The sequence below is a fragment of the Urocitellus parryii genome, chromosome X (assembly GCF_045843805.1).
Source record: "Urocitellus parryii isolate mUroPar1 chromosome X, mUroPar1.hap1, whole genome shotgun sequence".
NCBI classification, from domain to species: domain Eukaryota; kingdom Metazoa; phylum Chordata; class Mammalia; order Rodentia; family Sciuridae; genus Urocitellus; species Urocitellus parryii.
This window is the reverse complement of record NC_135547.1, coordinates 19,943,485-20,057,641: the sequence shown is the minus strand read 5'-3', so window position 1 is coordinate 20,057,641 and position 114,157 is coordinate 19,943,485. Positions and strand designations below refer to the sequence as shown.

General features: G+C 38.8%; 1 protein-coding gene across 1 annotated transcript; it reads right to left on the bottom strand.

The window, feature by feature from the left end:
- Positions 1-2,452: 2,452 nt before the first annotated feature.
- On the bottom strand, positions 2,453-93,815 carry Frmd7 (FERM domain containing 7). Its single transcript, XM_077794020.1, has 13 exons — positions 93,544-93,815; positions 92,711-92,759; positions 27,505-27,609; positions 26,651-26,693; positions 24,393-24,426; positions 21,636-21,733; positions 13,660-13,774; positions 13,323-13,470; positions 8,233-8,328; positions 6,565-6,728; positions 4,770-4,838; positions 4,578-4,653; positions 2,453-3,547 (listed from the first exon to the last, which is right to left on the bottom strand). The coding sequence occupies exons 1-13, from the start codon at positions 93,813-93,815 to the stop codon at positions 2,453-2,455; spliced, it is 2,364 nt and encodes a 787-aa protein (XP_077650146.1).
- Between the last annotated feature and the right edge of the window lie 20,342 nt (positions 93,816-114,157).

Genomic DNA, 114,157 nt, shown 5'->3' with positions numbered 1-114,157 from the left:
AATCATTTTTAAAAAGCAATCTGAGTAATTGCCAAATATTAAAAGAAAGTGTTCTACAAGGAAAGAATACAGTTTTTCATCAAGGTAGCCATTACATGCTCTTTTTACAATATAAACACTTGAGAAAATTGTGGTATAATATGCCAAGAAATTTCTTGTCATTGGTGCCTATGCAGTAAAAAATAATTTTAGTTCATTGTATTTTGAAGTAATGGTTCAGTTAAATTTTTCACCTGCTATGTATCTGAAACACAATTAAAGTTTATAATCTGTAGCACTCTCAAAATGATTTTGCAACTCATCATGGATTAAATGAATATTTTTGTAAAAGTAAAAGCCACACGTTTATAAATTGATTATTTGAAACTTTACAACTGCATCACAGATATGAATTGTACTGCTTATTCATTATAGTTTTTAGTCCTGTAAACTGTTTCTAGGTGAAGCATACTCCAGTGTTTTGGGGGTTTTGAAAATAAATATTTAATTTCATGATCTACAATGTTTATTTTCTTGAGGGGAGTATAATGTGGTATCTTAATCATTTCAAAACATTTCTCCTTTGACTTTTAATTTATTATTGGAACATTATAACCAAAGTTTTTATTTGAAACTAAAAGATACTCTTTACTTTTTATTTAGGATTGATTATAGCTACAGTGACCATCTGTCCTGTCTTCTGCCTCCTATCTTGACAGAATTATTAATTAAGTACCATTTCCAAAATGTCCTGGCTTAGACAATAAATTATATGGTCTCCTTAATTGCCGTTTTATTAGAAACTTATGTACAGATTTAAGCCCTATAGTTCTTAGGAAAAAACATAAATTTAGCAAAGATTTTCAGTAAAAGAGAAAAGAAATAGCATATAGCATAAAGGAGTTTTGAGTTTTTTCTAGATATAAGATTGTGGGTGAACTTCATAGCTTCAAGGATCTATATATAAGATCCTTGAAGATCCAAGATTTAATATATAAGTGGTCAGTCTTTAATTTTTAAAAAAATTCTGTGGTGCTAGGGATCAAACTCAGGGCCTTGTGCATGCTAGTTAAAAGCTCTACCACTGAGATAAATCCCCAGTCCTTCAATATCTTCTTCTTACTCAATAACTACTCTAGACTTGTGAGTTATTGGATATGGTTCCAGGAGCAGAAAGGGAATGGATGGAATGAAATATATTAAAAGGGATTTTTCTGATGTAAGGGCTAGGAGAATAAAGAAACTGATTTATCTTTTCTCTATTAAGTTATATTTAAAAATAGCTTGTCTGTATAATTCCTTCCTTTGAACTTTGTGTTTAACATTATCTTATAAATATGTTAGACTTAATATTAAGATCAGTTAACAAAATTAAGTTCTCAAGTGGAATGCTATACCTTCAGGAGGACTATTAGAGAAATTCTGAATTGATCAAGAATATAATTTTAGTTCATTTATGCAGTCTGATGTCATTAGTATTTACCCTTCAATTCCATTTATCCATCCTGACCATAAATTTTCACTTGCCTTCTTTTCCCTATTCTGTAACTGTCCTATCCCTTATTAATAGGCCAGAACCAATCACTTCTGAAATCGATTAAAACAAAAGGAAGACCATCCTTGTTTTTTAATTGAGTAGATTTCCATCACACTTTATTTAAAAAAAAATCTCATTTTCTTGCCTACATGCATGCAACAAGATATGGCCAAAAAAAAAAAAAAAAAAAAAAAAAAAACTCTCTGGCAGAAGACATTCAGTCAACAAACTGATCTGTTAACTTGTTTCCTTCACTACATATGGTAGATGTTTAAGAATAGAAAAATTATACATCAGACATAATATCCTCATCAGCCCCATATCTGGCTGTAGAAATTGGCCTAATACATTAATTTCCTGGGCTTTAAATTCTGCCAAGTCTTATATTCTAAAAACATCCGTTCCATTGAGAGGATCTATGCTATCACCTTGTTTTTGAGGCTGTAGAGGGCCATGCTCCCCTAGATAAAAATGGTAAAAATCAAAGTCCTTAGCAAATAACAAGACTGTTTTTACTGGGTCCCCCACAAATAATGAGGACTGAAACCTTTATTTTGTATTATTTAAAAATGTACAAAATAACCAAGATAGCCACAGTCTACTTAATCACAATATGTCATTAGAAGCCAAATCCATATGTAAATCCATACTCTCACTATTCACTATTGAACAGCCTGCCCTGCATTTTTCATCACTCTATGAAGAAATATATAATGGAGCTGATAAATACTCCCCACACCCTGCCATAGTACTGGGGAGGAGAGGACATGCTCCAGTTTGTTCTGAGGGAACAGAAGAGTGAAGCTCAGGGAATGAGGCAGCAGCTGAATCTTTCCAATGAAGAGTGACTAAGAAAATGGTTTGTAAGAAAGTTCCTTGTTTTCTACCTAAGATTCTAACATAGAACTGACCCAGAAATGTTCACAGAATTCATATTTAAGCTAAGAAGTAATTACATGGTTTTAGTAAAGTCCTGTCTTCAGCACTTGGTGTGTTGAAAGAAACATCTTCATCTTCTTCATCTAGCTGGAGACTACCAGAAGACAAACGGATTCTGGCCATGGGTGACTTTTTTCCTTTGCCATACAAAGAGTAGTAGTCTGGTTTAAGAATCTCTGATTCAGAATCACTGGATTCACTAGCTACGTACCTTTCTGCTGTGCTCTGATCCATGAGAACTGCTGGGAACTCCTGCTCTGCAAACATACATGTAAATAGGTCTGCTTTACGACTCAGAGCGGGACGAGGCCCTAAAGGTCTAAATTCGGACCCAAAAGGAAAACGGATAGTTTTCATGTCTGATTGGCTCTGGGACCGTTTAGGGGTTTGCTCTTGAATGTTATATGTAAAAGCGTCTTCTAAATTTGGGTCTTCCTCTTCTGGATCTAAATTGATATTGTTCCTACCACTAGTCCTGGCCATAGCTTCTTGGAGTTCTTGAAGGTCTTGCTGAAAGCTTTTTATTCTGGTATTCCTTGGACTCCTTTTGGGTGGCTTTATTGCAGAGGGCTCTAAGTAGTTGTCTGGTCTTGCCCTTTCCTCTGCCATGACTGGAGAGTGTCTGGGCACCTGAGGTGGCTTGTCCACATAAAAAAAGACTTGGGGAGGCATAATATCCACTTGCTGACTAGTACAAGGAATATAGGGCACATCTGTGTAAGTTAGCTGCCTTGCTGGACTCACTCCACTTGTGAGGCCAGAAGATGTGTTTATGTGATGGTCAGCAAACTTGGAGCTTGTTCGGAAGGAGCTTAGAGGACTTCTCTGCTCAAAGAAGTCTCTGGGATCAGGCTGAGGATCAGGGTCAGTGTTAAAGACAGGATCTGAATAAAGAAAAGAGAAAGATGAACTGCTTTGCGACTGATGTAACGATGTGGGATCCGCCTCTGGTTTGGAACGCTCCAGTTCAGCTGCAAACGTCACCTCCACTGCAGAGTTCCTCCTCCTACTGTCTAACACAGGTTCAGATGCGTGTACTCCATTCACATTTCGGTAGTACCCACCACCATATGCTAGTCTCAAGTCTTCCACCTTGAAAGAAAGGACATGTTGGTGAAAAAAAAGGAAAAAGCCATTTGACTGGAGTGGGGATCACACTTCAGAATTTTGAAAGGTAGTTTTCCACAAAGTTAGTTCAATCCATGTTATATTCCAGGATTGACAAATATATATGGAAAGGAGAAGAACTTGTACCATTTTCTAAATTGTGTATTAAAAAGAATATGACAGACTATTCTTTCTCAGTTACATCCCATTTCTGGCCTCCAAGTATGCAATAGACTTGAGGCAACATTGTACTTCAAGCAGTTTTCATTTAGTAGCTCTTATCAATGAACCAGAAAACCTGCCTGGTCCTGACTCTGCTTTTGTCTTGCTTTTGTGTGACCTTAGACAAGTCTCCTAACTTTCTTGCTCCAGCCTCCTCCCTATTTTCTGTAAAATGGTTGGGAGCAAATCTATAAATGGCATGAAATTTTCATATACTGGACAGAACCTTTCATCATTATACCTCTGATACCTTTTGGATAAAAACTGACTTGAAATGAAGGCATGAGAGTCTATATGAGACCTATAATTAATTTTTGTAGAAAGATCCAAAGAAAAGTGATTAACAAGATTGATACTATAAAACTGGCAACTTTCTCCTTCAGTTAAACACAGTTAAGCAGCAAAATTATTTTAAAACCTTAACACAGACCTCTTACCTTCCTCTAAGCCTTAAAATTTCCATAGGTAGAAAAGCAGAGATTTTAGTTTTAAAAATACAAAGCCATAGAAATTGATTTGGATCTTCATTTTGCAAGATGTTAACAATACTGGTTACAATTTGAAAATGTGCCAGAGCCTTTTAGTCTATAAGATACACACCAGTGGGAGTTTACTAAATGGTCTTCTATTGGCAGGAAAGGTTGAGCCGGCAGCCCTCCCCAGGAGGCTAACCTTCTGGAACAGAATAACCCTTAGACACAGTGGGAGATTGTGCAGAATCAATTTTGGGGAGCATTTGAAATCTGGATGAATTACATGTATTTAAAGAAGTAGGAATTTTCAGAAATCTTACTTGTTTTGACACATCAGAGAGGATGTCCGGTGAGGACCTGCACTGTCGTTCATGATACTGAGACGGGTAATGCTTTCTGAAATCCCCAAACAGAGAAGTCATTGAAATGGCTGACATGGGAATAGCGGAATATGTATGAATCTGTACATTCAACTTGAAGTCAGCATGAGAGTGAGAAACAAAAGCATGTACCTTTCAAATGGCAAGCTCTTCAACTGCCGTTTATTCCCATATTCCAAAAGCTGCCTTTGGGTTCTTCCACTATTACAAAGATGAGTTCAAATAATTAATTAATAATCCAATAAGCTACTAAAACTCGAGCCTCAGTTACTGTTGAAACCAAAAGCATCTAGATGACTTAATAGGTCATGACTTGTTGAAGATCACATGAAGAACCAGGAAGAGAGCAACCTTAACTACATAGAACCCAGACATTTCTTTTTTAAAATTACTTTTTAGTTATAGTTGGACACAAAACCTTTATTTTATTTATTTATTTTTATGTGGTGCTGAGGATCGAACCCAGGGCCTCTCACGTGCTAGGCAAGCACTCTACTGCTGAGCCACAACCCCAGCCCCCCCAGACATTTCTTTTCTACAAATTTAAAAAGTGAACTGACTGGGGCTGGGGTTGTGGCTCAGTGGTAGAGCACTTGCCTAGTACACGTGAGACATTGGGTTAGATTCTCAGCACCACATAAAAAAATAAATAAGTAATTAAAGGTATTGTATCCATCTGAAACTAAAACAAAATTTTTTTAAAAAGTCAACTGACTGATTATCTATTTCCCAAATGCATGGCAGGAAAAAAGCAGCTAACTAAACAGCAGAAGAGGATAGCTCCAGTCAGTTGTACACTAGCAAAGAAATGCAGCTGACTGGTGGGAGAAACAAGAGCCAAGAAAGATATCACAAAAATAATAAAACCCAGAAAGTCTGAGCCATTTATCACTGAAGTGCAAGGCCTGACTTGCCTCCCCCACCCTGAGGCCGTCACTGCACTACAGCTGCCTGCAGAGGATAATAAGTGATGTTTATAATAACTCAGGTCATTAAGGAAAGGGCAAAATATGCACAGTATCATCTGTTCAAGAAGACAGGGATTTGTAGAATACATTTTGGAAAGATTCCATCAAAAATACGTTCTTAAAAATACCTCAATTCTTACTGGGGCAGACTTCCACTGTTTGACGAATTCCTTATGTGGAAGCATTCGATTAGAATTTTTTATCTTAGCTAAGAGTTTTGAAAGCTTCCTGCAGTGCATTCCTAGGCTGGTGTTTTCAAGTAAAAACAAGATCTTAATTCGACCTCACTTCCATTTCTCCAAGGTGTGACCTGTAGTGAGGAGCTGCTAGTGTAATATTGCTCAACCTTTTTAATCCCTTATCCCCTCCAGTGCTTTCTTGCTCTTTTGCCTAACATCACCAGAGGATGTTGTTGATCTTTCCTTCCAAAGTCTTGCATATAAGTCGCATATAAGACAAACAATAGGTTCATTGAATATATTTTCTCAAACTGCTTATGCCCCCTCATCCTTGTTGTGATTCTGATCCAATCCCTTAAGTAGGTAAGCCGCCATCCCCCTGTCTCCCAGTTGGGAAATATTGACTTAGAGCATCTTGCCAAAAGTGAGCAGTAAAGAGTACAATCTTTCAAGTGACTGAAATAAATTCTTTTTTTGGGGGGGGGGTACTAGGGATTGAACCCAAGAGCACTTAACCCCTGAGCCACATCCACAGCCCTTTTTATTTTTTTTATTTAGAGACAGGATCTCACTGAGTTGATTAGGGCCTCACTTAGTTGCTGAGGCTGGCTTTGAACCTGCAATCCTCCTGCCTCACTTTCCCAAGCCGCTGGGATTACAGGCATGTGCCACTGTGACTGGCTGAAATAGATTCTTTATTCTTTCTAGAATTTGAACAACTCCTATTGCCTCCCATGTTATTAAAAAGAAGTAGTATACTACTGCATGGTATTTAATTACCTATAGCGGAAACTGGAACCCTTGCTGCAAAGTAGAGTTTTGGGCTTTGATTTGGGCTCTTCAGAAAGCCTGAAGAAGGCATGATACTCCACACAGGTCTTCCAGAAAGCTTTGCAGGCATCTCGGCTGGCCATTGTGAACTCCAAGGTGTCCTTGCACAACGCCTATGTAAAGCAATTTACATTTAGCAAAACATCCTTCCAGAATATTAAAGACTTTGGAATCCCAATGCCTTCCAAGCTCTTAGTCCCAGGGACTATAGGGCTTCTGATTTCCCACTCGGCTCCCCATAGGCGTCACACCTACTGAGACCAAATGATTGGCAACCTTCAGAGGAACAGACAGGGCCACTGCTCTCAAATAGAGCCTTCTCTAAAAGCCAGTGTTGCTTTACACACTAGCCTTAGACACTGTTTAACCCCCACCCCTTCTCTGCCAGGAACATTTTTATGAAGTTGTAAATCAGGTTAAAATGAACATCAAAGGGCATCCTTTCAAGGTGACAAGAAGTTATAAATGACCAACAGGAAAGGGGAGGGAGGAGGAGATTTCCTTACAGATGGAAGGGTTTATAGGATGATTACATGTCCATGAGGCTTTTTAACTTACCAGCAAGAAACACTTCTTCCTCTAGATGCTATCTTGCTCTATGATGTTCTGTGTTGCTCTTTTAACATATTTCAATCTGTCTTTGGGGACCTTGGCCTTCCAAACCTAAAGTTCAAGATCTTCCCATCCCCTGACTCACTATATACCCCCTTTAGCCCAAGGCTACATGGCATGATTACAGCCACATTTTCCACAGCCCCACCAACTCACTGCACTGACCTCCCCACTTGTCTCATTTCTTTCCAGGTTCCTACTTGCAGCCCCTGGGGCTGACCATGAATTTCCCACTGGATCCAGTCTCCTTAACTGCTCAAATGAACACTTTAATATAATGCCAAGATTCAGAGAATGAAGCCCAAACGGACCTTCTGTAGGTCAAAAATTATTTGATACACATGTTTCATTTCCTTTATGGTTATAAAACAATATCATTTCTCACATCTTTGTCTCATCTTGTATGATGCAAACTTGCCCAATGATTACTTATTTTGCTTATGTGTATACCCACTTCTCATATCCTGCTTGGCTTTGGCATGTAGTAGATGCTCAACATTTTTTTTCTCAAGAAAAATAGGTAAAGTTACAGAGGAAGGCAGGAGGGGAAGGGAAAGGGGAAATTGAATTTGAATTCCATGAATATATGAAATTTTCAGCATGAGCCAATTACTATGTATAACTATAATGCTCTAATAAAAATAAATAAACCTCTAAAAAAGATATATGTTGTAAAATGCAGTGGAGAACATCAAGTGATTAGGTCCATAGTCCTAATTCTAATCATTCATTCCCATTTGACTCATCAAACCCCTCAAAAACTATTTCCACAGAGATTTCCCTTACTTTACTCATTCTGAACTACAAATCAGATTTCTTAGTGTTTTGTCTTTGCTAATAGTGTGAGTAAAGCTCTGGTTGGTTATGTAGAGGCAAGAGAGGGGGCATATATCACCCCTCAGGGCTGGTCAGCTTTTCACCACTTACATTCAAAACATTTGCAGAAGCAACCAAGAAATTCCAAGTGAACAGAAAAGCAAAAGAATTTATTAGAAATCTACTTACCAAGATATTGGCATGAAGTTTGATAAGAAAATGTTTTCTCTTAAAACTCAACTTGCGGATTTTAGCCCAGTTGAAAGTATTGATCTTTGTATTTCCCTGTAATAAAACATGTAGCTGATTTCAGGCTGTGTAAGCAAAATTTGGCTTGTAAAACAGGGCAAATATGATTGAAAATGCACTTCATAAATAGGACTGTGTGGTGTGTGTGTGTGTGGGGGGGGGTACCGGGGATTGAACCCAGGGGTGATTTACCACTGAGCTACATCACCAGTCCTTTTAAATTTGTTTTTATTTTGACACAGGATCTTGCTAAGTTGCTGAGGCTGGCCTTGAACTTGTGATCTTTCTGCCTTATCTTCCTGAGTCTCTGGCATTACAGGCATGTGCCACAGCCCCTGGTGAATGAAACTATTTTTGATCCATCTCTTGCATAGAATGATCCTGTTGAGCTAAGTAGAAGCTATGGCCAGGTGTTTCAGGTGGGCCACAAGGGCTGCTCTGGGGATGGTTTCTGGCTTAGACAGTGAGATCACAGTAGAAATGGATTACTTTAATAGGTTCATGAAACTCACCTCTTTCCCATGTTTGCAGAGTCAGCTGCTAAAAAAAAAAAGACATATTTCTCCTGCCACCCCATTTACCCAAATACCTTTAATAATTCCTCACTGCCTGCATCATCAAGTCTTGGCTGAGTTTTCCTGTTACTTTTCTATTGAATATACAGCTGTATTTCCCACTGCTCCCCCCCACACACAAAAACACTCTTTCATTCAAATATACACCTTTCTCCTATAGTCTCCTCATTCTCCTTACTCAAAATACCTTCCACATAGACAAGCCTTCTTACCAGCTTTGATAGCACCTTCTTGAGAATATTCATTTTCTTTGAAGAAAAGATTCACTTTTTTTTTTTTTTGGTACCAGGGATTGAACTCAGGGGCACTTGACCCCTGAGGCACATCCTCAGCCCTATTTTGTATTTTATTTAGAGACAGGGTCTCACTCAGTTGCTTAGTGCCTCACTATTGCTGAGGCTGGCTTTGAACTCAAGATTCTCGTGTCTCAGCCTCCTAAGCCACTGGGATTACAGGCGTGTGCCACTGCACCCAGCTGAAAAGATTCACTTTTTAAATTAGTGTTTTAGCTGTTTATAAAAACTTAAAATTGATATATGTTAATGGGGTACCATGTGATGCTTCAATGCATATATAATTGTGCAATGTTCCAGCCAGGTTAATCATATCTATTTCATCAAATATTTTTTGAAATATTTTTAGTTGTAAATGAACACAATACCTTTATTTATTTATTTTTCTGTGGTGCTGAGGATCGAACCCAGTGCCTCACATATGCTAGGCAAGTGATCTACCACTGAGCTAAAGCCACAACCCTCACCAAATATTTTTATGATGAAAACATTCAGGGGCTGGGGATGTGGCTCAAGCGGTAGCATGCTCGCCTGGCATGCATGAGGCACTGGGTTCGATCCTCAGCACCACATAAAGTAAAATAAAGACATTGTGTCCACCTCTAACTAAAAAAATTTTTTTTTAAAAAACAATCAGGGTCTGGGGCTGCGGCTCAGAGGTAGAGCGCTCGCCTAGCATGCGTGAGGCCCTGGGTTCGATCCTCAGCACCACATAAAAGTAAAATGAAGATATTGTGTCCACTTAAAACTTAAAAAAATAAATGTTTAAAAAACATTCAGAATACTTTTTCTAGCTTTGTTGAAATATGTAAGACATAAATGTTATCCATAGTCATCCTACTGTGCAATAGCACACCAGAGCTATTTCCTCCTATCTAATTGTAACTTAGTGCACATTGATCAACTTCTCTTCATCCTTCCCTCCCTCTATTTTTCCAGTCTTTGGGAACCATTACTCTCAACTACAACATCAACTTTTTTAGTACTTTCATTTCTGTCCCTGGCTTATTTCACTTAACATAAGAGCCTCCAATTCCATCCATATTGTTGTAAATGACAGCATTTCATTCTTATTATGACTGAATAGTATTCCATCTTGTATATTTTTGTACATTTTCTTTAACCATTCATCAGTTAATAGAGGCTTAGGTCATTTCTTTTTTTAAAATATTTTTTTAATTGTAGGTGGACATGATTTTTATGTGGTGCTGAGGATCGAACCCAGAGCTTCACAAATGAGAGGCAGGTGCTCTACCACTCAGCTATAGCCCTGGCTCTAATTTCTTTATTATTATTATTTTTATTTATTTTTTATTTTAATTTGTTATATATGACAGTAGAATGCATTACAATTCATATTACACATGTAGAGCACAATTTTTCTATTTCTTGTCTATTATGAATGCCTTCTCTAGAATATTCTTATTCCTGCAGCCTATGTCCCTTCCTAACTCCCCTGTACTCTCTTGGATCTCCTGGTCTGCCTAAACAGCTTACCTTGTTTTTCATTTATTTGTTTGTTCAAGAGGTAATCCATTCACATGGTTGAAAACCAAAAGCACACACAAAAGATAAATAGTATTGAAGCCAAGTTTGAGGCCAGCCTCAGAAACTTAAGCAAGACCCTGTATCAAAAAAATTTAAAAATCTGGGGATGGTGGAGTGCCCCTGGGTTCAATCCCCAGTACTCCCTGCAAAACACACACACATACACACACACACACACACACGGAAAAAAAAAGATATGTAGCATTGAGAAGTTTCACTCTCACCACCATCACCCCTACTCTTGTTCCCACCTAACCATTCCCTACAAGCACCACATTTATTAGTTTGTTGATTATTTAAAAGTCTGATAGCACTATTGGGACCAAGTCTGTCTCACATTCAGTGTTAGTTTCTTGACTGCCTTTTGTCTGTTCTCTCTTTCTTTGAAACAACCTTCCTTAACTCCCAACTCTGGCCCTGTGGCCTGGATAACTTCCTCAGGTCTTGGCTTAAACGTTAAGGCCCTCTCACCTTTTATCTTAGTGCCCTACACTTCTAGCACAAACTCCTGGCCCTTGTTCGTAATTACTTATTTAACTATCTGTCTTCTCCTCATTAGAAACCAAGTGCTATGAATTCAGGATCATTCTTATCTACCTCTGTAGCCCTAGTGCCTGGTACAGAATGCACAAAGAATATACTGAAAAAAGGATGAATAAATAAATGGCTTCCTAACTCCCTAAATACACTAAAAACTACTGACTTGCACACTTTAAAACAGTTTAATTTTATAGGATGTAGTTGATGCCCTTCAGTAGATGAATGGATAAAAAAATGTGGCATATATACACAATGGAATATTACTCAGCAATAAAAGAGAATAAAAGCCTGGCATTTGCAGTTAAATGGATGCAGTTGGAGAAGATAATGCTAAGTGAAGTTAGCTAATCCTCCAAAAAAATAAATGGTGAATGTTTTCTGATATAAGGTGACTGACTCATAGTGGGGTAGGGAGAGGCAGCATGGGAGGAATAGACAAACTCTAGATAGGGAAGAGGGGTGTAGGGGAGGGGGCAGGGGGTTAGCAATGATGGTGGAATGTGATGGACATCATTATCCAAAGTACATGTATGAAGACACAAATTGCTGTCAACATACTTTGTATACAATTAGAGATATGAAAAATTGTGTTCTATATGTGTAATAAGAATTGTAATGCACTCTGTTGTCATATATTAAAAACAATTAAAAACCCTTTTAAAAAAAGAAAGAATATGATAAAGAACACAGAGGGCTGGAGTTGCGTCTCAATGGTAGAGCACTTGCTGAGAATGTGTGAGGCATTGGTTTCAATTCTCAGCACCACATATGAATAAATAAATAAAGATGTTGTGTCCATCTACAACTAAAAAAAAACACTTTAAAAACAAGAACACAGAGATAAATATCTATTCTTTGACTGAATTTAGGGTAGAGACATAACATATTCTAAGTAACATCAGCTGTATTGTTCCCAACTGCCTACAGAAATATTCACATTGAAAGAAATCACAAGCAACATGGTAGCTCTACCTTGCTACCATTCCCATCTTTTCCAGTGCAGTAAGAAATGGCAAGGACCAGGGGTTAGAGTGGGAAGGGTAACAAGGCCCTCCTGGATAAACACATATACCTGTGATGCATTGAGGCTTTTAAAATTTGTTCTTTTTAGTTATACATGACAATAGAATGTATTTTGACATATTATACATAAAGGAGTGTAATTTTCCATTCTTGCAGCTGGACACGAAGTGGACTTACACTGGTGGTGAATTCATAATCGAACATAGGAAATTTATGTCCAATGTATTCCATTATTTTTCCTATTCCCATGTTCCTCCTTTCCCTTCATTCCCCTTTGTCTAACCCAATGAACTTGTATCCCCACTTTATTGTGTGATAGCATCTGCATATCATAGAGAACATTTTGTCTTTGGCTTTTTGGGATTTGCTTATTTTACTCCATTGAGTCTTTTGCTCATCAGTGTGACTGACTCTCATGCTGAAAAGTTTATAACCAAATAAATGAGAAGGCCAAGATTCTCTTAGCTGAATCCTTACATGACCTGTTTGGTAACTCCAGAGTTCTAATTTGGTCTTGGGGGTCAGTGGGCCTTAGGTCATCTCCCTTCTCTCTTACAAGTGATTTATTCACAACAAAGTCCTGGGAAAAGAATGAGCCAGTAAATAGCAACAGTCAGTGGCAAGGTTGAGCACTAATGCCCTACCAGCTAGCACTGGGCACCTCCATTGCAAACAAAAATGAACAGAAGCATTGCACATTTTGGACCCCTCTAGGTGTCTCTGGAGGACATGGACAGTGTCACAGCCTACATTTTTTAGATGCCCTAATATACTTGCTCTAGAAGTTCCAAAGAGCTTCGTGACTTTACTTCCCTACCATGCTGGCCTCAACAAATGTGTGAACCCCTTAGAATATAGATAGTTATTTACAGATTGCACCTTGAAGCAAAGTGCATTGAGGGGAGATGGCTTACCCCTGGACTTTTCAAGCATTATTTCCCTTTCTAGCAGTTGGTAAAACTGAGTATTGTGATCACCCAGGGAACAGACACCCAAGTTTGAGTGGAGATAACCTGGCAAGCTGAAGGACTTGGAAGGAAAGAGTTGTTACCCGTAACACCAGGACTCCCATGTGTGCAACAGCCAGGTGAATCTGCATCCCTTCACCATCACTGGCAGGGTGGGGCCTGATGCCATACATGTCCAGTTTCCTTGCTATGTCCAGTAGTAGAATATCAGATTCAGCTGGATTTTTGCCACTGCAAGGGGAAAGAATTTATGAGCCTAATAAATCCAGCACGCATGACACCTCCACTCTGAGAGCTCCATGAGGAGGTCAGTGTTTTCTTGAGCCTGAAGCTTCTCAGGCTTAAGGGCTTGCTCTCAAGAATCTGTTCCCAGCTTTAGTGTCCTCCACTGGGGAAGCAGGTGCCAGTTAAAGTACTTACATGTGCTTCTGATGAAAGTGCATGATTTTGCTCTCTAAACAGTCTTGGTTTGGTAAGTACCGGCTTTGTGCCAGATGTTTCTTGACTGTTTCTTCATGAAAGTCTCCCAGTTCTGCTGCATGACAAAAGAAAGTGACATTTTTCACATTACCATCGAGGAACTAAGCAACTCAGCCATTGCAAACAGAAATGAACAGAAGCATTGCACATTTTGGACACCTCAAGGTGTCTCTGGAGGTCCTGGACAGTGTCACAGCTTACATTTTTTAGATGCCCTAATATACTTGCTCTAGAAGTTCCAAAGAGCAAACTCAGCCTAATGATCTCCCCCAAATAGTTCTTTCTTTGCAGCTAGTTGTAGCTCCATGCCTCTGACTTCATGCTATACATATATGTGTATTTCTGTAGGGGAGGACTGACTGGCTATTTTTCAAATTATGAGCAATTGGTATTGATGTTTCAGTATAGTAAGTTACAGATATTGTGTCCATCTACAACTAAAAAAATTTAAAAATAAGAACACAGAGATAAATATCTATTCTTTGACTGAATTTATGGTATAGACACTAGATATTCTAATATGAGCAGTTGGTATATGCTGTTTCAGTATAGTAAGCAACAGACCTATTACCAAGATTACAGCTGCATGTTTTGTTGGGATTTTCTTTTCCCACATTCTTCTTATATCTCCTACTTCCAACTAGCCCCTGTTAGAGGTTGAATTTTTTCTCTCCAATGTGGAAATCCTAACCTTCAGTACCACCAAACATGGTTCAATTTGGAGACAAGTCCTTTAAAGAGGTGATTAAGTTAAAATCAAGGACATTGGGAGCTCTGTAATTCAATCTGACTAGTGTTCCTATAAAGGGAGGAAATTTGGACATACAGAGAGATGCAAGGGATGTGAGCACAGCAAAAGGACCACGTGAAGACATAGCAAGAAGACAGCCATCTATAAGCCAAGGAGAGAGGCTTCAGAAGAAACCAAACAAGCCAACACCTTGATCTTGAACTTCCAGAATCATAAGAAAATTATTTTCTCTCCTTTAAACCACCCAGTATCTGGTATTTTTCCTTGACAGCCCTAGTAGACTAATTCATCCCCCCAACTTCACTCCACCCTGATTATATATTATCAAGAATGGGGAATAAACATGCTAACTATAATGCAAGCCAGTCTCAGCCAATTTATCACTCTATACATTGGAAATCTAGTAAATCCCCAGCTATCTGGAATCCCCAGGAGATGAATCATTCTGGAAATTATTCTGGGCTTTCAAATAACTAGCAGTGTATGCATGATCATAATTTACTCTTTTCTAGATGTCTCCAGCTTATTATTATAAATACTTTTTATAGCATTATGCCTATGCAGGCAATTGAGGTATTTAGGGATTATCTGCCCCTAATTTAAAAGGCCTCAGGCTGCTTTGACATTTGGATTCTTTTGTCTTCTTTATAGTTGTTTTATTAAATTGTTGTCATCATTGTTGTTTTTGCTTTTTTCATATCAGATTTATATGAATTACTTCCTGGTCATCAAATTCTCATCTAACATAAAATGGAAAATCAGATCTCCACACCTATTAGAAGTGTATGTTGTATAAGAGTGAATACACTCTTGCTGGGCACGGTGGTGCATGCCTGTAATCCCAGTGGCTTGGGAGGTTGAGGCAGGAAGATTGCAAGTGCAAAGCCAGCCTCAGTAACTTAGTGAGGCCCTCTCTCAAAATTAAAAGTAAAAAGTACTGGGGATGTAGCTTAGTGGTAAAGTACCCCCTGGGTTAAACCCCCAGTACCATAAATAAATAAATAAACAAATAAATAAATAAAAATTTAAAAAATGTAAATAGACTCTCCATGAAATCCTGTGGTAAGCAAAATATGTGAACAATAGGGTACCTAGTTTGAGAGCTAGAAGGATTTTTGTTTGTTTATATTCTCTTTTCTTTCTTTGTGTTCTATTTGTATTTTGGACAGACAGTTTAGTCATCTTTAGACAATTAAGGTACACATGTATATTTCAAAATCACATTATGATGAAAATCTCCATATATCAAACATTTCTAAAGGCCAATACAATGACTTGTTAATTTATTTATTTGTTCATTTATTTTACCAATACTGATAAATGTACAAATCTCACTAATAATCAGGCTTAGATAGCCTCACTAATTAATTTCATCAAATGTTCAAAATAGTAATAAATATAAATTCTTCACAATTTTTTTTTCCAGAAAATAGAGAAGGGCATACTTACCAATTCTTTCTAGGGGCCCAGTATTACCCCAATACCCAAGCCAGATAAAAACATCAACAAGAAGAGAAAAGTATAGGTCAATATCTTTTGTGAATACAGAGGCAAAAATCCTCAATAAAATACCAGCAAATTGAATTCGGCATTAAATAAAAAACTTTGCAGGGGCTGGAGTTATGGCTCAGTGGTAGAGCACATGTGAGGCACTGGGTTTGATTCTCAGCACCACAAATAAAGAAATGAATAAAATAAAGATCCACCAACATCATAAAAAAAAGATTGTATGCTATGACCAAGTAAGATTTATTTCAGGATTTCAAGGTAAGCTCAACATACGAAAATCAATTAATGTAATACACCTATTGGTATAATAAAGAACACAAATGCACACATACACACACACACACACACACACACACACACACACACACCAAAAAAACACCCCAACTCATTATACATTATCATCTGAATAGATGCAGAAAATGCAATGAGTAAATCCAACACCCATTTATGGTAAAAACACTTGGCTCAGTGACAGAGCACTTCTTTAGCATGTGTGAGGCCCTGAGTTCAATCCCCAGCCCTGAAAAAAACAAATAAGCAAAGAAAAAACCTACGGCTAAGGAGGGGAGGGAAAAAAGGAAATACTGGGGAATGTTATTGACCAAATTATATTGTTATTTTGTGTGCACATATGAGTACATAATAATGAATCCTCCCATTATGTATAATTATCATGCACCAGTAAAAAATATGGGAAAAATCTTATAACTACTATTATAATCATACTACATGGTTAGAAACTAAATGCTTTCTGTTAAGACCAGGAACCAGACAAAGATATCTGTTCTTGCTATCTCACCCAACATGATACTGGTGGTTCTAGTAATTATAGTCGGGCAAGAAGATATATAAAGGATGTGCTCGAAATGGAAGAGATAAAATTGTCTTTACTTGGAGTAAACATGATCTTGTATGTCAAAAATCATAAAGAACCCACAAAACTACTAAAACTAATAAATTAGTTCAGCAAGAAAAAACTGATATACAAAAGGTAAATATATTTGTATATAATAGCAATGAACAATCTGAAAATAAAATTAAGAAAATAGTTGCATTTACAGTAACATCAAGAAAAGAATAAAATACTGAGGAATAAATCAAACAAAAGAAGTGTAGGACTTGTACACTGGAAACTACAAACATTGATGAATTTTGAAAAATGATTTACACAAGTGGAAAGATATCTCATGTTCATGGACTAGAAGACTTGCTATTGTTAAGATGGCAACTTTTTCCAAAATTGAGCTATAAACATAGGACAATCCCCATCAAAATCCCACAGACTTTTTTTTTTGGTAAAAATCAATAAGCTTAAAATTTACATAGAAATGAGGAGATGCAAATTAATCAAAACAATTTTGCAGAAAAAATAAAGTTGGAATATATACAGTTGCTTATTTCAAAACCTATTACAAAGTTACAACAATAAAGTAAGTGTAAATAATCATAAAAGGACAGACGTTGAGATTGACGAACCATAATTGAGAGTCCAGAAATAAGGTCAAAAGACAAATTTAATGTCTTAAATTCTCAAATGAGGCAGGCCTGGTGGTGCACACCTATAATCACAGCAGCTTGGGAGGCTGAGGCAGGAGGATTGCAAGTTCAAAGCCAACCTCAGCAACTTAGTGAGACCCTGTCTCAAAATAAAACTAAAATTAAAAAAAAAGGTTGGGGATGTAGCTCAGTGGTTAAGCACCCCTGGATTCAATCTCTGGTACCCTGTACCTCCCCCCCAAAAAAAGGTTGATAGTAAGCTAACTCTTTTAACATAGGCAAAAGTTTTAAATAAGCATTTTACAAAAACAAACACCGATAAGCACACAAAAAGTTGTCAAATCTTTAGTCATTAGGAAAATGCTGATAATTATAATTTCAATAAGATATGTCTTCATAAACACATATTAATGAAGGTATAGAAAAATTGAAAACCTTATACATTTCTGGTGTTAATGTAACAATTTGGAAAACAGTTTGGCTGTTTCTTAAAATATTCAACATAAGTATTTCACAACACCAAGCAATTACACTCAGGAATCTGCCCAAGAGAAATGAAAACAGGTACTCATATAAAGACTGGTGAGCCAATGTTTATAACGTTATTTATTATAGCTGGAAATAATCCAAATGTCCATGACCAGGTGATTAGATGGATAAAATATGGTACATACATAAAATGGAATACTATTCAGCAACAGAAAGGAACTGAAACATTTATGAATTTAAAAAATATGGTGAGTAGAAAAAGATGCAAAATACCACATATTCTATCATTCAATTTACATAAAATGTACAAAAAAGGCAAATATGGAGAAACAGAAAATAAACTGTGGTTGCCTGGTGCTAAGCATGGGAACAGAGTGTGATCACAAATGGGCCTGAGAGATCTCTTTTGATGTTATGGAAATGTTCTAAAGCTGGATTGTGGTAATGGTTGCACAACTCTATAAATTTACAGAGTTGAGTTGTGCATTTTTAAATAGGTGAATTTATTGTATGTAAATTCTACATCAATAGAGCCATTAAAAAATACATCACACATCAAACTTTTGGCTTATTTTTCTTCCTTCTTAAGTGACTAAGTAGATATTAAAGTCCTTTAGTATATTCGTTTGTTTTTGCTTTTTGTTTGTGCAGTGCTGGGATTGAACCCAGGGCCTCACGCATCCTGAGCAAGTTGTCTACCACTAAGCCACATCCCCAACCCTAGACTTTGGAATTATTAAGCACAAGACCCCACGCTGAAAACATAAGAACATCTAAGACTGGGCTTGTTTTTCTCTTCATGCAGAACTATGACAAGTTAGGAAGAGAACTATTACATACAAATAAGTAAATATCACCAATAACAGAAGGTGACAAATGTCATGAGCACTTTTAGTATCACCATGCTGGTCCAAACTATCATTATCTCTCCTGTAATTTCCCCTTATCTGGTCTCCCCACTCCCACCATTCCCTCCTCAGATGTATTTTCACCACAGCAGCTAACATGATCCTGTTAAAATCTAATTCAGATTATTTCACTCCTCTGCTTAAACTGCTTTAATACTTTCCCATCTCATTTAGAGTCAAGCTGTATGTCTTTAATATGTTTTATTTCTTTTCTTGAAACAGGGTCTTGTAAGTTGCTGAGGCTGGCCCAGAACTTTTGATGTTTCTGCCTCAGGATCCTGAGTTGCTGGAATTACAGGTGAGTGCCTAGGACTTGGTTTTCAATTTTTTTAAGACCAGGTATTGAACTCAGGGACACTCAACTACTGAGCCAAATCCCCAGCACTTTTTATATTGTATTTAGAGACAGGGTCTCTAAGGCCCTTCGGGATTAATCTCTCCCCGTCTCATTCAGCTCCAGCTACTCACAATAGCTTTCGATGTTTCCCCCCAGGACACGTAGTATGTTACCACCTCAGGCCTTTTGCACTGAATGTTCTCTCTGCTTAGAACTTTCTTCCACCAGATTTTGCTGCATGGCTTGGTCTCTCACCTCCCTCAAGTCTTTGTTCAACTGTTTCCTTCACAGTACATTTACCTCCACTTGCCACCTTATTTCAATATTCAGTACCCACTCTCAGAATCCCTTATCTCTCTTCCATGCTTTATTTTTCTCCATTGCCCTCATCATCTTCTAACGCTGTCAACATGTGAACTCCATGAGGGTGAGGATTTTTGTTTCAATTCCTTGCTGTGGCCTCAATTACCTATAATAGTATCTGGTACATGGCATGTATTTGATAAGCACAAATGAATTTTTGTTGAATAAATGGCAAAGAAGCGTTACTAAGGGAGTTCATAAGGGGGAAGCTTCATTTGAAATGTATAAATTGTGTTTGAGAGGAAATGTCCCATAGAGAAGATGAGTTCCAAGACAGACTTAAGCAGGTAAGAACGTCAGGATGCAGGGTTCTTGAATGCCTAGAATACAGCAGGTGTTCAACCAATATTGGATGAGTGAAAAAATGAACAGATAAATGAGCAATCTGGTTGTGACTGGCATACTATCTTAGTGTCCAGTGAGCCTGACCAGGATCAATTATGAAAAGCTAACTCACTGGAAGTTTAGTTCCCGCCTCCACAGCTCCCCTATGGAAAGAGCTTCTATTGATAAACAAAATAACTCCTGGGAAAGCTGAAGGGCCCTATGCTATGCCTGAAATTGGCCACTAGGGAATGCTCAAACACATAAGGCAGAATTGTTCAGAATGAAATTGGGCTCCCCCCAAAAAGGCCACCCAGAAACCCCAACCCCCGGTTGCTACTTTAAGAGGCAGCCAATGGAGAAAGATGTTTTCCAACAATGTTTCCTCCATCTACTCTACCCAGGCCCCACATCCCAGTGCCAAACAAAATATTGGACACATGGTTAATGACCTTGGCATTCAGGATCTTCAAAATGATGCTTCACTTTCCACTACTTCTCCTAAATAGACACCATGCTTGAGCTCTACTGGACATTCTGCATCCTCCATATATGCTGCTTCTTGCCCCACCACCATTTCTTTCATGCTGTTTTCTCTGCCTATCATCTATCCAATTCCCCAGTTTCTCTTTAAGGTCTAGCACAAAAGCCACCTCCTCCCTCAGCCTTCCCTGATTACTATTGCTCTTACTGCCCTCTGCCTTGCTGAGATAAACTTCAGTTCTTTTTACTTGTCCCAGCTAGGAGTCCCTTGATAAACATGGATTCAGACACCATCTGCATCCAAGCACTTTGTTCTGGGGTTCCTAGTGAAATCAACCATTTATGGACTGGCAGAAAGGTAAGGGGGCAGAGGTCAAAAATGAACTTATGAAACAAGAAACTGAAGTTATGGTCCTGCAGGATTTCTAAGGAACAGTGTATTCTTGGGAGGCCTCTAAAATAGAGAGAAAGTCCAGCTGGCCTTAGAAGAAGAGATGTTATCTTCAGCTGCCTAGACCCTACCCTTAGGGCTACAGGAGCAGCCTGGCCTGTCCAGTGTCAACCCTCTCAGGCAGGCCCCCACTGTTCTGCCTCCTCCGCCTACCTTTGTTATTCAGCCTAGTCCAACTATGGCTGCTAGGATATGGGGAACACTAATAGATGCCTGGGGCCTTTTTCCCTTTTAGCCTCTCTCCACCTGCTGTACTCTGTGCTTTGTTCTCTGAAACCATGATAAAGAGCAACACAGAAATCATATTGAACGTGACAGTGTGCTACAGAGAGCACATACCAGAGATGTATCCTGGGGGCAAACAGAGGCAGTCAGTGCCTGCCTGGCAAAGTCCATGCCCAGATTTGTCCAAACCAGTTCCTGGACAGCAAGCCCAGGGGCAGTGGGAGGGGCAGGTTGGACTGAGGTAAAAGAAAATCAGCATTTACTTTTAATCTACAGAACTACCCTGTGAGAGGGTATTCTTATTTCTATTTTAAAGGCAAGGGCACTCAGGCTCAGAGAAGGAAAGGGACTTGCCCTCCACAGTTAGGAAGTAGTAGAGACAGAACAGAATTTGATACAAATCTCAATGGCTGCAATGAAGCAGCCTCTTTCTGCTTCACCATGCTGTTTCTCTAGATCTTATCCAGGCTGTCTGTCCTTTTAAGCCCTAACACAGTGATATTCACACTGGGATGTTCAGCTCTTTTGCTTGGGTCTCCATCTGGCTGATAGGCCCCAAAGCAGACATTAGTTACTTACATTGTAAGATGTGAGATACCATCAACGCTGTACAGTTGTCACTGCAGGGAAGCCTTCCTAGAGCCAAATCCTTCTTTATTTGAAGAGTAAAAAGATACCTGCAAAGAAGTTGGGAAAAATCTCTTAGAGAGAGAAACAGGAATAAGAAAGAGCATTTCACTTCTGCCAGACCCAAGATAATTCAAGAGACGAATGGCACCCCCAGTGGTGAGTAATGCGTAAAATTTGCTTCAGCCCCAAACCAGCCCCAGACCACAAAGTGCTGATCCAGCATTTTGGCAGTTTTTGCAGCCATTAGGAATCACCCTGGCCAAATCCTCCCGCCAACTTGAGGGAAGTGGCCAATCATTCTCTGGTAGTTTCTGCCACGTAGCAAAGCCACATTCCAAACAAGAGAGAAAATAAGAGCCAGCAAGAATGAAGGCACTTTTGAGGCCAGTACTGAACTGTTGAGAAAGTGCAATCAAAGGCTAGAGTGTAGCTCAGTGGTTGAGTGCTTTCCTAGCATGCATGAGGCCCTGGGTTCCATTCACAGCACCGCAAACAAAACAGTGTTATCAAGTACTCTCTGCAATAACAAGGAGGTTGGTGGACCTGGAATGATCAGCCTGGTTTACACTTATACAGAGAGGGGTGACATGATTTAACAAGGTCATATCACCCAAAGATTATGATTTCAGAAATCAAGGACTTGGGGCCAGGCTTCGGCCCACGTTATTCCCTTTGCCTGAATTGCTATCTCTATCATTGGAGCCCAGCCCAACACTTTACACAGAAGAGGTATCATAAGGAACATTTGCTGAATGGAATTAAGCCTTTTTCCCCACCAGCATCTCACCAGGGACCCTTAAAATGAAGGTTGGTATTTGGGGCTCTACCAAACAGCATTTGTCCCACACATTTAAGGTCTTATCAAAGGAGAATCAACTTTTGGGGAAAAATGTGTATAATAAAGTCTCCACCACTGCTTTCTTCCGTGGTCCAAGATAAAATATTGATTTTATTTTATACATTAAAACATTTATTGAATATCTACGGTGGGTGCTTCCCTATATAAAATACAATCATTTTGGCACTGGGAATTGAACCCAGAGCCTTGTATATGCTGGACAAGCACTCTGCAAGTCAGCTACATCCTCAGCCTTTTTATTTTACTTTGAAACTGTTTCTTGCTAAGTGCCCAGTCTAGCCTTTAGTTTATGATCCTCTTGCCTCATCATCTTGGAGTAGCTGGCTTATGGCTGTGCACCACCACTCCTGACTAAAATGTGATTTTCTAAATGAAGTTCAGTTGACCTTTTTGGTAACTAATTAAGCCTTGAAGGCCATGTGGTGGATCAAAATTAATTGCAGGTGATAGACTAAAATACAGATTGAAAAATTTAGCAGATGATTATTCAGTTTACAAAAGCATTAATCATTATAATCCTTAGAATTGTGAGCTCCCTAATGCATTAGAAATGACTCAATTAGAAAAATTATATTTGCACACCACTCACAGAAATCCACATATTAGCCTCAAACAAGTATCCTTATGAATTCAGCCAGTTAAGTATTCTTAAATGTACTAATGGGGAAAAGCGAAAGGGAACTTAACCTTTGCCATTGCCTGTTTTCAAATAGAGATGGAAATGAGAAAAAAATCAGTTCAGTTGCTAAAAGGAAAGTGAATTTCTTTGTGTTCCTAACAAGAAAGAAACTTCTTGTCATTTGACACGTTCCTTGCTGTTAAGAAGGCAGCTGCCTGCTACAAATACCAAATCTTTCCTCTGAACAGCTGATGAATCATTCATCATCACATTGATTTTCTCGGGTTGTTTTTTTTTTTTTTTTTTGAGGGAGGGGAAGAGAATATGTTTATCTCCATCAAAATTGGTCATAATTTAAAACTTAACTGAAATGGGTTTATGAATGCAAACTAACATAAATACCAAGATATCAGGTTATCACAAATAAGGAGAGAATCTGGAGAGAAAAATAGGAAGAGAGAGGCTTATGAAAAGTGACTTGTGCAGGACCTCTCAGGAAAGTTTCCTTGTATGAAAGGGGTGAGGTTGAACTATCTATGAACCATGTAGGAGGGGAGACGTCAGGAAGAATAACTGCCAACATCCTGTGATGTTGGCCAAATCATTTTAACTCCCAGGACATGTTTCCTCATCTGTAAACCAAGAGGGTTGGACTGGGTTATCTCTTAGATCTGTTCTATGTTTAAGAGTCTAAGTCTAGAAAGCAGAGTAAAGGTTGGGGGAGTATTGTATTGACAATGAATTTTTGCAGAAGTAGGTTTACATTGTCATTCCAAAGGGCATCTTTCATAAGTATACATCATCATTACAGAATGTCTCGGATTCTACCTATGATATATATATATATATATATATATATATATATATATACACACGTGCCTATTTTCAGTGTTCACAGAAATCAGCTGGTATCATGCCTATACTTATTGAAACATGCTATGAGGGAGAACATGGTTATTGCTGTAGCAGTTAATAACATAACCCCTAAGGGTCAGCCAGGTTTGCTACCACTTCTAGAATATCACCCCTCATTCTCCCTGAAGCTCCAAACTTTTGAAGATTTACATCTTGGAGACCAGCCAGGCTCTTTCTCTCTCCTGCTCCTTTCCATCTCCCAGAGAGTGACATAGAGCCAAGTCTTGCTAAGGGGAGCCAGAAGCCCCTTCCCAATCAATGGAGAATGATGATCCTCAAGTAACATCATGCAGCAGACACAAAGGTACTATACCTTGTAAGTTCTTCCCGAAGATGTCCAGGGTCCACTGGGAAAAATTTCACCATAAATTTGAAAACAACCTCCTTAGGATCTTAAAACACAATATCTCCATAAGTTGTAATTAAATGTCCATCATAACAGTTACAGGTCTTTACACACAGAAACACACACAGACACCCACCCACCCACACCTACTTCTTTACTTTCCTCCCCTTTCTATTAGTCCTTTCCATTAGACTTTTATTTTAAATTCAATTTTTCATTTGTATAGTGTCTTTACATGGACAGGAATTGGAAAAGTTTTCCCACCCCTCTCCTACCCACTCTCCCTTATAGTTTCTTTTTTTTTAAGATGTGCCCCCTTTGGGGCCTACTATTTGTCCTTGGAAATGTCCTATTCAAAAAAATCTACCACTTGCTGCTTGGGATTCTGCATTCCTGCTTGAGAAAAGGGCCCAAGTTAAGCTGGAACACATGATTATCACTTGGCTTAAGACTCTCATAAAGGAACTAGAAGCAGTGTGGACCAATGTCTATATCTTGAAATATACACTAGAAGAACCATATCTACCTATTTTTGCACCTACTTGCATTTGAAAATACGAAACTTGAGCCAAGGGTATGTGCAGCTCGGTTATAGAGCACTCTCCCAGCATGCACAAGGTTCTGGGTTTCATCCCCAACACCACAAATAATAAAAGAATTAAAGTAGTTACATTGAACATAATTTTTCTATATTCATATATGAATAAAAGACCAGTGAAACTCCATATCATGTCCAACCACAAAAATAGGATCCTAATTAGAATAAGTTATGCTCCATGTATGTATAATATGTCAGAATACACTCTACTGTTATGTATACCTAAAAAGAAGAAACAAGTAACTACATACACATAGCATTAGTGCCAATCAATAAATGATATTCTGTAAATATTTCTTGGGTGCCTACCATGTGCCAAGGGGAATACAAAGGCAGCTATTAGCTGCCAGTGTTGTAGGTGAGTTGGATATCTAGATAGACAAATCCAAATCCACAAAATGTTGTAAGCACTGAGTACTGGGAAAGCACAAAAGGGAGAAAAAAGTTTGAAGACGGTCAAGGAAATCTTTCTAGAGGAGCTGAGAATGGAACAAGGCTACCAGATTCAGCAAATAAAAGTGCAAGAGTCCCAGTTCAATCTGAATTTCATTTAAATAATAATTACACGGGATGTACTATACAAAAAAAATCATTGTTTATCTGAAATTCCAATTCCATTGGGCATCCTATATTTTATCTATCACGCCTACACCAGAGGTTAGTTTTGTTAAAGTCAGCAGAGATAGGAATACAAATGGTTGGTGAAAGGGGCAAAGCTAGAAAGGTAGTCAGAGACCAGTGCTTTGGGTCATCATGCTGAGGAGGTTGGACCTTACTTGGTGGGTAAAAGGGAGCCAGGAAGCATTTTAAGCAGGAGACCAATGTGGTCAGGGTTGTATTTTCAATAGATCCCTTTGGGAGTAATGTAGATGATGGATTGGGGAGAATCAGTTTGGAAGCTGTTAGAATAATGTGACAGATGATCATTACACAGCAGGAACAAACAGAACTGTGAGAAGCACCCACATGTAAAGAGCAGGTGGGGGAAGAGGAACCAGGAAAAGAGGTACCGAACAGTGTTTTTCAAAGTGTTGATTGACGTCCATCTGCCTCAGAAACACCTGCAGAAGTGGTTAAACATGCAGATTGCTGGTGGACAACCCAGAAATAAGGTTCAGGAATCTGTATTTTAGCAAGAACCCCAGGTGATCCTAAGGCACTCTGAAATTTGAGAACAACCACACTAGATAGTGAACTATAGGGGGAAATATTTCATGCATAGAAGGCACTCGAATATGAACTGAAGCAAATGGGGGGTGTTTGTGATGGCATAAAACTAATGACTCTTCAGGCAGAAAGTGAATGGCATTGCAGATTGACATTAAGGATGCTTGAAGATTTGCATGCCAGAGCATGAGATCTATTCCTAGAGCCAATCCACAGAGCGCCATAATTACCAGTGTTCTTCAGATGTACTCAAAGATCCAGCGGCATGATCTCCTTCATCTCAGGCAAAATTAAAACAATTTTCTAAATTGCCAAATATACTGAATGTATGAAGGATTGAGATAATATGTCAAAGTCCTTTTCTCCCCTTATGTTAAGGTAAGGAATAGTGTGGGATTGCTGAAATATTTTTCAAGTGTGAACTGCAAACTATATTCCTTAAATGATTTTCCATACTTACTTTTTACTTGCTTTGTTAGGGGTTTCAAAAGTTCCAACCAAACCTGTAATAACATCAATGAAAAAAAAAATTGGTAGAACATGGCATTGAGCACAGCAGTTTTTCTTTTGGTACCAGAAAAAGGGCAGCATGAAATAAATACCAGGACTATTTAGCTTTCTAAAGATAGTTGGAAACAAACAGCAGTGTCATAGAGACGATGTACCTTCACCACAATCTGCCCACTCGTATTTTTCCAATGACAGTGAATGTTGTTGATCTATAAACTCTTTGTTGTTGACATTTGAATCACTGCTCCCCTGCCTCAGTTGGATGACAAAGGTGTCACACACAAGTCTCATTAATTGCTACAAAGACTAATGAAGGCATTTGGCTCCATTTTTGAATCCTACCGTCCCCCAAAGGACTGTTTGATAGACCTGAGGAGCCTTTCTGGGAAGGTTCTGGAGTAGATATGCCAGCGCAGGACACAGTAAAAGAACATCGTGAATGTTAGGACTGAAAAAGAGGAAGGAAGAATCCCCTAAAGATTTTCTGGGGAGGTCAGGAGCCTTAATTCTGGGGATTGAGGTCCAGCCTCTGGAAAGTCAAAGTGGATACAGTGTGGTGAACTGTTCAGAGAGTGACAAAACTGGAGCATGTGGTAGAAGAGTTTGTGTTTGAAAAACTGTGCTGACTTTTAATAAACAAGGAGGAAGGGGCAATAGTTATTACATTCTATCACTTTGTAAGGTGTATGTAAATGGTGTTTCATTTTTCAGTTAAGGGATTGAGCCCTACATACCTAGATGCAAACTGCCTTTGCAAGCATTTCTAGACACACACAAAAAAAGCCTACAATAAAAGAAACTTACATTGTTTCCAGAATGGCTGCAGAATTCTAACCCAAAATATTCCTTCTCGGCAAGATTGAGATGGCTGCAACTCAGGTTAAACAGTGCCTTTCCAGATGACTTTTGCTAAACAAAACAAAGAGATCACAGCACAGTTTGCATTTTCTTAACCTTATGTTGTCGCTGCAGTTTGGAATAAAGGGTTGAAGCAGCAAGACTCTCCTAAAGCCCCTTTCCTTTACCCACCACATCATTTAAAGGACCTGATTCCTCCTAAAAGATGTTGGGAGCTTTACAAACACATATGTGCATCTATGTATACATGGTTTCAGCAACATCCCTGAAAAAGCCTCAGCTTAATGATAGCTCTTCTTGGAAAAAGAGAGCCTTGCACTTAACTATGGCTTGATCTGCAAATTTACCCTTTCAATGGAAATTTTAATCAATTCATCTCACAGGCAATTTGAATGATTTTCCCTCAATTGACAGTTAGTTTAATCAAGATGTAAATCTGACCCTTTACTCCCCTGCTTAAAATCCTTCAGAGGCTCTCCTCAGGATAAAGCTTATATTCCTCAGTAAGAGAGGCTGGGCTCTCGCTCACATGATCTGCCCCTCCAGCCTCATTTCTTGTCCCTTCTCCCTGACACTTTCCCCTAATAATCACAGCCTGCTGGAAGTTCCCCACACATGTCAAGTTGCTTCATGCTTCTTTGCCTCTGCTCATGTCATTCCTTCTCCACAGACCTTCCTTCCCACCTTTCTGTGGTTGGCTTACTCCTACTCAGCTCAGATGTCATCTCCCCAGGGGAGCTGTCTCTGATGCTATCAGCCTTATTGGCCAAGGGCAGGCCCCTGTGCTCCCATGCACCCTGGCTCACCTCAAACATGGTGCTTCTTATGCTGAATGTCTATCTTCCCCCTAGACTGAATTCCTTCACAGTTGGGACTGAGCTTTCTATCTTTCTTTTTAAATATTTTTAGTTGTAGATGGATTCAGTAGCTTTATTTTATTTATTTATTTTTATGTGGTGCTGAGGATCGAACCCAGTGCCTCTCGTGTGCTAGGCAAGTGCTCTGCCACTAATCCACAACCCCAGCTCTAAGATGCCTGGGCCATGCTTTCTTTTCCTTGTTACCCATCTGGTCCAACTCAAAACCTAGCACATAGTAGGAAACCTTGAATGTTTGCTAATCCAATATGAATCGGACCAAATTAATCATATGCACTCCTTGAGTAGATTTTGCTTGATAGTTTTGCCCACCAAGTGGGCAACGGGAGTCTCTGTTCACATAAGGCCACAAATATTTTCACATAAGGCCACAAATATTTCTGCATAAAGCCCACACACACTGAGAGCATGAAGCAGTGCCTTCCTTAGACTTCTTCTGTGAGAACAAGAGCTTTGAAGAGCTGTCTGTGGAAATCTCTTGGAACTTAGTATGGCTGGGGCTAATCTTCAGCCGCCACCATTGCCAAACCCAAGGGTTGCTGTTTGCAAGGAAGACCGTGATGGGAAAATTGGGCCCTGGCTGATAGGCACAAAGACAAACTGCTGAAAACCTCTAGTTAAAGCCAAGTCACGAGGCGCCCGGAGCGCTGCAATGGAAGCTGGGTGCAGGGAAATCACCGACCCATAGAATCCACAGCAACCTTGAGAGGTCAGAAAGTCCATCCACCCCCACCCCAAGGCAGCAGCTCACTGAAAAGAGCCCACATCTGGGATTTAATAGCTTCCAGGAAGGCGGCCTATCTCGCCCCTTCCCCCACTGACCAAAAACACACCCCTCTCCCCCAGGACTTCCCTCCACTTGGTTACACAGCCCAGAGCTCCACCAACTCAAGATTCTTTTGGGTTAACCAGGATCCTATTTTTAAATGCAAATAGGCCACAAAGGGTGAAACCTATTGCATCCCTAGCACCTGGAGAGAGAGCTGCTGTACTGAGAAAAGGAGTTTGATTTGATGTGGGAGTTCACATGGGAGCTCCAGGCCGGAAGTCAGAGTCAGCCCTGAGGATGGGGGGTGCCAAGGGTGTGGGGGGCTAGGGATGAGGGTGCCTGGTAGGGGGAAGGGGGCGGGGGCGTTTTGCCTGTGTAGCAACCTTGCCTAGGGCAAGTGCTGACACAGACCATTCCAGACAGATGAAATCGCTCCTATTTTTAAAGTCCTCCAGACAAGGAGCTGCCACGGGATTTTTATTATGAAAAAAAAAAGGAATTTCTAAAGAGAGAGGGATGACAGCAATACTTTTTCCAACACCAAAGAAACATTTCAGTCACAAGGACTAAATTCCGTCATAGACTCCAGTTTCTTTGCAAACAATTTAAGACACTCAAGATTTTCCTTTTTCCTCTTCATTTTTATTCTTATTTTCCATCAGGGCACTTAATCCACCCTATCAACACTGCCACATTCCATGTGTTTGTATATTTAAATGTTTCTGTAGTCACAAATAATATATAGTCATCCTTTTAAGGTTTCAAATCAAGGCTTTCTGCTCCCTTCAGCAAGATCCTATACCATGTTTATTTGAATAATCCCTTGATTCTTTCATCCCTGTATATGTTGCCAAATGACTCTAAAAGCCTTTGGCATTTATGCATTTGCAGGTCAGGCACTCACATGGCTAGTGTCCTTCACCCCCATCTCTGTCCTGGACAGGTATTTCCCTTCAGCCCTCCATAGTGTACATTCAAATTGGCCAGACTTCTGGAATGTGTTGCATAATAGGTATGGTCTTGGTTCTGTCTGAACTGCAACTTTTAATTTTTTTTAACATTATGATCCAATTCCTCCAATTTCATGTCATGATGATCTTTGTCATGATATTACCTTATCTATGACTTTTCTATTTTCTCTTTTGTGAACTTCTGATTATCTGTACAATTTCTTGCTCTTGTTTAAGTTGGCATATTTCAACATTCTAATCAAGATCCTTAGTGGATCTAAATTCTGTACCACCAGTCAACCCTTCTCAAGAAACTGGAATTCCATCCTGAAATCCTGTCTTGCCATCATCTTCCTTAGATTAGAGTACTGTAAAATTAATAAGTGTATAGTAGAGTACTGTAATATACATACATACATACATATATATATACACATACACAAAAATACATGTGAATTTTTATTTATAATGTCTAATTTACTGGGTCATAACCATTGCACACTGATTCCTGGGGGTTCCAAACTCATTCCTCACTGGTTGCAGTGGTACACATCTGTAATCCCAGTGACTCAGGAGGCTGAGGCAGCAGGAGTGCAAGTTTGAGGCCAGCCTCAGCAATTTACTGAAGTCCTGTCTCAAAATAAAAAATAAAATTGGCTGGGGATGTAGCTCAGTGGTAAAGTGCCCCTGAGTTCAATCCCCAGTACCAAACAACAACAGCAATGACAATTCATCTTCTCATGGAAACAATATTCAAAATGGCTAGCTCAAAAACCAATCTACAGGGGCTGGAGTCATGGCTCAGTGGTACTGTGCTTGCCTAGCATGTGTGAGACACTGGGTTCAATTCTCAGCACCACATGAAAATAAATAAAATAAAGGTCCATCAACATCTAAAAAAATTTAAAAAAAAACAGTCTACACAACTTTCTATGCACCTAGAGCTGTCATATAACAATTTGTTAAAATAGACCTGAATTGTAATCTTGCTCTACTCAATTTCTAACTGAAAGAATTAGGGCAATCGTGTAACTCCCAGAACAATGTACCTTTTCCAGGGACCTGAATACAGAAATCCTGTGTTTAGCTGGGTGTGGGGTGTATACTTGTAATCCCAGCTACATGGGAGGGAAGGTGAGGCAGGTGGATCACAAGTTTGAGGCCAGTCTCAGCAACTTACTGAGACCCTGTTTCTAAATTAAAAAAAAAAAAATAATAAAAAGAGCTGGGGGAAGTATCTCAGTAGCAGCATGCCCCTGGGTTCAACCCCCAGTACCACAAAAAAAAATGTGTTTGGATACCTGGCAATTAAGCACAGTACCTGGCAAAGAGTGGACATTCAATAAATGTTTACTGAATAAATAGATAAATGGACCCAAATATTAAACTTGATCCAAGTAAGGTAGTATGGTAATCCTCTCAGGAGGAAGAATAATTTGTCATTAAGTGACCTTGGGAAAATTACTCAACTTTTCTAAGACTGAGTTTACTCATCTATGGACTGGAGATAATGGTGGTATTATCTCATGGGTTCATGTGTTTGTTGTGAGGATTAAACAAGATAATTCACCTTAAGTTCTTATTGCAGCACATACCACATCATATGATGTAAGCTCGGCACGTGCATAGATAAATGCAATGAAATGGGTATGAAACGAGGTGCAGCAGTTAATGGCATGATTATTGAAGAGAGAATGGGAGACTTTAACTTTTCACGCTGTGCATGTCTGTTAATTTATTTTTTTAATAAGCAAGGACAGTAGAAACTGTCTTTTTTAAATATATTTTTTAGATGTATGGACCTTTTATTTTATTCATTTATTTATATGTGGTGCTGGGAATTGAACCCAGTGCCTCACAGATGCTAGGCAAACACTCTGCCACTGAGCCACATCCTCAGCCCCAGTAGAAACTGTCTTAACCAGCTTCTGCTTAATGATGAAGACAATGCTTTCATTTCCACTTTAAAATATTGGTAGAGCTGGGCACAGTGGCATGTTACTGTAATCCCAATAACACAGGAGGCTGGAGCAGGAGGATCTCAGGCTTGAGGCCAGCCTTTGCAATTAGTGAGACCCTATCTCAAAATAAAATTTAAAAGGTCTAGGGGTTTAGAGTACCCTTGGGTTTTATTGGCAGTAGCACACACGCACACACACACATAAAATAATAATGATAAGAATATCAACAATAACAATAAAATTTTAAAAATTAAAAAATGGAAAAATATTGGCATATGCCCATGTTATGAAGAAAGCTCATGGGCAGCATACTACACTAGTATGATTGTGTATTTTGACATCTACCAGTTGAGTCCCATGCTGACTAGTAATAATTTTCTTGAACATATGTTTTACAGTACTACTTGTTATTTAATTGCAATTAAGTTAACTTATATGTATATCAAAAATTATTATGAGCAGTGGAAGCAAGAGTTGTTTCTATGAAAATTAAGTTGATATTTTTGTAAGACGGGGAAATTCGCAAAACTGTGCTGTCAAATAGTTTTGGCTATGGTAGCAGTAAAAGTTTGGAGGAGAAAATATATCAAAATCTGAAAGGATTCTGTACTCAAATTGACTCCCAAGCATCTACATTCTGTTTCCACCTTAAATAAACCAATGCTGGAAATATTGATGGTATATGTGAATATAAATATATGTTTTATGTTAAAATAAATAATTTAGAGTATTCACATATATATGTATATGACTTATTATGGGTTTTTTTAAAGAGAGAGAGAGAAGAGAAAGAATTTATTTATTTTTTCAGTTTTCAGTGGACACAACATCTTTTATTTTATTTTTATGTGGTGCTAAGGATCGAACCCAGCGCCCCGCGCATGCCAGGCGAGCGCGTTACCGCTTGAGCCACATCCCCAGCCCTTATTATGGGTTTTTGCTTTAGGAAATTTTATCAATTTAGAAATTTTATCAATTACAATCTCTTTTTTCAAATGTTGTCCAAGGTGATTGGACAACATAAGAAAAAAGAGATTGTAATATATATGTATCTCACTGCATAATTTAAAATATTTGAACTGTACAATAAAGATTTATTTTGTTTATTTTTTGGTACTAGTATTGAACCCAAAGGCACTTAATCACTGAGCCACATCCCCAGCCTTTGTTATACTTTATAAATTTAGAGATAGAGTGTCACTAAGTTGCTAAGGTTGACTTTGAACTTGTGATCCTTCTGCCTCAGCCTTCTGAGCTGCTGGGAATACAGGCACAGCCACTGCACCCAGATGAATAAAGATTTCAAAAACGATAAATTAGAATAAAATATAGCATATTATTAGCCCTAGTAGAATAGGTTATTTTTACTTTTTTGTTGTGCTTATTATATTTTATAGAGAAATGCAATGGATTCTATAACAGTTAAAAGCATGTCATATAGATGATTCTCTATTTCTAATGTTCTGAATTCAAAATATTTATGCTTCCCTTACAAAATTGTTCTCAACATTACAAATGCTAATCACTCATCCTTTATGATGGTTCTATCTCATTTTTTTAACCCCAAATATGACTATCTTGCTCACCTCAGGCTGCCATCACAACATACCATAGAGTAGGCAACTCAAATAATAGAAATTTAATTGCTTACAATTCCAAAGGCTGGAAATCTGGAATGAGAGTGTTAGCCTTGTAAGGTTCTGGTAAGGACTTTCTTCTTGGCTTGTAGATGGCTGCCTTCTCACTGTGTTCTTACATGAGGTGAGGGGCAGAAAGAACACAGAGAGATCTCTTTCCTCTTCTTATAAGACCACCCATCCCATTTGATAAGGACCCTACCCTTATGATCTCACTTAATCTTAATTACTTTTTTTTTTAATACTGGGGATTGAATACAGAGAACCTTAACCACTGGGCAACATCCCCAGTACTTCTTATATTTTATTTTGATACAGGGTCTTGCTAAGTTACTTTGGGCCTCACTAAGTTGCTGAAGCTGGCTTTGAACTTGTGATCCTCCTGCCTCAGTCTCCCAAGTTGCAGGGATTACAGGTATGTGCCATCACACCCTTTTAATTCTTTTGAGACAGGGTATTAGTAAATTGCTGAGGCTGGCCTTGAACTTGTGATCCTGCTGCCTCAGTCTCCTGTCTACCTGTCATTATAGGCATCCATCACTGTACTGGCAACTTGAATTACTTTCTAAAAGCCTATTTCCAAACACAATCACATTTTGGGTGACAGCATCAACATACGAATTTGGGGAGAAGCCAAGTCAGTCCATAGCACTTTAGTTACCATACTTTACCATTTCTTGTTTTTTTTTCTAAACACTAAGTCCAGTCTCAAATAATGAAGACTTGTGATGCATTTTGGAAAGAATGCATCCAATTACAAAAGGTCAAAGAGGAATTCCAAGAATGTGTTGAGCACCTGAAATAAGTAGGAAGAAACAGCATATCATTGTGGCTAAAAATATGGGTTCTGGAGCTAGACACACCTGAGACTAGTTCTAACTCCTCTATGATCTTGGGTAGGTTTCTTCATATCCATGAGACTCAGCTTCCTCAGTTATAAAATAGAAGGGTAGGAAGCCAGACACAAATGGCCACATATGGTATGATGCCATTTATGTAAAGTATCTATAATAGGGACTTCCATATAGACAGAAAGCAACTTAATGTCTGCCAGGGTCTGGGGGACAGGGGTTGAAAATAGCAAATGACTGCTAATTATAGGGTTTCTTTTTGGGGTGATGAAAGAATTCTGGAATTTGATGTGCAACATAGTGCATATATAACAAACCATTTAGTTGTACACTTTAAAGGGATGAAGTTTCTGCTCTGTGATGTACCTCAGCTTCAAAAGGGATTCATACTGAGTATCTAATGAGAATATTCATGTATGGTACTTTACATGGTGCCTGGCCCAAAGGAAGAACTCAATAACCGTTGACTATTTGTAGAGTGACCATATAATTTATCAACCAAACCTAGAAACTTTTTAAAACATTTATTTTGGTACCAAGGGTTGAATCCAGGTGTGCTTAACCACCAAATCACATCCCCAGCCCTTTTAAAAATATTTTATTAGAGACAGGGACTTGTTGAGCTCCTCAAGGCCTTGCTAAATTGCGGAGGCTGGATTTGAACTTGAGATCCTCCTGTCTCAGCCTCCTGAGTCGCTGGGATTACACGTGTGTGCTACCACACCTAGTGACAGAAACATTTTAAAAGCCAACCCCTCACCTTTTCCTTTAGCATGAATTTTTCTCATTCTTTATTCTCGTTTTTTTGAGTTCTTTTGTTTTCCTGATGTGGTTTTTATCTGCTAAAACTCAGATTAATTTTGCCATGCTTGCCTTTGTCCTTCTGAATTTGCCTTTACCCTTTTTGACCCTTTTGACCATCCCTTTAGTTCAACACACTGAGCAGATACTCCATGCTGGGTTCTCTCCTAGTGTCCAGGGAGACTGTGGTGAGCAAGACACAGGCATTAGCACACAGTCTGGCAGACAAAGCAGGCACATCAATAGTTAATAACAGTAGTTTGGACCAAGTACCTTTGTGGAGACTGGTAGGCAGGAGGCATCATGAAATTGCATTCAACAGGCACCAAACCCAAAAAGATGGTAATGGATTCCTAACAGAGGAAACACCTAATCGGTCATGAAGCAAGAGTTGGAGGTAACCAAATGAGGAGAGGGAAAGAAGGGTATCAGAGGCAGAAGAGTTTAGGAAACTTGGTGTGAACAATGAACCTGCAAGCAGTTTGGTGTTGCTAAAGGAAAAAGTGAGATAAAGTAACTGAAAAGAAGGGCAGGAGCCATACATATCTCTTGGGGCACACAAAGCCACGCACAATGAAGATGGGGAGTAAGGTGGGGGATGGGGAGCAAGATGATGTTGAGAGCCACAGCCCAAAGGGCCCCAGCAAACTTCCAGCTGACTGGCTCCTCTGCGGTGATGCTCATTGGGCTGTTTCCTTGCCCTTTCAGACCACGGAGCTGATCACTGGGGGACTCTTTTGGCTCCGCCCACGCGACCCAGCCAATAGGCCTCAAGAGGAGTTGGGGTTGAGAGGCTCAAGAGCCCGGTGGTGCAGCGTTCTAAAAATAAAGTTTGTTCCTGCTTGACAAGTGGATTGTGCCCAGCCAGACTGCGGCAAGATAGGGATGGGGTAATTAAATGGTTTCAAGCAGGGAATTGACATAGTTGAGAGTTGTGTTTTAGAAGCATTGTCATGGAAATAGTTGGGGCACAGCTTCTCAAATGAGAAAGTGCAGCTTCAGTTTCAATAGCTGTGTGCAGGGCCTGAGAATGTGCATTTTTGAGAACTGATCAGGCTCTTTGGTGAGATAGATGCTGCTCGTCTGTGGAGTGTTGCTGAGGGCCATTACCAAGTAGGTATGACGCATCGTAATCCTTGCCAGTGTACCCCATGTTAAATGGACTTGCCTTGGAAATTTGCTGCGACCTTGCTTGTGTGTTTTAGAAAGGTGACCCTGCTCAATCACCAGGGTGGATCCAGGATTAGGGTGTATTCCTGCAGGAAGTATCTCCGTCCTTGGGTTTAGGGTGTGACAATAGGAGTTTTAGGGAAGTTGAGGTTGAAGATTATTGCTGCTGGGATTAGGGTGTTCCTGCTGCTTGTTCCCGTTGAGTTCTCGTGAGATTCAAATGGGATTTGAAAAAAGCCTCGTGGAGTAGGATTTGGGATCGGACATATTGGAATTGCCCCTGAACGTGTGTGGAGGCTGGTGTGAGATCCAGAATAAAGAATTGCTGTTTGAACCTACAAAGCTGTGTGGTGCCTCCTGATTCTGGTGCCCCCCAAGACGTCGGCAGAGTGTACTTTGAGAAACAAGGTTGAAAGAGATGGGTGAAAAAGGAGGGGAAACAGGTAATAGACAATCTGAGGCTACCATCGCAGTTCAGATGAGAGAAGATGGTAGTACTAGCGAAAATAGAAAAGGTAAAATGTTGACACATGTCTTCATAGTGGATGCAATAGAATTTAAGGAGAAAGAGGGAGAATCCTAGAGATTCCTGCTATTCATCCTCTCTCTCTCTTTCTTTTTTCTTTCTTTCTTTCTTTTTTTTTTTTTTTTGTTGTTGGTACCAGGAATCGAACCCAGGGGTGCTTGACCACTGAGCCACACATCCCCAGCCCTTTTTAAAAATATTTTATTTAGAGACAGAGTCTCACTGAGTTGCTTAGGTCTCACTAAGTTGTTAAGGCTGGCTTTGAACTCATGATCCTCCTGCCTCAGCTTCCTGAGCTGCTGGGATAACAGGCAAGCATCACTGCGCCTGGCTCCTAGTATTCTCTTTACAGGCCTTGGAAGCTTGCTCTCCATTTTGCATTCTGTCAGGGTAAGGGTTTGCATACACCACACCCTTTGCAGTTTTTCATTCACTTCATGCGCCACTTTGCTCATCCCTGCTATTCGTTCCTTCACCAGTTGTCCCACCAACTACACGTACAGCCAGGGACTAACCAGGCATCTTTTCTCCCTTACTTCCACTCAAACCTAATTACTGAATTGCTCCCACCCTGACCTGTCCAAAAGCAGGTTGTTTGAACATTCCACGTTGATCCATATATATATATGAACCCCTCTTTGACACTCCCTACTCTGCACAGATCAGAAAACAAAATCATGGTTTGTAATATCTAAAGCCTTCCACTGGTTTAAACTGATCAAATATTATTTTGACACCCCACCTCTGAGGTGTTAACTACTTCCTTTTAAAGTCATCCACCTAGCATTTTCTTTCGGGTCTTCTGTGGTGACACTCAAAGCTTCTTTGTGTTTTATCTCTTTTGCAACTGACTCCAATCACCCATGGCACTGGCAGGAAAACAGTTTTATCTATAATAATACAAATGGTTGCCATTGAGCATCTTTGTGGAGGCCATGATGAACTAGTTCCATCTGGCCACTTTTCCCTAATTTCCATCTCTCTTTTGACTCTCCAAATCCCAAATTCCAAATTGCATTTTGGAACCCACAACCAAACAGAGCACTCTTAAGTAGAGGATCAGACTTATGCTAAGTAGAACAGGGAGTCTGGACATATTTCTGTGTTTTGGTCCTATTTGGTCCATATCCAAGTTAAGCATGTTTTTGATGATGCTGTTTTAATTTCAGACATGTAGTGAAATCTCGTTCCTCATCTTTATACTTTCACTTCAGCCCAACTGTTTGTAACCAGCAATAGGTGTACCTCATTTTCAAAGAGCATGAACACCACTCCCCCCAAAGCAAGCATTTCTTCTTTCTTATCATGTACAGTCTACCTCTGGGAATCCAGAAACCTCTTGGGGATTAAACTCTGGGACATTTTTTTTTTTTTTTGGTACATGGGATTGAACCCAGGGTGCTTGATGACTGAGCTACAGACCCAGCCATTTTTAATTTTTGTTTTGAGACAGGACTTCCAATCCTCCTGCCTCTGCCTTTTTAGTAGCTCAGATTACAGATGTGCCCCACCACACTGGCTTAGGCTGCTTCTTAAAAACAAAACAAAACAAAAAAAACTCTTGGGGGTGGGGGTTAGGTCTGGGGCTCAGCAGTAGAGCACTTGCCTCCCACATGTGAGGCATTGGATTTGATCCTTAGCACCACATAAAAATAAATAAACAAAATAAAGGTATTGTGTCCATCTACAACTAAATAAATAAATAACATTTAAAAACTCTTTAAAAGGACTGTTTTCATTAAAAATGCAAATATTCTAACATTGCAAAAAAAAGCACACACTTTACACATTTTACAATTACCAGTATAGTTGGATGTAACCAGTTTTTAGAATTTGAAAGTGTGTGCTGGGGAAATAGGAAAGGGAGTTCTTTTAGGTCAGGGCAGAAGAACTTCATTGGCCAGGCTGTAACCCTTGAGGGTTTAACTCCTGGTTTTAGAAAAGTTGCTGAGATCCTCAAGAGCCTAATTACCAGGTAGCAGCAGTTAAGATAAGAGTTCCAGCTGCCTATAATTCCAGCAGCTGGGGAGGCTGAGGCAGGAAGATTGCAAGTTCAAAGCCAGCCTCAGCAAAAGTGAGGTGCTAAGCAACTCAGTGAGACCCTGTCTCTAAATAAAATACAAAATAGGGCTGGGGATGTGGCTCAGTAGTCAAGTGCCCCTGAGTTCAATCCCCGGTATCCACCCCCCAAGAAAAAAAGAGAAAGAACAAGTCAACCCAAGCCCTTTCTCTAGTACCCATAGGACTCAGCCATAATCCCTGAAGGGAAGCATGGTTTAACTGGGTACTTTAAGATTTCCCAATGAGGGTAAGCAGAAAGAAAAACTTATCTTACAGTTGTGTGTGCTTGTGTGAAATTTACACCAATTACAACTAGGTTTTATTGGATTTCTGAAAACATAAAGCAATTCAAATTGCTGCATGTGTGAATAATAGAAGGCTTAAAGTTGCTTAGAATTAACTGCTCAGAAAAATTTCTGGCCCATGTAATTGTCCTGGGGGTTCCTGGAAAATCAAATTTTGTGGCTGCCTGACCACCTCCCCTTTACCATATTGATACCAATAAAACCAAATTAGGAAGAGAACTCTGGAATTAAATAGCCAATCTTACCTGATAGGTGATACTTTCTGGCAGACACTTTTTCAAAGCTACATGTGTCATTGCCTTGGGGCCTTAGGTTGGCCTGGCAATGACCTGGACAGGTTGCATCTGATTCACATTCTTTGCTACAGAAGTTGGATGGAGGGTAAGAGACTCTCTCCACTCAGAATTACCCTTTATCTGGGTATGGTGGTGTACATGTGTAATCCCAGAGGCTGAGGCAAGAGGACCACAAGTTCAAAGACAGCCTTAGCAATTTATGAAGCCCTCAGCAACTTAGCAAGACCCTGACTCTAAATAAAATATTTAAAAAGGTTGGGGATGTGGCTCAGGGGTTAAGCATCCCTGAATTCAATCCCCAATACAAAAGAAAAAAAAAAAAAGAATTACCCTTTAACTAAGGGAATAAAAAAAAAAAACCTCCACAAGATTACTATCCTTATAGCAATCTTGCCTCCACTCCTGGGACATTGAAATTATCATGCCTATACTGGAAAAACTGTTGCAAAGTGACAGTGTAATAACAGCATTCTCAAGACAGTGTTCCCAAGTCTTGTCGGAATTACTAGCTACTCTGGGTAATTAAAACAATTATAATTGTTTGTTCCACGTAATGCTTTAGCACTGAATCCATGTGTTGTGCATAAGGCACAACCAGATTCTAAATGATAGTTGGAATTTTTTTAAGGTTAAAATCGATTCTGTATATATCTAGCAATAAGAGACACCCAAGACACAAGAGACCACTAGAAGTCACATATTCCAAAGCCCTCATTTTATAAGTGTGGTGATTGAGATCCAGGTAAAGAAAGTGACTTGCCTGGGATCTTTCAGCAGATGAATAGCAGAACTGGAAATGGAACCCAGGTGTTCTCGTCTCCAATAATGTTCTCATTTCATACACTAGGCTATCCTTAAATATAAAGGAAAAACTAATATCTGGGTATATGGAGGATAGGAAAGAAATAAATACCTAAATATTTTGTATGGTTCTGGGGAGGGGATCCAGGCACATGCTAATTACACACTCTACCACTGAGCTACACTGCCTAACACTTAAGTTCTGTTATTTTGATTTTCTCCTTTTGCTTATTACTCCAATGTCTCTCCTCTTTTAGCCTCCCTTTCCTCACTTGCTCCCGGTTCCTTTTTTTTTTTTTTTTTTTAAAGAGAGAGTGAGAGAGGAGAGAGAGAGAGAGAGAGAGAGAGTTTTTAATATTTATTTTTTAGTTCTTGGCAGACACAACATCTTTGTTTGTATGTGGTGCTGAGGATCGAACCCGGGCCGCACGCACGCCAGGCGAGCGCGCTACCACTTGAGCCACATCCCCAGCCCAGCTCCCGGTTCCTATCTCTTCTTTCCTTCAATCAGCTTTGCTCCATTTAGAAAGAGTGCTCACTGTGTTGCCCAGCTAGGCTGTGAGCAGGTAGGGATCCACTCTGTTGTGGCAGGTTGTGCATTTCCCTGAATCTCTACAAAGAAGTCCCTAAGGAATAATGCCTTTTAAAAATATCTATTTAGACTCCACATGGTGGTGCCTGCCTACAATTCCAGCAACTCAGGAGGCTGAGGCAGGAGGATTTCGAGTTCAAAGCCAGCCTTAACAGTTTAGTGAGATCCTGTCTCAAACTAAAAAAATACAAAGGGTTGGGGATATGGCTCAGTAGTTAAGCACTCCTGGGTTCAATCCACAGTAACAAATAAAAATTTAAAAATCTACTTCATATGAGGCCATGAAATCTAGTATATTAGGATTGCTGTAGAGAATCAGCATCGACTGAACAGAGAGTCTTTGAATATATTCAGGAAACAATTGCAAACTAAGTGTAATGGGGAAGCACATGTGGAGTTTAGAGATCCATAAGAAAGTAGAAAGTAATATTTCAATATTTAAAGTATATACAAAAAGTGTTTAAATCAGGGTAATGTGATCATGGTTAAGTTTTTAATTTTTCTTTTTGCCTCCAGAATATTCTAATGTATTTATAAATACGTTAAATCATTTATTGAAACTAGATATGAAAAATTTACAAACAGAAAGCAACCTCTAAGGGTTTCTGATTAGCATGTTGAGAGGTCATGTGAACATGCTAATCTCCATGCACCAAGTTTCTCCTCCCCTAACCCTTAAACATCCTCATGTCAACCAGCTGTATTTGCTTGTTGACACCTGTGGACCACACTGAGGGACCAGTTTTCTGCTCTGGAGCCCTTGCTTCAGTATCAACTTGGCTCATTGCCAAGTTTCACAGTTAATAGCATTCATTTAGGGCCTGTCATTTCACTCCACTTTTCCTCCCTAGACATCTGCCTAAGGTTCTGACTCCTTGTTCATCTAGTTTCTTCACTTGGGTCTCTTCTCCTCGGCGTGACTTGGACCTACTATGATAGCCAGTTAGACTCCACTTAGCTTTCCTCTACTCTTGACTTATTGCCACATATGTTGTATATACAGTAAGTGCTTCATATAGGTTTGCTGAACGTGTGGCTTAGTAGTATAATTTTAAATCTTGAGCCTGTTTGCAGATTTCTGCCCTTATATATTCTTCTTGGCCTGACCTGATCTGGGGCTGGCCTCAGATCTGGGAACCTCTGCCATCTTCTGTCCTCAAGACTATTTCAATATGATATCTCTCCTGTTAGGGCATACAGCATAATGCAAAACAACTGTCTGTGGTCCTTTAGTTGTACCCAGGTCCAAGCACAGCCAAGCAAAGTAGTGTGTGTGTTTGTGTGTGTGTGTGTGTTGCTGGGAATGGAACCCAGGACCTCATGCATGCTCAACAGGTGCTCTACCACTGAGCTACCTCGTCAGCCTTTTGTATTGTATTATTATTATTATTATTATTATTATTATCATTATCATTATTTTGAAGTACTAAGATTGAACCCAGGGATCCTCTACCACTGAGCTACATCCCCAGCCCTTTTTACTTTTTAGTTTGAGACAGGATCTCACTAAATTACTGAGGTTGTGATTCTCCTGCCTTTGCTCCTGTGAGGAGGTGATTAAAGGTGTATGCCACAATGTCTGCCTTACAGAATATTTTTTTAAAAAATTATTAATTTATTTTAGTTTTAGGTGGACACATTACCTTTATTTTATTTTTATGTGGTGCTGAGGATCAAACCTGATGCCTCACGCATGCTAGGCGAGCGCGCTACAGCTTGAGCCACAACCCCAGCCCCTGCCTTATAGAACATTTTAAATTTATATATTTCCTTTAAATACTACACAGTTAGGGGCTCAGTGGTAGAGCACTCACCTAGCATGTGCTAGGTTCTAGGTTCGATTGTCAGCACCACATAAAAAAATAAATAAAATATTGTGTCCAATTACAGCTAAAAAATTAAAAAATAAAAGATACATTTAAATATTACACAGTTAAGTGTTTAAGATATAAAAAGGGAGAGAAAACATGGTTTAGCTTACAAAATGAAGAATTGTGGAGAAACTGAGATGGGAGTAGTAGCAGGATTTTTAACATATTAATAATCTTCAGTGGGAAACTGGGTCCTAAGAAATACTAACCTTCGTGTCTTAAAATTATTTGTACCCTTCCAATGCAAGCTTTTTTCCAATACCTTTCTCCTTTAAGTGCTTAGGTGGAATTATTTGTGCAGAAGGATCTGGTTAAGCTGACTCATTGCTATTTATAAATCAAAACCAAGGATATTCCTCTCTTCTAAATGTTGAATTTGACATTTGCTTTTTCCAATTTAGGAGGCTCTAATCCACATTCCTGCAAGTGCAGAAATGAACAAACATGTTCACAATGGCATGCACTGAAAGACTTGAGGAGCCTTAGGAGTGCAGATGACCTCTCATCTGCTGTTCTTTGGGAGGGCTCGAGGCAGGGCATTTCTCATTTCTGGCAACCCCATTTCATATAGTCAGTGAGGGCTTACTGTGACCACAGTTTTACATATGCACAAGAGTGGTCCAGAGAAAACTGTTACTGTAATACATGAAATGTTTGTGCTACATCCCTCCTGAATTAAAGATTTTACTTCCTAGCATGTTTTATCAGCAAACTGACATCTTAGTAGCTAACTCAATTGAGCAGGAATTAGCTGCCTGGCAGCAGAGAGCAAGAACAGACATCATTATTTCATTGATTCAACAGATATTTATTGAGCATTTACCATATTTCAGGTTAAGCAGTAACTATTCAGGAGAAATACTTTGCCTTCCCAGAATTAGCAGTACTTACTGTGCCCTTTTGGACTCAATCCTACCCATTGAGCTCCAAAGAATGACCTTTCTTTGGGCCTCATGTAATTCTCAGATTCCACAAACTTTTTTTTTTTTTTTTTTTTGTATCAGGGATTGAACGCAGGGATGCTTAACCACTGAGCAAAATCCCCAGCCCTTTTTTTTAAAAAAATATTTTTATTATTTGTTGATGGACCTTTATTTTATTTACTTATTTTTATGTGGTGCTGAGAATCGAACCCAGTACCTCACACATGCTAGGCAAATGCTCTACCACTAAGCCACAACCCCAGTCCATCCCAGCCCCTTTTAAAAAATAATTTATTTAGAGACAGGGTCTCTCTGAGTTGCATTGGGCCTCTCTGCTAAGATGCTGAGACTGGCTTTGAACTCCCAGTCCTCCTGCCTCAGCCTCCCGAGCCACCGGGATTGCAGGCATGAGCCACCATGCCCAGCTTCCATATACCTTTTAAAGCTTGTCCATTTCTCTAAATCATTTTCCCTCATTGTCCATTTGTCCTATGAAATATTCCTAATGGCTCTGGCAGGTTCTTCTGCCTCAAGTCAGTTTTCCCTGCCAACTGCTGAGCATTTTTAGTATCACCATTCCCAAAACACATGAGAGCTTTCAAAGATGTGAAATACTGACACAACTCCAACACAGTGGCTCTAGAAGGACAAAATGATGAAGTGCAAGGGCTCTGGACCCAGAACGCACTATTCTAATTCTGTTTCTACTACTTATCAGCCTGAAACTTTGAGTAAGTTATGTAACCTCTTCTCAGTTTCTTACCTGTCAAATGGAAATATTGATAGCATCAACTTTATTGAGGATTTCAATGAACTAGTAAATGCAAAATACTTAAACTAGTGCCTGGAACATAATAAACATTCTTTTGCCACATATTAGCTATTATCATTACTATTTGGTTTGGAAATGAATTGAGTGGTTAGTGTGGACTAGTGGGCAATGGGGTTGATATTTGGAGACAGGTGCCTGGAACCTCTGCATATCATGTAATGTGACTGTAAGCACTTTGGAAACTTTGGCTCTGACATTTTGAGAGAACTTTCTATTTTGGTCGCTTATGCAGGAAATGGACTTATACAGCAATTACTTTTTGGATTTTTTAAAATATTTTTTAGTTGTAGTCAGGCACAATACATTTTATTTATTTATTTATTTATTTATTTTTAATTTATTTCTTAGCTATCGGCGGGCACAACATCTTTGTTTGTATGTGGTGCTGAGGATCGAACCCGGGCCGCACGCATGCCAGGTGAGCACGCTACTGCTTGAGCCACATCCCCAGCCCACAAAGATAGTTTTCCTCACAATGGAAGAGGAGCACTTGGCACCTGACTCAAATTGAAGTGTGTGTGTGAAGAGTGGTCAGGCAGGGTTTTGTGAGGGAGGTAATGTCTGACCTGAGCCCTAAATGACCAGTACTCATTACTTAGGTATGTAGTGGGGAGTTGGGGGGATGAGAGGAGCAGAGCTGAAGGTTGATCCACAAAAGGGAGAAGCAGGGATAGTCCAGTGGGGTAGTCTGATTGGATCTTAAAATTGAAGGTGACAGATGGAGGGGAGAGTGGCAAGAGTCTGAGAGCTAAGAGAACCAAGTCATAAATGGGCTTTTTCATATGAAGAAATTAAGGTTCAGCAAGGACAAATATGAGCCCAAGATCACAATTGCAAGTAGGTTCTTTTTTTGGGGGGGCGAGGGGGACGGTTATGGCTCTGGAGTCACAATCTAGCTACCACTGAGCTACATCCCCAGTGCTTTTTATTTTTAATTTTGAAACAGAGTCTTGTTAAGTTGCTCAGGGCCTCGCTAAGGCCTCGCTGAGGCTGGATTTGAATTTACTATCCTCCTGCCTCAGCATCCAAAGCTGTTGGGATTATAAGCATGCACTACCACACACCACTGCAAGTAAATTTTTGAGTCAGAAACTGAAAGTAAATATGCTGACTCTAGAGCCCAACTCTCTCTCCCACCAACCACCAGTCTCCTGAATTCTGAATACCCAGTTTGGGGTCAGAAAATGCTTTCACTATTTTATGAAGTAAAGATAATCACAGTCATGAATTCTTTCCACAATTTATAACCATGTTTCAGTATTTAATGAAAAATGTTCATAAAAGTTAATTAAGCATTTTAGTATTCATTTTTTTTTGAGTACTACAAATTTCAAACATTTTATTTTCTTTTTTTTTTTTGTTACTCATTTTTTTTTTTTATTGGTCGTTCATAACATTACATAGTTCTTAATACATCATATTACACGGTTTGATTCAAGTGGATTATGAACTCCCGCTTTTACCCCGTATACAAATTGCTGTATCACATCAGTTACTTTAGTATTCATTTGTAAGTCTCAAACAAAAACAAGACAATAAACAATGCACCCTAAATAAGCTGGAGAAATTCAATTTCTGGAAAAATGTATCCTAAGGTTATGCTATAAAGATGGATGTACATCTTTGTGTACTAAGGTGTTTACCTTTGTGTTGTTTGTAATGGTTAAAAGAAGAATACAACAAGGAGACATCCTGTACAGTGACTAATAATATTTATAATCTAATACTAAGTTTCTAAAAAGTTCATCACCAAAGAGTATTATGTCACATTTGATAAAGGGTCTCACAAATTTGCTGAGGCTTGCCTTGAATTTATAATCCCCCTGCCTCAGCTTCCCAAACTGCTGGGATTACAGGTATGCACCACCTCCATACCCAGCTGACTGTCTCATAATGGATGAGATTATGAGCACATTATTTCTTCTCCCTGCTTTTGTTTTTATTTTTCCCCTGATTTTTTAATGAGAAAATATTCTTTTGGAATGCAACCAAAAAATAAAAACCAATAAAATAGACTTCATTTTTTAAAACTATCCTAATGATAAATATGCAAAATAATACATGTGTTAATTAGCTCAATTTAGCCATTCCACAATGTATACATATTTTAAAATGTTGTGTTGTACATGATAAATATGTGTAATTTTTGTTTGTTCATTAAAAATACTAGGCCTGGAATGTACCATAGCAGTAGAGCACTTGCCTAGTATGTGCAAGACCCTGGGTTCTATCCCCACCACTGCAATAAAAAACTAAATAAAAATTAAAAAGTACATCATGTACAACCAGAAGAATGAGAAGTTATACTCCACTTGTGTATGATGTGTTAAAATGCATTCTACTGTTATATATAACTGATTAGAAGAAATAAAGAAATAAAAATTATAAAAATCCAAAAAGTATGGGCTGGGGATGTAGCTCAAGCGGTAGCGCGCTCGCCTGGCATGCGTGCGCCCCGGGTTCGATCCTCAGCACCACATACAAACAAAGATGTTGTGTCTGCCGAAAACTGAAAAAATAAATATTAAAAAAAAAAAAAAGAAAACTATCTTTGCTGCTGGTTGTTTTTTTTTTGTTGTTGTTTTTTGATACTCTTCACCATTTACATTGTGTGTGTGTGTGTGTGTGTGTGTGTGTGTGTGTGTCTGTGTGTGTTGCTGGGGATGGAACCCAGGGCCTTACATAAGCTAGGCAAGAGCTGTCCTACTGAGCTATACCCCAGCCCATTTTTTATGTGTCTGATTCTTTCACTAGCTTGTGAGCTCTTGGAGGATGGGTGCTATTTCCTACTTATCTGTGCATATTGGGCAGTGAGGGTTTGCAAGCACTTGTTAAATGAGTGATGAATGAATGAAGGGGCATAATCACGCCTATCTCCCAAACTTAACTAATGATCATATGAAAAAGATAAGTGGAAATTCCTGGAATATAGTTAGGTCAGGAAATGGTATCTTCTAGCTTTAAAGGCAATTGACAGTGCTCTTTCAATCACTTAAAATGTTTGGAGCGTGAGAGTTCTAGAGAACCTTTGTCTTATGTTTAAGTCTGTTGAAAGGTAAATTTCGTCATCATAGAAGGAATCTCAGAGGACAAAGGACCTCTTGTTTGAGACAGCTAAGCCCAGTGATTAGTAGTGAGGCGCCATGCCTAAGTGCTTCCAGGGCCTGACAGACCTCCCCCTTTCTGGCTCCACACCTCAGACCCAGAAGAGAAGGAGGAAATAGGAAATGAGGAAAAATTGGAATAAAGAAAAAGAAACCGGAATAAGATTGTGTGGGGAAAATAATTGAAGACTTTGCACCGCAGCTGTGTTTAGAATCAGACAAGCTATATATCCACAGCTCCCAGAGAAGTGCCTCCATGACGTCTGTCACCTTCCATTCTTCCGGACCTTGCAGATCTTCCCAGGGGCCAAGTCTGCACTACTTCCTGGGGTGCAAATGAACTCTGAAGTGTGGATCTCTCGGCAGTAGAACTGGTCTAACCAAATGTTCTTCCTGTTCTGACAGTCTGGCGCAAAGCTGCTGAGTGGCACCTAGGATTACAAAGGATGGCTCTCTGCTGCTGGGCTGCGGGGCTTCAGACCCTTTTAGGAAATGACTCCAGCCAGTCCAGCTACCTCCCAGGTGGTTCTGCCCCTCAGGCCATACCCTTTGACCCCAAGACATAGGACTCAGCTCATTCAGTTTGAACAATGTCTCCTCTAAATTGCAATTGACAACTTCATTGTCTTAAAGCACAAGTTAAAGCTAGGCCCTTAAGAGTGTAGTGTATTGGTGTTTGTGACAGGTCACACAATGATGCAAATACTGGGTCATTTAGAGAAAAGGGAGAAATGCTTATAGAATTCTGAGGAATCTTGCCCTTTAGCAAAGAGCTCTTGGCTGCACAGTAGGGAGCCTCAGCTAGGCCTCTGCAGCACCCGGATGCCCTGGGATTCCCACAAGTACAGACTTGAACAAACACCCAACCGCCACCCACCTGGCTCCAGAGCCAGTTCCCTAGTCTCCTCCCCCAGCATTTCAGTTCTTGGGTTTGTTTCCCTCCTCCTTTCAGCTGTGGGGATGGGAAGAGATGAAGCCGGTGAGAGGCGGGAGGGGCAAGGCTGCAGGCCAGGCCTGTCCTCTGAGCTCAAGCAGGGAGACAGCCTGGCAGCCAGGTGACAGCAGAAGCCCAGGGGCCCCCAGAGGGGTGGGATGGGCGTCACCCAAACCACACTTGGCCCACTGCTCAGCCTGGCCTGGGGCCAGATGCAGCACAAGCGCTTTCTTTCTATTTCAATTCAATTTATTCCCCAAAACAACAAACCTTAGGATGTGAGGGACAGAGCAAAATCAGTTTAAACAAAAGCATTTGCCAGGCAGCATGGCACTCCCCCCTGCAATGACAAATAAATCCCTGGCAAAGAGTCTGCCAACATTGGCTAGGCTGGGACCTTATGAATCCAGGATGATTATTAAGACTTGATTTAGAAACTCCTTCACTTGACCTTCTTAGCATAGATGGGGCAGGAGGCGAGCTGCTCTGGCCACATCTGTTGGTCCATCTATCAACAAATATGGATTGAATAACCAGTGTAGGGCAGGCTGCTAGGGACTGGAGAATACATCATGAAGTCCTGCAAAACCAAAAAGTTTCACTGCACATAAAGCAACCACCCTGGAGTAATAAGCCCCTGCCTAAACAAAGCCCAGCTGAGATTTCAAAACTAGATAGACTGAGGCCTGAACCCCAGGTCACCCTCTGACTAAATAGCAATAGGATCCTGGATAAGTCAACATCTCTGTGCCTCATTTTTATATGTTGTTATGATTTTTACCTGAAATGTCCCCCAAAGGCTCACATATTGAAGGCTTGATCCCCAGTGTATTCAGGCATGGGACTTTGGGGAAGTGATTGGATTATGAGGATGATGGCCTCATCAGTGAATTAATCAGCTGATGAATTTATAGTTGATTGGACTACTGGGAGATGGTGAAAACTATAGGAGGTAGAACCTAGTTGAAATGAGTGAGTCCTTGGGGCCATGCCCTTGGGGACTATATCTTGACCCTAGCCCCTTCCTCTCTCCTTCACACTCTGTTTCCTAGCCGCCATGAAGTGAATAGCTTTGTTGTAACTCACCCTCCCCACCATGATGCTCTGCCTTAGCACAGGCCCAAAGCAGTGGATCCAGCCAACCATGGACTGAAACCTCTGAAACTGTGAGCCAAAATAAAATTTCTTCCTTTAGTTTTGCTCAGGTATTTTGGTCACAGCAACAACAACAACAAAATGACTAATCTATATGGCTGTAAAAATAGAGATAAACATAGTATTTCAGGCCTCATCAGCTTGGAATAGTGTTGTTTGGACATAAGTTCTCAGGATGAATGTTCACCACCTAAAATGGGACCCAATTTCATGAGGCCTTGGTGCAGCAAATACTGATATAGCACTCACTGGCATTGCTCTTTTACATATACTATGCAATTGTAACAGCAATACTAACATTATTCCCATTTTCCAGATGAGAAAACTGATTCACAGAAAGTTATGTCACTGCCCTAGATAGTGACCCTCACTAATTTGATTTGCATGATAATTATGTAAGAAAGGGCATGCAAAATATGCATAGAATGTAGTCTGTATAAAGTACTATTTTGGATGAATATTCAGTAATATTGTTGTTATTATCTATGTTGATATTACTATAATCAGGAGGCTGAGTGAAGAAGATCACAAGCTCAAGGTCATCCTAGCAACTTAGTGAGACCCTGTCTTAAAATAAAAAGAGCTGGAGATGTAGCTCAGAGGTAGAATGCTCCTGGGTTCAATTCCCAGTACCAAAACAAACAAAAAAAAAAAACAGGGGCTGGGGATGTGGCTCAAGCAGTAGCGCGCTCGCCTGGCATGCGTGCGGCCCGGGTTCGATCCTCAGCACCACATACAAACAAAGATGTTGTGTCCGCCGAGAACTAAAAAATAAATATTAAAAATTCTCTCTCTCTCTCTCTCTCTCTCTCTCTCTCCCTCCTCTCTCACTCTCTCTTAAAAAAAAAAAAACAAAACAAAACAAAAAAAAGCCCATAACAACAACAAACATTACTATGAATAGTGGCCACAGAGTAATCTACAAATGTGGTCAAATGCAAAGGTTTTGGCTGTTTCTATCCACTTCCTTAAAGGAAGTCCTACATTATTTTAGGTAACTCTAGACAGTTATCATAGACCCTCCCAGGATTAATGACTCCAGTGAGGGGAGAGTAAATCCCCTGGGGCTGCTGATTAACGAGAAGCCAAATCCTGCAGAAAGGCAGTATAATATAATGAACCCCCACAAGTCCCAGAGGAAGTTCAGACATGGGGAGTACAGCTCTATGGCCTGGAGGGGGTTGCAAAACCAAGCATTAGCAAGTGAAACTCCAAGTGGAGGTGAAAGCCTTTTGTCCCTTGTTTTGTAAAGTGTAGAGATAAAGAAGTCTGCAAGCAAGGGAGGGGGGCTTCACAAGCTGGAGCACCTGCTTACCTCTGCTATCCCATTTATCTTCACAGGGGCCTGTGAGGTAGGTGCTACAATCATCCTCAGTTTACAGATAAGGGCACAGGCTCAGAGAGATGAAGTGATCTTCCTGAAGTCCCACACCTGAAAATTGTTGGAGCTGGGACAACAATTCGGGTCTGCCCAAGTCCAGCTGTGTTTCTTTCTCTCCACAATCCTATCCATAAATCCAAAGTCAAATTGATCATTGTCTCCCTAAACTTGCTCTTTCTATTCTCTACCTTGGTGACCAGTTACCTCAGCCAGAAACATGAAGATTATCTACATTCCTTCTGATCATCTTCATGTCCAAAAGGGGACCATAAAATGGTTGTAGAAATTCTACCTCATTTCCCTCTCTGTTTGTATTCACCTCATCCTTCTGTTTGTATTCACCTCATCCTTCTTGTTTGTATTCACCATTGACTAAATTCAGATCCTATAGGGAAGAGGGAGAGATTCTTCTATCTCCTTTAGACCCCTCCCATCAGTCCTAGGGACTGAATCCAGGGGTTCTTTATTACTGAGATTACTGGGGATTGAACCCAGGGACGGTGTAAACACTGAACTCTGTCTCTAGCCCTTTTTATTTTTTAAGACAGGATCTCGCTAAGTTGCTGAGGCTGGCCTCCAACTTGTTATCTTCCTGCCTCAGCTTCCTGAGTTTCTGGGATTACAGATGTGCACCACTGTGCCCAGCCTCCCTTGGTTCTTGTGTGGGTTCCTTGGGTGGATATAGGAATTAATACAAGATCTGCTTACCAAGAGAAAAGCAAAGACTTTTATTAATTTTGCATAGAGAACTTCAAAGAGACTGGAGTTCAAAGAAATGACCAAAGCATGATTCTAGTATACTTTTTAGACAAATAACAATAAACTTATGAAGGAATAACATGACAAATGAATATCTGAACTAGAGTAGTAAATTCTAGGTATGTCATGAAGCAATATATGGTGGGAGGCATGTAGAAACTAGTGGAAGATAAGGGTTACTTCAAAGAGTTTGTTTATTCAGGTTCACTGCAGCCCTAATGACCCAGTCTCTGGTGATCACAGCCTTGGTATGTGAAGGACATCCCACACGAAGTAATCTTTATGGCTTTCTTCAGTACAAGAGTCCCTTTCTGAAGATTCAGATCCTAAAGTGATTTAAGCTCAAAATAATCACTATCCCAAGTTGACACATTTTGAGATGGCATATCCTTGGCCCTCCAGCCCCCATCACACTAGAACACTGATGCTTGGTCACAGGTATTAGGAGGTAGGTAATCTAACCATGTAAAATTGGAATCACTAAACTTGATGCCATTATTCAGATTGTACCTCACCACTTAGAACACATACTTTACTTGGATATTGGTTGAATTAATTAATTAATTAATTAATTGCTAAGCAGATGCTAATATTCCCACTTTGAGCTATATTAATTCCTTAGTGGCTCTCCACCACCTTCAGGATAAAGGTCTTTATATATAGGACACAGTGCTTGAATAATGTAGCTCCTGGCTCTTTTATTCAGATGTGATTTCTGGTCACTGTCTATGTTTATTTCAGCACTCCACTCATCACTCAGGTTGATATATTTTTTCTTTTTATTCTGTGAAAGGATCACACTATATTTTGTGCATTGGCCTTCACATATTCCTCTGTGTCGATTAGCATTCTATTTTCCCCCAACAATCTAGCTCCCACTCTTCACCTTCTTAGCTCCTACTCAGCAACTCAGAATGGTTTATTCTTTGGGAAGTTTTTCCTGATACCTTAAGTCTAGGTTTTTACAGTTGACAGAACTAAGACTCAGATAATCTCCCCAAGGCCCCACAGTTTATAAGTGACAGAGTCAAATTTACCCTGGTTTATCAGGCTTCAGATAAAAATTATCTTATTTATATTATTCCTCAAAACAATTCAGGGAGCTCAAGGGGATAAGGGACTGGCCCAAGATTACACAGCTAAATGGGTCCAGTTTGGGCAGCCTCAAATCCAGGTGTTTTCTATTACACCAAAGCAGTTCCTGTCATTGGAGTTGCAAGAACTTAGCCCAATGAAGTTGGGGAAAAGGTTATCTAATAGTGAATTGAACAAGCTACAAAAGATCCCTCATCATTGTAAATTGAAAAGAAAAAAGAAAACCTCCTGGACAAACATCCCTAGGATAAATAATACCACCACTGATAAAAAAAAAAAATCACTGGTCAGTTCTTTGTTTTCTTATTTGGCCTGAACAATGCCCACTCCTGACACTGCCTCCTTTCTGTCTTTTTAGCATATGACAAGTAGTGGCCTTTAAGTGGGCTTAGAAGGGAAATCAGGTGAGCTAACTCACTATATTCCCTCACCGAGTAACCACAGTGTGGCCGGCACGATCAATGAGCAATTAGGTAAGTGTAAGAGTAGAGATATTTCCATCTCTTGTTTTGATTTAGGCTCTAAACCTGAGATGAGCAAATAATTCTGGCTTAAAATGAGGTTCCTCTCTGACTTCACAGTCACTACTACTGGTTTATGTGGTGTGTGTAGGTGTGAATTGGAGGGACTCACTGCCAAGCTGAAACCTTCGCTTGCTTGGGCCTTATCTTCTCTTTTTCTATCAAGAAAATTCTAGTCCCCATGTTGAAGAAGCAAAACTGGATTTACACTAAAACCTGCAATTGATTTTTTTTTTTTTTTGGTACCAGGGATTGAACCCAAGGGTGCTTAACCAGTGAGCCACATCCCCAGCATTTTTAGTTTTTATTTGGACACAGGGTCTCATTAAGTTGCTTAGGGCCTCACTAAATTGCTGAGGCTGGCTTTGAACTTTCGATCCTCCTGCCTCAGCCTCCTGAACCACTGGGATTATGGGCATGTGCCACCATGCCTGGCAATTTTTAAATTATAATTTTATTCTACTTCTCTTCTTGCCCACCCACTCACATCATCCTTTAGAAGGCTCTCCTTGATTGTTTGAGGATGTAACAGTATCCATGATAAGAGCGACACTAAGAAAAATGCTGATATTTAACAATGATCAGTTTTATGAAATAAATATGAGGACTTAAAAAGCAAGATGACATTTTCACTAAAGCCATTTTCTTCATTGGACAATACTTCAGTTAGCACATTTCAGCAAATTTGAATCCCCATATCTTCAAATGCTCTTGAAAATTCATAAAGCAAAAGGTTCACTAATATTTTTAGAGTTCATCTATAAAATCAACACACAGTACCCAGAGCACAAATATGCAAAGAAGCTTCAAATAAACAGGATGCCTCTAGAGCCAGTCATTCTTTCTAGTAATTAACTAATGGTAATAACAGGTTAAAGACAGAATAGAAACCTCTCTCTCTCTCTCTCTCGCTCACACACACACACACACACACACACACACACACACACACCAACCATGCACTAAGAGAAAAATGAATCCCTGAAGCCAAATTGGTAGTTATCAGTTATCACTTTCCAAACCAGAGCATGCCCTTGCTTAAGAACTTTATTTACTCATATGGTAAAGCCAATTGTGCCCATAACAGTGCTTTGAATATGTTAAGTTATTAATAATAATTTGTTAAATAAATGACTAAATTAAAGCACAAGTGAATAAAAGTTCTCAATGACAGGGCTCTTGTGGAGATGAAGACATTATCAAGCTATTGAATATGGCATCATATATCTAATTTCTCAGATTGGACCCTTCTGACATCATTTTGTCTCCTGTGTAATATAATGAGAAGACTCCAGTGTCCCCCACCCCACTATAAAGAGAGACACTGGCATTCTGACTCACAGTCCGCCTCTGACTTCAGTTTGTAGAGTGCTGATAAATCAGACTTATAATCTGTAGGACTGAGCCAGATCTTGGACAATGGCAAACCCACCAAGATAATGCCATGGGGGATTAGATAAAGGTCTCTGGTGTGAAATAGCCTCCACTGGTGGCATAATTCTGTCTGATCACATGTCCTTGTTATATTTCTACCACTGTACTTTTTATAAAATCAACACAAATGAACAAGAGTCTTTTATTTTCCTCATGCAACCAATTATTTTCTTGAAGTTTATCTTGAAGGAAAATTATCCCTGGGGATGATCCATGCCTCTTGAGACTGTCAGTTAAGTTTGGCACCAAAAGCCCCTCCATGTGGCTTTTCTCAGCTAGTGATGAGTTCTCATTATTATTCTAAACATTTCTCCATACTATTTAGGATGGTAGTACTAATAAAGAGGATAATTTTCAGGTGGCTTTTGAAGCATTTGAATCAGTGAAAAGGTTCATGCCATGGTCCCCCTGGCTTCTAGGAACCACTTTTCCACATAGTTCCCCATCCATGCATAAAGAAAGGATATACTGATTAGTTCACAAAGTCATCAAAAGTCCACTGTATGCCAAATTATATGCTCTTTGAGTTCGATAGAAAATAAATAATATGCAAGCAATTAATATTCAGGCCTAGAGTCTTCTGAATACAATTATGCAGGGGAGTGGGGAGATGTCTGGATTGAAGTCCCAGTGCTGAACTGACATGCTATGTGGTCCTGCACAAGTCACTAGAGCTCCCCGAAGCACCCACCTCTGTGTCTTAATTTACAAAATGGGAAAAGATTTTTTTCTTACCTTCACTCACAGAGGGCAATGGAGGATCAGATGAACTAATGGATGAGAAATTGCTTTGTAAATTTTAAAGTGCTACATACCAGTCACTCCCTACCCATGCTATTATCATCACTATCATCATCAATATCACGTTAAGGAGAGGAGAGAAGACACTGTTGGATGACTGGATGCTAACTCAAGGTTCTGTCCCCTCAGGGACAAGCTGCTCATAGGACTGCAGCCAGGGCTTTTGCCACTCTCCATAATACTGTGATTGCTACTTACTGAGCAGCCTTCCACAGAGCAAAAGGGATCAAATGCTTGACACCCGAATTGCAGGGTATCAAATCTCTCCCATTGTCTTTCCAGGGAACACAATGTGTTGCAGCTGGAAAGAGACAATTTGACTTGAAGCCAACTTATGCTGGCTTCAAGTTGCTGGAATCGGCTCTTCAGAAGGTGAAGTTTATGAAGCTATCGCACTGTGCTCCCCACTCCCCATCTAATTGGATCTGAATTTGAACTGCACATTCAGAAAACTCTTCTGTCACTTTTTGTCAAAGATTTCTCTTTGAGTTGCTTGAAATGTCTATTAAAAACTTAGCCTAAAGCAGTGTCTTTTGAATACCCAGCTCACTAATTCAGGTACTGGAGCACTGTAAGTGTCCACCACCAGCCTGCAAATGGATAAACTACTCAAAAGACATTTTCCACCCCTTCAATATAGTTCCAAGAAAGAATAGGAAGTGCCTCGTACCTCTAATGGAAGCTATTTGCTACAAAAACAAATCATTCAGGTCCGTGGACCTAGAAATGCCTTTTGCACATAAAACTGAAAGGAAGAGATGACAAAACAGCAGCTGAAGCCATGAATTCATCACCCCCCCCAAGCCCATGAGCCAAATAAAAATGAAATATTCATTTGAAAAATGGGCAACCCACACACCCAACACCACTGCTGAGCTACAGTAGTTGTCAGTTTATGCATAAAACAGTCAGAATTTGTATGACTTTCAAGGAAAATGAACTATTTGTTCCTTGTTAGTAGGTAATATAAATATCAGAGCAAATAGCAGCTTTTGCTTCCGATAAAAATGTAGAACGTTTCAAAATGCTCATACATAAATCCTGACATCAAAATGTACGTATCTTAAGATGCTGGAACATGAGCACCCAATGATGTGCTTAATACATTTGTTCTTTCTTGAAGAGATGAGGTATAATTGTATGCAATCATCTTGTAGCTAGGAATTATATTAAGAACTCTGAACTATAAGTACTAAATCAAACTAAATCATCTCTTATCCTATTTTTCTTTCATACTTGTCATTTCTTCCTGAAGTTCTCATTAGAACTGCATAATTCTACACCCAATAACCCATAGGTTTTCTTCAGAAAAGGAGGGCAGCTTTCCCCCTCTCATTTCCCTCAGAGCCACAGTTATTTCCTCACATAATGCTCAGGGGGTGAGACTCACGCACATAATTCCAATGAACAATAATTCCTTATTGGGTAGAAGATCTAAGTTATTGCTGCTTTGCTTTTTTACAAACATTTAGCATATCTTTAAAATCCACTTTCATTGTCCCTTGAGAAAAGAAAACATGTTCTAGAAGAAAGCTTAGTGGGAAAACACGAGCTACATTGTGATATTAAACACAGATACCTTTTCCCAAGCTAAAACCCACAGTCCTCCTTCATTCAGTCCTAAAGAAGCTATAACATCGGCGGCTAATGGGCTGTCCACAAATGATCATTATTGAATGAATAATAAAGGAATAATAGCAATGTGATTTCCACTTACATCAACCACAAAAATCTTCTGGGAATCATCCAAAAACTGCACTTTTAAATGTAGCATCCTCGGAGAGGCCGTTGGGCTGCGAGCAGGCTCAGAGTGCTGTGGGTGCTGTGACAGGAAGGGGGCTTGCTCCAGGAATCTCACTCTCAGCTGGATGCAGTGTACTTGGGTCCCCCCACCCCCAGCCAGGCATCCCCATTTTCAGCGGGGCACACTTCTGTTTGCTTGAAGTGATGCACGCCCAAGGGCGTTTGTGCTGCCGAGTGCTGGGGATCAATAGCATCTGGGCAGCCTCTTTTTTGGTCAATGTCAAACTCAACTGGATTTAAAACTCAGTTCCTTTCTGCAAAGAAAACCAAAGAGAAAGGAAAGCATTTCTCACTCCTGGAAATTTTCTTTATTTCACAAGAGCATAATTTGGAAATCCTAGAAGAAGCTTTAATAAACTGAGAATAGCCATTCTCAAAAGTTAAAAGGATTATGGTTAGTCTTATATTGTACTATTTTATGGGCTGAAAAGCTACATATATATCTGGAGATATATATACACATACATACATATATTAATATATAGCCTTTTAATGATTTTAAGTTTACATGATTTGAAAATGAAAACTAATATCCTCCCTTTTAATTATTTTGAAACTATATAACTAAGAATATCAGAAAATATAACTTCTACTCCTGTCCCCTCCTTTTTGTCTCCATTATACCCACATCAGTAACCAATTTCATTATTTTGTTGTCATTGCTTAGCCATCAGTATTTTCTTGTGCAAGCACTGCACTAGCAAATATGGATACATTTATTCTATTTAGGTAACAGGCTATTACACTGGTGTCTTCCTGTTTTTTATATATAAAAAAAAGGCCTCCCACAAGCTAGGCAAGGGCTTCTACCAGTGAGCAATACCTCCAAATCCTCCCTATCATGGAGATCTCCCTTTAGCTGTGCATGGGGAGCTTCCTCATTTCTTTTTACAACTACATTATTTTGCATCATGTACATGAACCATAATTTACTCAATCAGTCTGAAATTAACATTTCAGCCTCAACAAGGCTGAATAAAAGTCTCCAAACATATGTCATTTCACATCTGTGTAGGTGTATCTGTAGAACAGATTTCCAGAAGTGGAGTCACTGGTCAAGTGTAATGCATTGGTAATTTTGCTAGCTATTTTTAGATTTCTCTCCATAAGGACTGATGTAGGTTGAATCATGTCCCATAAAATTCATATGATGAAATCCTTACCCCCATCCCAAATGAGAATGGATTTAGAGATTTGGAGATAGGGTCTTTAAAGAGATAATTAAGAGGTGGTTAAGGGTGGGCCCTAATCCAATCTGACTGGTGTCTTCATAATAAGAAGGCATCAGAATAAAGACACACATAGTGAAAACCACATGTGGAGACACAGGGAAGAGAAGATGGCCATCTATGAGCCATGGAGAAAGATCTCAGAAGAAATCACTATTGCCAGCACCTTGATCTTAAGCTTCTATCCTCCATGATGTTGGGAGTGAATCACTATTCATACCATCAGCATGCAGTGCTATCTTATGGTAGCCCTTGCGATCCTAATGGCAGTGTATGAGGAATACCTGTTTTCTCCACATGCTTGACTAAGCATAGTGTCACATTTTAGATATTTTGACAAACTAATAAGAAAAAAATCTGTATTTTTTAAAAATTAGAATGTTTTCTATAACAAGAGAAGTTAAACATCTTTTTAAGTTTAAGGGATTTATGGAATTCTTTTGTGAACAATCTGTTCATGATAATCCACATATACATTTAAAATTTTAGTTTATTGTCTTTTCTCCTTGATTTCTAGGATCTTTATTTCTTCTTTGGCAGTGCTGGGAATGGAATCCAAGGCCTTCCACAAGCTAGGCGAGGGCTTCTGCCACTGAGCGATACTTCCAAACCTTCCCTAATTTTTTAAGAGTCTCTAGTGGTGGTTGGGGATAGGACTCAGTGGTAGACCCCTTGCCTGGTATGTGCTATAAATAAATAAATAAATAAATAAATAAATAAGGGACAGGAATTATAAGTATTTTCCTTTCATTTGCTTTGTCTTTTGAGTTTGCTTACAGGGTGTGCAAACTCATATACAAACGTACTTTTCCCATGAGAAGTTTTATATTTTTGTGTAATGAAATTTGTCAATCATTTAAAAATGGCTTCTGAATTTTTTTCTTAGTGCATTAAACATCACATTAAGGTTCATTTTGACATAATAATCAATTCATGGAATATAATTTGTTCCATTTTATTCCCCAGTGCACACTACCCCACCTTACCCTGCTTTCTCTTCCCTCCTTCCTACTGCTATTCTCCTTCTTTTATTGGTCTTCCTTTCACTCTTTTATTTATTTAGTTTTGATTGTTGCATTATACATATACGTAAAGGTGGGATTGACTGTGGTGTATTTATTCATGCACAGCATAATTTTGTTAAATTCATTCTTCATTTCCTCCCCTTTCTCATTCCTACTCCTTCTCTTTCTCAATCTCCTTCTTCTACTCTACTGATCTTCCTGATATCATTAGGATGTCTGACCCTTCCTTTTCCTTCTTATTTTACTCTATCTTCCACATTTAAAAGGTAACAGTGGACCCTTGACTTTCTGCTTCTGGCTTATTTCACTTAGCATGATGCTTTCCATTTCATCCATTCACCAGCAAATGCCATAATCTCATTCTTTGTGGCCAAGTAAAACTTCATTTTATATACATACAACATTTCCTTAATCCATTCATCTATTGATGAGCATCTGGGCTGGTTCCATAACTTGGTTAGTATGAATTATGTGACTATAAACTTTATTGTGGAAGTATCAATTTTCTTTATTTTAATTCTTTTGGATAAATATCGTGGAGTGGAATAACTGGGTCATATATGGTTTCATTTCTAGTTGTTTGAGGAATCTCCATACCTCTTTCTTGGTCTCTAAATTTTGATTGATAGTTAGAAAGCCTTTCTTCACTTCAGGGTTTTCTTTTAGTACTTAAATCGTTTTGTTTTTAAGAAGCTTAATTCTTTGGGCTGAGGGTATACCTCAGCAGTAGAGTGCTTGACATCATTGGTTAGAAAGAACACTTCTATTGCCATTAATATGGGAAGCAGCCTTTATCATGTATTAAATTGCCATATGAGTTTGGTCTATTTGGGGCTTTATATTATCTTCCATTTATGCACAAATATCATACTCTTTTAATTTTTTAGTTTTTTGAATATGTTTTAATATCTAGCAACATGGTTCCCCACCCTGTTGCTTCCTTGTACAGTTTTCCTGCTGATTCTTATTTGTTTATTTCCTATATACCTATAACCCTGTTAAGTTCCAAGAAATGAATGCTGGCATGTTTGTTAAGATATGTTACAATTGTAAATTTTCTTAGGGGTAATGGATATCTTTCTAATGATGAGTCTTCCTATTCATTGGAGATGTTGTTTTTCAATGTTTTGGGGTTAGGACTGCTTTTACGTCCTCTTCTAGAATGTTGTCATTTTTAAAAAAAAAAAAATCTTGTTTTTAGTTGTGTATGGACTCAATGCCTTAATTTGTTTTTATGTGGTGCTATGATTCAGCCCAGTGCCTCACACTTGCAAGGCAAGTGATCTACCACTGAGCCACAACTGCAGCCCCTAGAATGCTGTCATTTCTTTTTTTAAAATATTGTATTTTTTTAGTTGTAGTTGGACACAATACCTTTATTTTATTTTTTATGTGGTCTTCAGGATTGAACACAACACCCCACACGTGCTAGGTGATCACTGTACCACTGAGCCACAACCCCAGCCCCCAGAATGCTGTCATTTCTAATAGACATTTTTATAAATACATAAAAGCAAAGAGTGTAGTATAAGAAACTCCCATACACAATCATTCAAAGTTTATATATTGAAACCCTGACTTTTCTTTTTCTTTTTTAAAAATTAGTTCTAATCAGTTATGCATGAAAATAGAACACTCTTCAATTCATTGTACCCAGATGGAGCAGAATTTTTCACTTCTCTGGTTGTACATGAAGTGGAGTTGTACCATTTGTGCAAACATACATGTGCCTAGGGTAATAATGTCCTTCTCATTCCACCATCTTTCCTACCCACTTGCCCCTATCCCCTCCCCATTGCTCTATCCAAAGTTCCTCCCCTCATCCCACACTCTCCCCCATTATGGATTAGCATCCACTTATCAGAGAAAATATTTGTTCCCTGGATACCCTGAGTTTTCAGTACCTCAGAATGTGACTGTATTTTGAGTGGGCCCTTTCAAGAGATCCTTAGGTTAAAATAAGGCCATTAGTGTGGGCCCTAATCCAACATGATTGGTGTTCTTATTATAAAAGGAGAGTGGGACAGAGAAACAGCAAGGATGTGTTCACAAAGAAAGACTACTGAAGATTATGTAGTGAGAACACAGCCATCTGCAAGCCAAGGAGAGAGGAGAAACCAAACCTGCTGCCACCTTAATCTTGAACCCTAGCCTCCTGAACTGTAAGAAACAAGTTTTTTTTTTTTTTTAAGTTACCCAGTCTGTGGTATTTTGTTATGGTAGCCCTAGTAAACTACTACAAATAATATAAGATTTTGTCATCCTCTCTATCCCACAAATTACTTTAAAGCAAATCTCAAACTTCATTTCATTTCACACTCTAAATATATTTATTATGCATTTCTTTAAAAACATGATATTTTCTTGTATTACCCCAAAGTCATCACACCTAACAAAATTGTCAAACACACTCTCAGTCCCCTATCATAAACAGTTCATCTTTAAATTTCCCCCAAATGACTCAAAAACCTTTTCTAAGTTGATTAGTTTGAATCAGAATAGAAGGACCTCACATTGTATTTGCTTGGTAAATCTATTCATCTTCTTTTAATCTGTAGCAGTATTCCTCCCTCCTTTTTATGCCTCTGATTTATTGAAGAAACTAGGCCAATTGTTCTGTGTAATGTTATACATTCTGGAATCTTCTGCTTGCTTCATCATGGTGTCATTTAATTTGTTCTCCTACTCTTCATATTTCTTATAAATGCCTGATGAAATTCACATTAAAGTTTTTTGGTAAGAATACTTCATAACCACTGCTATATACCTCATATTATATTACATGTCTGTTCATTTCATTTCTCGTGATGCTAAGATTTTCCAAAGAGTTTAGATGATGAACATCAAAGTGTTTGAAAGTATTCCTCATATAGACTTCATGCATTTCTTATGAATTGACTCCAAGGTGAGTAATCTTTTTAGTTGCTTTAAAATGGGGAACTTCCCTGCCGTTATATCATCTAATTGATAGTGGCTTGCATATGTGGAGGGAATTAATTTTTACACATTGAATTTTCTTAAATATTTGTAGTAGCCTTTTGTTGGACTCTTGGTTTTTCAGGCACAAGACAATTCTATTTTTTGGAATAGAAATGGTTTTATCTCTTCCTTTCTAATTTTTGCAACACTAATTTCTTTCCTTTGTCTGAAAGGATTGGCTAATACTCCCAATGTAATATTAAATAATCCTGGCAGTAGAGGGCATCCTTTTTTCCCTCTTGACTTTAGTGGGAAAGCTTCCAGTACCTCCTCATTAAGTACAACAGTAGCTTTTGAAGGAGATATCTTTAAAAGTACATTTAAACCAGATTAGGCAAGAAGCCAACACCACCACCCTTTGTCTATATTGAATCAACTTATTCTGTGTCACTAAATAAACAGGCTGGTAAAATTAGAAAAATGAAATGCTGTCATCTGATGGACAAGGGTGCATACCTCTGCTAATATTTTGACAGCTCACAGCACAGTCTCCACAACAACTCCAAATGGAGAAGCAGCTGCAAGAAAAAAAGCAATAGCTCTGGTGACCAAGAGTCTATTTTGAATCTTGCCAACAGTGTGACCTGGGGCAGTTCATTCTAGCTCCCTGTGCCTCAGTTCCTGATCTATAAAGTGACAATCCTAACTCATAGAGATTTTGTGATAAATATAAAATATAGAATGTTAAAATCATATATTTCAGTGCTTGGCACACAGTAGGCACTCAATAAATGTTTGCTGAGTAGGTGAATATCAAGAAAATATATATAAATTACTTTCTTTGCTGAAGCTTAAAATGGTAAGTTAAGAAAGAATTGCCTCTTTTCCCATTTTTCCACCTAGACTTAATTCCTTTAGTTTTTACTGGCAACATTTTACAAATAGACTGTGTGATCCAAAACAGGAAACTGTCCTAAAGGAAATTTTCATATTCTAGTTTAGGAGTATAAATCCAATGTTGAGCTCACCCTTGGAAACATGAGCCTGGCCCGTCTGAGCTCTCTGTCTCTCCACACATAGGGAAGTGGAGAGGGAGAGCTGGGAAAGAGGCCAGAAGAGGAGCCGAAGGAGAGTGAGCAATGGATTCCAGGCTTTGTAAGCTGGACAGAATTAGAAGAGTCTGTCAACATAGATTTTATCATTATTATTTACAAATAATAAATAAAATGAGCTTCCTCCGAAAATAAAAAGCACCACACAACTGCATTTTATCTAAGATCACAAGAGTCAGCTGTGGTGTCACTTGGGAGGAATCTTGGTGGAAGTTAAGCCTTACAACCAAGGTCCTGGTCCCACTTTTTGGCATTTCATTATTGGTTCCTTCTTCCTCCAGAGATTAAAGTCTGTTGATTAATTTCAGGATTCCTTATTAATATGCCAATATTCTTGGATGTTGTCAATCTTATTATTTAACAATGGATTCAATAGAATATCCGGGCTTAAGAGATCTTATGTATCTTTTTTCATTTCCTGTACCTCATCAAAACAGATTTTTCTGACTATATCAAGAATGTCCACTTTGTTTAAGTTTAATAAAAAAATGTAAAGAACAGAGTTGAGGGTATAACTCAATGGTAAGGTGCTTACTTACTATGTGTGAGACCTTGAGGTCCATCTCCAGCACCTTAAAAAAGAAGGTATTAAGTTCCCCTGAAGTGAATTCAACCAGCCTGACATAATGACTCTTGTCATATATGTACATATATATATATACAAATACTCACATACATTCACACATATGCATACATATCTATTAAACATAAAACCATTATATATGTGTATGTTTGACCTGTGATACATGCTATTTTATTACCTAAGTAAGTCATACTATTAATTATATGTGTGTCCTTTGAAACTCCATTTCACTCATGGAAATCTAATGCTTCTGTGGAAGTACTTGTCAGAGTAGGGGGGGAGAGTGAAGAGTACGAGTGACCTTGGGCTTTAGTTCCACTATCCCCTACTTCTACTGGAACAAATCAGATTTTATTTTATTCTTTTAAAATATTAGGGTTTTATGGTAAACATTCTTATTTTAATTAACATGTAATAATCACACATATTTATGGAGTACAGTGCAATATTTCAATATGTGTATGCATTGTGTACTAATCAAACCAGGGTAATTACCATTTCCGTCTCTTTATCATTTCTTTGTGTTGGAAATATTCAAACTCCTCTCTTTACTTCTTTATAAAATATATAATAGGTTATTATAAACTATAATTATCCTATAGTGCTGTGGACCACAGAACTTATTCCTACTACCTTACTATATTTTGATGCTTATTATCAAACCTTCCTCTGCCTCCCCTACCCTCTACCTTTCACAGCCTCTAGTAATCACTATTCTGCCCTCGTCTTCTATGATATCAACATTTTTTTTTGTTTCCAAATAGGAACATGGTATATTTATCTATCTGTGTCTTACTTATTTAACTGAACAGTTAAACTTCCAGTTCCATCTATTTTGGCACAGATGATAGGATTGTATCTTTTTATGGATGAATAATATTTCATTATGTATATATGCCACCTTTTAAATCCGTTTGTCAAAGGACATTTCAATTGTTTCTATGTCTTGGCTATTTTGAATAGTTCTTCAATAAAGGGTCTCCTAGTTGTGCTGATTTAATTTCCCTTGGATATATAAACATAAATAGGACAGCTGGATCACATGGTAAACCTATTTTTAGGTTTTTGAGGAACCTCTATATTATTTTCCATAATAGTTGCACTAATTTACATAGCCACCAGCAGTGTATAGGATTCTCTTTGCAAAGTAGCAGGTGAATAGGAAGAGCCAGTGGATCCTGTAGTCTGAGGTTGTGTGCCTATTTGGAACAAGTAAGAGACTGTTGGACCAGTCAAGAGTATAACAAGGTATTTGGAGAGGTGACATAGGCCTAGGGTGCTCATGTGTTTCCCACGTAGAATGAGATACACATGTGCAGCAGAGATTGGAATGGGCTTAAGCCACCCACATATTCCTGGCTAATGAAGACAGTACACATACTCAGAGGAGCCATAAGAAAGGCTGGCAAAAAGCAAAATCCTGGGAAGTCTTGAAAACAACCTGAAGTATGAATGTTTTCTCCTGCCCACACACCGATCCATCATCAGAGAGAGGAAGTCTTCTGGCACAATGTATTTAAACACAACTTCTGACTAATTTTTGGCTGATCACTAAGCTATAAAGGTCCAGTAATGATCCCTAAAGAACCAGGTTTTAAAATAAAAATGAGGGGAAAAAAGTCTAAGACAAGACATTGGTGGGGTTTTTGTTTGTTTGTTTGTGTGTTTCTACATAAGAGCATGTATAGAATTAGTCTAAAGCCGGGCACAATGAGGCTACATAGGAGGCTCAAGCAGGAGCCCAGAAATTGTAGCTCAACCTGGGGAACATAGGGAAACCCTGTCTGAAAGTGAAAGAGGTAGGGGGAGTGAGAGTAAGTGATTGATTTAGTCTAATTAGTCTAATCAAATTATTTTCAAAGAAACAAACAGGACAAGCAAAATGAAGCAGGACATGAACCCTTGGGACAGAGTCAGAATCCAGAAGCACTACTAATTATCTATAACTAATTATCTGAAATGTCCAGTATTCAACAAAAAATTATGAGACATGTACAGAAGAAAGTGTGACTAATACTCACATGGATGGAGAAAGGTCAGTTAATAGAAATTGATTCTGAGTGTTCCCAGATGTTGAATTTAGCAGAAAAGTCTTCATTAGGAATATGTTTAAAGAATTCAAGCAAAGAATTCATGTTTAAAGAATTAAAGGAAAGTATGATGACAATGATGCCAAGAATAGAGAGTCTCTATAAAGACATATAATTTATACAAAATAAGCATATAATAATTTGGGAAATAGAAAATAATTGAAATGGAAATGTTACTTTAAGAGCTCAACAGTGGATTGAAGCTGGCAGAAGAATCAGTGAATGTAAAAAATTGAACAATGAGAGGATCCAATCTGAAGAACAGAAGAAAAATAAATGAAGAAAAACTAACTGCAACTCAAAGATCCATGGAACACCATCAACTCTACCAATGTATACATAATGCAAGTGCCAGAGGAGATGTTGGCGAAAAAGGGACAGAAACTGTATCTGAAGAAATAATGGGTGAGAACTTTCTAAGTTGGATCAAAAAATCCATCAACATTTCCAAGAAACTAAGTGAACCCAAACAGAATAAACACGAAGAAATCCATACCTAAAACACCCCAGGCACATCATCAAAAAGCGGGAAAAAAAATGAAAGTAGCAGGAAAAAGCTTACTCATTAGGTGCATAGAAAGAACAATTTAATCAATGGTTGATTTCACATCAGAAGTGATAGAGACCAGGAGGCAATGGAATGACATAGTCAAGAGAAAACTATTAACCAACTATTCTGTGTCTAGGAAAACTACCTTTAGAAAATGAAGGTAGCATAAAGACATCCTCAAATAAACACTGTGAGAATCTGTTACTTATTAGCCTGCCTTAAAAGAAATTCTAAAGGAAACCTTTAAGCTGAGAGGAATGACAAACAATAACCCAGGAGAGAGGAAGAGCTCCAGAAATGGTACATACAAAATTTTCTATAAATATATTCCTTTTCTTGGGGCTGGGGTCATGGTTCAGTAGTAGAGTGCTCACCTAGCATATGTGAGGCACTAAGTTTGATTCTCAGCACCACATATAAATTAATTAATTAAATAAAGGTCCATGGATAACTAAATATATATATTTATATATATATATTTTTTTCTCAGTCTTTTTTATTTGTTCTAATTAGTTATCCATGAGAGTAGAATGCATTTTGACATATCATACATAAATGGAGCATAACTTCTCATTTTTCTGGTTGTACATGATGTAGAATCACACTGGTCATGTAATCATATATGTACATAGGGTAATAATATCCAATTCATTTTCCTACCCCCTATACCACCTCTCCTCCCTTCAATCCCTTTTACCTAATCCAAAGCAACTCTATTCTTCCCTACCCCCTCCCTTTATTGTGAATTAACATCTGCATATCAGAAAAAAAACATTCAGCCTTTGGGTTTGGGGGATTGGCTCATTTTGCTTAGCATGATATTCTCGAGCTCCATCTATTTACCTGCAAATGCCGTAATTTAATTCTTCTTGAAGCCTGAGTAATATTCCATTGTGTATATATACCATTTTCTTTATCCATTCATCTGTTGATTTTCTCAGCCTTTTAAAGAGGCATACAATTGTATAACCAATAAATAACACTATATTATTAGTTTTGTAATGTTTATAGACATAGTAGTAGCACAAAGAAAGGGGAAGGAAAAGGAGAAATACTTGAGTATAGTTTTTTTAAAAATTTTACTTCAATTAAGTTAATATTATCCTGAAGACTGTAGTAAGCTAAGATGCATATTGTAAACTCTAGAGCAAGCATTAAGAAAATAACTGAATATAATATTAAAAGCAAAATAATAAATGAATTATACACTTAAATATGTATTTAGCCTAAAGAAGGAAAATAAGAAGTAACATATGCATAAATAAAATGGAGACAAATAAATAGCATATGACAAAGTGGAAGCCATAAATATAACCATATCAATTATTGCATTAAATGTAGATGAAAGGGGCTGGGATTGTGGCTCAGTGGTAGAGTGCTTGCCTGGCATGTGTGAGGCACTGGGTTCCATCCTCAGCACCACATATAAATTAATAAAATAAAGATATTATGTCCATCTATAATTTAATTTTTTTAAAAAAAGTAGATGAAATAAACATTCCATTTAGAAGGCAGAAATCACCAGACTAGATAAATAAAAGTAATGTTCAACCATATCCTCTTGGCAAGAGACATATCACAGACTTAAATACATACATAGGTTGAACGTTATTTATAAAATGATGGGAAAAGATATGGGGGAAGAAAACATGAAAGAATGGTAGGGCTGTATTTGTATCAGAATAAAATGACTTTAAAGCAAGAAATGTTACTGAAAACAAAGACCATTTATATGATAAAAGATCAATCCACCAGGAAGATGTAACAATTATAAACATATTTGCACTTAACAATAGGTCCCCATAATACATGTATCAAAACCTGACAGAGGACAGAGAAAGAGCTGGGGATGTAGCTCTGAGGTACAGCACTTGCTTAGCACATGCAAGGCCCTGGGTTCAACCTCCAGTACCTACAAGGGCCGGGGGGGGGGGGGGGGGGGGGGGAGGAAGAAGTGCAGTGAGGAACATCTGTCATTCCAGCAACTTTGGAGGCTGAGGCAGCCTTAGCAACTTAGCAAGGTCCTGTATCAAAATAAAAAGTAAAAAAGGCTGGGGAGGTAGCTTAATTGTAGATTGCTCCTGGGTTCAATCCCTAGTACCAACAAGTGATGGGGTGGCAAGGAACGTAGTTCGGGGGTAAAATGCTCCTAGGTTGTATCACTAATATATTTTAAAAAACAGAATTGAAAAGAGTAATAGATGAATCAGCAATAATGGTTGGATATTTCAGTATCCCATTGCCAATAACTTATAGAAAACAAGCAAGTTTCTACAGAATTGTATAACACTATTTAAAAATTTTTTTTAGTTGTAGATGGATATAATACCTTTATTTATATATTTATTTTTTATGCAGTGCTGAGGATTGAATCCAGTGCCTCACACATGCTAAGCAATTGCTCTACCACTGAACCATAACCCCAGCCCAATACTTGTATAACACTATTAACCTACTTGACCCAACTGCCAAGTGTATAATAAATGCCCCACCCAGCAATTACAGAATATACATATTTTAGTTGGATATGGAACACCTTCTAGCATATACCATGCACTGGACCAGAAAACAAATCAAAATAAAGTTGAATAAAATTGAAGTCATTTAAAGTACATTCTATGACTGTAGCAGAATTAAATTAGAGATCCACATAAGAAAGTAATCTGGGAAAAGCTGAATTTTTGTAACTCAAACAAGACATTTCTGAATAACCTATGGATCAAAGAAAAAATCAGAGTAGTTAAAATACTTTGTTCTAAATGAAAGTGAAAAAATATATACAAAACTATAGGATGTATATAAAGCAGGGCTTAGAAGGATATATACACCTTTAAATATTTATATCAGAAAAGAAAATGGTCCCAAAGCAATAAGCTAAGCTTCAACCTTAAGAAAATGGAAGATAAAGAGAAAATTAAAACCAAAGCAATCAGGACATAAATAATAAATATTATATCAGTAATGAATGAATTAGAAAACAGAAAAAATAGGAAATATAGGAAAACAAAAATTGGCTCTTTAGAAAGATTGTCAAAATTGAAAACTCTTTACTAGACTAATGGAGAAAATAAGAGATCGATAATAGAAGAGGGAGTTTCACTACTGATACTATAGAATTTTAAGTTTATAATGTAACATTGTAAATAAATTTATTTTGATGATGTAAGCAAAGTATATAAAGTGGGATAATTTCAAGAAAGACATAAATGATCAAAATGGATTCAATAATTTAAAATCTAAATAGATCTACCACTACTTTAAAAATTTTAATCAAAACCAATTATCTCAGGCTGGGGTTGTGGCTCAGTGGTAGAGGGCTTGCCTAGTATGTGTGAGGCACTGGGTTCAATTCTCAGCACCACATAAAAATAAATAAATAAAATAAAGGTTCATCCATAACTAAAAAATATATATTAAAAAAAACAATTATCTCATTAGTTGTGGTTGTTCACGCCTGTAATCCCATTGACATGGAAGTCTGAGGCAGGGGCACCTCAAGTTCAAAAGCCAACCTCAGTAACTGAGTAAGGCCCTGAACAACTTAGCAAGACCCTGTTTCAAAATAAAAAAATAAAAAGGGCTGTGGATGTGCCTTAGTGTTAAGCACCCCTGGGTTCAATCCCTGATGCAAAAAAAAAAAAAAAAAAAAAAAGAAAAAGAAAAAAAGAAAAGTCCAGCCAGGTAGATTAACTAAAAAGTTCTAGCAATGGGCTGGGGTTGTGGCTCAGTGGTAGAGCACTTGCCTAGCACATGTGAGGCCCTGGGTTTGATCCTCAGCACCACATAAAAATAAATAAATAAAATAAAGGTGTTGTGTCCATCTACAACTAAAAACATTTAAAAATTCTGTCAAATACTCAAAATGAAATAATATCCATCCTTCACAAATATTTTCAGAAATGTGTGAAGGGGGTATTTCTCAAATGTTTTGACTATATGTACTTTTAATTTTTTTATTGGTTCATAATAATTATATATAACATTAGGATTTATTTTGACATAATTATAAATGCATGGAGTATAATTTGCTCAAATTAAGTCCCTAGTACTTCTCCTTCCTCTCCTTTCTCCTCCTGTTACCTTTTCTCTGCTGATCTTTCTATTTATTGCCATTTTAAAAAATTAGTTTCTTGGGGATGTACATGACGATGAGATTCACTTTTAGTGTATTCATTTATGCACATTGGAAAGTTAAGTCAGATGCATTCTGCTGTTTTTCCCTTATGCTATCCCTCCTTCCTCTCCCTGAGTCCCCTTCTTCTACACCCCTGATCTTTCTTTTATTTTGATGGAATTCCCATTTCTTCCCCCACCCCCTCCAATTTTAAACTAGCTTCCTCATATCAGAGAAAACATTCGACTTTTGACTTTCTGAATCTGGCTTATTTTTAAGAAGCCAGTATAACCCTGATACAAAATCCTAAAACACCACACACACAAAAAGACACTACACAGCATTATCATTTTGAAAAATAGCAAACAGAATTCAATGATATTAAAAAACAGATGATACATGATGATGATCAAGCAGTATTTATCCCAGGAATACAATATTGGCTTAATATCTAAAAGTCAATTCATGTGATACAGGTAATAGGCAGAATAATGGCTCCCCCTAAAATGTCCATGTTCTCATCCCAGAGTCTATGAATATGTTCTATTACATGTCAAAGGGAAATGAAAGTTATATATGGTATTAAAATTGCCAGTCTGATCATAAAGTTGGGAGATTATGCTGGATTATCCGGGTAGGCCCAATGTAATGGAAAGAATCCTTACAAGGAAGAAAGAGACAGAGGTGAAAGTAATCAGAATGTTACTACCTGAGAAACACTGGATCTGCCATTACTGGCTTTAAAGATGGAAGAAGGGAGTCATGAACCAAACTACATAGGTGGTCTCTAGAACATGTAAAAGAATGAAACAGATACTCCTATAAATCCTACAGAAAGGGATATAGTCCTGCTAACATCTTGATTTTAGCTCAGTGAGACCTCAGTTAAATTTGTAAGGTATAAAACTATAAGATGATAAATTTGTACTGTTTCAAGCAAATAAATTTGTGGTTAGTTGTTACAGCAGCAATAGAAAAATAATACAGATTTTGATACCTGAAAGTGGGATGCTGCTGTAATAAATAGCTTAAGATGTGGAGGTGGCTTTGGAATTGAACAATGAGCAATGGATGGAGGCTGAAAGAATGTGAGAAACCTGAGTGAAAGAAACTTGGATTGCTTTGAACATACTATTAATAGAAATATGATGTTCAAAATTGTGTTGGTGAGGGGCTGGGGCTGTGGTAGAGCTCTTGCCTAGCATGTGTGAGGCACTGGGTTCAATTCTCAGCACTACATATAAATAAATGAATAAAATAAATATTCATCAACAACTTAAATATATTTTTAAATTTTTTTAATTGCATTGGTGGGCTGGGGCTTTTGCTCAGTGGCAGAGCACTTGCCTTTCATGTGTGAGGCACTGGGTTCAGTTATCAGCACTACGTATAAATAAATGAATAAAATAAATGTCCATCAACAACTTAAATATATTTTTTAAAATTTTTTAAAAAATTGCATTGGTGGGCTGGGGCTTTTGCTCAGTGGCAGAGCACTTGCCTTTCATGTGTGAAGCACTGGGTTCAATCCTCAGCACTACATAAAAATAAACAAATAAAATAAAGGCATGCTGTCCATCTACAATTACAAAAAAAGTTTAAATTGTGTTGATGAAGGCTCAGAAGAAATCCAGAAGCATGGTAAAGAAAACACATCATCTTAGTCAATAAGTCATTGTGAACAAACTTATTAGAAATATGGATGTTAAAGATGCTTCTGGTAAGATTTCAAAAGGAAATGAGGAGCATATTATTGTAAACTGGAAGAAAGGGATGTTTATTGTATAATAGCAGAAAACTTAGCAGAATTGCATTCTGCACTTATGTGGGAAAAAGAACTTTTCTGCAGTTATGTGGGAAAAAGAACTTGGTGAAATTGGACATTTTCACATGGTGAAATTGGACATTTTGCTGAGGTTTCCAGATTCAGTCTACAAGGTGTATTCTGATTTCCTCTTGCTGCTTTATAATAATATAAAAGAGGAAAGACAGTTTGAGAAGAAACTTTTAAACAAAAAGGAATCAGGAGTTGGTGATTTGGAAAGTCTTAGCCTATTCAGATTTCAAAAGTTGCTAGAAGCTTAGTGAAAGCTTGCTGGGCATAGTGGTACACACATGTAATGTCAGTGACTCGGAGGCTGAGGCAGGAGGATAGCAAGTTCAAGGCCAGGCTAAACAACTTAGTGAGATCCTGTCTTTGTATAAAAAATAAAAAGGACTGGAAATATAGCTCAGTAGAAAAGCACTCCTAGGTTCAAGCTCCAATATAGGGAGGGGGATAGTTTCACTCATGAAACAGCATGTTCTAGAACACAACCTGAGGGTGTGGCTGAGACACCTTTTGCTAATACTACAGAAAGATCAAAGGATCAGAGTATACTAGTCCTTCCTTAACTGTGGTTTCCCTTTCAATGGTTTAAGTTGTCTCACAGTGAACTACAGTTGAAAAATATTAAGTAGGAAATTCCAGAATAAACAATTTATAACTTTTAAATAACTTTTATTATAGTGTATTGTTATGGTTGTTCTATTTTGTTATTAGTTATTGTTGTTAATCTTAGGTGCCTAATATATAAATTAAGCTTTATCATAAGTATATATGTATAGGGGAAAAAAGAGTACAGTTTGAGTACTCTAATCTGAAAATTGGAAATCCAAAATGTTCTAAAAATCCAAAATTTGTGAGCACCAACAGGACTCCACAAGTGGGAATTTCCACACTATAAAACACAGAATTATTAAGAATATTATGTCTGGGGCTGGGGTTGTGGCTCAGTGGTAGAGTGCTCGCCTAGCATGCATGAGGCACTGGATTTGATCCTCAGCACCACATAAATGTAAAATAAAGAGAAGTAAATGAAGGTAAAATAAGATGTTTAAAATAAGATATTTTAAAATGCCTTCTGGCTATGTGTATAAAGTATATATGAAATAAATTAATTTCTTGCTTAGACTTGGCTCTTATTCCCAGGATATCTCATTATGTATATGCAAATATTCCCAACTCCAAAATCTCTGGCGCTTCTGATCCCAAGCATTCCAGATAAGGAATGCTCAATCTCTATAGATAGGGTTTGGTTCTACTTACGGTTTCAGGCATCAGGTAGGGGCATTGGAATGTAATCCCCATGGATAAGGGGAGACTACTGTATTCAGTGATGCAGAAGACTTTTTGAAGAGATTATGGTATAACTCAGATCCCTTCAACCCTTTCTGCAATTGTCAAAAATAGAGATAGAATTATTTAGGATAGATCTGTGGAGGAGCTCTTGCTTAATGGAGTTAATCTCTGTGACAACCATGGGAGACACATAAGGTTCTTGAGAATTTTTACAAGCAGAAACACTGCCAACTTGGACTAAATAGGACAGAGAGAGTATTATATGAAAGAAAACTGTCAGAGCCCCCAAATTATATATGCAGGAAGCAGGTTGTGATATAATAATCTGTATATGTGCTACCTTTTATGAAAAAGAAAGGACGAATTGGAGGGCATGAACCCAAAGGGCAGAATTGTTACCCCACAGGCTGAGTACACTAGCTTCATCATTTCCAGGTCTTAAAATATATTGAGTTTGCCTTTCCTGATGTTGAAACTGCTAAGGAAAAACAACTCCTTTTATTAACCTCCATGGATACCAGGGATTGAACTTAGGGGCACTCGACCACTGAACCCCATCCCCAGCCCTATTTTGTATTTCATTTTCAGACAGGGTCTCACTGAGTTGCTCAGGGCCTTGCTGTTTCTGAGGCTGGCTTTGAACTTGTGATCCTCCTGCCTCAGCCTCTGGAGTCGCTGGGATTACAGGCTTGTGCCACCACACTTGGCCATTTTCTCTCTTTTTGAATAGGAGTTTATATAACTATTATTCCATACCATTGTCATCATATTTTGGTAGCCAGTTACTTGCCTCTGGAGTTCCATAAATCCACAGATTAGACAGATTAGACAGGAATTGTGGCTACAATAGATTATACACAAAGCTCATCCATACTTGATTTGTATCATTTAGGTGAGGGTATTTAGGTGAGGATATTTTTGAGCTGATAAGATTTTACTTTTAGTTACTGATATAATTGGAATGAGACATTTGGAGATCATGGGATGGGATAAATGGATTTTGTATGTAAAACAAACATATACGTTTGCGGGTCAGAGGCATGCTGTAATCAGCAGAGTAATGGTCAGTCCCAACATTCATATTCTGATGCTCAGAACTGTGAATGTGTTGCATTACATGCCAAAGGAAAGGGAAGGTTACAGATGAAATTAAGTTTCATAATGTGATGGCTATAAAATAAGAATATTATGCTGGATTATACAGTTAGGACCAGTGTTCTCACAAGCATCCTTAAAAGTGGAAGAGGGAGACAAAAGAGGAAGGAGCTAAAATGACAACATGGGGACGACTGAAGCTGACATTGCTGGCTTTGGAGATAGAAGAAGAGAAGTGCAAACCAAGGAATGCAGGAAGTCTCTAGAAGATAGAAAGGGCAAGAGAATTTATTCTCCCATCAAGACTTGAGAAGGGAATATAGTCTTGCTAACTAGCTCTTGATTGTAGCTTAATAAACATGTGTTGGACTTCTAATATACAGAAATATAAGACAATATGTTTCTGCTGTTTCAAGCCCATAAGTTTATTGTTAGTTGTTTCAGCAGCAAGATAAAATTCATATACCAAGCTGGGTGCAATGGTGCATGTCTGTAATCCCAGTGGCTTGGAAGACTGAGGCAGGAGGAAGCCAGACTCAGCAATTTAGTTGAGGCCTTTAAATAACTCAGTGAGACCCTATCTCAATATAAAAAATAAAAATAGGCTGGGGATGTAACACAGTGGTAAAGCACCCCTGGGTTTAATCCTCAGAACCTCTCCCCTAAAATCATACACTGTAAGAATACAATAAAAAACTAATAAATCACATGTTTATCTCAATAGAGACAGAAAAATTAAAAACATATTCATGATAAAAACTCTCAAAATACTAGAAATAATCAAGGTTGTTTTACAGCCTATAAAAGATACTTATAAAATACCTACAACTAATAATAATCTTAATTTTTTTTTTGGTACTGAGGGTTTAATCCAGGGGTGCTCAACCACTGAGCCACATCCCCAGCCCTTTTTTATATTTTAGTTAGAGACAGGGTCTCACTGAGTTGCTTAGTGCCTTGCTAAATTGCTGAGGCTGGCTTTGGACTCATAATCCTCCTGCCTCAGCCTCCCAGGCCTCTGGGATTACAGGCACGCACCACCATGCCCGGTAACAATCTTAATTATTTATTAGTGAATGCTTTTACCTCTAAGGACAGAAATTGGATGGAATGTCTACTTTTATTGTCCTTTTTTATTTTTAGTTTTGAGACAGGACCTAAGTTGTTGAGGCTGGCTTTGAACTTGCAATCTTCCTGCCTTAGCTTCCCAAATCACTGGGATTATAGACATGCACCACTGTACCTGGTAACTCTCACCATTTCTATACAGTAGTGTACTTGAGGTTCTAGCTAGTGCAATAAGGCAAACAGAAAGAGGGGGAAAATAGTGGAAATCCAGATTGGAAATAAAATTGTTTTATGCATAGATGATAAAATTATTTTCATAGAAACTTCTTAGAAAGTCTCCCCAAATGCCTAGACCTAGGAAGTTTAGCAAATTTGAAGAATAAAAGAACATTATGAAAAATTAAATTTAGTTTCTATATACTAACAGTGAAAAATCTAAAATTAGCTGGGCACAGTGGTACACACCTGTGATTTCAGGGATCCAGAGTCTGAGCCAGAACGATCTCAAGTTCAAAGCCAGTCTCAACAACTTAAACAGACCCTATCTCAAAATAAAAAATAAAATGAGCTGGGATGTAGCTCAGTGGTAGAGCATCCCTGGGTTCAATCCCCAGTCCCTAAACAAAACAAAACAAAATAAAACCCTGAAACTGAGAAGATAATTCCATGAATAATAATAGCATTAATACTTGAACATAAGTTTAACAAATGAAATACTTTATTTGTACAGTGAAAACTATAGGATATTGCAGAGATAAATGAAATAAATTTTAAATAAGTGGAAAGATTTTTATTTTCATAGATTAGAAGACTCAGTGTGGTCAGATAGCAATCTTCTGCTAATTGATCTATGGATCAATATCTAGGTTCAATGCACTGCCTATCAACATCCCAACAGATAATTTTTAGAAACTGACAAATTTTCTATTGGAATACAAGAATATAAAATAGCCAATACAATATTGAAAAAGAAAAACAAAGTACAGGTCTTACATTACCTGATTTTAAAACTTAGCTATAAAAATAGGCTGGGGATGTAGTGATCAAGGCAGATAGGCAGAGATTAAAGGAACAGAATGGAAAATTCAAACATAAATATCTGAGTATTCAATTGATTTTTGGACAAGGTAAAAAACAATTCAATAAAGAAATGATAATCTTTTCAACAAATAGAATGGCAATATCTGAATATCCATATGAAAACAAAGAAACTTTAACCTTACCTTACATATATGCAAAAAAATCAATAAGCCTTAATATCTTGAGGATATCTCTCTGACTTTTGAATAATGAAAAACTAGCATTGATTATGATAGTTCACAAAAAAATCATGAATTTTTCTCTTTTGGTCCTGAGGATTCAACATAGGAGTGCTTAACCACTCAACTACACCCTTTTTATTTCTATTTTTAAATTTAGAGGCAGAGAATTGCTATGTTGCTTAGGGCCTCACTAAATTGCTGAGATTGGCTTTGAACTCACAATCCTCCTGCCTCAGCCTCCCAAGCAGCTGGGATTGCAGGTATGCACCACTATGTCTGGCAAAAGCATGAATTTTTAAAGAAAATGGTGATAAATTTCACTTAAATTTAAAACTTATTCAAAGGTACATTTAGAAAATCAAAAGGCAAGCAAAAGACTGTGAGAAAATATATGCAATGCTTATATCTGACAAAAGACTTTTATCCAGAGCATATAAAAAAGCTCTAGATAGTGTTACATGAAGATAAAAAAATATGGACAAAATATTTGAACATGCACTTTACAATAAATATTGAAATGAGCAATGAGCACATGAAAAGATGTTCAAGACCATCTGATCATCAGGAAACTGCAAATTAAAATCAGCATGATACCAACAAAGATGTTGTGTCCACCGAGAACTAAAAAATAAATATTTTAAAAAAATTCTCTCTCTCTCTCCCTCTCTCTCTCTCCTCTCTCACTCTCTCTTAAAAAAAATCAGCATGATATTGTAACTCACATCCACTGGAATGGGTAAATTTACAAATGACTGGCCCTAGCAGGTGCTGTCAAGGATGTGAGACAGCTATAAGTCTGACATATTTCTCATACAACACATCCATTGGAATATTAAAATAAATAACCACTTTAAAAAATTCTGTGGTTTTGCTGGGGGACCATGGTGCATTTCTGTAAACCCAGTAGCTTGGGAAACTGAGGCAGAAGGATTGTGAGTTCAAAGCCAGCCTCAGCAATTTAGCAAGGCCCTGACTCAAAATAAAAAATAAAAAGGGCTTGGAATGTGGCTCAGTGGTAAAGTTCCTCTGGGTTCAATTCCTAGTACCAAAAAGAAAAAAAGAAAAGAATAAAAGCAGCAATTTTTATAAAGTTAATCATACGTACTATTATGCAATTGAGATACTCCATTTGTAGATATTCATACAGGAGGAATTGTTTCCACAGAGATTATACATGAATGTGTATAGCAGCTTTATTCAAAACTGTTCCAATCTGGAAAAAAAAAACAACAACAAGTATCCATTAACAGATGAATGGATAAAAAAAAATGTGGTGTGCTCATATAAAAGAATACTACTCACCAATTAAAGGAATCAACAACCTATATAAGCAATGGCAAGAATGAACCTTAAAATTATTATTACATGTAAATGAAGCTAACACATTTTTTTTTAATATTTATTTTTTAGTTCTCGGCGGACACAACATCTCTGTTGGTATGTGGTGCTGAGGATCGAACCCGGGCCGCACGCATGCAAGGCGAGTGCACTACCACTTGAGCCACATCCCCAGCCCCGAAGCTAACACATTTATAGGAACATTTATACAAAATTAGTCAAGTCTCTAGTAAAAGAAAACAAAAACAAAACCATTATTTTCCTGGGACCAGCAGTGAGAGTTCTGACCACAAAAAGACACAAGAAAACTCTTTGAGGTAATGAAAATATTCTATATCTTTGACTGTGTTGGTGGTTGTATATTTGTCCAAACTTGCCAAACTGCACTTTTAGAATTGATGTATTTACCCACATGTATATATGCCCATTACTATAATAAAATACTGGAGGCTAACTACTTTACAAGGAAAAGAGGTTTATCCAGCTCACAGTTGGAAGCAGAAAGTGCAGATAGTGTGACCAGCTCTGGCAAGGGCCCTCCTTCACTGCATCATATCATGGGGGATAGCATCATGATAGAGCAAGTGAAAGAGAAGGAAATTACATGGCAAGACAGAGAGCTGGAGAGTGGGAAAGAATCAAGGTTCTGTCTTTTATAACAATTCACTCTCATGGGAACTAACCAGGGTCTCATGAGAACTACCCTATTCTCTTCCAAGGGTGGTGCCCCCAATGACCTAACCACCTCCTACTAGGCTCTCCCTCTTCAAAGTTCCATCACCTCAATATGACCACACTGGGAAATCATGCTTCCAGCACATGAATCCTTAGGGGACGAATCACATTCAAAGCCTAACAATATTTGACCTCAAAGATACAAAAAAAATTCTTACAATTGCTGAAATATAAGGAGGCATATGTTTAAATTGTCCAATACTCTTATGATTACTCCAATCTCACCTCCCATGTTTGTTTCTATTTGAAAGCAGTAGTCAAGACATTTTGAATTTTAACTATAATTACATCAATCAAAAGCTTATGGAAAACATCTAAAAAGAAGAGAATCACTTTCTACCCAAAGTCATTGTGGACAAGGTACTAGCCCCAGAATCCAGAACTGTGATAAATCAGGGTCTTTGGTTACAAGTAACAGAAAGCCCAACTTAAACTAGCTTAATTAATAAGGAATTTGTTACATCCTTTATTGGAAAAGTCCAGAAGTATATAGATATATTTGATCTAGTGTCTCAGGCAGCAAATACCTAGTTTATCTTCATATCTGTGTCTTTTCCCATGGTGTCAGTGTGATTTTTTTTTTATCAGACTCTTCTATTATATTCCTAAAGTGGCTGCCCTGCAGTCCCTGGGGCTATGGGCTTTATCATTCATCCAGCACGGAAGGGGAAGTTTGTTTCCTCCAATATTTTAAACAAAGCTTCTGTGTCTTTAGCCCTTTTTGGTTTGAATTGGATGATGTGTTCAACTCTGACCCAATCTCTGAGGCCAGGGGCATGGAATGTATTGACTGACTTGAGTCAATAATATGTAGACTTTTCAGGTTGTCTTCCTGCACTTAGTAATGTACATTTAAGGTACCTCTGTGTCTTGTCCTGGCTTGATAGCTCTTTTCTTTTTGGCATTGAAAAACATTCCATTGATTGGACATACTCCAGTTTATCCATTTACCTACAGAAGGACATCCTGGTTGCATCAAAGCTTTGGCAATTGTGAATAAAGCTGCTGTAAACATTCGCATAGGTCTTTTCGTGGACATACATTTTCAACTCTTGGGTAAATGTCAAGGATCATGATGGCTGGATCTTATGGTAAGAGTATGTTTAGTTTTGTAGGAAACTGACAAACTTCCCTCCAACATGTTTGGCATTCAATGGTCAATACTTGTAACCCTTTTAAGACATCTGGCCTTGAGTGATTAGAGCCCACCTCCCCCTTTTTTTCTTAAAGCACAGGAAATCAGAAGAGCCTGAGAGCTTACATCCCTCCAGGGCAGTGCTTAGCCAATGACTGAGTGCTGTGGGAATATCAAAGTCCAGCTCTGATGTGTAATTTACATACCAGAGCTTCCCTGAAGGATAAGAAAAAGGTTGGGACTTAGCCTGAAATTCCATCCTGCCCCACCCCCATGCTTCTGTTTTCTAGTTTCCCCATTTAGCTAGAAATACATCTCCGTTCCTGCTTAGAGTTGGGGGAACTGCCATTCTTTCCAACCCACTCTCTTTCCATGCACATAATCCTAGGAATAACTACTACTGAACATCAAACTCTTACAGTATTTAGGAGTTTTGAATATGTTATGACATTTCATCTTTTACAACAGCCTCCTGATGTGGAAATTCTTATTATTATCCCCATTTTATAGGTGAGAAAAATCAAAGTTCAGAAAAGATAAGTATCAGCAAATGACAGGGCTGGGATTTTAATTCAGGTAACACATGCCTGACTCTGGTGCCCAACTCTCTTCCTCTCCATTTTTACCTACCTCTCAGCAGATTTAAGAATCTGGAATTTCTCCCTTCTTTCCCTTGTGTGTGCATCAGAAATATATCAATTAAAATATGCTGACATTGTATCCTAATATTTGCCCCTGAACTCAAGTGTCAGAATTTCTGCAGAATCCATCTTTGATCTTTGCTTTGGGATTTCTATATAGAGTTTGTCTTGTAATATGTTACTTCTGGAACTTCTAGGAAAAAAAGAAAGGGAAGATGAGGGTTTTGTTGATGTTATTGTTGTTTTGTGGTACTGGAGATTGAACCCAGGGACACAGTATCACTGAGCTACATCCCCAGCCCTTTTTGTTGTTTTATTTATTTTATTTTTTTTAACACAGAACTATTTGTTTTTGTATTTACTGGGAGAAGTCTCAGACACAAAATAGCATTAATCATTATTATTGATACAGAAAACCATGCATCAATTGTCACTTTTTTTTTCCTTTTTTTTGTAGTTCTAGGGATTGAACTCAGGGCCTTGTGCATGCTAGTAAACACTCTACCTTTGAGTTACCATCCCAGTCCCTTTTTTTAGGCATTTAGCTAACAATTTTTATGTATTGTTTTGATACAGGGTCTCACTAAGTTGTTGAGACCAAAGTCACTCTATTTAGTGTCTAAGTTGTTGAGGCTGACCTCAAACTGGTGATCCTCCCACCTCAGACTCCAAAGTCACTGGGATTATAGTATGTGCCACTGTGACTGGCAAAAGACATGTTTTTATTGAGTGTTCATTATGTGCTAGGTATTCTTCTGATCAGTTAATCAGTTCATTTCAATTCCACACAAACCTATGATGTGGCTACTATTTTTATCAGATATGGAATGAAGACAATTTTGCAGATAGAGAAACCAAAGTTCAGGAAGGTCTTACCCAAAGGTCAGCTAACCAATAACTAGCAAACCTAGATTTGGGTCCAGTTGATTCCAGAATTTGTCTTTGTTCTTTCCCAATTAACCAAATATCCAATTTGACTTGGCAATTGAGCAAATGTGTTGCCTCTCTCCTTACAGACACACTATTATTCAAGAGGGTATTTGCTTAATTGAGGTACATATTTTTTTTGCACCAGGTGCTGGGTCTAATCTTTGCAAATGGTGCTATTTGTCCAAATTTGAAAAGATTGGAAAGAAGCTATGAGACCAAAGTCACTCTGCACAGTATCTCTTCTCCCTGCACAGCCAGTTCTGCATTATACATCTAACCCTCTTTGGAAGGTTCTTAGGAGGCAAGAAGGATGACAAGGGAGGTGGGTGACCAAGGAGGGCACAATTCTTCTTCCAGGCTGAAGTTCTTATTCTTCAGGATTTTATGTAAGAATCACCAAGATCTTTGGGGTGTCTATTATGTGCCCACCTTCCTTATATGCTGTATATCCATCATTCATTCATCAATACCTGTTGAGTCCTGTCAATGTGAAGCATTATTGTAGATACTGAGAATGTAGCATTGAACAAAACAGGCAAAATTCTTGCTGTTCTAGAGCTTACATTATAGCAGAGACCACAGAAAATCCTGCTTTTCTTCCTGTACATCTAGCCTAGCTCCAACCTCTGTGTCTTTGTTTTCTTTCTGTTTAATATATTGGTGTTCCAAGTGAGAATTCACTTGCAAAGAGGACTCTGCCACCTAGAAAATATTGAAGCTTGATATAGACTACTCTAAACAAATGAGATCATTCGATCTAAAATGAATCCGTAATTTAAACATATTCCTTTGTACCCTTAAAAATTCTATTTTGTAACCAGGCATAGTGTAACCTGGTGACTTGGGAGGCTGAAGCAGGAGATCACAAATTTAAGGCCAGCTTCAGCAATTTAGTGAAACTCTGTTTCAAAATTTAACACTAAAAAGGCTGGGGATGTAGCTCAGTGATAGAGTGCCCCAGGGTTCAACCCTCAGTATGATAAAAAAAAAAAAAAACCCTGAGTAGTGTGGATTCATAACATGGGTTTTGGCTGGGCTGCCCACAGGATCATTAGTCCTGGAATCCCTGGGATAGACCATGCCAGGGAGGGCCTGCATTTGAAGGAAGGCAGTCTAGCCTCCTTTCAGATTCCAGGGATTGGATTTCAATCACCTATGAAAGGAAAAGAAAGAAATTTATTAGTTCCTTTCTGCCTTTGAAAATTTCCTGTGGTCCCTGCAAAAGTGGTCCAGGTTCACAGGCATTCAATGGGACTCTTTAGGAGAAAGGGCCTGGGGGGACCTCATGTTACTGAGAGAGCCGAATAGTACATTTCCAGTTGACTGTGCCAAGATTTCAGCTTAGAAGCATGATACACAGTATATTCTATCTTATTTGGTCCCAAACTCTGGCTTCCTCCATTACCAATCTCCAAGTCAGTGTACAGCTGGAATATTTAGCCAGTCATGGATGCCCTCAATTGGCAAAACATAGCCAGGTCTTTGAGAGCGCATGCAGTGAAGTCCACCAGATGGTGATGTTTCCAAACAAGGTGATGTGGAGCATGACTTTGAGCTGCCTGGGAGGTCTGAAGTGTTTACTGATGCTAAACTAAAAGAACGCTTCTGATGTTGCTCAAAAGTCAAAGGGCACCTCTAAAAGCCAAGAAGATGATGGGTCTATGCAGAGGAAAAGAACAATTTGGGGCAGGCTGCTTGGAGCCAGGAATCAATCATTTACTCTCTAGACAAGGAACCCTTTGGCCTGCTGAGGACTAAACCCACACTCCCCTAGGGCCCCCAGTACTTTATGCCTTTGAAAAAGAGATACATGACTAAAAATTAAGGCTGATGTCAGAGATTTCAGCCAGAAAGCAAGTTCCAGTGTCTGCCCTAAGATCAGCCCAGATGAGGCCCCATGTCCCACATGATCTGTATCAGTGGTTGGCAAACTTTCAGAAAGGGCAGGCCACATCTTTATTTAGCCCCTCTAATTTAAGGTTGTACTTGCCAGGAATACATTTGAGCAGTTGAGGTCTCTTGACTCGACCCTTCACATACGTTCAGCAAATATGATTTCTTAAATATTCCAGGACTGTTTTTTAAAATTCAACTGCAAAAGCTATTGGGCCAATTTTGTGCAATCCCTGCCTTGATCCTCCCCTGCCAGAATATCCTCACGGATCCTTTGACCTGCCTTGAAAAATGTACCCCCCCCCCCGCCCCGGCCTGTGCAACTCTGCCCTACAATTTTCCGGGGGATTGGAGGATTTTTCCAAAGGCCAAGTCACTGGTATGCTCTCTTCCTTGGCCTTCAAGGCCCTTGTCTATCAGTTGTTAACATCCTTGTCTATCAGGAAGTAGCACATGCAGTCCTTCCTGTAGGCATCTTTAATTTCTACAATGTTGTCCATCAGGCTAAGCAGCTCAGCCCAGCCAGAGACCACCAAAATACCTGGGTTCTCTTATCCTCCTTATCTTTGCCTTAGTCCTCTTCCCAAGGCTAATTTAGTCATTCTTCATGCCACTGCTTAAATGTCACTGTTGCATATATGTCTAGTCTGATTCCTGGACTAGAATAGCTTTGCCTCATGCAAGCTCAGAAGCCCCTTTGTAGCACTATTCCAGCTCTACATGAAAAGTTGTTTAAGGGCTGTGGCTGTAGCTCAGGGGTACTGTGCTTTCCTGGCATGCATGAGGCCCTGGGTTCCATCCTCAGCACCACATAAAAAATGAAAAAATTAAAAGTTGCTTAAATATCTTTTAATATCTGTTTATACTAATGGACTATAAGATTCAGGAGAACAGAAATGTGTACTTTGTTCTCCATTAAATTCTTAATAATTATATGATTTGCTAATAATATGCACTTATATGTGTCAGGCATTATTGTATGTGTTTGTGTGTATCAATTCATGTAATCCTTCACAACGGTCTACAGAGAAGTGCATTATTATTGTTACTCAGTGAGAGGTGAGGAAATGAAAGCATAGAGAGTTTAAGTAGCTTGCCTAAGGTCACAGAACTAGGATAGGGTAGAAGTAGGATTTGAACTCAAGAAATAGGTCTTCAACTGGGCATGGTGTTGCACTTCTGTAATCCCAGTGGCTAGGGAGGCTGAGAGAGGAAGATTGCAAGTTCAAGGCCAGCAATAGCAACTTAGGGAGGCCCTGGTTTAAAATAAAAAACAAAAAGGGCTGGAGATGTGGGTCAGTGGTAAAGCAACCCTAGGTTCAATCCCTGGAGAGGGGGCAGAGAAAAAATAAAATTGGGCCCAGATCATTGGTGCACACCTATAATCACAGCTCTGGTGACTGAGGCAGGAGGATTGTGAGTTCAAAGCCAGCCTCAGCAATGGCAAGGCGCTAAGCAACTCAGTGGGACCCTGTCTCTAAATAAAATACAAAATAGGACTGGGGATGTGGCTCAGTGGTTGAGTGCCCCTGAGTTCAATAATAATATTATTATTAGTTGGTACTGGGGATTGAACCCAGGGGCACTTGACCACTGAGCCACATCCCCAGCCCTATTTTGTATTTTATTATCTGTTATCTGCTTATTATTATTATTATTATAAAATAAACAAATTAATTAATTAAATTTTAAAAATTGGTTTTCAGAGTCCATGGTCATAATAACTACACTGTTATTCCTTTCCCTGGGACTGACATGTGAATGGAAGTGAATGAAAATAAATGATCACCTCTAACATATCCCCAGTTGTGATCAGAAGCACTGTTCTTATTGAACCCCAGAAATGGTCTGTTTGTGTTAGAACCTAGAATCCACAGGAAGGTAAGTACATATTTATCAGCAATCTCATTTCAGAGGAGTCCAATAAGTAGGAGTTCCTCTGCCAGGCTAGAGAGTGAATACCTTAGGCTTCCGTTCCTTTATATTACACACCAACAGTCCTAAAAGTCAAACAGGGATTAAGGTAAGGCCTCATCTATAAGACAAGCCACAAAAGGCTGAGCTATGCTAGATTATTTGGGATCAGGTTCATTTACTAGCAACGGAAAGCCCCCAAATAACAGAAGTTTGTTTCTCTTTCATGTTCAATAATCACTAAAGCCATTAGTCCACTACTAGGCATGGTGGTTATAGCAACAGGGGCTATGAATGAAAATGTAAACCAGGAGGAAGGACGTAAATGAGTGGAGCTCAAGGGCAGAGGTCTAGGCTAGACATACAGAATAGAAGTCATCATCACAGAGGTAGTAAGTAGTGCTGGAGACCACGTTCCCTCTTTTGTTGCTTTGTCTTTTATAGCTTTCATACTTAAAGTCACCCATAATTCACAATGACATTGAGACCTTCAGTCTTTTCCTTCTCTTTTGGCCAGCAGGAATGAGGAAGGGATGGCATGCCCCTTGACCTTTAAGGACACTTCCCAGAAGTTACACACATCACTTTTGTTTATAACCCATTGGTCAGAACTTAATCACAGGATCAAATGTGTCTGAAGGGATGTTAGGAATTATAGTCTTTATTCAAGGCACACCTGGTCATGTGCCTAGCTTAAAATTTCAGTTTTACTAAGGAATAAGGGGTGATTGGATATTGTGCAAAAACTAGTGGTCTCGACCATAAATATAATAGATTCTATACAAGGAAAGCACCAAAATGTCTAAAAGAGCAAAAGATATCTCGTTAAGGGGATAAAGGTAAAATTCCCCAGAGGAGTGAATGTTCCAAATGGACTTTGAAGCATGGAAAGAATTTTGCTGGGGCAGATCATTTTAGATAGGAGGATTAGCGAGAACAATGGCATGGCAATCGAAATGAGCAGAATCAGTTGTTATGTTTGACTGGAGCTTAAGGTCCAAGCTGGGGAGCAGCGGAAGGTAAGGTTGTAATGGAAGGTTGAAGTCATTTGGGGAAGGATTTGAATGTCAAAACAAAGAGTACTTAATTTGCTGGCCAAGGAGTAACTAAACGCTTTGATGCAGAAATTAATACAGTTTGAAAATTTCTACAGCACTAGTGTTACAACATGAACAAGGAGTGGATGGGATCAGATTTTTTTTAAACAGCAAGATATGTAGTTTGGAATAGAAGAAGCAGAGACACAGAGAGACTATTGTAATATGCAAGTGGTAACATGGACCTGAATCAAGCAATGATAGTAGAGATGGGGAGAAAGAAACAAATACAAGACACATTGGAAAGATGGAATTTATTGGAATTTTATTGTGTAGTGGGACATAAGTAAGCTCATCTTGAGGTTTCAAATCTAAGTCTCTGGAAGAAAATTGGACTATTCGTCAAAATAGGGAATACAAGAAAAGAAGATAAGTGGGAGATGGGGTATAGAAGGGAGATGGAAAGCTCAGTTTGAGGTACATTACATTTTTTTCTTTTTAATTTTGAGACAGGGTCTTGCTAAATTGCTGAGGCTGGCCTCAAACTTGCAATCTTCTTGCCTCACCCTCCTGAGTTGCTGGGATTATAGGCATGTGATCTCACATTTGGTCTGAGGTATACTGAATTTGAAGCACCTTTGTGCTATCTAGACAAATATATGTATCAGAAAGTCAAATCTGAGTACACGGAGCCCAGGATAGAGGGCTGGACTGCAGATACATATTTGAGAGCCTTTCTCATAAAAGCATTAACAGAGGCCCTGGGAAGAATGAAACTTCAGAATTTGAAATTATAAAGAAGAGACTAAGTCATTATCATGAGCATTCCAAAATAGGACAGAGCTTCAAGAATGAAGGGAAGGAAGGTCAATGTCAACTGCTTTAGAGAGCTCAAGGAGAATGAAGACAATGAAAGGACTTCCAGGGTAACAAGTGAAACTGTCCTGAGCTCTCTTGGGTTGTGGGAAGTGTTGGGCTAAGCAAGGAAAAAGAAGAAAGACCCAGATTGCAAAGTAGAAACTGTTAGCAAATGATAAGGAAATTGAGGGGCTGGTTGTAGAGTGTTTGGCCTGTAAGTGGGGTGGGCGACAAATACACTCACATGTAAGAAACCATGGGGCATCCAAACTACAAGGTCCCTAGAAACTTCATCTAATCCCCAACTGAATTGTATTTAGAACAAAATCTATTTTCCACAGAAAGAAATCTAAATATTTCTGCTCTTGACTGTTACTAACCAAGGGACCAGGATTCCTTGGCCCCAGAGGAACTCATGTGAATAGTACTTGCAAATTTCTCCTCAATCCCATTTACCAATACAGAAAATATTTCCAAAGATTCAAAGTCTGACACCAGAGAAGTAATTATCAGTCTTCCTTGAGGAGATACAATATTCCCTCTGGGGATACTGATAAAGAACCATGTTCCAGTCACAGAAAACAGCATCTGGAATCCCAAGGCAAACAGACATTTTGGTGCTTGGTAGGCCTTGAAAACTAGAAAATAGGTTCACTGACTTCTTTGACTTACCATAGCCTCACTCTGATTAATTCTCAAATATCAAAGATGCAGTCAAGGATGGAGACTGTCATGAATTTCCAGAAAGCACTTTCAGCTAGTTCATGATGGAGGACCTAAAGACCAGGCGACCTTTGTTCTTTACATAGTCCCTTCTCAATACTCCCAAAGAATTGGTCTTCAAGGCCCAGAAGACTGTTAGAAAAGGCTACAGGAGGAAAGAAACATCACACATGTGGAATAAACAATGTAATTTTCAAAAAAATTAAAAATACTCTACTTGTTTTTAAATTTAGATAGAGGAAAACCACTATTCAATAGATTTCAACAAAAACAGAAAATATATCGTAGGTCACCTCAAATAGAAGCTGTCACCAGAAAGCAATAGCTCCCTATTTCCCTTCACCTCAGCCCCTGGTTACCAACCTACTTTCTGTTTCTAGGACTTTGCTTATACTACATATGTCACATAAATGGCATTATATAACATGTGGTCTTTAGCACCTGGCTTCTTTCACTTAGTGAAATACTTCCAAAATTTAGATGAGGAGAAAGAAATTAAATGGAGCACAGGAGTTGGGGATAACAGAGCAAAGGACAGGACTAGCAAGATGATGGGGAGATGGAAGTAAACTGATGGAGACAGAAATTTTTGTTTGGGGGGGGGTACCAGGAATTGAACCCAGGGGCGCTTAACCACTGAGCCACATCCCCAGCCCTTTTTGTATTTTATTTAGAGACAGAGTCTCACTGAGTTGATTAGCACCTTGCCATTGCTGAGGCTGGCTTTGAACTCATGATCCTCCTGCCTCAGCCTCCCCAGCCACTGGAATTCTAGGTGTGTGCCACTGCACCAGGCTAGAGACAGAAACTTTAAAAGATGGATAGAGAAAGGGAAAGAGGAGACTGGAAGAATTCCATCTTGGAGTTATGGGAGGGTGTAGGTCTAAAGGGAGGGTGGCTAAATAAGATAAAACACTAGTTCCCAACAGCAATGATGCAGCAGAGTAGTTACTTGACCTCTGAAACATTTGCTAACTCTGCAACATCCTAGCCACCATCATCTTCCCCGTGGGAACATACTTGTGTATTTATTTTCAAACTGAAAGTTTATTTTTGAAATAAAAGTTTATTTACCTGTAGCATTCTGAAGGGTTTACATATTTATGAAGGAATGTCTTGGTTTATAGAAATGTCCCTAGAATCTTAGAGTTGGCAATTTTGTAGCTTTAACCTCAAGCTATTCATTTCTGAAAAGCTTATTTCCTAAAGCAACAAGATACCGCTTCACACCTATCAGAATGGGTTAAGCCCCAAACACTGATAAATCCCAAACCTGACAAGAATGTGGAACAACAGGAAGCCTCTTCATTGCTGGTTGGAAGGCAAAATGGTGCAGACACTTTAAAAGATAGTTTGGCAGTTTCTTTAAAAAGCTAAATATATTCTTACCCTACAGTCCAGCAATCACACTCCTTGGTATTTGCTCCAATGAGTTGAGAAATTATGTCCACATAAAAACCTACTCACAAATGTTTACAGCGGTTTTATTTATATTTGCTGAAACTTGTGAGCAACCAATGTCCTTCAAAAGGTAAACACATAGATAAATCTCAGTGTGTTGATAAAATGGAATATTATTTATCAATAAAAAGAATTTTCAAGCCACAAGAAGATGTGAATGATCTCTGAATGCATATTGCTAAATGAAAGAAGCCAATCAGAAAAGGTCACATATCATATGCTTCCAATTATATGGCATTATGGGAAAAGAAAAACTATGGAGACGATAAAAAAGATCAGTGGTTGCCAGTGGTCCTGGGAGAGGAAGGGGAAGCACAAGGGATTTTTAGGGCAATAAAACTCTTTTGTATTGTACATAGTGGTAGATGCATGACATTATGTATTTATCAACCCCCACAGAACTGTATAACACAGAGTGAACCCTAATGGAAACTATGGGCTTTGGTTAATAATAATGTATCAATATCAGTTCAGCAATTATAACATGGTTACCACATTAATGCAAAATATAACAATAAGAGAGACTGTGACAAGTAAAAATGTAGGAGTATAGGGAGAGTGATTGTAGGGATTCCTGTACTTTCTGCTCCATTTTTCTGTACATCTAAAGCCTTGGGCATGGGAGGGCCTTGTGCATGGGAGGCAAGCACTCTACCAACTGAGCTATATCTCCAGACCCCCATGATTTAAAATTATCTCAAATTAGTTTTAATCCCTAATATAATGGAAAAGTGTAAGTAGTTTTATATTGTATTGTTTAGGGAGTACTGCCAAGACATAAGGTGTACAACTTCAGGAAGATGTAATTGGATTTTTAAAATTTTTGTTTTTATTTTCAATTTGCAGCAGGTTAAAACCATGGATATTAAGGCCGGGTATGGTGGTACATGCCTGTAATCCCAGTGGCTTGGGAAGCTGAAGAAGGAGAATCACAAGTTCAAAGCCACCTTTAGCAATTTAGTGAGGCCTTAAGTACATTAGCGAGACCTGTCTCAAAATAAAAAATAAAAAGGGCTGAGGGTGTGACTCAGTGGTTCAGAGCCCCTGGGTTCAATCCCTTGTACCCCCAAAATAATAATAGGTATTAAACCTGTAGATACAGGGATACAGGGGAACAATATTACCACATTTCTGGATTTAAAAAACAGAGATGTACAGACTTCCTTGCCTCTTGTGGCTTCTGGTGGTAGCTTCCAATCTTTGGTATTCCTTGACTTTAAGCCATATCACCCCAATCTCAGTTTCTGCATGACATTGTCCCTGTGTGTCTTTGTCTCTGTCTCCTAAGAGCAGTTGCATTGGATTAAGGACATGACCTCATCCTAATTCATTTCTGCAATAACTCTATTCCCAAATAAAGACATGTGCTAAGGTACGGGGTGGGGGATTAGCATTTTAGTATCTCTTTTTTGGGGGGATACAATTCAACTAACAGATGAATGAATTCAGTTATAGACATGTTTTGGCCTTTGGCCTGAAGCAACGCCTTCTTACAAATGACACCTACTTAGAATAGCTTTGTTTTGGAAACAAGGGTTTATTTACTCATGGAATTCATAAGGTGTTGTGTATTCCTGGGGGGGATATCCTCAGATTGTAGATCTCTCCTTTGGAATCTTAATGGTGTCAGACTTTTGCCTTTACACCTTCCCTGTGACTATCCTAGGAAAAGCTCACAGTAGCCTTCTAATTATTGTATCCAATTGATGTTTTTAGCACTTCACAGTGCCATTGACAGAACTGACCACTCCCAGTATCTCAAAAATCTTCCCTTTCTTGACATAGGAGACATAACCTCTGCTACCTTCTCCAGTGTCAATGACCTTTCTTCCTCAGACCATCCTTTAAGCAATGGAAAATTTTCTGGCTCTCTCTTTGGCCTTCAGATCTTGTTTGACATCATTGTAGGTGATCCTATTTACTCTCATGGCCTTGGTTTTATGTTAATGATTTCCACGTCCATATCTCCAGCCTTGTATTTTTTCTGAGCTTTAGTCCTTTGCAGACTGGTGAATCCAGGGGCTGATAGGACATCTCTAGAGTAATTTGTGGGCCTTTCAAATTTAATACATCCCCCCAAAATCTCATTTATTAACTTCATTGCTTACCTCAGTGAAATCACCATTGATACCCTTCACATCCAGTCTGTAGTTCTGCCTTTTTAAAAAAAAAATTTGTTCACTCATTTATTCAATTATTTTTATGTGTGTGCCTGTGAAAGAGCATTAGTACTCTGATATATTTGTGTGGGTATTTGTTTTTTGGTACTGGGGATTGAACTCAGAGGCACTTTATCACTAAGCTACATCCCCAGCCCCTGTTTATTTATTTGTACCTGGGATTGAATCCAGGGGTGCTTGACCACTGAGAAACATCTCCAGTCTGTTTCTATATTTTATTTAAAGACAGGGTCTTGCTGAGTTGCTTAGGGTCTTGCTAAGTTGCTGAGGTTTGCTTTGAGCTTGGGATCCTCCTGCCTCAGCCTCCTGAGCAACTGGGATTGCAGGCATGCACCTCCACTCCCAGTCCATTCTCCCTCTCTCAACTGGTCTTTACTTCTCTTGGTACTCACTACCTTTACCCCAAATCAAGCCATTCTTATATTTTCCAGGACCATTTTAATGGCTTCCTGAATGGTTTGCCTCCCACTCCAGATAATACTTCAGCTGGCACTCACATGAAACTGGTTGTATTGGTGGCTCTCCACCACGTCAGAATGAAGTTTGTTTCCCTTGGTGAGGCATTCAGAAGTTGGCCTTTTGTACTTTGAGCCTCATCTTTTGGTCTGCTCCACCTGCTCCCCAAAGTTTCAGTCATATCAAACTACTTGTAAGATCTCACTGTGCATTATGGCTGTATAAGTTTACTTGAACTTTTCTCTGTGTCTGGAATGCTCCCCCATCTCTACCTTGAACTCTTTAGAAAAAGCTTTGGGCCATACCTCTTGTCTAAAGAGATAAGAAAATTGGGTCTATGTGACAGCTTTCTCCGGGGGAACTTCCAATAGGCACACTGCTGGTCAATTGCCCCCTTTGCTTCTGGGCTCTGGAGCACTATGGCATAGTGACCCTGGATCTCTGCCAGGAGCTTCAGGGCAAAGACAACTTTTGTGGTTGGTGGACTCTTCCGGATGTGTGTCAGTTCCGGGTGAGGCTGAGAGGCTGCCAAGTTTTCAGACTGGATCTCCTGCTGGCAGGCGGACAATTTCTCCATGCCCTAGGTGCCAGCATTGTGAAGGTTTCTGCCAGGGGTTCCATTTCCCCATAGTTGCACAGACAGCTAGATCTTCCCTGTCTTAGGGCCTGCCTCAAAAGCAGATGGGTGAAAGGGACTGTTCTAATCCCTTTGGCTTCTAGGCATGGGACTCAATCCATAAACGACCTGTTTCTCTGTTATAGAATATCCTGACCCCCCCTCCATTTATGCAATCAGCCAATATTTACTGATGGAGAACTGTATGTCAAATCCTGAGAGCCCCAGAATGCATAAAACAAGCCAAAAGAAATACTGCTTTTTTTCCAGCCTACAGAAGAAAAAATGGGAGACAGGCATTATACAGAAAGATCTACAAATATTTAACAATAATTATGAAAGGGAAAAGTGCCATAAAGGAAAGGTACAGGGTTCTCTGAAGGAACCAGTCTTTCTTTTACCAGGCTGATTTGTGGGAGAAATGAAATTCTTCAAATGAGTACAAAGCAACTGCTTTTTCTTGAGGTTTTAAGTTTTTCTTCTCTATTTGTATGAGATGTTCATATAAAAATGCTATTAACCCCTTGTTTATCATATTTGTTATGATTACTTTCCAAATTTTAAAAATCTAATCAAATATATTTTTTTTTGTATCAGGAATTGATCCCAGGGGCACTTAACCACTGAGCCACATCCCCAGCACTTTTTTTATATTTTATTAGAGACAAGGCCTTGCTAAGTTGCTGAGGCTGGCTTTGAACTACTGATCCTCCTGCCTTAGCCTTCCAAGTCACTGGGATTAAGGCATGTGCCATGGCACTCAGCTAAATCTAGTCAACTCTAAACATCAGCTACATCTGAAAATTACAGGCAAGTTGCATAAGGATGTCCCCAACTTGAGTTGATCTAATATTTCCTTATGATTAGGGGGTATCTGCTGGCCTTCTCCACTACAGTTACTCTTTTCCCCTTTGCTTATTATTTTGTAGATTCCTTCTCTACCCTTCTTGGCCCTCCAATGCCCTCCATGGTTGCTGTTCCATGGATGCCTTCCTCATCCCTGAATGGGCAGCCTCATTACCCTCTTTGGGTTCTGACACTCCATGTAGGGCCTCTCTTATGTGTGGACACCCTGCCCACACTGCAGATTGAAACCACTGTACCTGCTTGGCATCTAACTCTATATACTATCCTGCTGGGAGTCTGACGACCCCTTTCTTCGAGAGCCCTTGCTCATTCCTCCAAGCCACCCTGCTCCTGACCATTTACTGACTTGGGGACTGAATTGTTCAGGAAGAGAAAGCAGAAGAGTTATACCCATTTTAAAAGCTCTACTCACCCTGCTACCTCCAGAGCCTGGGGCCTCCATGCCTTTCACAGGGATTACCTGGATTAGTACAAAATGTTCCACCTTTTTCAAGAATCCCTTTAAATGTTCTTTCTCTCCCACTCTATGAAGAATTTTCTCAGCCCATCCACATGACCTAGACTTGACTGGTGGCAGTGGATATAAAGAGAAGTCGATGGGTATAGAACGTGTGATGAAGGCAAAATTGACAAGACCAGCTGATCAGTTGTATATGAGAGCAAAAAAGAAAAATCAAAAATGACTCAGGTGTTGACTTCAGTAACTGAGTGGTTCCAATAACAGAGATGTGGAAGATTGGAGAAGAGACCTATTGGAGTGAAAGGAGGAAGTCAAGAGTTCTAAATTTTGACTTCTATTTGCTATCCAAGTGGAATTGTTAAGTCAGCAACTGGATATAGATCTTTTAAATTTGCTGTATTTTAAAATTCCTATCATATTTGCCATGCTAATACTCAATTCTGGATAAGTAAAGTTATGTTTTTTTTTTCTGTTCCTTTTACGGGTTTATAACCTAGAATTCAAAGATGGGCTGTGTAAACGTTTCAAATTTATATGAAAAATTTCCATATACATATGTATGTGTTTTATCTGACTAGACAATACACTGTGTTAATCATTTAATTTTTTGGTGGTGCTAGGGATTGAACCCAGGGCCTTGTGCCTGCTAGGCAGGCACTTTACTACTGAGCTATATCCTCAGCCCCCAACAATGCACTGTATTTATCACATTTCGAAAAGGATCCCAGACTTAAAAAAATTTTTGAGAACTATTGCATTCAATGGTACTGGCAAATATTAAAAACAAACAATAAATATTAGTCCCACTATAAATTCATGTTAATTAAGCTCAGCTAGTTCCTTAGTCTTCTTTAGTGCTTTTTAAAAAATACCTTTATTCTATTTATTTTTTTTTATGTGGTGCTGAGGATCAAACTCATTGCCTCACACATGCAATGCAAGCACTCTACCACTGAGCCACAATCTCAGCCACTTAGTGATACTTTTTACTCTTTTACCCCTATTCATAGTTCAGGAGTTAAAAATATTTAAGAGCAAAAATACCTATAAAACTCAGTGGCTGGGAGGCTGAGGCAAGAGGGCCACGAGTTAAAAGCCAGCCTCATCCATTTACAACTTAGCAAGACCCTATCTCAAAGTAAAAAATAAAAAAGGGCTGGGATGTGGCTTGGTTAAGTGCCCCATGGGTTCAATCTCTGATACCAAAAAAAAAAGGAAAACAAAGCAGAACCCTACAGAAAAAGTACCTTTAACTTTCAAATGCTTCCAGAGGCCTATTAGATATTCTGCTTGGCGGGTAGAACAGAAAGAATATATAGTCAAAAGACTCTGCCTAAGACTAAGTAGTGTGTGTTTGGGAAAGTCATCTAACCATTTTTAAGTCTCTGTTTTCTCATCTGTAAATAAAGACAATAATATTTTACAAAGTAGTAGGGGTGTTTTGTTCATTTTGTTTTGTTTTGTTACTGGAATTTGAACCCAAGGCCTCACAGACATGCTAGGCAAGTACTCTACCAGTGAGCTACTTTCCTAGTCCAAACAAGGTTTTTAATGGCATAACTGCAACTAATATGTATGAAAGCATTTTGTGCATATTTAAGCCACAGACAACATGCTGAAAATGAAAAGTGAATCAGGCACCATGGCACAGGTCTGAAACCCCAGCAACTTGGGAGACTGAGGCAGGAGGATCACAAGTACAAGGCCAGCCTCAGCAACTTAATGATACCCCATCTCAAAAAGAGAAAATAAAAAGGGCTAGGGATGTGGCTTAGTGGTTAAGCACCCCTGGGTTCAATTTCCAGTACAAAAAAAAAAAAAAAGGCAAATGAGAATTGGCTGAAATTTCAACAGTATGGCATTTCCTCTTTTAAAACAAATTGAGAGGAAGGGTCACCAGGGCAAAGGTCTGGAAGCAATATGAAGTAGACTGAGAATTCATAATTAGTGATTGATTCAATGTGTTTTGCTGTAAACATACTCCTGGAAATATTTTGAGAGTCTTCAGCTGTAAATCTCTAGGCGCCGAGTTGTGCCAAACAGGGAGGGGTTCTCCTTGGGTGGAATGATGCAATCCAGGATGTATCTGTTTGATTCCCCTCATCTACCTCCACCCCCACACACCACCCCTTCCCCCAGTGTCCCCTACCAGCAGAGTCAGAACGGATCTGACTCTCCAGAAATGTGGGAACGTGGAACAGCCTGAGGGCAGAAAGGGGCTGAGAAAAGGCAAACAATCCTTCCTGCCAATTTTCCCTCCCTTTACCTCTTGCCCCAAAAAACTCTATAGTCTCCACCTGGTTCTCACCCTGTTCTCTTCCTTTCTACCATGGAGCTTGCTATTTCTTTTTCTTTATTTTTATTTTTTAATTTTTGGTACCAGGGATTGAACCCAGGGGTGCTTAACCACTGAACCAAATCCCCACCCCTTTTCATATTTTTATTTAGAGACAGGGTCTTGTTGAGTTGCTTAGGGCCTTGTTAAGTTGCTGAGGCTGGCTTTCAACTCATTATCCTCCTGCCTCAGCCTCCTGGGGTACTAGGATTACAGGTATGTGCCACAGCTTTTTAATTTTAATTTAATTTTGTTTTATTTTTGGTACTAGGAATTGAACCCAGAAGAACTTTCTGACTGAGCTACATTCCCAGCTCTTTTTCTTTTATCTTGAGACAGTTCTTCTGGCCTCAAACTTGTGATCCTCCTCTTGCCTCAGCCTCCCAAGTACCTGGGATTACAGGCGTGCATGGCCACTATGTCTGGGTACAGTTTCTTATGGAACTTTTGAAGACTCATCATCTTTCTAGACCTTAGTGAAGGAACTTTTCATGGCATCATCCTACAAAATGTGACAAAGAATGTGTGGGAGTAATACTTTCTTAGTGCATTTGAAATCCAGCCTGATATTTGCTGTCTTGTATGAAGATCAACCTTGGGCTGGAGTTGTGGCTCAGTGGTAGAGTGCTTGCCTAGCATGTGTGAGGCACTGGGTTCAATCCTCAGCACCACATAGAAATAAATAAAATAATGGCATTCTGTCCATTACAACTATAATATATATATATATATATATATATATATATATATATATATATAAAAATATATATTTTTTAAAAAAAGATCAACTTTGCCAGAAAAGAGAGCTACAAGTCTTGAAAGTTCTAGTCAAACCATGTCTTTCCAGCATCATGCATTACTAGAGTAGCTGGCTTAGGTAATGAACAAATACTGAAACAATATGGTCTTTTTTTGAGTCTTTTCAATTGATGATTTTTCTATAAAAGATAATATTAAGTAATTCCATGTACTAGGTATTACTGAGATGCCAGATATTACTGGCTACTACTGTAGTGCAGTTGAATCCAATATGGGTAGCACAGTGGAATGTACCTAAGGGGAAGTATTAAAATCAAAAGGAGTCCAACCCTAGAGAGCATGATTCATTTGATCAGGGCTGGGAGATGGTTGGTGTGGGCGGGGTATAGGGTATTCTAAAAATTCCCCAGGTAAAACAGTCTATGAGTTCTTCAAACAATTAAGTATAGAATCATTATATAATCCAGCAATTCCATTCTTAAGTATGTGTCTGAGTGTAGTGAAAACATGTGTTTTCACAAAAACTTGTGCACAAGTAGTTTACAGTGACATTTTTCATAGTATTCAAAAGGTGGAAACAACCCCACAATATATCAGTGGATGAAAGAATAAATGGGATGTGGTATATCCATACAATGGAGCATTATTTGGCCATGAAAGAATAAAGTGCTGATACATGTTACCACTTGGATGAACCTTGAAAATATTATGCAAAGTGAAAGAATCCAGTTCCAAAAGTTCATACATTCTATGATTCCATTCATAGGCATGCCCTAATTAGGTAAGTAAATGAGTGAATACACGGTTGTTTATGGGTAGCTGTGGAGAATGGGGGATAGCAGTGAAATAGCTAAGAGGCATGGCATTACTTTTTTTTTGGGGGGGGGTACTAAGGATTGAGTCCAGGTTTACATAACTACTGAGCCACACCCCCAGCCCTTTTTTAATATTTTATTTTGAGATAGGGTCTTGCTGAGTTGCTTACGCCTCACTGAGTTGCTGAGGCTGACTTTGTGCTCAAAATCCTCCTGTCTCAGCCTCCCAAACTGCTGGGTTTACAGGCATGTGCCACCGCACCTGGCTGGCATTCCTTTTTGAAGACATGAAATATTCTAGAGTTGACTGTGGTAATAGTTGCACTTATCCTTGAATATATTAAAGACACTGAATTTTATAGTTTAAATGGTGAATTGGATGATGAGAATGATATCTCAAAAAAGCTGTTTTCAGGGGTAGGGAAATATTCCCCCAGATCATTTTAATGTGCAGCTCAGTTTGAAAACCATGGATGTAGTTGATGGAGCATGCATTTGGAGTTACATGCACTGGAATCCAATGACTGTGTCATTAGGTGACCCAGCTGGGACTTTCTGAGCCTCATTTTCCTCATCTGGAGAATGAGGATAATAATTCCTGTCTTATCGGCTTTGGAAAGAGGATTTAGTGTGGAAAACAAATGAAAGCATGTGCAGAGTGTGACACTTAGCAAAGCAGCATTCTATTTAAGAAAAAAAAAAAAAGCTGTTTCCATCATTGCTTTTCTTCTCTGCCCGAAGGCTCAAGAGGCCAGTGATGGAAACATCAGTTCCCATTGTGCTGGATGGGGAGAAGGTGATCTGAAGAGTGGAGGGGACCAGGCCAAATGCATTATCCAAATGTCGATTCAATAAATGTCCTCTGTGCTTATAATAAGTGTTTGGCCTCATCACAAATCCCACATTTTTCCCAGGAGTAAGAATGCAATGTCATTGTTCACTAAGGAGATGTGATTGCTTTTTTTTTTTTCCATTAAAGCTTATGAAGAACAAACACCAGCCCACAGTGGGATATACTGGTGTGCCCTTACCTTTCATAATGTATTTGGCATCAAATTCCAGCAAGTCTACCACTGTACTGTATCTCTCAAACCCACCCACTTGTACCCATTTCCACTGCCACCACCCTCTAGCGTCTCTTGTGTAATGCTTACAACATTCTCAACTGCCTCTCCCTTGCCTCCCAGCCCTTCTCCACACTGTAGTTGCAAAGATCTTGGGAAAATGCTAATGTCCTCACAGCTCTCTTGCTTAAAGCCTCCCAGTATCTTACAACCTTTCCATGGTCCCCTATAGCTTTTAAAGGCCCACCTTGAACTACTCCTCAGTCTGACTTGCCTCTTGCTAGTCTCCCATCCCCCACCAACAAATAGCTTTTGAAATTGTCCATTCTCTCCAGCTTCACAAAGCACATCCACTGTACCATCATCTTCAAGCTGGGTGCTTGCACTGTTACTACCAGCATCCCTGGCTCCTCTTCAGTTTGCCTTCCACACGCACAGCGGCCAGTGGGACCCTATTTGCCTCTGATTGATTTCTCTCTTTCTTTCTTCTTCTTCTTCTTCTTCTTCTTCTTCTTCTTCTTCTTCTTCTTCTTCTTCTTCTTCTTCTTCTTCTTCTTCTTCTTTTTTGTTTTGATACTGGGTATTGAACCCATGGGTGCTTAACCACTGAGCCACAACCCCAGCCCTTTTTATTTTTTATTTTGAGACAGGATCTCACTAAGTTGCTAAGGGTCCCACTAAGTTGCTAAGGTTGGCTTTGAAGTCATGATCCTTCTGCCTCAGTTTCCTAAACCACTGGGTACCTCTGATTTTTTTCCTAAAGATAAAGATAAAATTTCTCAACAGGGCTACCACATCCTACTCTGCCAAGCTTCCCTTGGGTACTTACTTTGGACATCTGAACTAGTACAGTTTTCTATATTACCTCACTTTTTCCTACTCTTGAACCTTTGTGAATATTCTCACCTTTTGGAATTTCCTACCTCTGTCCTTGCAGGTTCAAATCCCCATGTCCTTGAAGGCCTAGTTTAAGTGATACTTCATTCAATAAGTCTCCCCCAAATGCCCCCAAAGAGTAGTACTTTCTGGCTTTTAGAAACCTCATTATACATTATCTTTGTCTCACCACTCACTTATTTAATTTATTAGTATGTCTAGGATGTATCTGTCTGCCTCAACTGTAAGATAGTTGAGGTTTAACCACAAATTCCTAACTGAGGCTCAAACAAGAAAGCAGAGGACCTGGGTGATACTTAAAGGTATTGATTGGGGCAGAGGGTGGTTGTGCAGACATGAAAGGTAAGGGCTTAGAGACACACATTTCTCTTATTACTGAAATGGAATAGACTCATTCCAACCTGTGAATTTAGATTGGGGAAGTTTAGCCAGAAAGATAAGAGTTGTCATAGAATTGAAAAATGAAATCAAGATCCTTGGCAAGGGACTCTATCGAACAAGGGTGTTAGAGAGGTGTATTGAGCATATGCTTCTGTGTGTGTGTATGTGGGTATACATTTACACATGCATGCTTTTTAAAAAAATATTTTTTTACTTGTGGTTGGACATAATACCTTTATTTTATTTATTTTTATGTGGTGCTGAGTATTAAACCTAGGGCCTTGAACGTGCTAGGTGAGTGCTTTACCATTGAGCCACAACTCCAGCCTCATGCTTATTTTTTACATGAATGATTGATAACATATGTATGAGGCTAACATATATGGAAGAGGATGAATGTGTAGTTCTGTGCAAACAGACATGTATGCAACTTTGGTCTGGTTATGAATATATTCAACATGGTTATGTATGTGTGAGATTTGCTGGGAGGGAGGGTCTCTGCATGAGCCTAAATTGTGTCAGCTGCTGGTATTCACACATGCCTGGGCATGGCTGGGAAACTGGTGGGGCAGGCTTCTGGGAGATCATTTATCCTAGGGAAAGAAGAGGCAGGTATATAAACTTGGCCCAGGAAGAAAGCTTTAGTCACTAGAGGGGAGAGGTATGGTAGAGTAGAGCATAGTGGCTGTCACTTGAATTTGTCTCCCCTGTGGATTCAATATCTGAGCCTGATGGGCATGAAAGAAGTTGTGGTCAATGAAATTGAAAAAGCTGTTTTATAAAAAATATTCTGTCATTAAAGCTCATGCGTAACTGCTATGGATCTCCACCTATTCATTCATTCTTTCAGTCAACAAATATTTATCAAATACCTGCTCTGTACCAGATTGTGTGCTAGGTTTTGGGGTATCAGAGTGAACAAAATGGCAGAGGTTTCATTTGATTATAACCTAAAAGAAGGAGGCCTTTTCTGCCTCATCATACCAAATATCATCTAGTTTAATTTTATACGCAGAGTCACAGTTAGTCTATACTGTATCTTTGTACAAATTAGTAAAGTATACCAATTCTAGGTATCTCCAAAGCTTTGTGAGGGGACAATGACCTCACTAGGCTGGTGAATTAGAAATTAGTCTTCACCCTCTCCTCTAGGATACATAAAATGCTATGGGTACACAGCATGGCAGGAAACACAGGCTGGATTTTAGACTTCGTTTTGTCCTCTTAGTTAACCATCTCTTGTTCAGTGTTCAAGCTGCACCACTGTCCACAGTGACCTTGCTGCAAGGATCCAAGGTGTCAACAATTGTTCTGTCACAGTAGTTATGTCCATTGCTCCTTTTGGTGGTATCCAGGAAAAGTTACTATCAGAGAAACTATTATCCACAAAGAAGTATCAGTGTCTCTAGTGTGAATTGTAGAAGCCAGGGGAAGCAGCTGGTACCAAATGGATGTGGTACAGTATGTTCCAAATGCAACATTACACTGCATAAGTTGTCAACTATGCCAAGGAAATATATCAATGCTTAGATCACACAAGAGCATTCAGAGGATGTAAGCTGGAGCAGAAGACTGGGAAAAAGAAGACAAAAGCCCCAGGAAACTGACAGTATTTATTCATGAGCACATATGAGATCCCCCCTAAAAACAACCAGAAAACAATAAGTCATGATAGAAATCCTTTAGAGAGCTAAAAATGGAGGCCAGGGCTAGAAAAGTGTGCCATATAAGTGGGTATGTGTGTATGTGAGTTAGAGTGCAAATGCAAATCAGTGATCCATGATTAGCCAGGTACAATGGTGCAAGTTTGTAATCCCAGGGACTGTGGAGGCTGAGACAGAAGAATCACAAGTTGGAGACCAGCCTCAGCCACTTACAAGAGATCCTGTCTCAAAATGAAAATTTAAAAGAACTCGGGAGCTGAACACAGTGATGCATGCTTGTAATTCCAGCAGCTTAGGAGGCTGAGGCAGGAGGATCGCAAGCTCCTCCATAGCCAGTCTCAGCAAATTTAGTGAGGCCCTAAGCAACTCAGTGAGACCCTGTCTCTAAATAAAATACAAAATAGGGCTGGGGATGTGGCTCAGTGCCCCTGATTTCAATCCCTGGTACAAAAAAAAAAAAAAAAAAAAAAGAGAGAGAGAGAGAGAATGAATTGGGGTAAAACCCCTGGGGTTAATTTCCTACAATCAAAAACAAGAAAGCAATAAACTAGGAATAATTGAATATTTATAGCAATTCTTTAAACGATTCATATTCTTATTTTACAAAATCATATAAAACTAAGTCCTAAGATTCTAAATATAAAGATATCTTTATGTTTCTGTCAATAGCACTTTGAATCCCATGGATCTAAATTCAATCATCCAACCAATATTGCAGAAAACCTTCTGCCTAGCTGAACAAATGGGTTTTCTTTTACTCAAGGGGAAAAAGAAACTACCTTTTCCTGAAGAGATTGGAAAGTTAAGGCTACACATCTTGTGCTCTGTCTTTTATATGAAATATAAAGAGGAGCGGTCAGCATGTACACACACATACCCACATACATGCCATGTTTTTCTAGCCCTTGGGATTATAGGTGTGTGCCACTCTTCTTGACCCTCTTTGCTACACTCTAATGTATTACATATTATTAGGCACAAATTATAAATAATTCTCCTTAATATGCTTAAAGAAGTAAAATTATATCTTTAGGAAACAAGAAAATTTAAAATATCCAGCAGATATCATGAAGAACCAAATAGAAGTTTTAGAAATAACAAACAATAACAATTATAATTTAAAAATAAATAGATAGGTTTAACACCAGATTAAAAATATATTATCTTTGAAGGAGAGACAGATGGATGGCTAATTTTTCAATAGCAACAATGGAACTTGGAGCACCCTAGAATAAAATTCCCAGTGTGAAAGGAGAAGCTGAAATGATCTATTCTATGAAAAGATTTTTGAATGAGGATGAAACACAATTTTAAAATATTCAGAGACCTTGTCACCAGCAGACCTACAATAAAGAAAATGCTAAAGGATGTATATTCCAGCCAGAAAGACCATGACTCTACATGGAAAGTCTGAATCCCAAGAAGGTCACTGAACAAATAAAATGATAAATATGTGAGGATGAGGAAGCATTAACTGTATAAAATGATAGTTACAAGTTTTAAAAACAAGAAAATTTAAATACACAACAATAAAATGCTAATTCTCTGTTCTTTTATTAGCACAATTTTTTACCAATGAGTTTGAACATTTTTTATATGTAGTATACATTTTTTATTTTTTATCGGTGCATATTATTTACACAGAATGATGGATTTCATTGTGGCATATTTGTGCATTCATAAAAACAATTTGATTGATTTATGGATTTTCTTTGTCCAATTTTCTCTTAACATTTCAGGTTTTTCTTCTCCACTCTATAGATACATATTGCCAGACATGGTGGCACACTCCTGTAATCCTAGCGACTCCAGAGGCTGAGGTAACAGGATCCCAAGTTGGAGGCTGGCCTCAACAATTGAACAAGGTATTAAGCAATTTAGTGAGAGCCTGTCTCAAAAATTCAAAAAAATTTAAAAAGGACTTGGGGATGGACTCAGTGGTAAATCGCTCCTGGGTTTCATCCCTGGTACCAATAAATAAATAAATAAATTTTAAAACAATACACACACATACTAGTGCTATTAATTCCTTGTATATTAATTATATTTATTCCAAAGTTTAAAAAATTTAGTTGAATCTAACAACTTTGTTTTGTAGCCAGGCTTCTGTAATCCCAGCTACTTAGGAGGCTGAGGCCAGCCTGGGATTCAAAAGAGCTGGGAAAGTAACTCAGTGGTAAATTTCCCCTGGGTTCAATTCCCAATACCTGAAAAAAAAGTTGTTTTATCTTTTGTTATTTCCTCCACTGTTTACGTTTGCATTGGTTTTTGTGGCTGCTGGGGATTGAATGCAAGGCTTTGAACAAGCTAGTCAAGAGCTCTCCCAACTGAGCTCCACTCGCAGCTTCCTCTACTTCTTTTATTCTTAAAACCTTTTCCCTTCTCAGGAGATCTGATGAATAGTCCTGTTGTTGTTTTGATGGTCTCTGGTTCAGTTTTTTTTTTTTTTTTTTCACATTTCTTTGTCAGATCCTTCTGAAATCCATAGTGATGCATGCAATGAGATGAAGTTCTAAAATAGTTAACAAATTATCCCAGCACTATTTGTTGTATTATTGTTTCACCACTTTTCAATACATTCTTGTATTAAGTTATATAAACAGGGATTTTTTTTGGGGGGGTGATGCTTGTGTTTCCCTGATCTATTTATTGTTAGTTATATCACACTGATTTAGTTATTATAACTTTATAGTATATTTTCATGAAACCAGGGGGTGTGCTTCCCTTTACTCTCTCTTTTTTTTTTTCAAATAATTTGCAAGGGAATTGTTTTTCTAGAAGTACAGCGATTGAATTGACCTTGAGACCATGTGATTTAATTTTACTAGATTGTCAAAGAGAGGTGACACAAGATAATTAATACACCTTCACAGAGTATGACAGAACAAGAATTTTAAAAGCCTAATTGACTTGTTTTAGTATAGCCAGAAAAACATGAGTTCTGGGGCAGAAAGAAATGGCCTTTCATAATAAGCTGCAAGAAAAACAAGGGGGCGAAGGATTAGGGACCTGAGGTAGCTGAGCTGCAGGGTAGGAAAGTCTTCTTTGAATCAAAAAAGATCTTTTCCAGTAGCTGCTTTGTCTTGTTTATGGTATATTTCCATAATGTAAACCACCTGGTCTCCTAATGAGACACATTTAGCATAGAGTACACAATAGGAGGAAATCTCCTGCTGGGCAGGGCAGATGGGAACTATAGAATAACTGTCCTCTACAGGACGAGTGATCTCTGTATTTAGCTTTCATAATACTGCTGTGTATTATTTTCTGATGTTGAATAAACAAACATATCAGAACCTGAACTATTTGCCAAAGATATATTTGTTTCTAATGTCTCCATGGAAACCTTTAATATGAAGCTGAAGCCTTTAATTCTACTTCTATCAATGAAAGATACTTAAGCATTGATGTGTTCACCCCCAAACAAAAAAATGGAAAAACACACATTCCTGCAATAACAGATTCAGACACATATAGTTTTTCTGTTGTGGGGGGAGAGAATTTTTACCCACTTAAAATTTACCCACATAATTTGCAAGAATTAGAGGGAAACGAAAGCCCAATAACAGTTTTATTTGATTTTAGCTATAACCCCACTTGGGTGGGGGAGGGAAATGAAAAAAAAAACCAAGTCCTTTTTGTCTGATTCCTGAGAGTGAAAAGACTAGAAGAAATTTTGTTGACTTTTCTGCATTGGGTGTGGATTTTTTTTTTGTTCTCTTTTTTTCTTTTCTTTCTTTCCTTTAAAAAAAATTGTTTTGGTATTGAGGATTTTTAAAAAAAATATGTATTTATTTTTTTAGTTCTCGGCGGACACAACATCTTTGTTTATATGTGGTGCTGAGGATCGAACCCTGGGCTGCACGCATGCCAGGCGAGCGTGCTACCACTTGAGCCACATCCCCCAGCCCTGGTATTGAGGATTTAACCCAGGGGCACTCTATCACTGAGCTATATGCCCAGCACTATTTATTTATTTGTTTGTTTGTTTATTTATTTATTTATGGCACTGGGAACTGAACCCATGAGTGCTCTATCACTGAGTTATATCCAAGGCTCCTCCTCTTTTTATGTTATTTTGAGACAGGGTCTCCCTAAATTGCTGAGGGGCTTGCTAAATTGCAGAGGCTGAGACTGAACTTGTGATCCTCTTCCCTTGCCCTCCCAAACTGCTGGTGTTACAGGTACTCAGCATCGCACTTGGCTGGATTTGAGTTCTTTTTGTGACAGTCTCACTATGTGGCTCAGGCTGGTCTTGAACTCCTGGGTGCAAGTGATGCACCTACCTCAGCTTTCCAAGTAGCTGGAACTACAGGCGTGTTCCATCATGCCAGCCTGGATATAGCATTGATGGAAATTGATATAAATCTGCTCTAAGAGGGCCACTCCATGAATCCTTGTGGATAGTCATGGAAAATGCCCACCTTACCTCCCCGCTCGTCACTAGCCGTTCAACATGCCTCAGGCTGAAATTACACACACTCCCATTCTCAACTAACCCCAACAATCTCCTGTTGTATGAAGTTTCTATTAATAGTATCATTATTCACCCAATTGAGTTCAGTTCCAAAAACCTATTAATCATCTGCTTTGTGATAGGTATGGAGGGAACTAGTGAGTGAGACATAATCCTTTTCCTTTCAGAGCTCACTGTCTAGAAAAAGCAGATAGATGAGCAATGTCAATGTCTCAGTAGGACACGGGCAAAGAAGAAGAGGGAGGATATTTCAGAGACAAGAAAGACAATGAACAAAAACATGGGAGTGTATGTAAGAAGCTACAAAGCCATTTGACATTTAAGGGGGAAGATGTAAGGGCAGAGTGGTGAAGGAGGACAGACAAGTTGGCAAGGCCAGGCCATGCTAAGAAATTTGAACCCAACCTGATAGTGAGAATTAGTCACTGGAGAACTTTTGACTGTGGAGAATTGGGATTGTACTTACATTCTATTTATATATTTATTTATTTAGGAACTGGGGATTGAACCCAGGACTGTTTAACCACTGAACCACATCCCCAGCCCCCTTTTTGAAAGTATTTTTTTTTTAGTGTAGGTGAACACAATGCCTTTATTTTTATTTATTTATTTTTATGTGGTGCTGAGGATCAAAACCAGTGCCTCACTTGTGATAGGCGAGTACTCTACCACTGATAGGTATGGAGGGAACTAGTGAGTTCAACCCCAGCCCAATCCCCAGTCCTTTTCATTTTTTTTTTTTTTTAATTTTGAGACAGGGTCTCTCTGAGTTGCTTAGGACCTCGATAAATTGCTGAGGCTGACCTTGAACTCCTGATCCTTCTGCCTCTGCCTCCTGAGATGCTGGGATTACAAGTGTGCACCACTGCACCTGGTCTGTAAATTTACGTTCATAACAGATCCTTCTGACTGATTTTTTAAAAAAAAAGAAAATTAGAATGAGTCAAGAGTGGAAGCAGGGGAACCCATTCAGGAACCAAATTATTTATGACTATTCAGTTACCCACGCTAGAAACTACTTACTTTCTACCCCCCGCCACCACCACATTGTAATCTATAATAACATCAAGTCCTGTTGCATAAAATTCTATATCCAACATTTATTTAATCACTCAAATTATTGAATGCTTCTATGGGCTCAGTGCTTCGCTAGGTGAAAAAGAACCCATTTCTCTCCAAAGAGAAGCTGATTCCCTTGTGGGGGTGACTGATATGTAAATTCATAATTTTGAAATAATCAGATAAATATTCACTGGGTAGTATCTAAAGTGGAAATGGGAGGAGCGAAAGAATCTTCCTTTAAGGAATGAGAGGGAAACCGGGGATCCAAGGTGGTGGGGTATGAGTAATGAGGATAGGAAAGAGCCCCTCAGAGGGGAGAGGCTTGGGGGAGGGCTTGCCTATGATAGGAAGACCTTGTGAATAGGCATGAGAATGGGAATGAGTAGTCTTGTTCAGGAGCCAATGATGAGTCTGGTGTCACCCGGACCAGACATTCTGAGAAGCATGGAAGAAGATGGGCATGAACTTGGAGGGTGGAGCACATTGGAATGTGAAAGTCTTTGCTTTGAAGTGGATCCTGGAGAATTCTGAGAAATATATAAGCTGAAGAATGTGATACAACCAGATTTGTGACTGGAGCTTATATCTTAGGCCACTTTAATGTACCACTGTCTCTCTGATTGTGCCCTATTAAGCCTCTTGCTCTGTGTCATTTATATTATTGCAGCAGTCTACTGACAGACATCCTGCCTCTGGTAGGCCACTTCCATGCTATCCTTGATATTGACATCTTTCTGAAGCACCATCCTGCTCCTGCCATTGTTCTGCAGCATCCTGCCTGGGGCTCCTCATGGCATGCGGAGTGTGGTATGCGCTACTCTTACATTCCAGTTTTTGCTGTTTCCTAGGCTCCTCCCCTTTTCCTCCCCCTGCACTCCCCCTGCTATCCTTGCTAACTCCCAACCCTGCCAGCCACTCTCAGGGCTTTTCTTAATCTCATCTTTCAAAGCCTATCTGATATTTCTTTATTGCAAATTTCTCCTTAACCTTCCAGAACCCACACACAAGGCAAGTTCTTCTGACCTTCCCTTGAACTGCACAGGGAGAACAAATCCATTCCCTTCTCTGGGTTCCCTGACCTATGGTACATGCTGATATTAGAGCACACCTCATAATTATTCTTGAAAGTCTGTCTCCCGGGCTAGACTGGGAACTCCACCAGAGAATGGGGCCCTATGGCATTCCTTTGATAAATTCAGCTCATAGCACCATGCCTGGGCACATACTTAGAAACCCAGTGAATGTTAAATAAAGGTACTGATCTTCTTGTCCCATTTTTTGTCTAGAATAGTTAGCCTCCTCACCAGGCAACTATTTACTGTCAATGGTAAATCACTTTTTTCTGGGCCAGGTTTCCATTCCTAGGTCACTAGAACTACTTGTATTTTTTTTTTTTTTTTTTTTTTTTTTTTTAGCCAGCTGGATTGCTGAAGGTTTGGAGCGCAGGATTCTCCTGAGTTAGAAAGCAAGGGTTTATTCTTCTCATCCCAGCTGCTGGAGGGACTCAAGCAACCACCATGGCTTCAGCTGGCAAACAGCATGGGAAAGCTCACATATGGCGCTGGGGAGGTAGCTCAGTTGTTGAGTGCTTGCCTGGCGCGTGCAAGGTCCCAGGTTTGAGCCCCAGTACTAAAAAAGAAAGGCCATATATGACTTCTAAATGTTCACCCCTTCTATTCACCTCTGTATAATTTGGGGCCTGAACAAAGGACCAAAAAACATTCTGAGATATCTTGGAGAATGACATAATATCTACACATCAGATCAGTTGGAATGTCTCTCTCTCTCTCTCTCTCTCTCTCTCTCTCTCTCTCTCTCTCTCTCTCTCTCGTTGTTATTCTACTAGTTGAACCCAAGGGCATTCTACCACTGAACTACATCCCAAGCTCTTTTTATTTTGAGACAGGGTCTTGCTAATTTCAAGGCTGGCTTCAGACTTGTGATCCTCATGTCTCAGCCTTCTGAGTCACTGGGATTACAGGCAGGTGCCATCATGTCCAGCCAGTTGAGATTTTTTTCTAAACAGAGGCACACATTTGTCCAAAGGAGGGACCAGAGAAAACTGCCCATTGGTATCAGGGCTTCCTTGGTCTCCCTCTTCAGTAGAGGAACAACAAACCCTCTTCCCCTTATTGAAAAATCAGAACTCTCAGGAATCCTTATATTTCTTAACTATAGATTTAATACCTGTCCATTTTTAAGTTCCAAGAAAAGTTAAGCATGATTTTATGTCTCCTCCTCCCAACTTTTAAACTTTATGGCAGCTGGTAGGAGCTTCAAACTACTAAGCCCAGGACATTCCTTGGGGCTCACAGCATGAGTAACTAAGTACCTAGGGCCTTAGGAGCCAATTCCTGGAGGGCTTTCTGGGTCATCTGGGAGTCTCTAGTTACATGGCCGACTGCATGAATCATTGCACAAATCACTGAAGTCGAAGCACATACATGGGGATGACATTGTTGGTATGACCTCATGTTAAAAGACAACCTGAAAATTGGTTGACAACAATTATTGGTATCAAAGGAGTTGGAGACTAAGTCTTGAGAGCTGGAAAATGTGGAGTAAAAAAACCTTCTAATAGCTTCATTACTCATAAAACTATCTATGACAAACACAGAAAAAGGGACCATGCTGGATAGGGTTCAAGCAAATTGGGTACAAGTTAGTTAGTAGGTACAATGAGAGAATGGAGCAGGGACAAAGGCAGAGCAGTTGACTGTAGAGAAATAGATAAGGGGATTATCTGATGCTTTGCAAGGAGCTCATGAGTTGTTGTTTCATCAAAGAGGAAATATTTGAGTTTTGGGGTCTTTATATGAGCATTTCCCACTCATGTAAAAATAAAGAAGGTTCAGTTCTACAGAAGCTACAGAATCTATTGGAAAGGAAACCCAGGTATGGGATTAAATCCCCTTTCTTGATTGCATTCTTATCCCTTGAGGGATAAGTGCTTCAGTCCAGTCACAGTGTACCTGTACAGACCATGTATGTATGATATACATTTCTCATTAAAGTGAGTTTAGAAACAAATTTTATAAACAAAAATCAAAAGCAAAAACAAACAGCCAGGCACAGTGTCACATACCTGTAATCCCAGTGAATCAAGAAGCTAAGACAAGAGGATCACAAGTTAATGGTCAGCCTTAGCAACTTAGTGAGAACTTGTCTTAAAATAAATTTTTTTTGAGCTGGGTGTGGTGGCACACACCTGTAATCCCAGTGGCTTGGGAGGCTGAGGCAGGAGATGGTGAGTTCAAAGCCAGCCTCAGCAACTTAGTGAGGCCCTAAGCAACTCAGCAAGATCCTATCTAAAAATAAAATATATATAAAAAAGGGCTGGGGATGTGGCCCAGTGGTTATGTGTCCCTGGACTCAATCCTTAGTACCCCAAAAAAATTTCTTTTAAAAAGGTTGAGGAGAATAGTTCAGTGATAGAGCAATCCCCAGGACTGGAAAAATAAACACATAAAGCCCAAACAAAACAAAAACAATTTGGTTTATAGAGAATGAAGATGTGGAGAGAAAATGCACTTCCCATGCTACCTGAATGCTGTAAATATTAAAGATTAGCAGGAAATGGCAGTGTTAGAATTTTCTGAAGAGCAAACTGCCTTACTGACTCTGTGACTATAATTTCATAAAATATTTGAGTACCTATAATGCATTACAGATAAGCCAAAGTCCCTAGAGTTCATAGTCTATAAGAGAAAACTCATGAATGATAAGACAACGAATGGACCATTCCCATTTGGGAATGGGGTAACCTGGGCCATTGAGAACAATGTTTATAGGAGTATGACTCTTTGCACATCCTTTGATGTGACCAGAAGTTTAGAGAGAAAAAGGGTGCAGCTGAGCTCTGCAATGGATTCAGGATACAGCTGGTAAATCTAACTACAGTTCTTTTGGCACTAACCAGGCTGGATTCTGCCTGGAGGCCAAAGACTGCCATATTCCTGATTTAAGACATTGCCTTTCCAATGAAAAATAGCTATAATGAAAATAGCTTATGTCTTACATAAACTCTTAGCAATATAAGACACACATTACCTTTAAATAGCACTCATAGTATTTTGTTACATATAGACTGACACGCTGACTTAAAACAGCTACTTCTTGCTGTGTTTTTTTAAAATCTGGTTTCCATGAGCTTTGTAATTTTAATAGTACCCACTTGACTCTACCCAATGATGAATTCATTCAAAAGCTTCTCCAAAAGAACCTTTCTCAACATCTTGTTTGACCTTGTCTTTATGAACTTAAGTCAACTTTTCTGAGTCTTGGTTTCATCAACATAAAATACGGACAATCAAATACAAAACACCAGATAGTAGTAAATTTTAAATTAGAAAAATACAGGTGAAAGCAGGAGCCTATCTGAAATACTGTCCTTGCCTTAAACCTGAATGAAAAGACTTATAGTGTTGGATCTTGACCTCAAGATGCTCTATACTGAAGGAGTGTGAAGATTAGACACATCTTCTCCAAGGAAAAGAATGAAATGAAGAGAACAATGGGGAGGAGATAACATGATCTCTCTGTTGTAAGGGTCCTCTAATGGTAACCAGTGCAGATCTGGTTAATATCCCTTAGCTCTTTTTATTAATATTTATTTTTTAGTTTTAGGTGGACACAATATCTTTATTTTACATTTATGTGGTTCTGAGGATCGAACCCAGTGCCTCATGCATGCCAGGTGAGTGTGCTGCCACTGAGCCACAACCCCAGCCCCCTCCCTTAGCTCTTAAACCTTATTCCAACCTCTCATCTCTCCCTCTGAGTTATTCACTTGGTTAGAAATGTTGACCTTGCTGGATGAAGGGACACCACTCTTGCAGTGGAGAAAAAGAGGAAAGGCCCTGAAATCATCAGTGCTTTCATTGCAAAAAAAGGCATTTTGGACTGCAAGGATAGCATCAAAAAACAGCATAATATGGGATGATGGATGGAGCCCAGTTGTGCTAAGTTATATGCATTATACCTTCTTTTTACCCATTATTTATAATTTCCAATTTATTTATGAATTATTTCACTTGATTAAATATTACATGTTAGGACATATTTCAGTTCCCCCCATATATGCCAAAATAGTGACTAAGGAAATAAGTGAACAATGTTTAATTACCATTTAAACATGTACTGTAATACATATTATCATTTTTATTAAAAGTAAAGACTTGGAGTTATGAAAAAGAATCACAAGTGAGGAAATCTAGAACAAGAAGTGATACACCAAATAATTACAGAAACTAACCTCAGTAATACAGATGTCTATTTTATTAAAAAAGTTACAAACAGGTGGACTGCAGGGTCGTCTTACAAAATGACAAGAATGAAATCTATTGGAAAAATTTACTTTTACAAATCTTTATAGGTAATTGTTCAATGTTTGTACTTGTTATTCGAGATTTTACCTTTCACCGATAAAGTTACAGTACATTAGATCCATGATAATAGGTTACATGATTTTATTAGCAGAGCCCTACTGCAGTGATTTGAACAACTCCTAAACAGATGCCATA

Bases quoted from the DNA above. Each gene is read 5' to 3' on its own strand.
- Frmd7 (XM_077794020.1), bottom strand. From the start codon at position 93,815: ATGGAGAAATTGTCCGCCTGCCAGCAGGAGATCCAGTCTGAAAACTTG. The intron at 92,760-93,543 runs GTATGGCCCAAA...TTTTTTAAAAAG, and splicing joins CTTATCTCTTTAGACAAGAG to GCAGAACTACAGACTGGATG. The intron at 24,427-26,650 runs GTAAGTATGGAA...AATTTTTCCCAG, and splicing joins CCTAACAAAGCAAGTAAAAA to TGGACCCTGGACATCTTCGG.